At 35.1% G+C, this 102,825-nt stretch overlaps 9 protein-coding genes and 1 pseudogene across 9 annotated transcripts; 7 read left to right on the top strand and 3 right to left on the bottom strand.

Annotated features, from left to right (window-relative positions):
* Positions 1-2,704: 2,704 nt before the first annotated feature.
* Positions 2,705-9,621, top strand: LOC133880994 (uncharacterized). Its single transcript, XM_062319966.1, has 4 exons — positions 2,705-4,362; positions 5,821-6,660; positions 6,836-7,401; positions 9,227-9,621. The coding sequence occupies exons 2-4, from the start codon at positions 5,904-5,906 to the stop codon at positions 9,308-9,310; spliced, it is 1,407 nt and encodes a 468-aa protein (XP_062175950.1). The 5' UTR covers positions 2,705-4,362; positions 5,821-5,903; the 3' UTR covers positions 9,311-9,621.
* A 2,153-nt stretch (positions 9,622-11,774) lies between these two features.
* Positions 11,775-14,019, top strand: LOC133881246 (protein TRIGALACTOSYLDIACYLGLYCEROL 2, chloroplastic-like; annotated as a pseudogene).
* Positions 14,020-19,885: 5,866 nt separating this feature from the next.
* Positions 19,886-24,061, top strand: LOC133882675 (ankyrin repeat-containing protein At5g02620-like). The gene is made up of 3 exons (XM_062321880.1): positions 19,886-20,809; positions 20,982-21,535; positions 23,768-24,061. Exons 1-2 carry the CDS (start codon positions 20,122-20,124, stop codon positions 21,044-21,046), a joined length of 753 nt encoding a protein of 250 aa, XP_062177864.1. The 5' UTR covers positions 19,886-20,121; the 3' UTR covers positions 21,047-21,535; positions 23,768-24,061.
* A 4,062-nt stretch (positions 24,062-28,123) lies between these two features.
* Positions 28,124-30,674, bottom strand: LOC133882558 (coniferyl alcohol acyltransferase-like). The gene is made up of 2 exons (XM_062321760.1): positions 30,245-30,674; positions 28,124-29,242 (listed from the first exon to the last, which is right to left on the bottom strand). Exons 1-2 carry the CDS (start codon positions 30,659-30,661, stop codon positions 28,277-28,279), a joined length of 1,383 nt encoding a protein of 460 aa, XP_062177744.1. The 5' UTR covers positions 30,662-30,674; the 3' UTR covers positions 28,124-28,276.
* Positions 30,675-35,553: 4,879 nt separating this feature from the next.
* Positions 35,554-39,513, top strand: LOC133881247 (ankyrin repeat-containing protein ITN1-like). Its single transcript, XM_062320177.1, has 4 exons — positions 35,554-36,311; positions 36,483-37,045; positions 37,876-38,073; positions 39,247-39,513. The coding sequence occupies exons 1-4, from the start codon at positions 35,594-35,596 to the stop codon at positions 39,511-39,513; spliced, it is 1,746 nt and encodes a 581-aa protein (XP_062176161.1). The 5' UTR covers positions 35,554-35,593.
* A 9,549-nt stretch (positions 39,514-49,062) lies between these two features.
* On the top strand, positions 49,063-53,135 carry LOC133882935 (uncharacterized). The gene is made up of 3 exons (XM_062322174.1): positions 49,063-50,059; positions 50,235-50,800; positions 52,987-53,135. The coding sequence occupies exons 1-3, from the start codon at positions 49,141-49,143 to the stop codon at positions 53,032-53,034; spliced, it is 1,533 nt and encodes a 510-aa protein (XP_062178158.1). The 5' UTR covers positions 49,063-49,140; the 3' UTR covers positions 53,035-53,135.
* Positions 53,136-58,359: 5,224 nt separating this feature from the next.
* LOC133882880 (uncharacterized) lies at positions 58,360-60,248 on the bottom strand. Its single transcript, XM_062322108.1, has 5 exons — positions 60,124-60,248; positions 59,893-60,026; positions 58,897-59,022; positions 58,669-58,769; positions 58,360-58,556 (listed from the first exon to the last, which is right to left on the bottom strand). The coding sequence occupies exons 1-5, from the start codon at positions 60,169-60,171 to the stop codon at positions 58,486-58,488; spliced, it is 480 nt and encodes a 159-aa protein (XP_062178092.1). The 5' UTR covers positions 60,172-60,248; the 3' UTR covers positions 58,360-58,485.
* A 2,002-nt stretch (positions 60,249-62,250) lies between these two features.
* Positions 62,251-63,483, top strand: LOC133882334 (small ribosomal subunit protein uS14z/uS14y/uS14x). Its single transcript, XM_062321477.1, has 3 exons — positions 62,251-62,414; positions 63,060-63,159; positions 63,250-63,483. The coding sequence occupies exons 1-3, from the start codon at positions 62,353-62,355 to the stop codon at positions 63,256-63,258; spliced, it is 171 nt and encodes a 56-aa protein (XP_062177461.1). The 5' UTR covers positions 62,251-62,352; the 3' UTR covers positions 63,259-63,483.
* A 12,971-nt stretch (positions 63,484-76,454) lies between these two features.
* On the top strand, positions 76,455-88,904 carry LOC133882524 (QWRF motif-containing protein 2). The gene is made up of 6 exons (XM_062321724.1): positions 76,455-78,366; positions 83,770-83,889; positions 84,898-85,014; positions 85,125-85,214; positions 87,874-87,981; positions 88,538-88,904. Exons 1-6 carry the CDS (start codon positions 76,828-76,830, stop codon positions 88,616-88,618), a joined length of 2,055 nt encoding a protein of 684 aa, XP_062177708.1. The 5' UTR covers positions 76,455-76,827; the 3' UTR covers positions 88,619-88,904.
* Positions 88,905-95,355: 6,451 nt separating this feature from the next.
* On the bottom strand, positions 95,356-96,595 carry LOC133882189 (LOB domain-containing protein 37-like). The gene is made up of 2 exons (XM_062321303.1): positions 96,303-96,595; positions 95,356-96,086 (listed from the first exon to the last, which is right to left on the bottom strand). Exons 1-2 carry the CDS (start codon positions 96,484-96,486, stop codon positions 95,611-95,613), a joined length of 660 nt encoding a protein of 219 aa, XP_062177287.1. The 5' UTR covers positions 96,487-96,595; the 3' UTR covers positions 95,356-95,610.
* Positions 96,596-102,825: the final 6,230 nt, after the last annotated feature.

The following is a 102,825-nucleotide window of genomic DNA, read 5'->3' on the forward strand; positions in this document are numbered from 1 at the left end:
GCTGTTGATTTTCCCAAAACTGATTATGGTGATTGGCTCTCTGATCGTCCAGCCATAGGAGGTAAATTTGTTACTCATTTCTCTAATCTTTTCTCCTCCTCCAATCCTACTATTGATGACGATCTGCTTAATCTGTTTGCTCCTACCATTTCCGATGATGATAATGTTATTCTTTGCTCTATTCCCTCTAAGATTGAGGTGGTTCAAGCTCTTGCTAGTCTTGGTTCTACTAAGTCTCCTGGCCCCTGGTTTCACAGCTCTTTTCTATAAAAGTATTGGTCCTATGTTAAGGATGATGTTTTGAGTTTTGTTTGGAACTTCTTCCAAGGTAATCATCTGTTGAAAGAACAGAATCACACTTTCATTGCCCTTGTTCCAAAGCAAAGTGGTTCTCATACGGTTCATCACTTTCGGCTTATAAGTCTTTGCAATATTGTGTATAAAATTATCACAAAGATTCTAGCTAATAGGCTGAAACTCTTGCTGCCCAAGATCATCTCTCCTCTCCAATCTGCTTTTGTGCCATCTCGGAATATTTAAGACAATGTTATCTTAGTTCATGAGCTTTTGCACTCATTTAAAAACAAAAAGGGAAAAGGGGGATTTATGTTTATAAAATTGGATAATGAGAAGGCTTTTGACAAAATGGAGTGGAGTTTTCTCCTAGCTATTATGGAAAAGTTAGGCTTTCATTCTACTTGGATTAATTGGATTCGGATTTGCATCTCCTTCTCCTCTTTTTCCATCTTAATCAATGGTAGTCCCTTTGATGATTTTTCTCCGGGGTAGAGGTTTGAGACAAGGAGACCCTCTTTCTCCATTTCTTTTTATTCTTGGGGCTGAAGTCTTCTCAAGGCTGATGTTTAAAGCAGAAAGCGAAGGAAATTTGAAAGGTTTGCGGATTGCCAGAAACTGTCCTGCCATTAATCATCTTCTTTTTGCTGATGACTTACTTATTTTTGGCCGTGCACCAATACTGAAGCTAAATGTATTCGGACTTGCATGGAGAATTATACTAGGTGGTCTGGTCAATCTATTGATTTTAGTAAGTCTTCTATTCATTTCAGCAGGAATACTAACCCAAACTTTATCTTATCCATTACTGATATCCTCCCTTTCAATAATAACCATTCTCGTTCAGTTTATCTTGGCCTTCCCTTTTTGTTTGGCAACTCTAAGTTGGGAGCTTTTCAAGGTATTTTGGATAAAATAAAATTGAAGGTTGAAGGTTGGAGGGCCAAAACTCTCTCTCAAGCAGGGAGGTTGGTTCTTATTAAGTCTGTTGCTGCGGCCATCCCTTCCTTTGCAATGAGCTCTTTTCTCCTTCCCATCAGTTTTTGCAAAAAGTTGGATAAATTGTTCAAAGATTTTTGGTGGGGTTTCCCTCCAAATAAATCTCACAATCTATCTCTTAAGTCTTGGGATTCTTTGTGTCTTCCAAAAGCTCTTGGAGGTTTGGGATTCAGAAAAATGAAGGATGTCAATCTTGCTCTCCTTTCAAAACTTGGTTGGAAGCTTCATACTAAAGCAAACTGCATGTGGGTCTCCCAATTGCGAGGTAAGTATCTCCGAACTGGTTCTTTTCTCTCTCCTCCTCTCCATTCTACTGCTTCTTGGTTTTGGAAAGGAGTCATTCAAACCAGGAATCTTATCTCTCAAGGGGCTTGTTACAAGATCCTTCGTAATTCCTCTCTTCCCATTTGGACTTTCCCTTGGGTTCCTTCTCTTCCTTCTTTTCGACCTCTCCTAGAAATCTTAGCCTCCCCTGTTCTTCTCACTTTTTGGTTAAGGATCTCTTTACCCCAAGCTGGGACTGGGATCTCTCTCTTCTCTCTTCACTTTTTGATCAACCTAGTATTAGAGAGATTCTTAAGATCAAAATACTTCCTTATTCTGAGACAGAAATCCTTTGGACTCCATCTTCAAATGGTTGTTTCTCTTCTTCTTCAACCTTTAAGCTTCTTAGTAGTTATAGATCTCTATCTATAACTGCTCATCCCTCTTTATCCTCTATCTCTTGGAAACATCTTTGGAAGTTTAAGCTTTCTGATAGGCTCAAGCTTTTTCTTTGGAAAATTGCTTGGGATATTATCCCCACCAAAGCTCGTTTAAATAGGATTTTTTCAATCCCTTTTTCTACTTTATTTTGTCCTCTTTGTTTGTCTAAGGAGGATTCTCTTCTACATTTATTTTTTAGATGTACTTTTGCTAGAATAGCCTGGAGATCTTCTTTTTGGCCCCTAAACTCTTTAGCTTGGGCTCATCTTAGTCTGGCTGATTGGATTAAAGGTATTTTGAATCCTTCTTTGAGTTTTGGCATTCCTCCACAGGATACTCATCTTTTTCAGATTTTTGCTGCCGTTTTATGTGATCTTCTATGGTTTCATAAGAATAAAGCTGCCCCTGATGGTGTTATTCCTAATATTTTGGTGTTTGTTAGTTCTATAAAAAAGCTCTCGATGGTGCATTTTGCGGCTTGGCACTCTGTTTCTTCTCCTGTATCAGAGAAGTCAGAGAAATCGGACCTCCGGTGTGTCAGAATCTCCTTCTGTTCTCTCTGTTTCGGTCACTCAGCCGTCTCTCCCTCTCGGGTGGCTCTGAATCGGGTGTGTGATGAAGAGAGGAGGAAGAGAAAGAAAATGAAAAGTAGAGGGGAAGGGTGTGGGTTGCGTGGAACGGGGAGGGGGGGGGGGGGGGGGTGTTGTCGTGCGTGCTGGAGAAGAAAAGAAGAAAGGAGGAGGAAAAGAGAAAAAGAAAAGGAAGAAGGAGAGAGAGGCGTGCGTGCTGGAGAAGAAAAGAAGAAAGGAGGAGGAAGAGAGAAAAAGAAAAGGAAGGAGAGAAGTGGACCAGGGAAGAAAAGGGGAAAAAGAGAAAAGAAAAGAAAGAGGAAGAGGAGGAGGGAGTGGAGGTCATGTGTTGGTGTGTGAGCGGTTTGGAAGAAATAATGTTATCTCCTTATAGCTAATTAGGTGTGGATACGTGGTAGAAAAAGATTTCTTTTATTTTCAAAAATTTTAACTTTTATTAATTACATTGGGACCCCTACTATATTAAAATCTTATCTTTTTGCAACTAATATATAACCCCACATTTAATTTAACTACAATCTACTCACACAATTAATTATTTATTCTATTAGGACTCATCATCATTATTATTTATTTACTAAAACTCATTTTTATACCAATCATATGAATTTATCTACTTAAAAATTATTATTAGTCTCATCCTATTAAATAAAAATAATTTATAAAAAATAAATTCCATATTTATTTTTCTTGGTCTTTACATGTTTGGTTTTAGAATTTGGAGTATGTGCCTATGTGGTTATTTGGATTTGTAATTTTTTGGGTTTGAATTTGGTTATTTGGATTTGGTTATATGGTTATTTGTTTGTGCCTTTATGTTTTGGATTTATAATTTTGTACTAAAGGAAAAAAGGTCCAAAAAGTATAATTTTTTTTTTTTTTTGAAAAAATTAAAATCTGCACAAAAACCGGCCCAAAACCAGTGTAAACCCAGCCCAAAATTGGAACTAAAAAGCGGTTTTAAAACCGCCAGTTATTTGCTAACCAGTGATTATAAAAATAATTGTTTCTGTCTAGGCAATTAGTGGTTGTGGTTGTGGTTGATAAAATGGAATAACCGCTAGGCGGTTAGCAGTTTTACCCAATAACCACCAGTTATAACCATTTGTACACCCCTACATTTGGCCTCGTAGTTATATTTTTTATATTAACATATGAATTATTACTTGGTCTTTGTCTTTGTCTCTGTGGTCCATGCTATGCGACAACTCATTAAGTTGGGTTGAGGCCTGAGGACATCAATAAAGTAGTGGATGAGAGGGAAAAAAAAAAATCAAAGATCATTTGCTTTTCTGTTGCATCAATAATTATGTGCTTCTGTATGTGCGACATAAAGTTTTTCCTTCAGCTTGGTGCGACATAAAGAAGTTTGGTGCTTGGTGCTTTCCTTCAGCTTGGTGCGACATAAAGTTTTGTTGATGGTACAAATTATTGGACGTCGTGCCACGTAGCACCCGTAGATAATATTTTCGTACACCACTATCTTACATCTTACGGTCATGGTTCATCCTAATGCTCTAGTAAGGATTACTTGGTCTTTGCCTATATATATATATATATATATGGAAACAATGTTGCCTCTCACAACCAACTCTCGGCCTTTTCTCTTTCCTTCTATCCATATTTGTCCATTTTTTCTTCATCTTCATCTCCCATTCCATTCTTCTCTTTCTCATAGTAGCTCAATCTGGATATATCGACTTGAAGTGATTTTGCGACGGAAGCTGCTACTTATGATTGTCATCATTGCCATTTTCATGGTTGATTCAACTCGGTAATTTCTCCATATCTCACCTTTAGAGAAGCAGTAGCAACTTTTTTTAAACTTTTTTTCAATTTAAGAAATTAAACAACTTCTTATCATTTTCTTATGTCATTGAAATATTATTTTTAAATTATGAGAAAGCTGCAGTTCCTTCTAATGTTCTTCTGGAGTTCTGATGTCCATCTAAAAGAACATAAATGTAATAAAAAAAAATTAAAAAATTGCATTCATGTCATCCAGAATGATAGAGATGTAATTTTTTTTATTAATTACATTTATGTCCTTCTAGATGGACATAATAAGAAGAACATTAGAAGGAGTGCTAGCAGGAAATATAAAGTTTTTTATATTAAAATAATGGTAAGAGAACTACTTTTGCTTCCTTAGATGTAGGGTACAATTTTTAGTTCCCTTAGTGTTTCCTTAGTCTATGGAACAACAAGGGAAGTCTCCAAGGGGTAGCTCAATTGGCTGGAGACTACGCCTTATAAAGCGGAGGTCACTAGTTCGAAAATTCTCTCTCCCTCTCTTGTATGGATATGTCAAAAATAAAAAGAAAATAATTCAAGTGGGTTTTTTAGGAGATTTTCTTACATGTAGGAAATAAAATGAGATTTAAAAAAGCTAATCTCAATGTTCCTAGGAATTATTTTTCGGTACGCTGATACCAGGAGGAGTACCTTTGATATTAGTTTGAAGTTGCAGCCTTAACTATTGGTGGTGGTGGTAGGCTTTCTATATTATTATGTTCTTTTCAGTTATATTTTTCATTCAAGTATGCCAACGGCTCCTAATATGCATCCTTTGTGTCATCACGAGTTGTCATGAGTAAGCTAACTGTACCATTTGGAGTATGTGCTACACCTGGAACATTTGGACCAAGAGGAATTGGAATTAGATGAACAAACTCGATGTTATAAGTAATATCAACAATAGTTATAGTTTCCTAGCTATAGCCAACCAAAGAATCTTTTTTTTTTTTTTTTTTTTTTCATCTGATCAATCTATGCCATGTCTATCTTTGATTATTTATTAAATAATTAAATCAATCATTTTTTATATGTTTAACCTTTGAGGATATTCAATATGATTTAACATATTATTAGAGCAAAATGTCTAAAGTTCGAGATTTGTTTCAGCTACCCACCTCCAATTTTAATTAAAATATTTTATATGTTTTGATTCACTTATTCATGTAGAGTTTGAGCCCACATATTAATTAAATTAAGCGAGAGTTTGAGCTCACATGTGACAATAAATGTTAAAATATTAATTAAATAATTAAATAAATTATTTTCTATCGACTTAAATTTTTTTGATAATCGGTGATTTGACCGTTTACCTTTACAACAAGGAAATGACATGCTAATTTTCATGCACTTTTCCATTTTACAATTCCTTAGGATTGTTGTTTTGAGTTCCTCATAACCTTATGAATGCGTAATTCATGATATTCCTGAAGTGCAGATCAAAGATATATGGCAAGGCATAAAAACTATTAACCCAAAGACCATATTGTGTGAAGAGATATTTATAGGAGTCACAAAAAGATGGATCCCTCTAGTTCGTCTGAATCTCAAGTATTTGTTAATGATAATAAGCCTGAGCAAAACCAAAGCATTACTTTCATGGATCGTGATTCCTACAATGCTGCAACAAAAGGCAAAATTGAGTTCTTCAAAAATATCGCCGATCATAAGTCTCTTGACCACCTACTAACCGCAAATAAAAACACAATCCTCCATATTTACATCACAGCCCTCAATTCCCAATTAGAATCAAGAACACCTATTGCAAGATCAGAATCAACAACAACCCTCAATACAAGATCGGAATCAACAACCAACTTTGTGGAAGAAATTCTTGAAATGTGTTCGCCATTGTTATGGCAAGCCAATGTCAAAGGTGAAACTCCATTGCACATTGCGGCAAGGTACGGGCATGATGACATAGTGAAAGTTCTAATCAAATATTGTGCCCAAACTCCCCATCAATACCTTGAAGGAGGGATTGAACCAGTAAAGGAAATGCTCAGGATGACTAACAAAGAAAAAGACACGGCGTTACACGAGGCTGTACGTTTTCGTCACCTTAAGGTTGTAACATTGTTAATTGAAACAGACCCAAATTTTTCATATTCTGCTAATGATGCTGGTGAGACTCCTCTTTACATAGCTGCCGAGAGAGGGTTTGAAGACGTGGTGATCGAAATTTTAGACGAATGCAAATCACCAATGCATGGTAGCGGTGGCCCCCTTGGTAGGACGGCTTTGCATGCTGCTGTAATATGGGGTGATAAATATGAAGGTACTTTCTATTTATTTTCTCAATGTTCTACATGCATGCATGGTTAATTTAGTAATGAGTAATGCAGGTTTAATTTTTTTCAAGGTTTATAATAATTTTGATAAAAAGAAAAAATTCATCAAATAAATGAAAATGATCATTATACTTAACAAACAAATTATTTTAATTATTGTAGATATGACCACAAGAATTCTGAAACAAGTTGAAGGTATAAGTAGAAAAGTTGACGATGAGGATTGGACTCCACTTCACTTGGCTGCATACTTGGGCCATTCAGCCTTAGCAACGCTGTTGTTGAATGATGATAAATATGTAGCATACATGAAAGACAAAAACGGTAGGACAGCTCTTCATATTGCAATTCAACAGGGTAATGATGATATAGAAAAGACCATTGTATCAAGTTGTCCAGATTGTTGCGAACTAGTTGATAACAAAGGTTGGAATGTACTCCATTTTGCTATCATTTTCCACTCCCATGGATCGCATCTTTCTCCAGTGGAAAAGAACACACATTTAGAGAGGATCATTGAAATTATCAGAGAAAATTCGTGTCTCGACAACCTTTTGAATGAGAAGAATGCCGATGGGGATGCACCTCTTCATTACTATATGAAAAAAGGTCGGTCAGCTGAGAATTTTTTTGGTCACCCTCGACTCGACAAGATGGCTTTCAACAAAAAAAACCTCACCGCGTTCGAACGTGCTTCAGGTTTATTTGAATTTTTCGGAACAAAAGAGGTAACACACAATTTTATCTTGCATTTGAAAAAAATTTATTTCCATCATTCTTTATTTATCCGTTTTTCAGGTCTTCAAGTGGGGCCCCCTATTGCCTCTCTCTTCCTCTCTCCTACTCACTCTTCTTTTTCTCTTTCTAAATTTCGTATTAAGTATTCAAATACATCTAAAAATATGAAGAAAAAAAAAAATCTAAAATTACTGAATCAAATCACTCATCGATAATGCTTTCTCAGAAAGATAGTTCAAATTCATTTATTGATTAAGCACGTATAACTAGCATCTTTTTGGGGCAAACTAAGAAAGTTGAACTTATTTTGATTATTAATTTTCTCATTTTTCTTATACAAATTGAATTTTAGTTGTTTATGAATTAAGAAGAAACTAATATCTAATTAAGTTGATATAGAAATATTGTACATGAATCTCACGTGCATGGATCTCACGCGCCTCCTCATCCCCTCCACCTCCACTTCTGGTGTTGCTAATTTTCGGGCTTAGAGTTTTTTTCTTGGTCTTTATTCTGTTTTTCTATATGTATTGTTGTTCTCTTAGTGTTTTTGCTTTCTGCTTAACCCAATTCTATTGGGCTTCAAACTCTTTGTTTTTGAAGAAGATCCCTCTTCCATTGCTCCGACTCTTAGTCTACTGTTTCCTTGGCTGCATTTTAAGTGACTTCAACCTTTTTCGCTCCCTTTCCGTGTCTGAAGGTTCTTGCATGTTGTTTGTCTAGCTTGGGTTTTCAAGTTGTTAAGCCTGTATTTATTTTTCGTTTCTTGTACTAGCTTGTTGCTATCGTTTGTAATTTCTTTTGGAAATATATATATAATTTTTCTATTTTGTGATCTTAATTAAATAAACATTAGTAAATGTCAAAAATATTTTTAAATATTTGTCTCATTTTAAATTTGGGATGTTTGTCTTTTTATTAAATTTTGTGCCCATTTGGTTTAGAGGTTTCAAAATGTGCGATTTGAAAAAAAATAATTTGTTTTTTTTTTTTAATAAAATCGTGATTCGACCATTAAAATTGTGATTTATCTTTTAAAATCATGCAGTTTTTTGACGATGCACTATTTTGTTTGCAATTTGAAAATTTAAAGAATCTATTTAAAAAAAAAACATTGAAAAAACCTCTTTTACTTTTTGAAACCTCAAATTTTTCTCAAATATTAGTTAACCCAACATATATATTTTCAGATGCCGCTCCCACCACTAACAGATTTAGAAGGATAAATTTTTCCTCCAAACTAGGTTGGAGAAACTTTTTTTAATTCAGTCTATCAAAATGTCATGTGTCTCTTTGCATGTGAAAACACATGCTTTTTTAATTGTAAGGGAAAAGTTGGAAAAACAAATGCACTTTTAATAAAATTTATGACAACTTTATTCCTTGCAATTAAAAGAAGCATATGGTTCTCATATAGAAAGGGACATGACATTTTTTATAGATTAGGTTGGAGAAAGTTCCTCCAACCTAATTTGGAGGAAAACTCTTGCCATAAATAAATAATGCCATTATATATTTTCACTTTCATATTGAAAAAGTGTTTAAATACCTTTTTCTTTCCATAACACGCAGCAAAATTTTTCTCTTTCTTGTTTTAAATTCCAATTCTATCTTTAAACGATTTGAGCGTTTTTAATTTGATCACAGTTACATATATGATAGACTTTTTTTGTATAAATGTTCTTATAATTCTTATATTGCGCGCAGGGATATGTACACCCATTTTTTTTTTTAAAAAAAAAAAAAATCATTTTAAATTCCTATTTGAAAAAAAAAAAAAAAATCCCTAATAATATTGGTATTAATATTTCACAGGTGAGTGAAATTGAGCGTGCAAAGGGTCGACCACCTCTACGAGTAATAACTTACGAAGACAATGCCACAAAACCAGCGAACTAGTTGGAGTTATCTTATTTGCGGAATACAGCTGGAGCCCATTTGATAGTGACAAGTGTTGTCTGAATGAGTTTTCTTGTTACTTAATTTCGCATGTTACAAATTGATGATACATATTACATAATATTGATATTTGATGTACTGTTTGCTAAGAGATGTTGTATTGTTACAAACATGATTTATTTTCAGCCGTTTCAAACGTTTTTACTGCTTGACCTTAGGACATGTTCATGAGTTTTTATGAAAGAAAAATTCAGTTGTAATAGTTATGACAGTTACTAATTTATAACTCTTACAAGCCATTCATTCTTGACGACCGTTTTTACATGCCATTGATTTCTTAGTCTTTAACATATTTTGAGGTTTTAATGTAAAATTCACCACAAAAAAGTTGCTCATTAGCATCGACACTTGATGGACGCTAAAAGTCCCAAAGTCGACGCTAATAGGTTTATCCGAAAGCTCTAACGGTGATGATCATCAGCTAATCATTAGCATCGACTTAGAGGTCAATGCTGATGATGACCCACCATCATCGACATATGTTGACGCTAATGATATATGTGGTCAACACTTAAGATTGTAGCACAGATATCATATGTTGACGCTGATAGGTCTATCTTTAGCATTGACGTAGAGGTCAACACTGATGATGACCCACCAGCGTCGACAAAGTCAACGCAAATAATATATGTGGTCGACACATACGTCGACGCTAATAATCTATCGTCAGCGTCGACTATTGTGGACACTAATGAGTTGAACATTAAAAAAAATAATAATAATAATAATAATAATTAAATTAAAATATATTTTGAATAATCCATTAGCGTCGACGCTAATAAAAATAAATTTTTAAAAAAATATATGTTTTTTTAATAGGCAATTGGCGTCAACAAAGTCGCTGCTAATAACCTAAAAAAAAAATATTTTTTTTTTTTTATATAATCTAATCATATATATACTAGTTTATAAACTTAGTTGTAACACCACGGTCTCATATTGGGAAGAGATAAATAGCTCACATATATTTTTTACATAATCTAATCATATATATACTAGTTTATGAACTTAAATGTGACACCCCAATCTCATATTAGGAAGAGATAAATAGCTCACATAGAGTGAGTAGTTTATAAGAAATAGTCATGAGTGCTAAATCTCACATTGCCTAATTACTAGGTGAAACTGGGCTTTATAAGAGATTCTAGGGAAGCTTCAAATTAACTAGTTATTTTGGGGTGATAGCGCAGATCTGGCTAGCGTTTTTTTCTAAGTCATTACAAATGGTATCAGAGCCACCTAGTAATGTCAGGTCATGGGGTACTGAAGCACCGCATGATGTGGTCCTAACGAGAACTTCAAGGGTTTAAGGAGGGCAGTTTGTAACACTCTGGTCCCATATTGGGAAGAGATAAATAGTTCACATAGAGCGAGTAGTTTATAAGAGATAGTCGTGAGTGCTAAGTCTCACATTGCCTAGTTACTAAGTGAAATTAGGCTTTACAAGAGATTTTAGGGAAGCTTAAATTGACTAGCCCTTTTGAGGTAATAGCGCATATCTGACTAGCATTTTTCTCTGGATCATTACTATTTATAATAACCCACCCCCAATGACACATTATTGTCCGCTTTAGGTTCCCCTAAACCAGACTTCCTAAAAGGCCACTCATCTTGGTACTACTCTCGCATAAACACTCTTAACTGTGGAGTTCTGATAAGTCCATGACCATCACGGATTTAAAACGCGTTGTGTCAAGAAATGTGCGTTTATACATATAAGCACATCCTCATTTCCAAACGATGTGGGACGTCACAATCACCCCATGTTGGGACCCAGCGTCCCCATTGGTGATCCTCATAGGATCACTCCATTCTTGACGTCTCAATGAGTGCCCACTGGCGACCCTCATGGACTTGTGCACGCTCCCCCCATCTCAAGCTAGGCAATAGTTTTGATACCAATTGTAATGGCCCACCACCAATGACACAATATTGTCCGCTTTTGGTTTTCATAAACCAGACTTTCCAAGAGGTCACCCATCCTAGTACTACTCTCGCATAAGCACGCTTAATTGCAGAGTTCTAATAGGTTCGTGACCATTACGGCTTTTAAAACGCGTTGTGTCAAAAAATATACATTACTTTATACATATAAGTACATCCTCACATTAGTATCCATTGTTTAATCAAACTCACGTGAGAAGCACTAAAATATGAGAATATGAGAGACTAGAAAGTACAAGACATCCAAACAAGGCCTAAGTAATCTAACTTAATTCTAATTGAGACACAAATGATTTTTCATGAATATACATGAAGAAAATAATACAATGGAAAAGTTCGTATATACTACAAGATTTGTATTTTCTTTTCACTTTTACATACAAAAAAAAAAGTCTTGGATTTTTAAAAAGTGGTGTACTGCAACTTGGGCCCTTCATTTCGTGGTCGGAGAAGCCATTAGATGGAAAGCGGACCAGCGTTGCAACAAAAAGTGCTTGACCAATTGCACACTGAAGGTACTGCCGCCTCTGAATGCAAGCAACAATGCGAAATTTTATGCAATTCTATGGAATCTTTTTTCTGTGTTAAGGTGGGTAAATTCAAGATCGATATGATCATCATCAAATATTGCAGAAAAGGGTTATGGGATCTAACAATTCTCCCTAATTATTTGCACTATTTGCTTTTTATATATCGATAATTGAGTGTCTACCCTAAACAAAACTTACCATATCGGATAAGTAAATAAAACTCATCAATGTATACTTACCTTTGCTAGCTTCTTCTTCTTCTGTTTTTTTTTTTTTTTTTGCATACATGAAAGACACAAAGGAAAGGACAGCTCTCCATATTGCAGCTCAAACGTGGTAATGATAATATAGTATCTCTCATTGTATCAAGGTGTCTAAATTGTTGCGAACTGATTGATAACAGAGGTTGGAATATACTCTATTTTGCTATCAAAGGAGCTCCCTACTTTCGTTTAGAGGGGATTATTGAAATTTTGAATGTGTTAGAACATAGGGTTTATATATTTCTCATAGTTAGTTGATTATAATCAATTCAATAGAATTTAATTACCGTATTTGTATTATCTTTATCTACTCCAATTCTCTTTTTTATATATATATATACGCGTGTAATTTATAATGTAAAATATATCAATGATGTAGCCGTTAGGCAATTACCTAGGAGTAAATCTAAGTGTCTAATCAAACGTCCAAAAAAAATTCTTTGTCTCCATTTCAATTTTTCTTTCGCTTTTTCTCTTTAGTTTTCCATCTCATTATGAAATTATTTGTGGTATTAAAACTAGAGGTTATGAGTTTGAACTCTGACTCTTCAATCAATCCTATTTCAATATAATTAAATATTCCACGTATCGGGCCTCACTTATTAAAGAAGAGTTTGAACCCACACGCGAATGACAGTGTAAGAATATTAATTAAAGAAAAAACTTCACTTAACCCTTCTGAATTTTCATCACTTTTGTAATCTCTCATCTCCAAAGTTTAAAACTCTCAATTTAGTACATCAATTTTTTATTTTTTTTTAAAAAAAAATTTGCAATCTTACCTATTTGTTAGGATTTCCCGTTAAATTCTAATGGAAGGGTAAGAATTTCTAAAATACCCTTATTTTTTTAAAAAACCAAATTAATTATAATTTAAGGGTAATTTTATAATTTTACAGGAGTATAACGGTTATTTTACCCTTTGACCGTTTGACCTAACGTCCCTAAACCCTAACGGGAGTAGTGAAATTGCAAAAAAATAAAACTTTAATACATTAAATTGAGAGTTTTTAAACTTTTGGAAGAAAGTGCAAACATAATAGACGTTCAAGAAGATTAAGTGAAGTTTTCCCTTAATTAAATGATTAATTCACTTTCTATCAGCTTAGGCTTATGGGATAAATAGTAGTTTAACATAATATTCCTAAATTCGAATCTTATCTCTACCATTTATCATAATTTCAATTAACTATTTCACTTCCAGATTAAAGATGACAAAATGATCGTACCTCGAAATTCAGTCATCGAGGTGAACCAGTCGGTTCTTCTCATGGAAACATTAATTGATATTACACCAGGAGATTCAATTCCGACGCCTTCAATATAGTAGTGCCGAAGAAGGTCTGATCGTGTGTGATCGCCAAAAGAAGAAGGGAAATCAAGGGGTGAGTTTGGATGCATTGGTGACGATATTCACCCGTCTCGGACGTGAAGCGACGGACATTGCCGTTGCCCATAGCTACTCACTGGCTCAAAGTGTTTTCTCTGTTATTGAAGACGCAAACCCATTGCTTACAAAGATCAAAGCACTGGCTGAAGCTCATGATGGTGGTGTGCTACGGGAAGTTGAGAAATTAACCAGAAGCCTCACGGAAGCCTCTGAGGAATTGAGGTGAACTCCCTCCCTCATGACCCCTGAGAACACTGAAATCATCCAGAAATCCATTCAAACTCTGGCTTTGGCCTTGAAGAACGTTGAGGTGAGATGCTAATTGGCAAAATGCCTACAATCTTTTGCTGATTACAAGACATGAGCTTTTTTCTTCTTCTTTTTCCCCTCAATTTGTCTCCTCTTTTCCATCCTCCCACCATTGCACAATATAAGAGCTCTGATATTCGGGGATTTCACGGTGATGAGGCTGTAAGGGAGAATTTGAAATTACTTGTCAAGTCCCTCAGCAGGCTATTGTGAAGACAAATGAAAAGGTGGAAACATAATAGAAGGTTACAACGGTTAATTGTATGGTTATCAAGACTCCTCCCTTATCACCCTGGGGAGAATCTGAAGCTTCAAGGTCTTTTTGAAACTTTTTTTTTCGTTGCTAGTGCTACATATATGTTGCATTACTTTATCTTGTGGGTTAGAGAAATGCAAAATGCTACACCTTCATCTCACCTTCATTCCTCGAATTTTATTTTATTTTTAGGAAAAAATACAATTTAGCTCCCCAAACAACCAAAACCTTTGAAAAATGCACATTTTGACGAAATATCCCCATAATACCTATGTCACATGTCATTTTTCAATTAAAAAAAAATTAAAGATTCAAAAAAAAAAAATTAATAAACTAAAATTTTATTTCTTATTTTTATTTTTTAAAAATAAAAATAAAATAAAAAAGAAGCGGTACATCCTCCGGACGATCACAATATTTTTTTAAAAATAAAAAAGAAAATTCTAGTTTTTAATTATTATTATTATTATTATTATTTTTTAATTGAAAAATTACACGTGACAGAGGTATTATGAGAATATTTCGCCAAAATGAGCATTTTTCAAAGATTTTGGTAGTTTTGGAGGCCAGAGGGTAAGTCTTAAAAGTTTGGGGGGCCATCCAAAGAATGGATGATAGTTTGAGAGGCTAAAGTGTATTTTTCCCTATTTTTTAACAAAAACTGATCTAAAAATTTTGAGCATTGTCTCATCAGATTAATAGAATTAAACTAATATGTGAATGTAATACGTAGCATTACTTATTAGGTTATCCTCAAATCCGATTGTAATGCCACTTAACGATATCCAAGGTTTAGAGCAAAGATAACATGTAAAAGCCACACTATATGGCCCAAAGCATAGCCACCATACTCGTTGCTCTTATAACATCAAGTGAACAGCAAATTCAGCCAAACTACCAACTCTTACTAATCAACCTGTCCAACAAGACCTGGTTTGTCTTTAACATAAACTGGGTTGAAAGAACTTCCTCCAATCCAACCTATTAACTAATATTTGTTTTTAGAACAAGTGATTTTCACATATATTTTTAAAAATGCATGCTCTATTAATTCTATTAAAAATGCATATGAAAATCACATGCTCTAATGACTGGGTTGAAAGAATTTCCTCCAACCCAATTCAGAGAAAAACTTGGCCCCTAACACACACACACACACACAAAAAAAAAAAAAAAAAGACAAAGATTTTAAGCTTTATAATACATTCACTTAATAGCTAATCCAGCTTGTTACACATTTGGTCTACAGTCAGTTCAAACTCCACTACCTCCTCTGCACCAAAGGAAACCTCCAAGTCTACAATGAAAAAACCTCAAATGCATGACCAAAAACCCTCCAATCCTCAGCTTGATTATCACAAATTTTAAACATTAAACCGCCCGAAACGGTGGTGCCTCACCAAATTTCAGTAGGTAGGCTGTCTCATAAACAGGCCGCAGTTGCAGAATCACTTGAGCATCTAAATATGCATCACAGGAGAAACACCAAAACGACACTGTTTCCCAAAGTAACCATCACATGAGCATTGAGCAAGACAACTTCATAATGCATTGCGGAGAAAGTCAAATGGAATAAATCGAAGAAGACACAATTTGAAGAAAATAATTGCTAATACATAATACCTGTAGCTGAGGGCCAGACAATGATTCAACTGCTGATGATGCTGGAGCATATGCTTGTTCACAAAACGGCTGCAGAGCACGTCCTTACAGCATAAACATAACCAATTCTCATCCGGGTGTTGGCACCTTTGCCCATATCAATGATTCCACACATGAGCAGATAAATTCAATTTTTCTTTTTGTAAAGGAAATTCACTATACACACAAAGGGTGCAACCCAAGTACACGGAAAATATACAAGAGAAAACAATATTTGATCCTGAATTTGCTTTACAGGCCTTGTAACCGAGAAGACTGATGTGTTTAGTTTTGGTGCATTTCTACTTGATCTTCTCGCAGGATTAAAGTTGGATACTCCACATTGGAGACACTCTGCATCCTCTCTGCGCGCCAGAGGGGGTGACGTCATATGATGAACAAAACTGGTTGAATGAAATTGTAGATCCGGTGTTACTGGAAGAAAGAATTGATCAGGAACAGCTTCTAGCTTTTGCAAAGCTCAGCCAGAGTTGTATGCGTTATAACGGAGAAGATAGGCCTGGAATAATCGATTGAGGTGCCAAAACAACTCAGGCGTATTTATCAGTCTGTGCCATGCACACCACTTTAACTTAGCTCGATCTCCATCCAGACTGAATTTTAATTTGTCATTTGTTAGGTTGTGTTGAACTTATTTACTTTGCAGGTAATATTTCCAGTTCAGTTAAAAGGATAATTAAACATCTACCGAGTATGATTAGATATATCGGTGAAGAATTGCATTACTCCTTTATCAAAACTACATAACTCAATCTAATTAAAATGTGCTGATTATCGGAACAACCCACAAAATCACCACCCATAATTTGCTCCAATTAATTAATTCAGTCAACAAAAAGATTACCAAATAAAACTCAATAATCACATCCCAAAATTTGACAATCAAACCTGACTTGTTTTGGGTGATGCAATTTAGTGAAAACATACAAAAATCAATCTTAGCAACCTCACCAAATCATTAAAAAAACTGTAAAATGGTCACTTCTCTCTTTTTTTTATGTTTTATTATTTCTTATTTCTTTCTCACACAAATCAGACAACACAACACCACTTTTTTCCTTTATTTCTCATGTATCATTTTCTTCTCCCAACTCTCATGTACCATTTTCTTCTCCCAATTCCTACTTTCAAGATTCCTATGCCCTTGCTTTAACAAGCAAAAATCGATTTTGAAATAGCAGTCCCTCCATCCAAAGTTTTGGAATTTCAACAGATTTGAAGGCTCATAGTTATCCTTCAAATAAGATATATTCGGCTTTTGCTGGTAGGCAACTTTCTAGCCTATCGCTATATGTTCATTTTAATTCAAATGTCTGATTTTGTTGCTCGACAGTAAGAAGCCCTGTTACTGTTTCTCCTTAGAACAATTCTTGAGTTGTGAGTTATTTGTTAGAATGATTGTCTAAAAGAAATCTGAAAAAAGTATTATTTAAATGGAATAATGATAATGTATAGTTAAAATAGTGAAGCTGTTGGAGGTGCATTAAAAAAGTGACTCACCGGAATAGAAAAAAAATGGTTTTTAGCTATTTTGGTGTGAGCTACTAAGAATGCTTTAAGATCATATAAAAAATGGAATGATTTAACAACCGGCCTGCTTAAAAAAAAGTTTATTATATAGTACACCAAGATTGAAAGTTTCTTTTTTTTTTTTTTTTTTCACATTTGAGATAGTTTTTTAACATAAAAAGTAATTTAGTTATTATATATATAGAACTAAAGTTGACTTTAGGAAAAAAAAAAATTGACGCAAGACGTGATTTATGGAGAAAAAAAAAAAGTATAATTTATCCTAATAACTAAGTGGGCTGGATACTGGGCTTGGTTTGGGTGAACCTGCCCCCAAACTATTTCTGACCAGCCCGACTAAGAACTTTAGAGAAGCTAGGGTTTTGAACTCTACACTGTATAAATAGAAACTTTCCTTCACTTTCTCGTCTTCGTGCTGTGCTAAATTTTCTAGGGTTTTGGATTGACCTCTTGCTCGCGTAGCTCAGCTCTCTGCGATCTCGCGAAAGCACGAAGAAATCATTTGTTTGTGCCTTTGTGTTTTGGATTTATAATTTTGTATTTAGATTTGTTAATTTTGTGCCAACGGGAAAAATGTCCAAAAAGTATTAATTTTTTTTATAAAAAAATAAAATCTGCACAAAAACTGGTGTAAACCCGGCTCAAAACCGAAACTAAAAGTGGTTTTAAAACCGCCGATTATTAAGGTAATAACCGCTAATTGGCGGTTATAAAAATAACCGCCTTCGCCGAGACAGTTAGTAGTTGCGGTTGATAAAATAAAATAACCGATAGGCAGTTAACGGTTTTACCCAATAACCGTCGATTATAACTGTTTGTATACCCTTACATTTGGCCTCTTAGTTATATTTTTTATATGAACACTTTCTACAATTGTTATTTATTTTTCTTGGCATATGAATTATTACTTGGTCTTTGTCTCTGTGGTCCATGCTATGCGACAACTCATTAAGTTGGGTTGAGGCATGAGGACATCAATAAAGCAGTGGATGACGGGAAAAAAAAAAAAAAATCAAGGATCAATTATTATTCAGCTTATTTATGTGCTTCTTTATGTGCGACATAAAGTTTTTCCTTCAGCTTGGTGCGACATAAAGAAGTTTGGTGCTTTCCTTCAGAGAAGTCTGGTGCTTGGTGCTTTGCTTCAGAGAAGTTTGGTGCTTGGTGCTTTCCTTCAGCTAGGTGCGACATAAAGTTTTGTTGATGGTACAAATTATTGCAAGTCGTGCCACGTAGCACCCGTAGATAATCTTTTCGTACACCACTATCTTACATCTTACGGTCATGAAGTTCATCTTAATGCTCTACTCATTATATAGTGATTACTTGGTCTTTGCCTATATATATATTTGGAAACAATGTTGCCTCTCATAACCCAACTCTCGGCCTTTTTTCTTTTTTTCTTTTTTTTTTTCTCTTTCCATCTGATCCATATTTGTCCATTTCTTCTTCATCTTCATCTCCCATTACATTCTTCTCTTTCTCTTAGTAGCTTAATTTGAATATATCGACTTGAAATGACTTTTGCGACGGAAGCTGCTACTTACGACTGTCATCGTTGCCATTTTCATGGTTGATTCAACTCGGTAATTTCGTCATATCTTACCTTTAGAGAACCAATAGCAACTTTTCTTAAACTTTTCTTCAATTTAAGAAATTAAATCACTTTTTGATTCACTATTTAAATGCACTTCACAATAGCTTCTCTTATTATTTTCCTATATCATTGAAATATTATTTAAATTATGAGAAATACTACAGTTCCTTCTAGTGTTCTTCTGGTGTCCATCTGGAATGACATAAATGTAATAAAAAAAAATTAAAAAATTGCATCCATATCATCCAGAAGGACATAGATGTAATTTTTTTATTACATTTATGTCCTTCTAGATGGACACAAGAAGAACATTAGAAGAAGTTCTAGCATTCCTCTTAAATTAAATGCTAAAAAAAAAGAGATGAAAGAAAAATCATTAAAATATTGTTTCAAAAAAATGCTAGACAATGAGAGAGGAAATATAAAGTTTTTTTTATATTAAAATAATGGTAAGGGAACTACTTTTGCTTCCCTAGATGTAGGGTACAATTTTGTGTTTCCTTAGTGTTCCCTTAGCTTATGGAACAACAAGGGAAATCCTCAAAGGGTAGCTTAATCGACTGGAAACCACGCCTCATGAAGCGGAGGTCACTAGTTCAAATCTCATCTCTCCTCTCTTATGTGAATATGTCAAAAAAAAAAAAAAAAAAAAAAGAATCTAATTCAAGTAGGATTTTTAGGAGTTTTTCTTGAACGTAAGAAATAAAATGAGATTTCAAAAAGCTAATCTCAATGCTCTTAGGAATTATTTTTGGGTACGCTGATACCATTGGTACATTTGATATTAGTTCGAATAGGTTGTGCTTTCAATATTATTATGTTCTTTTCAGTTATATTTTTCATTCAAGTATGCAAAGGCTACTAACATGCATACTTTGTGTCATCACGAGTTGTCATCAGTAAGCTAACGGTTGTATCTGGAGTGTGTGCCACACCTTGAACATTTGGACCAAGTGGAATTGGAATTAGATGAACAAACTCGATGTTATTCCTTATGAATGCGTAATTCATGATATTCCTGAAGTGCAGATCAAAGATATACGGCAAGGCGTAAAAACTATTAACCCAAAGACCATATTGTGTGAAGAGATATTTATAGGAGTCATAAAAAGATGGATCCCTCCTGTTTGTCTGAATCTCAGGAATCTGTTAATGCTAATAAGCCCGAGCAAAACCAGATCAGCATTACTTTCATGGATCCCTTCAGTTTGTCTGAATCTCAGGTATTGTTAATGCTAATAAGCCCGAGCAAAACCAGAGCATTACTTTCATGGATCGTGATTCCTACAATGCTGCAACAAAAGGCAAAATCGAGGTCTTCAAAAATATTGCCGATCATAATTCTCTTGCCCTCCTACTAACTGCAAATAAAAACACAATCCTCCATATTTACATCACAGCCCTCAATTCCCAATTCGAATCAAGAACACCTATTGCAAGATCAGAATCAACAACAACCCTCAATACAGGATCGGAATCAACAACCAACTTTGTGGAAGAAATTCTTGAAATGTGTTCGCCATTGTTATGGCAAGCCAATGTCAAAGGTGAAACTCCATTGCACATTGCAGCAAGGTACGGGCATGATGACATAGTGAAAGTTCTAATCAAATATTGTGCCCAAACTCCCCATCAAGACCTTGAAGGAGGGATTGAACCAGTAAAGGAAATGCTTAGGATGACTAACAAAGAAAAAGACACGGCTTTACACGAGGCTGTACGTTTTCGTCACCTTAAGGTTGTAACATTGTTGATTGAAACAGACCCAAATTTTTCATATTCTGCTAATGATGTTGGTGAGACTCCTCTTTACATAGCTGCCGAGAGAGGGTTTGAAGACGTGGTGATCGAAATTTTAGACGAATGCAAATTACCAATGCATGGCGGTGGCGGCGGCGGCGGCCCCCTTGGTAGGACGGCTTTGCATGCTGCCGTAATATGGGGTGATAAATATGAAGGTACTTTCTATTTATTTTCTCAATGTTCTACCTGCATGGTTAATTTAGTAATGAGTAATGCAGGTTTAAATTTTTTTCAAGGTTTATAATAATTTTGATAAAAAGAAAAAATTCATCAAATAAATGAAAATGATCATTATACTTAAAAAACAAATTATTTTAATTATTGTAGATATGACCACAAGAATTCTGAAACAAGTTGAAGGTATAAGTAGAACAGTTGACGATAAGGATTAGACTCCGCTTCACTTGGCTGCATACTTAGGCCATTCAGCCTTAGTAACACTGTTGTTGAATGATGATAAATATGTAGCATACATGAAAGACAAAAACGGTAGGACAGCTCTTCATATTGCAATTCAACGGGGTAATGATGATATAGTGAAGAGCATTGTATCAAGTTGTCCAGATTGTTGCGAACTGGTTGATAACAAAGGTTGGAATGTACTCCATTTTGCTATCCCCGAATGTCTTTCTTTTCCAAGTGAAAAGAGCAAACGTTTAGAGATGATCATTGATATTATCAGAGAAAATTCATGTCTCGACAACCTTTTGAATGAGAAGAATGCCGACGGGGATACACCTCTTCATTACTATTTGAAAGAAGGTTGGCCAGCTGAGCATTTTTTTTGTTACCCTCGACTGGACAAGATGGCTTTCAACAAAAAAAACCTCACCGCGTTCGAAGGTGCTTCATATAATTTGCCAATTTTCAGAAGAAAAAAGGTAAAACATAATTTTATCTTGCATTTGAAAAAAATTTATTTATCCATTTTTTAGGTCTTCAGGTGGGGCCACCCTATTGCCTCTCTCTTCCTCTCTCCTAATCACTCTCCTTTTTCTCTTTCTAAATTTAGTATTAAGTATTCAAATACATCTAAAAATATGAAGAAAAAAAAAATCTAAAATTACTGAATCGAATCACTCATCTATAATGCTTTCTCAGAAAGATAGTTCAAATTCATTTATTGATTAAGCACACATAACTATCATCTTTTGGGGGCATACTAAGAAAGTTGAACTTATATTGATTATTAATTTTCTCCTTTTTCTTACACAAATTAAATTTTAGTTGTTTATGAATTAAGAAGAAACTGATATCTAATTAAGTTGATATAGAAATATTGTACGTGAAAAATTAAAATCAATTGTATTGTTAAACAAGTTCTAATGTATTTTAAAATCTCTAAAAGTTAAATGGGCAAAAAACACTCTGCTAGGGTTAAAAACTTTTTTCTCTCACGGCTAAGAAGAGACATAGCTTGAGGAGGAGAGAAGAACAAGGGGTCCTCCTCCTCTCTTATTCCTCTTCCTTTTCTCATTATGCTTTCCCTCTCCTTGGTAGTTTTTCCTATAGTTTTCTCAATCTCTTATGAGGTATTATCCATTGCCTTGTGTGTGAATTATCCTCCAGAACTCGCAGCCTCAACCCCTTCACCAACGCCCTTCCGCCTCCTCCATTTGGATCTGTCATGGGTCTCGGTTTTGGCTTCCTTGAAGCTCGATCTGCCTCCCTCGGACAGCCCCGCCAATTAACGCGCCTCTCCGACGTCGTCTCTAGCCTCCCTGCTCCCCATCACCGCCTCCCGCTCAACTTGTTGGTTCTCTTGCGACAGCGCGTGGATCTCACGCGCCTCCTCGTCCCCTCCACCTCCACTTCTGGTGTTGCTAATTTTCGGGCTTAGAGTTTTTGTCCTGGTCTTTATTCTGTTTTTCTATATGTACTGTTGTTCTCTTTGCGTTTTTGCTTTCTTCTTAACCCAATTCTATTGGGCTTCAAACTCTTTGTTTTTGAAGAAGATCCCTCTTCCGTTGTTTCGACTCTTAGTATACTCTGTTTCCTTGAAAACTGGTCTAGATATGAGTCTTTAGAAGTTCTTTTACTCTCGATGGTTTTACCCATCATAGTGTGCCGCGACTTTCATTGGCTGCATTCGTAAGTGACTTCAACCTTTTTGGCTCCCTTTCCGTGTCTGAAGGTTCTTGCATGTTGTTTGTCTAGCTTGGGTTTTCAAGTTGTTAAGCCTGTGTTTATTTTCCGTTTCTTGTACTAGCTTCTTGTTATCGTTTGTAATTTCTTTTGGAAATATATATATATATATATATATATATATATATATATATATATAATTTTTTTTATTTACTGATCTTAATTAAATAAACATTAGTAAATGTCAGAAATATTTTTAAATATTTGTCTCATTTTAAATATGGGACGTTTGTCTTTTTATTAAATTCTGTATCCATTTGGTTTAGCGGTTTCAAAATGTACGATTTAAAAAAAAAAAAAAAAAAAACATCATGATTCGGCCTTCAAAATTGTGATTTATTTTTAAAATCGTGGGATTTTTTGACAATGCACCATTTTGTTTGCAATTTAAAATTTTAAAGAATCTATTTAAAAAAAACTTTGAAAAAGCCTCTTTTACTTTTCGAAACCTCAAAATTTTTCTCAAATACGAGTTAACCCAACATATATATTTTCATATGCCACTCCCACCACTAATAGATTTAAAAGGACAAATTTTTCCACCAAACTAGGTTGGAAAAACTTTCTTTAATTCAATCTATCAAAATGTCATGTGTCTCTTTGCATGTAAAAAACACATGCTTTTTTAATTGTAGGGGAAAAGTTGGAAGAGCAAATGCGGTTTTATAAAATTTCTGACAACTTTATTCCTTGCAATTGAAAGAAGCACGTGGTTCTCATATAAAAATTTCTGACAAAATTTTTCTCTTTCTAGTTTTAAATTCCAATTCTGTCTTTAAACAATTTGAGCGTTTTAATTTGATCATAGTTACTTATATGATAGACTTTTTTCGTATAAATGTTCTTATAATTCTTATATTGCGCACAGGGATATGTACACCCATTTTTTTTAAAAAAAATAAAATATTTATGTTAAATCCCTATTTGAAATAAAAATCCCTAATAATATCGGTATAAATATTACACAGGAGAAGAGGCAACCACCTCTACGAGTAATAACTTACGAAGACGAGTAGGAGTTATCTTATTTGCAGAATAAAGCTGGAGCCCAATTGATAGCGGCTACACTCATTACAACTGACTTTTGCAGCATGTATTACCATGCCTGGGGGATTCATGGAAAGTGGAGAAGGCTCACACCCAGGCTCTGTACTTCAGAAAAAAAGTGTTGCTTTCAAAGCATTTGTCATCATATATATTAATTAGTGACAAGTGTTGTCTGAATGAGTTTTCTTGTTACTTAATTTCGCATGTTACGAATTGATGATACATATTACATGGAGTAATGATTCATTACCACCTAGATATACAACTTTTTACCACCTTGCCTATGTGGCAAGGTGGTCCCTCACCTTAATTTATTTTTAAAAAATAAAAAAATTCAAAAGGTAGTGGGGGACCACCTTGCCACATATGCAAGGTGGTGAAAAGTTGTATATTTGGGTGGCATTGAATCATTACTCTATTACATAATATTGATATTTGATGTACTGTTTGCTAAGACATGTTGTATTCTTACCAACATGATTTGTTTTCAGCCGTTTCAAACGTTTTTACTGCTTGACCTTAGGACATGTTCATGAGTTTTTATGAAAGAAAAATTCAGTTGTAATAGTTATGACCGTTACTAATTTATAACTCTTACAAGCCATTGATTCTTGACGACCGTTTTTACATGTCATTGATTTTTTAGTCTTTAACATATTTTGAAGTTTTAATGTAAAATTCACTACAAAAAAGTTACTCATTAGCATCGACACTTGGTGGATACTAAAAGTCCCCGAGTCGACGCTATTGACTATTAGCATCAACATAGGTTGACCCGAAAGCTCTGATGGTGATGATCATCAGTGTCGACTTAGAGGTCGACGTTGATGATGACCCACCATCGTCGAGATATGTTGACGCTAATGATATATGCGGTCGACACTAAAGATTGTAGCACAGATATCAAATGTCGACCCTGATAGGTCTATCTTTAGCGTCGACGTAGAGGTCAATGCTGATGATGACCCACCAGCATCGACAAAGTCGACGCAAATGATATATGTGGTCGACACATGCGTCGACGCTAATAGTCTATCGTTAGCGTCGACTATTGTGGACACTAATGAGTTAAACATAAATAAATAAGAAAATAAAAATATATTTCGAATAATCCATTAGCGTCGACCCAGTCAACACTAACACTCTAAAAATAAATTAAAATATATATATATATATATGTGTGTGTGTGTGTGTGCGCGCATATTTTTTATATAATCTAATCATATATATACTAGTTTATGAACTTAGTTGTAACACCTCGGTCCCATATTGGGAAGAGATAAATAGCTCACATATAGTTAGTGGTTTATAAAAGATAGTCATGAGTGCTAAATCTCACATTGCCTAATTACTAGGCTTGGGAATTCGAGTTGGCGGGTCGGGTTTGTGTCGACCTGTCGGGTTGGAGTACAACCCGAATGCAACCCGATTAATAATTGGGTTGGAACGGGTCAACCCGATTGTGATTTTTTTTTTAAAAAAAAATAATTCAAAAAAATGCCATAAACGAGTTAGCGGGTCATAAACGGGTTGGTAATGCAAATGTTTTGTTAAAAAAAAAAAAAAGAAGAAGAAAGAAAAGGGTCGTCACACACATCATTCTGCTACTTTTGCACTGCATGTACGATCATGCAAAACTGCTTCGACGAGTACTACTACATTCGTCATTGTAGAAAGCAGTTGATCAAAGAAAAGACTTAGAGGGAAGTAAGAAAACAACATGTCAAGAAAACGTTAACAAACACCCATATATGTTCTTGTTTTCTAGCCGATAAAGATAGGAAACACCCCAAGAAAGTGTTAACAATATATAATATAATAAGAACACTCCTAATAGCTTATATATATCTCAATCTAGAATAGTTAATTAAAATTCATTTTATTCAGTTTAATGAATGAGTTTTAAAATGCACTATACATCCGATTATCTATTCTTAACTCTATATTATTATTTTTCATTGTAATATTTTTTTCCACGTGGATCCCACTTGATAACTCTACTACTTTACACACTATCCCTTAGATTTTCACTATGAAGGAAGAAAAAAAAGGAAGAACGTGGAGTCATGAAGGGAAAAGGAAAAAGAAAAAGCGGAAAAGATGGAGATAAAGAAAAAAAAAAAAAAAAAAAAAAAAAAAAAAAAAAAAAAGATAAGTGAATAGTACAACTCTACGAGTAGAGTTGTACTATTTAAAGAATTAAGAAAAATTTATTCTAAAATTGGAATAGATAAGCTGATGAAATATCTTTTTAATAATTTTGTTATCTATTCTAACTTAAAGTTACAAATAAATAATTTATTAGGAGTACTATAAGGTCTGATGGTTGGCTGGTTGCTATGACCTTTGCTATTTCTTTCTTACATGAAAAGTAGACTTATGCTGTTGCTATGCCTAGGTTTATTTCTATTTCTTTCCTGCCCTACTATTTTAGTACCAAACGAATGGCTGCCATGATCTTCAGCTCTCTAGAGAGGGATCTGCAGTGATTTGGGTGGTTAAACAAACCCAATCTCGTATTTTCTATGACTCATTCGCATGCAGTAAAAATTGAGTTATCTCGATCTGCTATCTAAAAGTTTGTGCAACTAGCTATTTGCATATGTTTTCCTTCCAGCTAAGACTATTCTGCCTAGGATATTTTTGAGTTGTCCTAGACAGATGTAGGTGGGAGAGGGTCAGTCTCATGATCTGAAAGCAGGAGACTGTAGACATCCATCAAAAATGTTAGTGCTCCAAGAGGACCAAGGTTGTTCATCATATTGCTCAAAATGTTGATATTACTTTTGTACATCGTATTGATTCCACAGCACGATCGACCATGCAGCCCTTTAGGAAGTAGGATCACAAACCTATATATAGCCATAAACTTTAATTTTAAGTATATGTAATATATAAGGGGCTAAATCATAAGTATATTATTTATATATAGTATGGAACCCTAAAAATAATTGTATTTACTATATATAATCATAAACTTCAAAGTTAAGATATATACAAGTCATTATAAATGTATATAGTTTCTAAACCGTTTACATGCATGTATATATATATATATATATATAGTATTAATTATAGGTTTTTTAACTTTGTTATGTTGCATTATTTTTTTATTTTTTTATTTTTTTTTTGTTTCTAGACATAGATGGTGTACAAAACCAAACTTTTTACATTAGTATAGTATTTACATATAGCCCTAAAACTTAACCTTATGTGATATATAGTTAAGAAAATAAGATTTTTTTTTTTAAAAAAAAAAAAAACATTAAGTGATACAATGATTTTATATGCATTGTGTACAAAATTCTAAATACATTTTTTTTTAATATATATTTGGAAAAAAAAAATAACAGTTGGCCACGTGTATTTATTACACGTGGCCACATATAGCCGCGTGTAAAAATACACGTGTCCAGTCGAACACATATAATAATACACGCGTACAATTGGCCACGTGTAATAAATTCACGTGGCCAATTGTACACGTGTATAAAATACACGCGGCCAATCGGACAAGTGTATAAAATACACGTGTCTAATTGGACGCGTGTACTAATACACATGTTAAATTGAACACGTGTATTTTTACACGTGACCAATCAGACACATGTATTTTATACATGTGTCCGATTGGCCGCGTAATGAGTACACTCGGCCAATTGTCTTGCTTATACTACCAGCCACGTTGTCATCAAGACACGTGGCTAGTTGCTCATGTGTCTACAATAACCGGTACTGTAAACACGCGACCAATTGCATCTTTTTTTGTAGTGCTAGCTTCCCTATAAGAGGTGGCAATTCAACATGTTTGATTGGGCCACTTGGTTCTTTTTCATTGCGGGTCCCTAGCTAGCTACTCTAAGTTCGGACGACCATAACCCATTTGTGTCTCTATTTTTCACGAAAAGATTCGTGCATAAACGCCAATTAGAGAACTTAACAATCCACGTAGTGCTACTCTAATAAATGACACATAATCATATAAATTAATATTAAAGTATAAATTGTATATTATTACATTAGATACAATTAAATTTAATTATTTAATCATCCTCATGATATACAATTATTATACAATTATGTGGACTAACACATTATTTTGTTAAATAATTATAATAAAAATTGTAATAACTCAAGCATTCTTTAATATCCCAACTCTTCTACATGGACGTGCATATATTACACAAAGGGACATAACCTCTACATGGTTGAAAAAGATCATTATCATCATATATAACTCGATCATAATTAAGTTATCAATATAAATAGGCACGATTGACAAAAAATATGAGTTCAACGTAAACTACAAATTAAATGAAATACACCACATTTATAGCATTCTAAACTGAACAAAGGGCATGCAATATAATATACGGTACTGAACGACGTAGTCACGTAGGCATGTACAAAGCATAAAGTAGTATACTCTTCTAGTCAAAGTTGAGATAAGTAGATGTCAAGGGTCTAAAGACATGGGCAGCCTCAGCCTCAATAAACTCCACCTGCCCTTTCAAGAGGTGCATGTACACCACCCAGTCTCCGTTCCCCGTCGGGCTAGGCATCGGCATCACATACCCGGCGTCCCCTCCCCATGGAAAATGGTACGACCCAAAACCCGGCATACCCCACCCGAAATCCACCTTACACACTGGGAACCTTTGCCCGGACGACACCACAAAAGCCGGTCCGTCTTCAGTCCCGCTACAATATATCTTTGCCAAACAGGGCACCGGCCGATGAGCCTCCACCCAATCTATGAGCTCCAAGAAATGCTCCTTTGTCACCGCACCTTCCAAGAATTCATGAACTTCATCTGCTACCCTGTCCAATGGTTCTTCATTAAGCTCGTCCACTTGCTTGGCACCGTAGGGTATGGAGAGCACATTTCCAAAGTAAGAACCCATGAGTAAAGCTTTATGTTCGTCTCCATCATCAGTCAACCTTGTCCTTCCGTCAACAACAATGCCCATCTTGGTTATCTTTTTGTCTACATTTTTAGTAATAGCCCACTTGGCAACCATCTTCCACAGTAATGCACAGAAAGACTCTAGTTTTGTCCTCCGGCACCCTTTGGTGCTGGCTAGTGATTGGAGCCGGCTAAGTTGTTCAGCCGTAATGTAGTATATGCGGCTGATGAGATAATCGGAATCAGGTTGTGGATCTTTGGGAGGAGGCAGTTTGTTTACGGGGACGTACATATCGTCCAAGGAGAGATGAATGGAGCCGGGGCGTCGAGGGTTGAGTAAAGATCGACAGAAAGATGGTGGAGTAGAGATTGGTTTAGACTGAGCCATCTCAGCCCATGAGACAAGAAACATGTTGGCCGAGTAGGCGTCTGCTACTCGGTGGTCAATCGTGCACGCCACCACCAGCCCACCACATCTGAGCTCAGTAGCCTGCAAGACGCTTTCATAGATAGTAGTACTAAATCACGTGGGGTGAAAAAACAAAATAACTTAAAACAAAACAAAACGTATGTGCCCCACCTTCTTTTCTTTTCTTTTTAATTGTTTTGTTTTTTGTTCTTTTCTTCATGTCATTTTTTTTTTAGTTGTTTTGCAGTGGTAGTTTTGGCTCTGTTGGGTGTATAGTCATTCTTTGTCACAACTGCTAGTTTGTTGGTAGTTGTTTGCTTTTCTGCAATTTTGCAGTTGTATTCTTTAAGTGGTTTTGTTTGAGGCCTATTGGCATTTGGGCGTTTATTTGCCTGTTGTACAGTTTGAAGGTTTTGTGATAGGGCTCGTGGGTTGTTTGTTCCCATTTTCCTGAGAGTCGCTTGTACCTTTTGGTGGGATTCTTTTGGTGTTTGGTTTATAAAGATTTTGATTCTTCCAAAAAAAAATATGGCAAGAAGTAAAAAGGATCTCCGAAGTTTAGGGACACTATAGTCATTTTGATTTCTTGTGTGTGAACATCTATAGGCCAACATTCAAACAGCTACCTTTACCTTCGGATTATCTGAGGTTGCATTAAAGACTTTTCAAACGTGGGGGATATTTGTGTTTGTGTGTCACATCAAACATATGGCCGGGATGTATTTGTGAAACATAGGTATACCAAAAAAAAAAAAAAAAAAAAAAACCAGAGGGAGATATATTCAAATAACTACCTTTACTTTCGTATTATCTATTTTATCTGAGGTTGCATTAAACACTTTTCAAACGTGGGGGATATTTGTGTTTGTGTGTCACATCAAACATATGGCTGTTTGATGTGAAACATAGGTATACCAAACAAACGTGGCTATAGATGTTCACACACAAGAAATCCGAAATGAAACAAACGTGGGGATATTTGTATTTCTGAAACATAGGTATACCAAAACAAACAAACAAAAAACCAGAGGGAGATAATTGTGTTTGTGGGGCATACATGCACATGAAACAGATGTGGCAAACCTGGACAGCGAAGATTCCGTGCTTCTTCTCCGGCACAAGTTTGCCTTCGACGGTGTCATCAGGGTTATACAAGTTGAGGTCTTTAAGGTCAACCTCTGCAAAAGCTTCGACAAAGTCTACCCCACGGTTGTTGCAGAGAAGCTCAGGTTCACCAACAGAGTTTTGCACCACCTCACCGGCAAACGCATAATGGGATACCAGAACTTGGGCCAAGGCCTTCTTCAGAGCCCCGGCCATGGATTCAAACGTCAGGTTGGTGGGGTTCTTGTAACAGAAAAACACACCCACGTCGACAGTGGGAAGAAGCAAGTCTAGGTTGGATTGTGGTAGTCGATGCTCTTGCAATGGAAGCACTGCAGCCACCACCTCCCTCTTCCTCACACTCACAATGAACTCTCCACCTCCACTGGCACCCATGCTTACTTAATTATGCTTCCAGTTTTGGAGAGAAAATTGGGAATGATTAATATATGGGTGATGGATCGGTTAGATAGGGAGATGGGGAAGTGTATATATAGGCGCAAATATGAGAGTTAAATAATCCGGAACTTATCCCTGCGCAACAATAACCACTCGCTAGGGGTGTACAAGCGGTGCGGTTAATAACCGCGAATAACCGGTAACCGGCCATAACCGGCAATAACCGTTAACCGGGAAAACCGAAAAACCGAGAAATCGAAAATAACCGTAACCGGATAACCGGGTAACCGGGTACCCGGTTGCGGTTACCGGTTATTACTCTTTGAAAAACCAGTTTATAACCGGGTAACCGCAACCGGTTTTTATTTTATATATATATATATATATATACTATTATTGTCTAAGTGTCTAGTGTCTAGTTGGATTTGTAATTATTTTTTTTTCTTGTGATTTGTGACTTCACTAACCTGTGTTGTGAGAAATTGAGGATGGCATATTGAGCTATTGGTATTTGGCACTGTAGGTGCAGGATACTTGGATTGTAATTTTCTTTTTTTTATTCATCTATCATTGCATTCATGTTATGTTGTTAATTTGTTATAGAAATTGCCAAATTGAAAATTTGAGTTACTGGAAAGTAGCTAAATATTGTTTTTTTATTAAAAAAAAATTAAAAATTGCAACAATAAAAGAAAACCGGTTATCCGGTTAATAACCGGTTTAAAATAACCGGACAACCGGCGGTTAATAGAAACCGCAACCGGTAGGCCGGTTGCGGTTGTTAAAATAGGCATAACCGAGGACCCCGGTTGCGGTAGCGGTTAGGAGCAAATAACCGCTACCGCAACCGCTTGTACACCCCTAGAGCATGTGTAGCATACCTCGAAATGGATGAGAAATGCTAGAAATGCACCCCTCATCTTCCTTTGTCTCCCATTTTCCTTTAAAAAAATTGATTTTAAGGACATCAGAGACAATTTTTTTCTTAAAACTAATTTTTTTATTATAAAAGGAGGGATGAGTGAGGGAGTAATGGTACACATCATCCTCTTGTTCTCCTTTTGTCCTCCTAAATTTGATGTGGCTCTTAAAATCACCATTGAATTTATGATAGATCATTATTGAATATTGATCAAATGGTGATTTTAAGAGCCACATCAATTTTGGGAGGACAAAAGGTGGACAAGAGGATTATGTGTAGCATTACTCATGAGTGAGGTATGTGTAGCATGCCTCTTTATGGATGAGAAATGCTAGAAATGCACCGCTCATCCCCCTTTTGTCTCCCCTTTTCCTTTTAAAAAATTGATTTTAAGAAAAAAGTTGTCTCTGATGTCACATCCCAATTTTTTTATTATAAAGGGAGGGTGAGGGATGGATGAGGGGGGCATGCGTAGCATGCCTCGAAATGGATGAGAAATGCTAGAAATGCACCCCTCATCCCCCTTTTGTCTCCCATTTTCTTTTAAAAAAATTGATTTTAAAGAAAAAGTTGTCTTTGATGTCCTTAAAACCAATTTTTTTATTATAAAAGGAGGGATGAGTGGGGCATGTGTAGCATGCCTCTTTATGGATGAGAAATGCACCCTTCATCCCCCTTTGTCTTTCCTTTTCCTTTAAAAAAATTGATTTTAAGGAAAAAGTTGTCTTTGATATCACATCAGAGACAACTTTTTTCTTAAAACTAATTTTTTTATTATAAAGGGAGGATGAGGGAGGAATGAGGGGCATGTGTAGCATGCCTCTTCTTTTATTCACTGATTTGAGGTCTTAATTGGTGCAGCATTTACCAAACTAGGTATTAATTGGTGCACAACAAAAGAAGAGTTCAAAGTGAAGAAGAAGTCTTGCGTTGACATCCAGGAAGAAATCTAGTAGAGATAAATGTCTTATGTTTTATTGTTTTATTATGTTTTGTCGTTTAGTAGGACTTGGTCTATTAGCTCTTAAAGTTAGATTCCAGCGTGTGCCAATTAAGACTTCGTTTGGTAAATGCTGCATCAATTAAGATATTGAATAAAATATCTTAAAATATTATTTATGACCTAATAATAATGTAAAAAAATAAATATAAATATTTATAAAAATAAATATTCATTTATTAAGAAACGTTTATAATTTTAGTTTACTCACCCCTACATGCCCAAACTTGCTCCCCATGTAAAATTCTCAGCCCTTGGATCAACCTTGATCCAAGCCATCCCAACCGATCATTTTCCTATAAAAGAGAAGCAGCCCTTCAGGTTCATCACACAACTCCTTCAATTCTCTCGGTTCTAGCTATTTCTCCCCTCTTTCTCTGCATCACTTTTTGTTTGATGCAGTAGCTGTAGTTTCTCATCTCTTTCCCCTCACTTTCTCTTGGTTAGAAACACTCTTTCGGGTTGGCTTTGACAAGAAGGAAATTAGGAGCCTTTTGGGTAGGACCCTCTTTAACTCTCTCTCGTTTCTCTCTTATTAGTGTCTATGGTTGTACAAAATATAAAAAGAAAAGAAAAGGCAAAAGAAATGAAAAAGAGAAAGAAGTAGGCGTATAGGAAGAAGAAAAAAAAGAAAAGAAAAAGAAGATAAGGAGAAGAGAGAAATGAAGAAGAAAGAAAAACTCAGTAAATATAACTGAGTGGTGCGAATCCTGTTGAAGGAAGGTGGTTTAATTTATAAAACATAACAAACTATGGTTAGTTTTTACCTCAGTTAAATTAACATGAGTTAAAAGTAAAATATCAGATTAATCCATGGTTAAATTATATCTTAGTTAAATTAATCTGAGTTAATCTTTAAAAATATCTAGTTAACTCATGGTTAACTTTAGTTACTTTTTAATAAAATCTAATTATTATTAATTATAAGTATTTTAATATCAGGTTTTTCTCATTTAATAACTCACTAGGATGTAATTTTAAACTCGTTTTGAGTCCAGTTCGTTTCATAATTAATGTTAATTTTTGAATAACAATATTATACTGATAATATTAGGCCAAAATAATATTGTATACAATAAATATTTCACAATAATATTATATATCAATAATATTATTCCACAAAATATTCTCATACAATAATATTAAGAATATTATTATCCCAACTACTTTTACCAGATATTTAGGTGTGTCTATTAATCAATTAAGAACAAGTGGCGCATAAATATGCAATTATCAGAATAACGTCGATCAAGCGACTTAATCCTGATTAGTAAATAAAATCGATCGAGCGATTAAAAATGTGGATTGGTTGCCACAAGTCTTAAAATCTATTTAATGCGTTTTGTCTTAAAATATGGGGTATTACAATCCCTCATCACATTCTTCTGTTTCTCGTAGTAGTTCAATCTTGATATATCGACTTGAAGTAACTTTTGCGACGGAAGCCGCTACTTACGACTGTCATTGCTGCCATTTTCATGGTTGATTCAACTCGGTAATTTCGCCATATCTCACCTTTGGAGAATCAGTAGCAACTTCTCTTAAACTTTTCTTCAATTTAAGAAATTAAACCACTTTTTGATTCACTATGTAAATGCATTTCACAATAGCTTCTCTTATCATTTCTCTATATCATTGAATTATTATTTAAATTATGAGAAATGCTTCTAGTATCCATCTAGAATGACATAAATATAATAAAAAAAAAATTAAAAAATTGCATCTATGTCATCCAGAATGACATAGATGTAATTTTTTTATTATATTTATGTCCTTCTAGATGGATACCAGAAGAACACTAGAAGGAGGTTCAGCATTCCTCTTAAATTAAATGCTAAGAAAAAGAGAGATGAAAGAGAAATCATTAAAATATTATTTTAAATAAATGCTAGATAATGAAAGAGGAAATATAAAGTTTTTTTATATTAAAATAATGGTAAGGGAACTACTTTTGCTTCCTAGGATGTAGGATACAATTTTTTGTTCCCTTAGTGTTTCCTTAGTTTATGGAATAACAAGAGAATCTAATTCAAATGGGTTTTTTTAGGAGTTTTTCTTACATGTAGGAAATAGAATAAGATTTAGAAAAGCTGATCTCAGTGCTCTTAAAAATTATTTTTGGGTGCGCTGATACCGGGAGTACGTTTGATATTAGTTTGAATAGGTTGTGGCCTTAACTATCGGTGGTGTTAAGCTTTCTATATTATTATGTTCTTTTCAGTTATATTTTTCATTCAAGTATGCCAAGGCTCCTAATATGTATAATTTGTATCATCGCGAGTTGCATGAGTAAGCTAACGGTAGTATTTGGAGTATGTGCTACACCTGTAACATTTGGACCAAGAACAATTGGAATTAGATGAACAAACTCGATGTTATTAATTAATATCAACAATAGTTATAGTTTCCTAGCTATAACCAACCAAAGAATTTTTTTATTTTTATTTTTTCATCTAATCAATCTATGCCATGTCTATCTTAGATTATTTATTAAATAATTAAATCAATCATTTTTTCTCTGTTTAACCTTTGAGGATATTTGATATGATTTAACATGTTATTAGAACAAAAGGTCTAAAGTTCGAAATTTGTTTCTGTTACCCACCTCCAATTTCAATTAAAATATTTTACATGTTTTGCTTCACTTATTCATGTAGAGTTTGAGCCCACTATTAATTAAATAAAGTGAGAGTTTAAGTTCACATGTGACAATGAATGTTGAAATATTAATTAAATGATTAAATAAATTATTTACTATCAATTTAAGTTTTTGTGATAATCGGTGATTTGACCGTCTACCTTTACAACAAGGAAATGATATGCTAATTTTCATGCACTTTTCCATTTTACAATTCCTTGGATTGTTGTTTTGAGTTCCACATGACCTTATGAATGCGTAATTCATGATATTCTTGAAGTGCAGATCAAAGAAATACGGCGAGGTGTAAAAACTATTAACCCCAAAGACCATATTGTGTGAAGAGATATTTATAGGAGTCATAAAAAGATGGATCCCTCCAGTTCGTCTAAATCTCAAGTATTTGTTAATGCTAATAAGCCCGAGCAAAACCAGAGCATTACTTTCATGGATCGTAATTCCTACAATGCTGCAACAAAAGGCAAAATCAAGGTCTTCAAAAATATCTCCGATCATAAGTCTCTTGACCACCTACTAACCGCAAATAAAAACACAATCATCCATATTTACATCACAGCCCTCAATTCCCAATTCGAATCAAGAATACCTATTGGAAGATCGGAATCAACAACCAACTTTGTGAAAGAAATTCTTGAAATGTGTTCACCATTGTTATGTCAAGCCAATGTTAAAGGTGAAACTCCATTGCACATTGCGGCAAGGTATGGGCATTATGACATAGTGAAAGTTCTAATCGAATGTGCCAAAACTTCCCATCAAGACCTTGAACGTGGGATTGAACTAGTAAAGGAAATGCTCAAGATGACAAACAAAGAAAAAGACACGGCTTTGCACGAGGCTGTACGTTTTCGTCACCTTAAGGTTGTAACATTGTTGATTGAAACAGACGAATATTTTTCATATTCTGCTAATGATGTTGGTGAGACTCCACTTTACATAGCTGCCGAGAGAGGGTTTAAAGATGTGGTGATCGAAATTTTAGACAAATGCAAATCACCAATTCATGGCGGCGGCGGCCCCCTTGGTAGGACGGCTTTGCATGCTGCCGTAACACGGGGTGATAAAGGTACTTTCTATTTATTTTCTCAATGTTCTACATGCATGGTTAATTTAGTAATGAGTAATGCAGGTTTAATTTTTTTGAAGGTTTATAATAAGTTTGATAAAAATAATAAATTCATCAAATATATGAAAAGGATCATTATACTTAACAAACAAATTATTTTAATTATTGTAGATATGACCACAAGAATTCTGAAAAAAGTTGAAGGTATAAGTAGAAAAGTTGACGATAAGGGTTGGACTCCGCTTCACTTGGCTGCATACTTGGGCCATTCAGCCTTAGTAACGCTGTTGTTGGATGATGATAAATATGTAGCATACATGAAAGACAAAAAGGGTATGACAGCTCTTCATATTGCAACTCAACGAGGTAATGATGATATAGTAGAGTGCATTGTATCTAGTTGTCCAGATTGTTGCGAACTGGTTGATAACAAAGGTTGGAATGTACTCCATTTTGCTATCATTTGCCCCATCTACAAATTGCATCTTTCAAGAGTAAAGAACAATCGTTTAGAGAGGATCATTGAAATTATTAAAGAAAATTCATGTCTCGACAGTCTTTTGAATGAGAAGAATGACGATGGGAATGCACCTCTTCATTACTATTTGAAAAAAAGTTGGTCAGCTGAGAATTTTTTTGGTCACCCTCGACTCGACAAGATGGCTTTCAACAAAGAAAACCTCACCGCGTTCGATCGTACTTCAGATTATTTTCGATTTTTCTGGACAAAAGAGGTAACACATAATTTTATCTTGCATTTGAAAAAAAATTATTTCCATCATTCTTTATTTATCCGTTTTTCAGGTCTTCAGGTGGGGCCACCCTATTGCCTCTCTCTTCCTCTCTCCTAATCACTCCTTTTTCTCTTTCTAAATTTAGTATTAAGTATTCAAATACATCTAAAATATGAAGAAAAAAAAAATCTAAAATTACTGAATCAAATCACTCATCTATAATGCTTTCTCAGAAAGATAGTTCAAATTCATTTATTGATTAAGCACATATAACTATAATCTTTTGGGGGCAAACTAAGAAAGTTGAACTTATATTGATTGTTAATTTTCTTCTTTTTCTTACACAAATTAAATTTTAATTAGTTGTTTATGAATTAAGAAGAAACTAATATCCAATTAAGTTGATATAGAAATATTATACATGAAAAATTAAAATCAAGTGTATTGTTAAACAAGTTCTAATGGATTTTAAAATCTCTAAAAGTTAAACGGGCTAAAAATGCTCTGCTAGGGTTAAAAACTTTTTTCTCTCTCCGCCAAGAAGAGACACAGCTTGAGGAGGAGAGAATAACGAGGGGTCCTCCTCCTCTCTTATTCCTCTTCCTTTTCTCATTATGCTTTTCCTCTCCTTGGTAGTTTTCCCTATAGTTTTCTCAATCTTTTATGAGGTATTATCCATTGCCTTGTGTGCGATTTATCCAATCTCCTCTAGAACTCACAGCCTCAACCCCTTGGAGTTTTTTTCCTGGTCTTTGTGCTGTTTTTCTATGTGTATTGTTGTTCTCTTTGCGCTTTTGCTTTCTGCTTAACACAATTCTATTGTGTTTCAGACTCTTTGTTTTGAAGAAGATCCCTCTTCTGTTGTTCCGACTCTTAGTCTACTCTGTTTCCTTGGAAACTGGTCTAGATTTGAGTCTTTAGAGGTTCTTTTACTGTCGATGGTTTTACCCATCACAGTGCGCCGCGACTTTCAGTCCCTGCCTTCACAAGTGACTTTAGCCTTTATGGTTCCCTTTCCGTGTCGGAAGGTTCTTGCATGTTGTTTGTCTAGCTTGGGTTTTCAAGTTGTTAAGCCTATATTTATTTTTCGTTTCTTGTAGTTGTTGCTATCGTTTGTAATTTCTTTTGGAAGTATATATATATATATAGCTATCTTAATTAAATAAACATTAGTAAATGTCAAAAATACTTTAAATATTTGTCTCATTTTAAATATGGGATGTTTGTCTTTTTATTAAATTTTGTGCCCTTTTGGTTTAGCGGTTTCAAAATGTGTGATTTAATTTTTTTTTTATATATATATTTTATAAAATCATGATTCGGCATTCAAAATTGTAATTTATCTTTTAAAATCATGCTGTTTTTTGACAATGCACCATTTTGTTTGCAATTTGAAAACTAAAAGAATCTATTTAAAAAAAAACTTTGAAAAAGCCTCTGTCACTTTTCGAAACCTCAAAATTTTTCTCAAATTCGAGTTAACACAACATATATATTTTCAGATGCCGCTCCCACCACTAACAAATTTAAGAGGATAAATTTTTCCTCCAAACTAGGTTGGAGAAATATCCTTCAATTCAGTCTATCAAAATGTCATGTGTCTCTTTGCATGTGAGAAATACAAAGAGGGAGGAGGGGGAATTCAAACTAATGACCTCCACTTCATGAGGCGTGATCTCCAGCCAATTGAGCCACCTCTTGAGGACTTTAATAAAATTTCTTACAATTTTATTCCTTGCAATTAAAAGAAGCATGTGGTTCTCATATGAAAAGGGACATACAACATTTTTTATAGACTATGTTGGAGAAAGTTCCTCCAACCTAGTTTGGAGGAAAACTTTGGCCATAAATAAATAATGCCATTATACATTTTCACTTTCATATTGAAAAAGTATTTAAATAAAAAAAAATGATTTTTTCCTTCCCTTTTCCTTTTTCTTTCCATAACACGTAGCAAAAAATTTCTCTTTCTTGTTTTAAATTAATTCCAATTCTAACTTTAAACGATTTAAGCGTTTTAATTTGATCATAGTTACATATATGACAGATTTTTTTTCGTATAACTGTTCTTATAATTTTTACATTGCGCGCAGGGATATGTACACTGTTTTTTTTTTTTTAAAAAAAAAAAATGTTAAATTCCTATTTGAAATTAAAAAAAAAAAAAAATCCCTAATAATATCGATATAAATATTACACAGGGGAAGGAATTTCGGCTTGCAAAGCATCGAGCACCTCTACGAGTAATAAAAGACAAACCCACAATACCAGTGAACAAGGAGGTGTCATCTTATTTGCGGGAGACAGCTGGAGCCCATTTGGTAGTGGCTGCACTCATTACAACTGTGACCTTTGCAGCATGTATTACCATGCCTGGGGGATTCATGGGAAGCGGAGAAGGCTCACACCCAGGCTCTGCACTTCTAAGAAAAAGTGCTACTTTCAAAGCATTTGTCATCGGAAAATGATAAAACTACAACCCCATCACAACTCCCTCACAACCCCCACTCATAATGGTGTGGGGCCCACACAAATGTGATATCTCATAATCATATATATTAATTAGTGACAAGTGTTGTCTGAATGAGTTTTCTTGTTACTTAATTTCACATGTTACGAATTGATGATACATATTACATTATATTGATATTTGATGTACTGTTTGCTAAGACATGTTGTATTGTTAACAACATGATTTGTTTTCAACCGTTTCAAACGTTTTTACTGCTTGGCCTTAGGGCATGTTCATGAGTTTTTATGAAAGAAAAATTCAGTTGTAATAGTTATGAACGTTACTAATTTATAACTCTTACAAGCCATTGATTCTTGACGACCGTTTTTACATGCCATTCATTTCTTAGTCTTTAAAATATTTTGAGGTTTTAATGTAAAATTCACTACAAAAAAGTTGTTCATTAGCATCGACAATTGGTGGATGCTAAAAGTCTCAAAGTCGACGCTATTTACTATTAGTGTCAGCACGTTGATGCTAATAGGTTGACCCGAAAGCTCTGACGATGATGATCATCAACTAATCATCAGCATCAACTTAGAGGTCGACGCTGATGATGACTCACCATCGTCGACATATGTTGACGCTAATGATATATATGGTCGACACTAAAGATTGTAGCACAGATATCATATGTCGACGCTAATAGGTCTATCTTTAGCGTCGACATAGAGGTCAACACTGATGATGATATATGCGGTCGACACATACGTCGATGCTAATGGTCTCGTCAGCGTCAACTATTGTAGACACTAATGAGTTAAACATAAAAAAATAAATTAAAATATATTTTGAATAATCCATTAGCGTCGACCCAGTTGACGCTAATACCCTAAAAATAAATTAAAAATATATATTTTAATAAACCATTAGCGTCGACAAAGTCGCCGCTAATAACCTGAATATATATATATATATATATAATCTAATCATATATATACTAGTTTATGAACTTAGTTGTAACACCTCGGTCCCATATTGGAAAGAGATAAATAATTCACATAGAGTGGGTGGTTTATAAGAGATAGTCATGAGTGCTAAATCTCACATTGCTTAGTTACTAAGTGAAACTGAACTTCATAAGGGATTTTAGGGAACTTTAAATTGACTAATCATTTTGGGGTGATAGCGCAGATTTGGCTAACACTTTTTCCTTGGTCATTACAAATGGTATCAGAACCACCTAGTAACACCAAGTCATGGGGTACTGGAGCACCGTATGATGTTGCCTAACGAGAACTTCAGGGAAGGGGTGAGTTTTTAACACCCCAGTCCCATATTGGGAAGAGATAAATAGCTCACATAGAGTGAGTGGTTTATAAGAGATAGCCATGAGTACTAAGTCTCACATTACCTAATTAATATGTAAAATTAAACTTTATAAGGGATTCTGGGGAAGCTTGAAATTGACTAGCCCTTTTTAGGTGATAGCGCAGATTTGACTAGCACTTTTGCCTGCGGCATTACTATTTGTAACGACCCACTCCCAATGACACAATATTGTCCGCTTTTAGTTCCCCTAAATCAGACTTCCTAGGAGATCACTTAATTGGTACTACTCTCGCATAAATATGCTTAACTGTGGAGTTCTGATATGTTCATGACCATTACGGCTTTAAAACGCGTTGTGTCAAGAAATGTGCGTTTATACATATAAGCACATCCTCATTCCCAGACAACGTGGGATGTCACAACCACCCCATGTTGGGACCCAGCGTCTCCACTGGCGATCCTCATAGGATCACTCCATTCTTGGCGACCCTCATAGACTTGTGCACGCTCCCCCCATCTCAAGCTAGACAATGACTCTGATACCATTTGTAATGGCTCACCCTCAATGACACAATTTTGTCTGCTTTTGGTTCTCCTAAACCAAACTTCTCAGGAGATCACTCATCCCTGATACTACTCTTGTATAAGCACGCTTAACTGCAGTTCTGATAGGTTCATGATCATCACGGCTTTAAAACGCATTGTGTCAAAAAATATGTATTACTTTATATATATAAGTACATCTCCATTCCCAAACGATGTGGGACGTCACATTGATATCCATTATTTAGTCAAACTCGCATGAGAAGCACTAGAATATGAGAGACTAGAAAGTACAAGACATCCAAACATGGCCTAAGTAATCTAACTTAATTCTTATTGAGACACAAATGATTTTTCATCATTATGCATGAAGAAAATAATACAATGGAAAAGTACGTACATACTACAATCAATTTGTCTACAAGATTTGTATTTTCTTTTCACTTTTACATTAAAAAAAAAAAAAAAAAAAAAAAAAAAAAAAAAAAAAGTCTTGGATTTTTAGAAAGTGGTGTAATGCGACTTGGGCCCTTCATTTCGTGGTCGGAGAAGCCATTAGATGGAAAGTGGACCAGCGTTGCGACAAAAAGTGCTTGACCAATTGCACAGCTGAAGGTACCGCCGCCTCTAAATGCAAGCAACAATGCGAAACTTTTTGCAATTCTATGGAATGTTTTTTCTGTGTTAAGGTGGGTGAATTCAGATTATGATCATCATCAAATATTGCAGAAAAGGGTCATGGGATCTAACAATTCTCCCTAATTATTTCCACCATTTGCTTTCTATATATCTATAATTGAGTGTCTACACTAAACAAATTAAAACTTACCATATCCGAGAAGTAAATAAAACTCCTCAATGTATACGTACCATTGCTAGCTTCTTCTTCTTCTTCTTCTTTTCTTTTTTTTTTTCTTTTTCATGTTCGTTGGCATGCATACATGAAAGACACGAAGGAAAGACAGTTTATTCATATTGCAGCTCAACGTGGTAATGATAATATAGTGTCTCTCATTGTATCAAGGTGTCCAAATTGTTGTGAACCGGTTGAGAACTGATTGATAACAGAGGTTGGAATGTACTCCATTTTGCTATCAAATGAGCTCCCTACTTTCGTTTAGAGGGTATCATTGAAATTTTGTATGTGTAATAACATAGGGTTTATATATTTTTCATAGTTAGTTGATTATAATCAATTCAATAGAATTCGATTACCGTATTTTTATTATCTTCATCTACTCCAAATCTCCTTATATATATTTAAAATGTAAAATATATCAATGATGTAGACCTTAGGCAATTACCTAGAAGTAAATCTAGGTGTCTAATTGAACAACCAAAAAATCCTTTGTCTCCATTTTCAATTTTTCTTTCACTTTTTCTCTTTAGTTTTCCATCTCATTATGAAATTATTTGTGGTATTAAAGCTAGAGGTTATGAGTTTGAACCCTAACTCCTCAATCAACCCTATTTCAGTTAAATATTCCACGTATCGGACATCACTTTTTAAGGAAGAGTTTGAACCCACACGCGAAGAATAGTGTAAGAATATTAATTAAAGGAAGAGTTTGAACCCAAACTCTTTTTAAGGAAGAGTTTGAACCCACACGCGAAGAGTTTCATCACTTTTGCAACCCTTCATCTCCGAAGTTTAAAAACTCTTAATTTAGTGTATTGAACTTTAAAAAAAATTACAATCTCACCCATCTGTTAGGATTTCCCATTAAATTCTAACAGAAGGGTAAGAAGTTTCAAAATACCCTTATTTTTTTAAAACCAAATTAATTATAATTTAAGGGTAATTTTATAATTTTACAAGGGTATAATGGTTATTTTACCCTTTGACTGTTTGACCTAACCCCAAACCCTAACGGGAGTAGTGAAATTGCAAAAAAAAATAAAATTTTGATACACTAAATTGAAAGTTTTTGAACTTTGGGAAGAAATTGCAAAAGTGATAGACGTTCAGGAAGATTAAGTGAAGTTTCCCCTTAATTAAATGATTAATTCACTTTCTATCTGCTTAGGCTTATGGGATAAATAGTAGTTTATCATAATATTCCTAAATTCGAAATTCAGTCATTGAGGTGAACCGATCGGGTCTTCTCATGTAAACATTAATTGATATTACACCGGGAGATCCAATTCCGACGCCTTCAGTATAGCAGGACCGCTGGACCCTGAATGTGCCGAAGAAGGTCTGATCGTGTGCAATCGCCAAAAGATGAAGGGAAATCAAGTATTCACCCGTCTCGGATGTGAAGCGGCGGACATTGCCGTTGCCCATAGCTACTCACCGACTCAACGTGTTTTCTCTGTTATTGAAGACGCAAACCCATTGCTTACAAAGATTAAAGCACCGGCTGAAGCTCATGATGGTGGTGTGCTACGGGAAGTTGAGAAATTAACCAGAAGCCTCATGGAAGCCTCTGAGGAATTGAGGTGAACTCCCTCCCTCCCTCCCTCATGACCCCTGAGAACACTGAAATCATCCAGAAATCCATTCAAACTCTGGCTTTGGCCTGGAAGAACGTTGATGTGAGATGCTAATTGGCAAAATGCCTACAATCTTTTGCTGATTACAAGTCATGAGCTTTTTTCTTCTTCTTTTTTCCACTCAATTGGTCTCCTCTTTTCCATCCTCCCACCATTGCAGAATATAAGCGCTCTGATATTCGGGGATTTCACGGTGATGAGGCCATAAGGGAGAATTTGAAATTACTTGTCAAGTCCCTCAGCAGGCTATTGTGAAGACAAATGAAAAGGTGGAAACATAATAGAAGGTTACAACGGTTAATTGTATGGTTAACAAGCCTCCTCCCTTATCACCCTGAGGAGAATCTGAAGCTTCAAGGTTTTTTTGAAACATTACTTTTACTGACTCGTTGCTCTTATAACATCAACTGAACAGCAAATTCAGCAAAACTACTAATTCTTACTAATAAACCTTCACCAACAAGACCCGGTTTGTCTTTTGACATAATCTACGTTGGAAAATTTTCATCAATGAGCTAGGGTGACCCCATTTTGCCTTATTGCATAGTCCGCTTTTCTTTTTTGAACTAGAAGCAACCAAAACAGAGAATTTCTTGTAATCGCCAAGAAGGAGCTGGCGAGTGAAATCAACTGACTGGAAAGTGGCAAGATAATAGATATTGGGTCCATTCTAAGATGACCCTTTCTTCCCTACCTTTCATGTAATTGAGTTCGAGAAGCCTTGGCTTGTGTACAGGTTGGAGGAAGAATCCTATTAAAAATACATATGAGAATCACATGTTCTAAATACATATATTAGTTCAATAGAATGAGTTAAAGAATTTTCTCCAACCCAATTCAGATAAAAACTTTTCCCTTGACATAAAAGAAGACAGATTTTAAGCTTTATAGCTAATCCAGCTTGCTACATATTTGGTCTACAGTCGGTTCAAACTCCACCACCTCCTCTGCAACAAAGGAAACTGCCAAGTCCCCAATAAAAAAAAACCACAACGGCATCACCACAAGCCCTCCAATCCTCAGCTTGATTATCACAAATTTTAAACATTAAACCGCCCGAAACGGTGGTGCCTCACCAAATTTCAGTAGGTAGGCTGTCTCATAAACAGGCCGCAGATGCAGAATCACTTGAGCATCTAAATATGCATCACAGGAGAAACACCAAACCGACAGATCACTGTTTCCCAAAGTAACCACCACATGAGCATTGAGCAAGACAACTTTATAATGCATTGCCGAAAAAAAAATCATATATATATGACTTGCATCAAATAGCAAAGCCCTAAAATCTTCATTAAAGATATCTGTGCTCTGGAGAAAGGGTTATCGAAATTATATTGATCCTGAATATTGCTTTACAGGCCTTGTAACCGAGAAGACTGATGTGTTTAGTTTTGGTGCATTTCTACTTGATCTTCTCGCAGGACTAAAGTTGGATACTCCACATTGGAGACACTCTGCATCCTCTCTGCCAGAGGGGGTGACGTCATATGATGAACAAAACTGGTTGAATGAAATAGTAGATCCGGTGTTACTGGAAGAAAGAATTGATCAGGAACAGCTTCTAGCTTTTGCAAAGCTCAGCCAGAGTTGTATGCGTTATAACGGAGAAGATAGGCCTGGAATTAATAATCGATCGAGGTGGCAAAACAACTCAGGCGTATTTATCAGTCTGTGCCATGCACACCACTTTAACTTAGCTCGATCTCCATCCAGACTGAATTTTAATTTGTCATTTGTTAGGTTGTGTTGAACTTATTTACTTTGCAGGTAATATTTCCAGTTCAGTTAAAAGGATAATTAAACATCTACCGAGTATGATTAGATATATCGGTGAAGAATTGCATTACTCCATTATCAAAACTACATAACTCAATCTAATTAAAATGTGCTGATTATCGGAACAACCCACAAAATCACCACCCATAATTTGCTCCAATTAATTAATTCAGTCAACAAAAAGATTACCAAATAAAACTCAATAATCACATCCCAAAATTTGACAATCAAACCTGACTTGTTTTGGGTGATGCAATTTAGTGAAAACATACAAAAATCAATCTTAGCAACCTCACCAAATCATTAAAAAAACTGTAAAATGGTCACTTCTCTCTTTTTTTATTTTTTTATTTTTTCTCATTTCTTTCTCACACAAATCAGACAACACAACACCACTTTTTTCCTTTATTTCTCCCATTTTCTTCTCCCAACTCTCATGTACCATTTTCTTCTCCCAATTCCTACTTTCAAGATTCCTATGGCCTTGCTTTAACAAGCAAAAATCGATTCTGAAATAGTAGTCCCTTCATCCAAAGTTTTGGAATTTCAACAGATTTGAAGGCTCATAGTTATCCTTCAAATAAGATATATTCGGCTTTCGCTGGTAGGCAACTTTCTAGCCTATCGCTATATGTTCATTTTAATTCAAATGTCTGATTTTGTTGCTCGACAGTAAGAAGCCCCGTTACTGTTTCTCCTTAGAACAATTCTTGAGTTGTGGGTTATTTGTTAGAATGATTGTCTAAAAGAAATCTGAAAAAAGTATTATTTAAATAGAATAGTGATAGTGTATAGTTAAAATAGTGAAGCTGTTGGAGATGCATTAAAAAAGTGGCTCACCGGAATAGAAAAAAAAATGATTTTTAGCTATTTTGGCGTGAGCTGCTAAGAATGCTTTAAGATCATATCAAAAATGGAATGCTTTAACAACCAGCCTGCTTAAAAAAAGGTTTATTATATAGTACACCAAGATTGAAAGTTTCTTTTTTTTTTTCACATTTGAGATAGATTTTTAACATAAAAAGTAATTTAGTTACTATATATATAGAACTAAAGTTGACTTTAGGAAAAAAAAAAAATTGACGCAAGACGTGATTTATGGAGAAAAAAAAAAGTATAATTTATCCTAATAACTAAGTGGGCTGGATACTGGGCTTGGTTTGGGTGAACCTGCCCCCAAACTATTTCTGACCAGCCCGACTAAGAACTTTAGAGAAGCTAGGGTTTTGAACTCTACACTGTATAAATAGAAACTTTCCTTCACTTTCTCGTCTTCGTGCTGTGCTAAATTTTCTAGGGTTTTGGATTGACCTCTTGCTCGCGTAGCTCAGCTCTCTGCGATCTCGCGAAAGCACGAAGAAATCATTTGTTTGTGCCTTTGTGTTTTGGATTTATAATTTTGTATTTAGATTTGTTAATTTTGTGCCAACGGGAAAAATGTCCAAAAAGTATTAATTTTTTTTATAAAAAAATAAAATCTGCACAAAAACTGGTGTAAACCCGGCTCAAAACCGAAACTAAAAAGTGGTTTTAAAACCGCCGATTATTAAGGCAATAACTGTTAATTGGCGGTTATAAAAATAACCGCCTTCGCCGAGACAGTTAGTAGTTGCGGTTGATAAAATAAAATAACCGATAGGCAGTTAACGGTTTTACCCAATAACCGTCGATTATAACCGTTTGTATACCCTTACATTTGGCCTCTTAGTTATATTTTTTATATGAACACTTTCTACAATTGTTATTTATTTTTCTTGGCATATGAATTATTACTTGGTCTTTGTCTCTGTGGTCCATGCTATGCGACAACTCATTAAGTTGGGTTGAGGCATGAGGACATCAATAAAGCAGTGGATGACGGGAAAAAAAAAAAAAAAAAATCAAGGATCAATTATTATTCAGCTTATTTATGTGCTTCTTTATGTGCGACATAAAGTTTTTCCTTCAGCTTGGTGCGACATAAAGAAGTTTGGTGCTTTCCTTCAGAGAAGTCTGGTGCTCGGTGCTGGGTGCTTTGCTTCAGAGAAGTTTGGTGCTTTCCTTCAGCTTGGTGTTTTGTTGATGGTACAAATTATTGCACGTCGTGCCACGTAGCACCCGTAGATAATCTTTTCGTACACCACTCTCTTACATCTTACGGTCATGGTTCATCTTAATGCTCTAGTCATTATATAGTGATTACTTGGTCTTTGCCTATAAATATAATTGGAAACAATGTTGCCTCTCATAACCCAACTCTCGGCCTTTTTCTTTTCTTTTCTTTTTTCTCTTTCCTTCTGATCCATATTTGTCCATTTCTTCTTCATCTTCATCTCCCATTACATTCTTCTCTTTCTCTTAGTAGCAACGGAAGCTGCTACCTACGACTGTCATCGCTGCCATTTTCATTGCTGATTCAACTCGGTAATTTCGTCATATCTCACCTTTAGAGAACCAATAGCAACTTTTCTTAAACTTTTCTTCAATTTAAGAAATTAAATCACTTTTTGATTCACTATTTAAATGCACTTCACAATAACTTATCTTATCATTTTCCTATATCATTGAAATATTATTTAAATTATGAGAAATACTACAGTTCCTTCTAGTGTTCTTCTGGTGTCCATCTCAAAGGATATAAATGTAATAAAAAAATTACATCTATGTCCTTCTAGATGATATGGATGCAATTTTTTAATTTTTTTTATTACATTTATGTCCTTCCAAATGGACACAAGAAGAACATTAGAAGGAGTTCTAGCATTCCTCTTAAATTAAATGCTAAAAAAAAAAAGAGATGAAAGAGAAATTATTAAAATATTGTTTCAAATAAATGCTAGACAATGAGAGAGGAAATATAAAGTTTTTTTTATATTAAAATAATGGTAAGGGAACTACTTTTGCTTCCCTAGATGTAAGGTACAATTTTGTGTTCCCTTAGTTTATGGAACAACAAGGGAAATCCTCAAATGATAGCTCAATCGGCTGGAGACCAAGCCTCATAAAGCGGAGGTCACTAGTTCAAATCTCATCTCCCCCCTCTTGTGTGAATATGTTAAAAAAAAAAAAAAAGTCTAATTCAAGTAGGGTTTTTAGGAGTTTTTCTTAAACGTAGGAAATAAAATGAGATTTCAAAAAGCTAATCTCAATGCTCTTTGGAATTAACTATCGGTGGTGGTGTTGGGCTTTCAATATTATTATGTTCTTTTCAGTTATATTTTTCATTCAAGTATGCCAAAGGCTCCTAATATGCATACTTTGTGTCATCACGAGTTGTCATGAGTAAGCTAACAGTACCATTTGGAGTAGGTGCTACACCTGGAACATTTTGACCAAGTGGAATTGGAATTAGATGAACAGTACCTTGGATTGTTGTTTTGAGTTCCCTGTGACCTTATGAATGCGTAATTCATGATATTCCTGAAGTGCAGATCAAAGATATACGGCAAGGCGTAAAAACTATTAACCCAAAGACCATATTGTGTGAAGAGATATTTATAGGAGTCATAAAAAGATGGATCCCTCCCGTTTGTCTGAATCTCAGGAATCTGTTAATGCTAATAAGCCCGAGCAAAACCAGATCAGCATTACTTTCATGGATCCCTCCAGTTTGTCTGAATCTCAGGTATCTGTTAATGCTAATAAGCCCGAGGAAAACCAGATCAGCATTACTTTCATGGATCCCTCCAGTTTGTCTGAATCTCAGGTATTTGTTAATGCTAATAAGCCCGAGCAAAACCAGAGCATTACTTTCATGGATCGTGATTCCTACAATGCTGCAACAAAAGGCAAAATCGAGGTCTTCAAAAATATTGCCGATCATTATTCTCTTGCCCTCCTACTAACTGCAAATAAAAACACAATCCTCCATATTTACATCACAGCCCTCAATTCCCAATTCGAATCAAGAACACCTATTGCAAAATCAGAATCAACAACAACCCTCAATACAAGATCGGAATCAACAACCAACTTTGTGGAAGAAATTCTTGAAATGTGTTCACCATTGTTATGGCAAGCCAATGTCAAAGGTGAAACTCCATTGCACATTGCGGCAAGGTATGGGCGTGATGACATAGTGAAAGTTCTAATCAAATCTTGTGCCCAAACTCCCCATCAAGACCTTGAAGGAGGGATTGAACCCATAAAGGAAATGCTTAGGATGACTAACAAAGAAAAAGACACGGCTTTACACGAGGCTGTACGTTTTCGTCACCTTAAGGTTGTAACATTGTTGATTGAAACAGACCCAAAATTTTCATATTCTGCTAATGATGTTGGTGAGACTCCTCTTTACATAGCTGCCGAGAGAGGATTTGAAGACGTGATGATTAAAATTTTAGACGAATGCAAATCACCAATGCATGGCAGCGGCGGCCCCCTTGGTAGGACGGCTTTGCATGCTGCTGTAATATGGGGTGATAAATATGAAGGTACTTTCTATTTATTTTCTCAATGTTCTACATGCATGCATGGTTAATTTAGTAATGACTAATGCAGGTTTAATTTTTTTCAAGGTTTATAATAATTTTGATAAAAAGAAAAAATTCATCAAATAAATGAAAATGATCATTATACTTAACAAACAAATTATTTTAATTATTGTAGATATGACCACAAGAATTCTGAAACAAGTTGAAGGTATAAGTAGAACAGTTGACGATAAGGATTGGACTCCGCTTCACTTGGCTGCATACTTGGGCCATTCAGCCTTAGTAACGCTGTTGTTGAATGATGATAAATATGTAGCATACATGAAAGACAAAAACGGTAGGACAGCTCTTCATATTGCAATTCAACGGGGTAATGATGATATAGTGAAGAGCATTGTATCAAGTTGTCCAGATTGTTGCGAACTGGTTGATAACAAAGGTTGGAATGTACTCCATTTTGCTATCATTTTCCCCGTCCCCGACTATCATTTTATGCCAAGGGAAAAGAACAAACGTTTAGAGAGGATCATTGATATTATCAGAGAAAATTCATGTCTCGACAACCTTTTGAATGAGAAGAATGCCGATGGGGATACACCTCTTCATTACTATTTGAAAGAACGTTGGCCAGCTGAGCATTTTTTTTGTTACCCTCGACTGGACAAGATGGCTTTCAACAAAAAAAACCTCACAGCGTTCGAAGGTGCTTTATATAATTTGCCAATTTTCAGAAGAAAAGAGGTAACACATAATTTTATCTTGCATTTGAAAAAAATTTATTTATCCGTTTTTCAGGTCTTCAGGTGGGGCCACCCTATTGCCTCTCTCTTCCTCTCTCCTAATCACTCTCCTTTTTCTCTTTCTAAATTTAGTATTAAGTCTTCAAATACATCTAAAAATATGAAGAAAAAAAAAATCTAAAATTACTGAATCCAATCACTCATCTATAATGCTTTCTCAGAAAGATAGTTCAAATTCATTTATTGATTAAGCACACATAACTATCATCTTTTAGGGGCAAACTAAGAAAGTTGAACTTATATTGATTATTAATTTTCTCCTTTTTCTTACACAAATTAAATTTTAGTTGTTTATGAATTAAGAAGAAACTAATATCTAATTAAGTTGATATAGACATATTATACGTGAAAAATTAAAATCAATTGTATTGTTAAACAAGTTCTAATGTATTTTAAAATCTCTAAAAGTTAAATGGGCAAAAAACACTCTACTAGGGTTAGAAACTTTTTTCTCTCACGGCCAAGAAGAGACACAGCTTGAGAAAGAGAGAAGAACAAGGGGTCCTCCTCCTCTATTATTCCTCTTCCTTTTCTCATTATGCTTTCCCTTTCCTTGGTAGTTTTTCCTATAGTTTTCTCAATCTCTTATGAGGTATTATCCATCGCCTTGTGTGCGATTTATCCTCCAGAACTTGCAGCCTCAACCCCTTCACCAACGCCCTTCCGCCTCCTCCATTTGGATCTATCATGGGTCTCGGTTTTGGCTTCCTTGAAGCTCGATCTGCCTCTCTCTGACAGCCCCGCTAATTAACGCACCTCTCTGACGTTGTCTCTAGCCTCCCTGTTCCCCGTCACCACCTCCCGCTCAACTTGTTGGTTCTCTTGCAACAGTGCGTGGATCTCACGTTCCTCCTCGTCCCCTCCACCTCCACTTTTGGTGTTGCTAATTTTCGGGCTTAGAGTTTTTTTCCTGGTCTTTATTCTGTTTTTCTACATGTATTGTTGTTCTCTTTGCATGTTTGCTTTCTGCTTCACCCAATTCTATTGGGCTTCAAACTCTTTGGCTCCCTTTCCGTGTCTGAAGGTTCTTGCATGTTGTTTGTCTAGCTTGGGTTTGCAAGTTGTTAAGCCTGTATTTATTTTCCGTTTCTTGTACTAGCTTCTTGTTATCGTTTGTAATTTCTTTTGGAAATATATATATATATATATAATTTTTTTATTTAGTGATCTTAATCAAATAAACATTAGTAAATGTCAGAAATATTTTTAAATATTTGTCTCATTTTAAATATGGGATGTTTGTCTTTTTATTAAATTTTTTGTCCATTTGGTTTAGCGGTTTCAAAATGTGCGATTTAAAAAAAAAAAAAAAAAAAAAAAAAAAAAAAAAAAAAAAAAATTATAACATCATGATTCGGCCTTCAAAATTGTGATTTATCTTTTAAAATCATGGGATTTTTTGACAATGCACCATTTTGTTTGCAATTTGAAAATTTAAAGAATCTATTTAAAAAAAAACTTTGAAAAAGCCTCTTTTACTTTTCGAAACCTCAAAATTTTTCTCAAATACGAGTTAACCCAACATATATATTTTCATATATATGCCACTCCCACCACTAACAGATTTAAAAGGACAAATTTTTCCTCCAAACTAGGTTGGAAAAGCTTTCTTTAATTCAGTCTATCAAAATGTCATGCGTTTCTTTGCATGTGAAAAATACATGCTTTTTTAATTGTAGGGAAAAAGTTGGAAGAGCAAATGCACTTTTATAAAATTTCTGACAACTTTATTCCTTGCAATTGAAAGAAGCATGTGGTTCTCATATAAAAAGGAACATATGACATTTTTTTATAGACTAGGTTGGAGGAAAACTCTGGCCATAAATAAATAATGCCATTATTTATTTTGACTTTCATATTGAAAAAGTGTTTAAATAAGAAAAAAAATATGATTTTTTTTTTTCTTCCTTTTCCTTTTTCTTTCCATAACACGCAACAAAATTTTTCTCTTTCTTGTTTTAAATTCCAATTCTGTCTTTAAACAATTTGAGCGTTTTAATTTGATCATAGTTACATATATGATAGATTTAACACCCATTTTTAAAAATAAAAAATAAAAAAAAAAATCATGTTAAATCCCTATTTGAATAAAAAATCCCTAATAATATCGGTATAAATATTACACAGGAGAAGAATCAACCACCTCTACGAGTAATAACTTACGAAGACAAGTAGGAGTTATCTTATTTACGGAATACAGCTAGAGCCCAATTGATAGCGTTGCAGCATGTATTACCATGCCGGGAGGATTCATGGAAAGTGGAGAAGGCTCACACCCAGGCTCTGTACTTCAGAAAAAAAAAAAAAAAAAAAAAAAAAAAAAAAAAAAAAAAAAGTGTTGCTTTCAAAGCATTTGTCATCATATATATATTAATTAGTGACAAGTGTTGTCTGAATGAGTTTTCTTGTTACTTAATTTCGCATGTTACGAATTGATGATACATATTACATAATATTGATATTTGATGTACTGTTTGCTAAAACATATTGTATTGTTACAAACATGATTTGTTTTCAACCGTTTCAAACGTTTTTACTGCTTGACCTTAGGACATGTTCATGAGTTTTTATGAAAGAAAAATTCAGTTGTAATAGTTATGACCGTTACTAATTTATAACTCTTACAAGCCATTCATTCTTGACGACCGTTTTTACATGCCATTGATTTCTTAGTCTTTAACATATTTTGAGGTTTTAATGTAAAATTCACTACAAAAATGTTGCTCATTAGCATCGACACTTGGTGGACGCTAAAAGTCCTCAAGTCGACGCTATTGACTATTAGCATCAACACATTGACGCTAATAGGTTGACCCGAAAGCTCTGACGGTGATGATCATCAATGTCGACTTAGAGGTCGACGTTGATGATGACCCACCATCGTCGACATATGTTGACGCTAATGATATATGTGGTCGACACTAAAGATTGTAGCACAGATATCAAATGCCGACCCTGATAGGTCTATCTTTAGCGTCGACGTAGAGGTCAACGCTAATGATGACCCACCAGCATCGACAAAGTCGACGCAAATGATATATGTGATCGACACATACGTCGATGCTAATAGTCTATCGTTAGTGTCGACTATTGTGTACACTAATGAGTTAAACATAAATAAATAAGAAAATAAAAATATATTTCGAATAATCCATTAGCGTCAACCCAGTCAACGCTAACACCCTAAAAATAAATTAAAATATTTATATATATATATATATAATCTAATCATATATATACTAGTTTATGAACTTAGTTGTAACACCCCGGTCCCATATTGGGAAGAGATAAATAGCTCACATATAGTTAGTGGTTTATAAAAGATAGTCATGAGTGCTAAATCTCACATTGCCTAATTACTAGGCTTGGCAATTCGAGTTGGCGGGTCGGGTTCGTGTCGATCTGTCAAGTTAGCGGGTTTGAGTACAACCCGAATGCAACCCAATTAATAATCGGGTTGGAACGGGGTCAACCTGATTGTGATTATTTTTTAAAAATCAAAAATCAAAAAAAAAATGCCATAAACGGGTTAGCGGGTTGGAAAAATAATAATAATAATCGGGTTGCAATCGGGTTGACCCGCCAGACATGATTCTAATCGGGTCATAATCAGGTCACCCAAACCCAAATCCTATATTTTCATGTCGGGTTCGCGAGTCGTGTCAAAAATTGCAAACCCTACTAATTGCTAGGTGAAACTGGGCTTTATAAGGGATTTAAGGGAAGCTTCAAATTGACTAATTCTTTTGGGGTAATAGCGTAGATCTAGCTAGTGCTTTTCTCTAGGTCATTACAAATGGTAACAAAGCCACCTAGTAACGCCAGGTCATGGGGTACTGGAGCATCGCATGACGTGGCCCAAACAAAAACTTCAGGAGTTTAAGGAGGAAAGTTTGTAACACCCCGGTCCCATATTAGGAAGAGATAAATAGCTCACATAGAGTGAGTGGTTTATAAGAGATAGTCATGAGTGTTAAGTCTCACATTACTTAGTTACTAAGTAAAATTGGGCTTTATAAAGGATTATAGGAAAGTTTCAAATTGACAAACCTTTTTAAGGTGATAGCGCAGATTTGACTAGTGTTATTCCATGTGTCATTACCATTTGTAACAATCCACCCCCAATGACACAATATTGTTCGCTTTTAGTTCCCCTAAACCAGACTTCTTAGGAGATCACTCATCCTGGTACTACTCTCGTATAAACACGCTTAACTGTGGAGTTTTGATAGGTTAATGACCATCACGGCTTTAAAACGCGTTGTGTCAAGAAATGTGCGTTTATACATATAAGCACATCCTCATTCCTAGACGATGTGGTACGTTACAATCATCCCATGTTGGGACCCAGTGTCCCCACTGGCGATCCTCATAGGATCACCCCATTCTTAACATCCCAATGAGTGCCCACTGGCGACCCTCATGGACTTGTGCACGCTCTCTCCATCTCAAGCGGGACAATGACTCTGATACCATTCGTAATGGCCCACTTTCAATGACACAATATTGTTCGTTTTTTGTTCCCCTAAACCAAACTTCCCATGAAGTCACCCATCCTACTACTACTCTCGCATAAGCACGCTTAACTGCGAAGTTCTGATAGATTCATGACCATCACGACTTTAAAACGCATTATGCCAAAAAATGTGCATTACTATATACATATGAGCACATCTCATTCCCAGGCGATGTGAGTCGTCACATTAGTATCCATTATTTAATCAAACTCACATGAGAAGCACTTAAATATGAGAATATGAGAGACTAGAAAGTACAAGACATCCAAACACGGCCTAAGTAATCTAACTTAATTCTAATTGAGACAAATGATTTTTCATCGTTATACATGAAGAAAATAATACAATGGAAAAGTACTTACATACTACAATCACTTTGTCTACAAGATTTGTATTTTCTTTTCACTTTTACATAAAAATAAAAATAAAAAATAAAAATAAAAAGTCCTGGATTTTTAAAAAGTCGTGTAATGCGACTTGGGCCCTTCATTTCGTGGTCGGAGAAGCCATTAGATGGAAAGTGGACCAGCGTTGCAACAAAAAGTGCTTGACCAATTGCACAGCTGAAGGTACTACCGCCTCTAAATGCAAGCATCAATGCGAAACTTTGTGCAATTCTATGGAATGTTTTTTTCTGTGTTAAGGTGGGTGAATTTAGGATATGATCATCATCAAATATTGCAGAAAAGGGTCATGGGATCTAACAATTCTCCCTAGTTATTTTCACCATTTGCTTTCTATATATCTATAATTGAGTGTCTACACTAAACAAAACTTACCATATCCGAGAAGTAAATAAAACTCCTCAGACCTCAATGTATAGGTACCATTGCTAGCTTCTTCTTCTTCTTCTTTTCTTTTTTTTTTTCTTTTTCATGTTCGTTGGCATGCATACATGAAAGACACAAAGGAAAGGACAGTTTATTCATATTGCAGCTCAACGTGGTAATGATAATATAGTGTCTCTCATTGTATCAAGGTGTCCCAATTGTTATGAACTGGTTGAGAACTGATTGATAACAGAGGTTGGAATGTACTCCATTTTGCTATCAAATGAGCTCCCTACTTTTGTTTAGAGGGAATCATTGAAATTTTGTATGTGTTAGAACATAGGGTTTATATATTTTTCATAGTTAGTTGATTATAATCAATTCAATAGAATTTGATTACCGTATTTGTATTATCTTCATCTACTCCAAATCTATTTATATATATATATATATATATATATATATATATATATATATCAATGATGTAGCCTTTAGGCAATTACCTAGAAGTAAATCTAGGTGTCTAATCGAACAACCAAAAAATTCTGTCTCCATTTTTAATTTTTCTTTCGCTTTTTCTCTTTAGTTTTCCATCTCATTATGAAATTATTTGTGGTATTAAAGCTAGAGGTTATGAGTTTGAACCCTAACTCCTCAATCAACCCTATTTCAGTTAAATATTCCACGTATCGGGCATCACTTATTAAGGAAGAGTTTGAACCCACACACGAAGGATAGTGTAAGAATATTAATTAAAGGAAAAACTTCACTTAATCCTCCTGAACTTTCATCACTTTTGCAACCCCTCATCTCCGAAGTTTAAAAACTCTTAATTTAGTGTATTGAACTTTAAAAAAAATTACAATCTCACCCATATGTTATGAGTTCCCATTAAATTCTAACAGAAGGGTAAGAAGTTTCAAACTACCCTTATTTTTTTAAAACCAAATTAATTATAATTTAAGGGTAATTTTATAATTTTACAAGGGTATAATGGTTATTTTACCCTTTGACTGTTTGACCTAACCCCAAATCCTAACGGGAGTAGTGAAATTGCAAAAAAAATAAAATTTTGATACACTAAATTGAGAGTTTTTGAACTTTGAGAAGAAATTGTAAAAGTGATAGACGTTTAAGAAGATTAAGTGAAGTTTCCCCTTAATTAAATGATTAATTCACTTTCTATCTGCTTATGCTTATGGGATAAATAGTAGTTTATCATAATATTCCTAAATTCGAAATTCAGTCATTGAGGTGAACCGATCGGGTCTTCTCATGTAAACATTAATTGATATTACACCGGGAGATCCAATTCCGACGCCTTCAGTATAGTAAGACCGCTGGACCCTGAATGTGCCGAAGAAGGTCTGATCGTGTGCAATCGCCAAAAGATGAAGGGAAATCAAGTATTCACCCGTCTCGGATGTGAAGCGGCGGACATTGCCGTTGCCCATAGCTACTCACCTGACTCAACGTGTTTTCTCTGTTATTGAAGACGCAAACCCATTGCTTACAAAGATTAAAGCACCGTCTGAAGCTCATGATGGTGGTGTGCTACGGGAAGTTGAGAAATTAACCAGAAGCCTCATGGAAGCCTATGAGGAATTGAGGTGAACTCCCTCCCTCCCTCCCTCATGACCCCTGAGAACACTGAAATGAAAAGGTGGAAACATAATAGAAGGTTACAACGGTTAATTGTATGGTTAACAAGCCTCCTCCCTTATCACCCTGAGGAGAATCTGAAGCTTCAAGGTCTTTTTGAAACATTACTTTTACTGACTCGTTGCTCTTATAACATCAACTGAACAGCAAATTCAGCCAAACTACTAATTCTTACTAATCAACCTTCACCAACAAGACCCGGTTTGTCTTTTAACATAATCTACGTTGGAAAATTTTCATCAATGAGCTAGGGTGACCCCATTTTGCCTTATTGCATAGTCCGCTTTCCTTTTTCGAACTAGAAGCAACCAAAACAGAGAATTTCTTGTAATCGCCAAGAAGGAGCTGGCGGGTGAAATCAACTGACTGGAAAGTGGCAAGATAATAGATATGAGGAGTGATTCCTGTACACCAAGTGTACAACTATCATTATTCAATAGGTATTGGGTCCATTCTAAGATGACCCTTTCTTCCCTACCTTTCATGTAATTGAGTTCGAGAAGCCTTGGCTTGTGTACAGGTTGGAGGAAGAATCCTATTAAAAATACATATGAGAATCACATGTTCTAAATACATATATTAGTTCAATAGAATGAGTTAAAGAATTTTCTCCGACCCAATTCAGATAAAAACTTTGCCCTTGACATAAATAAAAAGACAGATTTTCAGCTTTATACCTAATCCAGCTTGCTACATGTTTGGTCTACACTCATTTCAAACTCCACCACCTCCTCTGCACCAAAGGAAACTGCCAAGTCCACAATAAAAAAACCTCAACGGCATGACCACAAGCCCTCCAATCCTCAGCTTGATTATCACTAATTTTAAACATTAAACCGCCCGAAACAGTGGTGCCTCACCAAATTTCAGTAGGTAGGCTGTCTCATAAACAGGCCGCAGTTGCAGAATCACTTGAGCATCTAAATATGCATCACAGGAGAAACACCAAACCGACAGATCACTGTTTCCCAAAGTAACCACCACATGAGCATTGAGCAAGACAACTTTATAATGCATTGCCGAGAAAGTCAAATGGAATAATTCGAAGAAGACACAATTTGAAGAAAATAATTGCTAATACATAATACCTGTAGCTGAGGGCCAGACAATGATTCGACTGCTGATGATGCTGGAGCATATGCTTGTTCACAAAACGGCTGCAGAGCACGTCCTTACAGCATAAACATAACCAATTCTCATCCGGGTGTTGGCACCTTTGCACATATCAATGATTCCACACATGAGCAGATAAATTCAATTTTTCTTTTTGTAAAGGAAATTCACTAGACACACAAAGGGTGCAACCCAAGTACACGGAAACTATAAAAGAAAAAACACCCAACAAATCAAGAACAATAAAAAAGAGAACAAATTTCTACATAGCTAGAGACACGGGGTAAAGCGGTAGCAAAACTCCCACTCAAATAAGGTTTTCAGAAGAGAGGTCCGTAAAATCGAGCTCGTTCTCTCTTGATTATATACTTAATAAATTATTATGTTAAAGTTCATTATTTTCTATCAGTTCAAGTTTTTGAGATAACCAATGATTTAACTTAGTATTATATAGAGGTTTTAAATTTGAACCACAATCTCACATTTTACTTAATTTCAGTTAAATATTCAAAGCTTCATTTGTAAACGGATTATTTTAACACTTTTCTTATGTAAGTGGGACTCAACCAGCAATGCACCATGTACAATTGTTAAATGCAACAAAATAAAATTTGAATGGGAGAGCATCTTATTCCACCAACAATAGTTTTCTTTAAAACAAAAAATAAAAGAAGTAGAACTCAAAACCACCATGATAAATTACTGATTAGTGACTACTCTAAAAACTTAACAAAAAATAATGAATTTAATCATCTAATTATTATTTAACAGATAAAAAAAAAATCATACATGACTTGCATCAAATAGCAAAGCTCTAAAATCTTCACTAGAAATATCTTTAGAATTGATCGCATTTAATGACTAATAAATATAGAGGTACGTTTGAGTTTGAGTGGTTAAGTTACAACACAAATGAGTGAAAATTTTGGTAAGATTAGAAAGTGAAATGGAGCATGGATCTAAGAAGCAACCTGTAGCAAGGAGTATCGGGGGTGGGGATGTGAGCGAGATCCGATGACAGGGAAGCCAGATGATCGCACCGAGTCCGAGCCTCAACCCAACCCGACTCCGCTCCGTGTAATAACAATAAGTCTTCCTCTTCTTTCTGAGTCAATCATTCACAAACTCCCATTAGAACCCTAACCTAACAAACAAATAATCAAAAAAGAAGAAGAATAAAAAGTGCCGTCCGATTGATTTACCAGTGGAGCAGACGAAGAAGACGAAGAAGGAGCAGCTTCACTCGCCATTGAGAGAGGGACGGACTGTGATTGATTAGAAGAAAGTGTGCCGACTAGAGATAGTGTTCGGCTGAAGACGACGTCGTTAAGAACATTTTTTTTTTTTGAAAGGATCGTTAAGAAGATTTAACTCGCCATAAATTTTTGAAAGAAATTCATATTTAATTTCAAAAATTATATTCTTAAATTTTTCTCAAATTTTAAATAGAACTCTTTATTATTTTACTGTAAAAATTAACATATTTCTTTCTAAATCAACTTATGCTCCGTTTGTTTCGGCGTAAAATGATTTCGGTATTTTTCGGTGTTTGATAGGGGCGAAAATAATAGTCAACCGGAAAATGATTTCTGTTTGACGAAAAATGCTTAGTAAATTTCGAAAAATTAAATCGTTTTCCGAAGACGCCAGACGCAGTTGATCTATTTTAAACGGCACAGTCGACCTTCACGTTCAAGCAGCCGACCACTATCAAAATATTGCCGGTATCGGAATCCGACAACATCTGGTTAATGTCGCCGGAATCTGGCGACGGAATCCGGCCACCTTCGCCGGAATCCGGTCAACCAGATTCCGGCGACCAATCTAGCCAGATCTGGCCAGACCGGCCGAATCTGGCCAGAGAGCCTGATTCCGGCCGAATGTGGCCAGATTCGGCCACTTTCGCCGAAATCCGGCTATCCCAGATTCCGACGAAACTGTCCGGATTCCGGCCTTTATCTCAAATTCTGGCTATATTAACCGGAATCAGGTAAAAATTGTCAGAATCTTGTCGGTCAGTGACCGAATCTCGTCATCGATGATTTTTATATTATTTTACATTAATATTTTTATGTTGTGAATAAAAATTGATTTTTATAAGTTAATATGATTGAATAAAAATATAAAAAAAAATATTTGCGATTTTCCGTACGCACCAAACACCGAAAAATACTTTCGACGGATAATGGTTTCCTAAAAAATGACTTCCTTAAAATCATTTTACGACGGAAACCATTTTACGTCGAAACAAACGGAGCATTATATTAAATAAATTTTTTTAACTATAAAAATACAATATCTTTTGATTTTGAGAAAGAGGTTTGAAGATGTCAGTTGATCACAATCAAGCTCCGACTCGCCATTGCTTACAAGATACAAGAAATAAATAAAGGTCAAATGGTCAATCGTGTCTAACAGTCTAACTCAGCGATGAGCTCTGAAAATGAAAGTAAGAGCAAACAAGAATATTTGGTAACGATAAAGTAATATTTGGTAAGATCATATCAAAAGAAAGTGGGCCGATTTAACAACCATGGAAGGCCTACTTAAAAAAGGGTTTATTATACTAGGATATCTTCTATAAGGATGGACGGTAAATCCATCATTTTACGGCGGCTAATAATTATAAGTAAACAAGTTACAAAAAATCACAAAATACAAATAAACATAAAAACACCCAATCATTTTAAACAAATTAATCTCACATGCTTTGTCTTACGAAACATATCGGCCTTGCTCCACGGATGAACAGTTCCAAATACTTCAAACTTTTATCCAATCTTTCGATCTGTTTAAATCTTCGAAACTTTTAGTCCACGTGATAACAAATGAAAGAGAGAGAGAGATTATTTAAAAAGCGTACCTATTTGACACAAAGCTTTACCCCGACCTTCAGAAAGCTAAGATTTTTTTTTATGTCTTTCACTCTGAAACCTTCAAAGCTCCACCCACTCCCCGTACCAACCTTCGGCAGATTTAATAAATTCTGGTGCAGAGCAAGAGACGTTAGATTCAGTGGGGTATTCTTTGTAAAATAGAAAATTCAAATATATATATATATATATATATATATATATATATATATATATATTTTCTTGTTTCTTTTTTCTTTTCTATAGAACCAAAGTTGACTTTAGGAAAAAATGACACAAGACGTGATTTATGGAGAAAAAAAAAAGTATAATTTATCCTAATAACTAAGTGGGCTGGATACTGGGCTTTTTGATTGGGTGAATCTGCCCCCAAACTATTTCTGACCCGCCCGACCAAGCACTTTAGAGAAGCTAGGGTTTTGGACTCTACACTGTATAAATAAAAACTTTCCTTCACTTTCTCGTCTTCGTGCTGTGCTGCGTTTTCTAGGGTTTTGGATTCACCTCTTGCTTGCGCAGCTCAGCTCTCTGCGATCTCGCGAAAGCAGCGAAGAAATCATGGGACATTCGAACGTGTGGAATTCTCACCCCAAGAACTACGGCCCTGGCTCCCGCACCTGGTACTTGACATCGATTTCTCCCTTGGCTGTTTGGTTCCCGAGAAAATTGTTTGTTATTTGGTTTATCGCTGTCATGATTGTTTGTTTGATCTTACTGGGTTAATTGTTGTTCGGATCTTGTGCGGAATAATCATATCGTTGCGTTTAGACTATGCTCGAACATGATGATTTTTCTTTCTTTATGAATACCTTCTAGTCTAATTAGTATGCTAATTTCTCTTTTAAAAAAAAAAAATTGATCGTTCTTTGTTATGAGCAAATTGGAAGATAAGGATTTGAACAAAATAACGTTGAAAACATTAGGTTAAAGGTAAATGCGGGCTTAAAAGTGAAGGAAATTAGTTTCCGGGGCAGACTATGTAGAGGAAATCATTACATTGTAGTATATGGAATGATTTTGTGGTCATGAGGATATATGCCGGTGATCTTTTTTCTTTTCTATTGGAAGATTTAATTGGTTGGAATTGGTGAAGTGCAACGATTTCAAAAATATTTCAGTCAGGGTGTTGTGGTCTTTGGTTTTAGAGTTCATGCCTTGTAGTAGCGATTTTGTACATGGATTTAGGATTTGCTCGTTTGGAAAAACCGAAAAAGTAATGAAGTTATTGATTTGGATTTTTGTGTTGTGATTCTTTTGTTTGGCAGTCGTGTGTGCGGGAATCCCCATGGGCTGATTCGGAAGTATGGCCTCATGTGTTGCAGACAGTGCTTCCGTAGCAACGCCAAGGAAATTGGCTTCATTAAGGTAACGGTCTAGTTTATGGGGTGATCTGGTTTGAATTTGTTTCTTAGTCTGATCTCATTTGTGCAATTTTTTTTCCTTTCTTTCATGCAGTACCGTTAAAAGGTTGTAATCATCAGTGCCGCAAAGCACTTTTTTTTGGGCTCCAGTTGCCGCCATTGTTCTCTGTGATGCCAACCAAAGTAGTAGTTTTAAGTTTCAAGGAACTTATGATTTTCTGTTTCAGTTTATCCAATGTTTAACTTGAGTTGATTGTGGGTTAATGAATATTTTGAATTACATTATCGAAGCTAAATTAAAATTCATCTAGTACTTGCTATTACTAAATTATCATCTAGTTGCTGCCGTTACATTATCAAAGCTAATTATCTTCTAGTTTCTGCAATTACTTTGTTTTGGGTATGGTAATATTACTTCTTGAGATTATATTTGATTGCTCAAGGAAATAAGACTGAATCTTTGAAACTGACATCGTATTAGAGAAGTTATAAATTCTAAAACCCTATGTAGCTGCATTGTTGGAGTCTCTGCCTGTGGTCATTCTTCCTCTCTTGAATATTCGTTTCTCACTTCCTAGACACCGTCTTCAATTGTCACCATGATTAACTTGGACTCCCGACATTTCAAAGCTGAATCCCATGATTGTTGCCGAAGATGAAGGTTAGTGAATTCTGGCGCGTGGTTGTTGCTGTTGGTATTGGCAGCCTTCTTAGTTCTCATGGGAATATGTTTTGCGTTTTTTAATCCTAATTGGCATATCTACTATTTCTGTTTACATCCCTTCATTTCTTTTTTTTTGATAGGTATTTACATCCCTTCATTTCATGTGATTTTACTCTTCTTAGATTAAAAAGCGTCCTTTTTTCTTTAGGCAGTGGCTCCCTTTCCATTCATTTTACTCTCGCATTCTCCCATTTACAGTCAAGATTGTACCACTTAAGTTAGATTACTTTTGGTAAACCAGCTCATTTTACTTCAATCACTCCCTCAACTCATTTACCTCCTTTCTTTTCTTCTGCACCCAACTCCCAAACACTATAGTAGCTGCCAGCACCAGCACTAACTTTTCATCATTTACCAATTTCACATACTTCTACAACCCCAAAATCTCATTTTTTAGATTTCTCCAAATAGTCTTTTTCATAGACTAGTCACAACTCGAAGAACGATGATGAATGGGGTTGTAAATAAGTAGTTGCTTGCGAATAGGTTCAGACTTGGCTCGGTTAGTTTGACTCGGGATCTATTCATAGAGCTTAAACAAATTTTTAAATTTGTTTATTAAACTAGTCAAACTTTGTATAAATTTGTATAATTTTATTTTTTATTTTTAGCTTTGTTAGTGATCATCTTAAATTAACTTAATTGAGGAATTATCTTTACGCAAAGAAAACAATCACGACATTTATTTTATATATATAATCAATAACTTAATTAAGTAGCTCATAATCATGTTTGAGTTTGTTCCAAAGAAAAAGAGTTTGAATAACTTATTTAGTTCGGTAATAAGTTCAAGTTGAGCTTGCGTTTGAAAAAAATATTAAATGAAGCGAACTTGAAAAATTTAGCAATTTTCCATCAATGGAACTGTAGGAGTGTTCCCTCATTGGAGGTGGACACGTAGACGAATGCAGGACATAAATGAAAATTAGGATTAGAGAAGGGTTCAACACCAAAAATCAAGAGAAGCAACCAGAAGAAGAAATACAAATCACTTCAGGACTTGAACCAACCACCTTGGATTTGGGTCATTTTGGTCTATGAAATTGATGAAGGAGAGTCTTGTGAGTTGGTTTGTTGTAAGGCTCATTGGACCTGTAGGTTATATTATGGAATAAACTCTCTGGGCCTTTGAATTCAATCCGGTATACACAAAATCTTCAGCACGACAAGACATTTACTAGTAATTTTTCTTTTGTTCTTTTCTTTTCGGCCTAGGATTTACTATTAGCTTAAAGTTTTAAACCTGCTCAGAGAGGAATCTAATTCATACTCCGTTTGTTTCGACGTAAAATGGTTTTCGTCGTAAAATGGTTTCAGGAAAGTCATTTTTCAAGAAACCATTTTCCGTCGGAAGCATTTTCCGGTGTGTGGCGCGTACGGAAAATCGCAAATATTTTTTTATATTTTTATTCAATCATATTAACTTATAAAAATCAATTTTTATTCACAACATAAAAATATTAATGTAAAATAATATAAAAATCATCGATGACAAGATTCGGTCACTGATCGACAAGATTCTAACCATTTTTACCTGATTCCGGCTAATATAGCCAGAATTCGAGATAAAGGCCGGATCTGGCCAGAGAGGCCGGATCCCGGCAAGCTGGCCAGATCCGTCCGGCCAACCAAGAACCGGCCTCTCTGGCTGGAGCCGGCCGGGAACCGGCCTCTCTGGCCAGATCCGGCCAGCCGGCCGGAATCTGGCTCTCTGGCCGGATTTCGGTCAGATTGGTCGCCGGAATCTGGCTGACCGGATTCCGTCGCCAAATTCCAGCGACATTAACCGGATGTTGTCGGATTTAGATACCGGGAATATTTCAATGGTAGTCGGCTGCTTGATCGTGAAGGTCGACTGTGTCGTTTAAAATAAATCGACTGCGTTTGACGTCTTCGGAAAACGATTTACGCTTTTAAATTTACTAAGTATTTTTTGTCAAACAGAAATCATTTTCCGGTTGACTATTATTTTCGCCCCTACCAAACACCGGAAAATGTCGAAATCATTTTCCAGAAATCATTTTACACCGAAACAAATGGAGCATCAGTGAAAATGAGGCATAACTCATTTTGGGGCGGGGGGCCTTAGTTTTCTCGTAAATAGGCCAATTCTCATAATTATGTCAATTAAATTTGATGTAACTGACATGATAGTTATATATGAAATGTCACGTCAGTTTGTAAGTTCACTTAATAGTGGAGTGCTACATACACTGCTAGGTAAGTTTATAAATAAATTATAATAAAAACTGTAATACTCCTTAATTTTCCTTCAAATGTAATAGAAAATCTTTATACTACCTTGCATTTACACCTAAATTCTCCCATGTGAAAGTCTTCCCCCCCCCCCCTTTTTTTTTTTTTTTTTTTGGTTGTCTAGGATGAGTAACACCTAAAAGGTCTTACTTACAAACACTATAATATGACACTTGGCAACGGTGTATTGCTTAAGGGGTTGACTACTTGATTGTCTCACTAAGAAATTAGTGTCAACTATTGTTGATTATAATCATATAATTAGGTAAAAAAAAAAAAAATTAGTCATGATTAAGTACTCAACATTTAACTCCCAAATCTTCCACAATGCAAGTATATATGATTTTATTTTTTTTTATTTTTTTTTCTAATTGCAAGTATATTTATATGATGTAAGTGTAAGGTGGCTTTGCCAAAAGCGACAAAAAGAAAAAGTTTAAGGGGGGCAGGGGGGGTTCCAATAATTGTTGGGTTCCAATGTCTCATTCGCAAGCAAAGTGCTCAAGACATGACTCTATGAACTGCTTCTACGGAGAGAAGTAACGTTGTTGTAACTTAAGGAGCAAACGATGTAATATGTACTCTTAACACATTTAATTTGACTACTAAATGCTTTGTTGACTTATTTTACTAGCTAGGCCTTCTACCCCTACTCAATTTTGGTTGTTCCATATATAACTCAGCAGTCCTTTTCTCCTTCATGGATGTCTTATTTGATCTCATATGATATTAAATTCGTTTTACCGTATCACAGCTTTTACTCCAAATCGTTTATTATGTGATATTTTTCATGTCAACCGTTAAAATGTAGACCGTCGTATGACGGTCTATATTTTCATAAAGTATAGACTATTTCATGAGGTTGTAAAGAAATTGTAGTACCCCAAAGCATTTTCCTTTATATTAGGGGCTATTGGGTAACTTAGATCTCAAGCTATTGTCTAAACCCTAATGAAAATTTGGTGGCCACTCTTTTGTATAACTTTTGCAAAGCACAGGTAGCCATAGCTTTGCTTGTAATACGTGGAAAGCACATATTATTATTAAAAAAAAAAAAAGAAGAGTGTTTTTCACATGTTTTATATACCTGAATATTCTGTGACTTTTCTTTGAAACCATTCAGATGATCACTATTTACACTTTAGTGGCTTGCGTTAAATGGTGTTTAAATCATGAGCTTCTTTTCCTAATAATTTTGTCTTCAAGTTGAAGTATACATTTTGGTGGTTTGCCATAGTTTTTAAACCTGATCAGATGTTAAACCAAAGAAAATAACAGTAACAGTTCAGTGTTAACAACTACCTAATCTCTTCCCTAAAAACCTACAAGATGCCGCTGAATACTACTATCGGTGACGACAAATACCGTTTGTTTGTTCCGTCGTATTTGTTTATTTATTGCGACGATGAAAATCGTCACTTATAGCCTAACATGTCGTCGCTAAAAGTACCTCACGCAAATCGACTTGTCATCGCTAATATCAATGTTTCAGCGAAAACACCGATAGTTATTGCAATTATTACGCATGAAGCAAATCCTAATAGATTATGGAGAATCAAAATTTTGTAGTTTTTTCTTGGTCTTTTTTTTTTTTTTTGGATACCAGGAACCCTTAAATGCAGAGCCACTTCATGTACTTAGCCCTATCAAATAAACCCGAACCCGGGACCTATGCCTCACACCCCTCTCAATATAGACCGATTAAGTCGCAAGCTTCACATGAGAGGCCGGTCCAAGAGCCAGTTTTCTTGGTATTTACTTAGAATACTCTGTTTGATTGTACAAACACTCACTGTGATGGGTAGAATACATGAAATTGAAAGGCTTATCAGTCAGTTTCAGCTGATATGATGCAGCCTAACAAATCAAACTGCTGATGTGCCTAGAAAATAAGCTTTACATCTTTCACCGACCGAGAAAATTGTGTACAAATAATGAACTACAAGCGACTCACCCAGTGCCTGAAACAATCCATTTCACCAACCTCCTTGACTAAATTTTTCTCCTCGTTTGGGTGTTTGATTTTTTTTTTCCTATTATATTTTACTATATTCTACTATATTCAAAATTGTGAATATTGAAAAAATTTAAGTTTTAAAATTATATTTGAATGGTTTTTGAATTAGGTTAAAAACGAGTCGGGTAAAACCCGAATACAATTTTAATTTTAAAAGCACACCCAAACAACATTTTCAAACATAATAAAATATAATACAATATAATCCAACACCCAAACATACCCTAAGCAATTCTTCTGGATCATTCAAGCAAAATTCTTGTAGCCCCTTTTTTTAGCAATTTTACTCTTAACCAATTTTTCCTTTTTTTCTGTAGGAAATAATATGTGGCATCCAGACCTTGTCGATGCTATTGTGTCAATTAATGCGAAAGATGATTGGGCCAGTGACACAGGCATGGCATTTTAACAAAAAATGGTTGCACCATAAATGAGTGACAAGTGTATACCCTTTTCTATTTGATTGGTGGTGACATATTCAGTTCAACCGAATACCTAACACATATTATATATTTTATTCTATGTCTTGTCCATCATTGTAAAATGATCTTTTATTGTGATCCCTTTAAAAGTATTGAGTTTACTAACCATGATAGTATCTTAGTGTAATTAATAGTTAATAGTATATTAACTATTAATTAGTAGTATGCTAATATAGTAACATAACTTGTAAGTTAGCATGTTGGAGCTACTAAGGCCGCAATTATCAATTAAGAATTCATTCACGATCGTAGATTTCACCCTTTAGAAAATAGATTTGAGAGGTCTTCTCTCCATTTACCTTTCTACTCTCCGCTCCTACCCTCCACCTCCCATTCTGGTTTTTTCTTTTGTTTTCAAGTATTCTCCGACCAGATCAATAATTTTGGCATCTCCGCTATATATTCGTCTATTTACTTCCGTGTTGTGACATTCATCTATTCCCTGGCTATTGCTGCTATTTGCTGGTTGTGTTTTTACTTTGAATAAGAGTTTTCTTCTCTTTAAATCTGCTATCATTGGCGATTTATGAGATGAAGGTTAATTAGGTGTGATGAGTTATTTCTCACGACCTGAATACTTAGGTGTGAGGGGTTATCTCTTATGGTCGGTTTAAATAAATTTTTCAATAATATTTGGCTACCATTGTCTTAGATCTAGTCTGATCGGAGCAGATCTGCTCTTTACCTATTTTTGTATATGTGTTAACAGAAGATGAAAGTCATAGATAACACTTTATTGTAGGAATTTTGTTTGTATCTATAACTATGTAACCTCATAACATGTGATTATGATTTTACAGAATTTTATGATTTGTGATGTAAGAGCTTTATGTTCTTGATCTTTTGATTAGTGAATACTTAGATCTTTCGGTAAAAAAAAAAAAAAAAAAAAAGTATCTTAGCAATCTATATATAGTCAATTATCATATATTAACATCTTCTCTACTTCGGATGTGTGTCCAAGTATTGGCTCTCCCTTATCTTCGACCCTCACTTCTCTTGGCACCACCGCTACCGCCACCGCCCATCTCTCCTCAGCGTCATCTTCCGTAGAAGACCTCATCATACTTTTGATTCGTCCCTCTCGATAGGACCCAAGCCAGCTCTGCCTTCACATCTTTTGATTTTATCAACCACCACAACCATTCTTTTAAATTTTTATTATTTAAATTTAATTTTCAAACTTGAAAAAAAAAAAAAAAAAAAAATCGAGCCAAGCCGGTCGAATACTCAAAAAGGACTCGGCTAAGGGTTTTTGTAAGAATAGTTTGAACATGATTATTTTTAGCCGAATTGAGTCTGAAAATCCAATACTTAGCTCAGCTCAGCTCGATTACAATGCTAGTTGGTACACAAATACACACATTCTTTCTCAATGTGGGGATGAAGAAGTGGAAAGGAGAAGCAATGTATAAGAATGCTAGAGGGTGCAGACAAAATCAATAAATCATTCTCCTAAGCTTATAATCATGCTCAAAGCAACTAAGCATTGCCTATTAAACAAACATCACTTGGTGGGTGTGTTACTTTTAAATCAATTATACTATGAAGTGTACCTTAAGTCACATGGCTTCAAAAAATCCAAAGCCAACATCATTTCATAATATTATAGCCCAAGTTTGGCAGTTCAACTAAACATTATTCTACATATTTTTGCTCCCCTCATGTTTTAGGAGAAAAAAAAAATGGTGAATTTATATGGTGACTCAACTTGGATGGGGTTTCTCAACAGCTTCATGAATGTCGGTTAGTAATATATAATCATTAATTTTGATTGTTAGATTTGCTTACAGCAGTCTCTCACTTTTATTCTCCAGCTTTTTAAGTGGCTATAGCTGGTAAAATTATTAATTCTGGGTATTGTAATTAATATTCAGGTCTAAATAATTAAAAGTGCTATACACTATGATTGTGTCATTGTGTTTGGATAACATCAAAGCCTTGGTTGAGTTGAGTTTCTTTCTTTTTTTAAAAAAATAATAATAATAATAATAATAATACTCTTCAAATATATTTATTTGACACATTTCGACGTGACGTATTTTAACTTACTTTCTTCATTTTTTTTTTAAGTGACTGATATATAAAACTACTTAAAACATGTCATGTGAGTCGGTGTGAAATGGGTATAAAGAGTAGCATTACTCTTCATCTTATCCATTTATGCTTTTGAAGTTTACAGCTCCAGTACCTTTGAAACATACTAATAAATTATATTGGACAAAATTTTCTATTAAATTGAGTTAGAGAAAATTTCTTTTCCCCTTTGACCTGTGCCAAACTCTACTTTTGCTGTTGGTTCGCCCTGTGGGTTCAGGTGGAATGATTCATTCAACCTCGGTATCGGCAACCAACACGCCCTTCTCTGTCGAATGAATCTTCAAACCACGAAAGCCACGACTCCGATCACGGTTGCCAGTTGACTTTATCTCAGGTGACAGGGACAGGAGAACACTTCACAAAATGCGCTTTGACAGCGAGCGAGATCTTTTAAATTCAATCAGAACAGCACTGGGTGAGTAAGAAAGTTGATTCTTCTCTGAGACTCAATATATTAAATTGACAGTTATCCTTAAAGCAACATTCATCTCGTGTAAAATGCTTTTTGGTTATTTTCAAATTTTTTTTATTTCCAAATAAGATAAATTCATCTAATTAATTTTCACTTTGATGTCATTTCAAAACACTTTTTTCAAACTTCAAAAAAAAAAAAAAAAAAAAAAACCTCTAAAATACATTAACAAACGGGAACTAAATTTGGTTGGGATGAAGCTATTCTCCAAAATGGATTAGAGAAAATTATTTCAGTTCAGCATATTAAATTGGCATATGTTCTTAGAACACGTAATTTTTACGTGCATTTTTAAAATGCATAGAGAAAATTCATTTAACACAATCTATTAAATTAATATTTACTCTTAAAACACTTAGAATACATGTGAGAATCACATCTCCTCCCCCATTTGAATATTAAAAAGAAAAAAGAGAATCATATGCTCTAAGGACAAATGTTATATGCTCGGTTATAAATGCATATGAGAATTACACTATCTAAAAAATAAATATCAATTTAATAATTTGAATTTGAAGAATTTTCTCAAACTTAATTTAAAAAAAAAAAACTTTGTCCCATTCAAAGTTAATAAAAGCTAATAGTATAATATCAGCACCTTTTTCTTTGCAAACAATTTTGTCCATGCTTTGGATGTCTTAAAAAAATGATGAAATATTAACTTAATATACATTCTAAAACAAAATAATTTTGTCCACATTACATCGGGATATCCAAAAGTTTCTCTTGTTTTATCATTGATTCATTGGTTTTCTCACCACTTAACAGGCATAGAGATGTATTAAGGAATAACTATCTATTAATTTCGTTTGAACGTGAGGATTAGAATAATCTAACACTAATCATGCCTTTTCTTTTTCTTTTTTCTTTTTATATATATTTGGGCTTTTACTATTGTAATTGTCAGAGCAGTCTATTTGCAACAAATACCTGCCCATCAGCTATCTAGTATGCTAGACTTCACTGTTTCCCATTTCTGCACAGAGTCACAACCAGTCAACTATGTTGGAGAAGGACTCAATTATTTTAAAAACGAAAAGAGATTTGATTCTTGTACAACACCAATACAACAACTGTACAACAATTCCTTACATGAGGATGTACTCTAATATGTGGAACCCACCCTCATATGAGAGATTGTTGTACAGTTGTTGTATATGTGGCCTTATACTTTTTTTATTACATTTTCTTACAAATTTAATTTCCGTGGCGGGCCATATTTTATAGATTTATTGAATTAAGTTTATATTTTAATAATGTGATAAGTGTAATGTGAATTATCACAGTAGTTAATTTGTAAATGTAATAAGTATTAGTTCTTTTATTACATTATCACGATAGGTAGTTATTTTATTACATTTTCTTACAAATTTAATTTACGTGGCGGTCCATATTTTATAAAAATTGTTGAATTAAGTTTATATTTTAATATCATCACGGTAGTTAGTTTGTAAATATGATGAGTGTTATGTGGATTGCTTAATGACATTTTAAATTTTAATAACTAATGTGGTAAGTGTCATTTGAACGATTATGTCAATTTGTAAAAGACTTGTTGTAAAAAATGACTTTGTTTATTAATTCTTCTTTTTTATTTTATTTTCTAAAAATAAAAATATTAACAAATAACCTAAAACACAAAACATTCAAAACTTTTTTTTTCACTTTTATTTCACGTCATAATGCTTTTTCAAAAATAAAATACACCCTAAAATATATTAACAATCATATATTCATAACAACTATCTTTGAAAATAATAATAATTCAATAAAAATGATAACAATAACAATAAGAGTAATGCTGTATACTACATCATTATATCACTAGAATAAGATCCTCTTCATTTTAAATAAAATAATGGTAATGATTTAAAGTTTGTGCATCTATCGATGTACATGATTCCATATTATTTAAATTTTTAAAAATACATATTAACATTGATTTCGTAGACATCATTATATACACCAATTTTAAATCTATACCATTATATTGAAATTGAGGATTAAGATCTTCTACAATTATTTGTCCAAATTTCAGAGAATTCAGGCAGGTGATTGTGAGAAATCTAACCAGATAAGTGGTTGGGCAACCCAATTTTTAGTTGGTCAGATGAGTCCCACAAGTAGCTTCTCACAATCGCCTGCCTGAATTCTCTCAAATTCGGGTAAATAATTAAAGATGATCCTAATCCTGAAATTGATACTATTAATTTTATTTGAAATTGAGATGATCTTATTCTATCTCACTATGCTACATGGCACTCTCAATTTACTATTGATTTTTTATTTTCCTTTTCTTTTTCTTTCCTTTTAACAATAACTTATCTAAAGACGAATATCAACATAAATAATAGTCTGGTACATAACATGACTTTGAAAATAATAAAAAGCCTTATGCACAACAATATTGTTAGAACAGTTTTGGGTAAGGTGACATTGACATGTTCTTCACGTCCCCGAGATCATTACAAAACAATTAAAATCAGAGAGAACTTGTAGGGGTGTCGACGAGGTCTCACTCTGATACCTAAGTAAGTCTTCGAGAGAAAAATATATGCCAAAAGAACAATAATTCAATCTAAGGTTTATATTTGATATAAGGGCCTAATTATAGGTTAAGAGGTGGATGCAAACCTGGATTGTGGTTTCTACTCCAACTTGGACTAGGAGTTCGATTTGGACTGGAAGTCCTATCCCAGTCAAACTGAGAGTATGAATGTTGATCAGATTATTTAAAGAGTCCTTACTGGGTCTGAATTGAGATTCCTACCCCAATTCGATTTGGAGTAGGGTTCTAATCCGAATTTCATAAAATGAGACATGAGTTTTCGAAACATGCTTGTTTCGAGCCTTGGCTGAAAAGGTTAAATTTTGGTCCTAGTATGTGTCCATTCTCGAGACTTAATCTGTATGTGCCTCCTATAATGTATTCTTGAAAATAGCCTTGACCAAGGACGATTCATCTAGGTGCGCATCTCCCGGATGGGCCCATCCGAGAGTTTTGCTATCTTGTCTTGGGGTCTACAATTGTCCTTGAGCTCGTATTGACTTGGAGACCCATAATTTTTCAGATAGACCAAGTGAGATTATTGCCGAGAAATGACAACAAAGGTAAATAAAATCTGGATTACTTATCCCAAAAAGAAGAAGAAAATCACTATTGGATGGGACAGATAATTGCTGAAAGCTGGTGGGAAGTTAACCATTTTTTTAATGGGGGAAGTCCACAGGTGACTGAGAAAACTAATTGGTTGAGGATTGTCAACGAATGCACTGGCGTTTGGGTGACTTCAGCAGTGGCCGAGACAAAGGGCAAAAAGGTTGGAGCAGTGTTTTCATGAAGCAAAACTGCGTTGAAAGCAAAGGGGGATACATATATAGATTGATAGAGACTGAAAGAGATAGGGCATCTCTATATAACTCTAATTAATTAATTAATTAATTAATAATGGGTTTATTATAGCTTGGCTTGCAAATATCACAACTAGGCCTCTTGTCATTTCAAGTTAATTAAATTTGGTTAAGGTTGTCGCAAGTCATTGATCCCATTCCCATCAACCACCATTTTGCTTGACAGCTCTTTTCAAGTAGGTAATTAGCTCATTCTTCTCTGTCTCTCTAACACCCCTCATAACTCTATTTACATGCTAATCAATTACTTTCACTAATTTACCAAAGTAAACCACACACACAGTCTACTAAACCGACACAAAAGACATGCTGTTTTTTAATTATTGGATCTGTACGATATTAATGTGCGAGTCTTACAAATTCGATGAGTAATTTTAAAAATGAAATGATAGAAAAATACAAGAAAATATTTTTCTTTCAAGAACTTGTAATTTTATTTTATTTTTTTCAAAAAAAGAAAAAGAAATAAGACATAAGATGTTAATATATATATATATATATATATATATATGCACTTCCATCAACATCGAGGACCTTGGGTCCTGGTATTTATTGTGGGTGTTTTTTTTCAGTGTATTGATTGCGTAACACTAGAGCAAATAGGAAGCTCTTGACAGCTCTCCCTACGACCAAATGAACCGGAGACAAGAAGATGTCAATGGAAACAAGACAACTAACTTTTGTAGGACTCACTTTGATAATTACCCCAAACAAAAAGAGAAAAAAAGAAAAAAAAAAAAAAGAAAAAGAAAAAGAAAAAGAAAAAGAAAAAGAAAGAGGAAGAGATAACTTCTCAAAAAGGTATCGAATTATAAGCCGTTTTGAGATAAATATACTGACCTAACAAATGTCTCAAACTGGGGTATCTAAGTTTTCAAACGTTTCACTTAAGAGTACTCCGTTAGGATTTGTTGTTAAATTTTAACGGAGTACTCAAAATACTCATAATTTTTTTAGAAAAAAAAAAAATGCTAGGATCTAGGTGTTGGTCAGAATTTAACGAAATTTGTAAAAATACCCATGCTTGAATCTTTGAAAAATTTTCTATTTTTTTTTTTTTTAAAAAATAAACACATGGGTATTTTGAGAATTTTTGCAGGATTAAACAGCAAATTCTAATGGAGTACCATTAAGTGAAACGTTTGGAAACTTGAATACTCCAGTTTGAGACGTTTGCTAGTTTAGTACCATTATCTCAAAACGGCATATAATTCGATACCCTTTTGTGAAGTTATCCTAAAAAAATATAAATCTAAGATTTTCAAGAGTAATTCTAAATACTTATCGAGGATGTGGCGGTGCTCATCGGTTATTGATTTTTTTTTTTTTAATAGATGTTGACTTAAAAGTTAATGGATATTACTACATCTGCCCAGTAAAATAAGCGTCGAGTATGTAACAACCATCTTCGAGCGAGATTTGGTGTAGTATAATCTTTTATTACTAATGTGGCAGTACGCATCAACTCGTAAGGCAGTTCGTACGTGTAGCAGCATTACACATCTACCATATATATTTGTTCTTGAAGTATATACAAATTTTGATTAACTCTTTATTTAATCTTTACCTTCCTATATATGCTATTATGAGTTACACTATGAGTAGTTCATAATTAGTAAAACAATTATAGTAACTAATTTGTCAATTATACATATTTAATTATTTTATCAATTATGAATTTATCCTAAATTTATTTGTCAAATTTTATTACTTAATTTATTTACAGTAGTTAATACTCATAGATTATAAAAGAATTATAATAAAAAGCTGCATTTTTCTTGAGAAAAAATGGTGACGAACCGAAAATGGCGTGCTTAATTAGTTGAAACCAAATTAGATTAACGTAACGTCCCTCCAAAGATTCACAGAGACCCGAACGCAAACCCAAAAAGCACATACCTCCGACCACTCCCAAATCTCACCCTGACCCTCACCTACTCTCTCTCTCTCTCTCTCAAAACCCAGAAGATATCACACACTGCTGCAGTGCTTCTGCTTCGCTTCTTCTTCTCGTTCCGGTGGTACCTCTCCAGAAATGCTGAATCCTTCACAAACCCATTTCTCCATTTGCGTTTCTTCCAAAATTTCTTGATCTCCAGCCATGAGTGGGGTTTGGGTTTCGGGTTGAGACCAAAACCCTTTATTTTGAGAGGCAATGTGAGAGGGGGAGGGAGAGAGAGAGAGAGGAAAATTCCCAGAATAGTCCTATAATGGTGGCTGCTGTTACTGAAGCAGCTGCTTCCACAAACCCCAAGACCACTTCCCAACAACAACAACAACAACAAACCCATCTCCAACGACCCCCTCTGCTACCGTCGGAGAAAGACAATGGCCTTGGAAATCAGCCCAGAAGACCCAGAGGCAGACAGGTCTCTTCCAGGTACATGTCTCCCTCTACTTCTACTTCTACTTCTACTTCGACTTCCACAACCACAACCACAACCACAACCACTACTTCTTCTTCGTCTTCGAGTTCTAGGAGATTCGCATCTCCTTTGCTGTCTCGTTCCAACAATTCCACACATTTATCGACCACATTAGGCACTTCCACGGCCACAAAACGGTCCCAATCGGTGGACCGGAGGCGACCCATTACGCCTCGGCCGATGACGGCGGTACCTGACTCGAAACACGCCAATGGCACCGAAGTATCGGCGGCTACGAAGCTCTTGGTCACTTCCACTCGGAGTTTATCGGTGTCGTTTCAGGGAGAGGCGTTTTCGCTTCCGATTAGCAAGACGAAGGCGCAAACGCCGAGCTTGAGCAATGCGAGGAAGGGTACGCCGGAGCGGCGGAGGGGGACCCCAGTTAGAGTAGGAGATCAGGCGGAGAATTCTAGGCCAATGGAGCAGCATCGGTGGCCTGGTAGGACCCGGCAACTTAATTCGACTAATTCAGGTTCGGATAATCCGTTGTTGTCGAGGAGTTTGGATTGTGGGAATGGTGGTGCTGTTGATAGGAAGATAGTTGGAATGGGATCTGGGAAGCTTGTTCGAGCATTGCATAGTTCGATGGTGATTGGTGACGGTAGGAGGGCTTCGTTTGATGGGAGGGTAAGCTTGGATTTGGGCAATGCTGCTGAGTTATTGAAAGGTGGTCAGCAAAACCCAGATGCCAATTCAGTGAATGAGTCTTCTGTGCCTTCTGATCTCACTGCATCTGATACAGATAGTGTGTCCTCTGGTAGCACTTCAGGAGTGCAAGATTGTGGTGGGATTATTGCCAAGGGAAGAGGTGGGGGGCCTCGAGGGATTGCTGTGTCTGCAAGGTTCTGGCAGGAGACGAATAGTCGATTGCGCCGCCTGCAGGATCCAGGGTCGCCACTATCCACGAGCCCCGGGTCGAGAATGGCTGTGCCGGCAAAGCTTGTTCAGTCGAAAAAGTTTGTTAGTGATGGCCCATTGTCCTCTCCACGAACAATGTCTTCACCTATTAGGGGAGCCATGCGGCCTGCATCGCCAAGTAAGCTTTGGACATCTTCAGCTTCGTCTCCTGCGAGAGGAACTTCTCCTTCGAGAGGGATTTCTAGTCCTTCTCGGGTCAGGAATTCTATTTCTGGCTCATTGAGTAGTAATTCAAGTACGCCTTCGATTCTCAGTTTCTCTGTTGATATTCGGAGAGGGAAGATAGGGGAAGATCGCATTCTTGATGCACACTTGTTGAGGCTTCTGTATAACCGCTACCTGCAATGGCGGTTTGTTAATGCAAGGGCAGATGTTACCTTCTTGGTGCAGACACTGAATGCTGAGGTATGGCTAGGCTGTTCATTGCATTGTTTTCAATATATTGGCATCTTCTCTTAATTCTTCTAATTCAATTAATGTTAGTATGGGCATGATTTCCTTTACTCAGCAAGGGTCATCTTGAACGCTCTTCAACATAACAGTAGCACATCTAAAGCAACAATTACAATGCTTCACTGTGCTAAATTTCGTCCACTGAATGAATTGAATGGTTAATCTGAAAGCTTAGTAACACCTAAATACATTTGTTTTTTCCTGGTGAATTCCTCTAGATTTATCCTAATGAGCACTGCAGTGTCTTTGTTTAATGTAATTGGAATTTGGTATTACATAACCCTTAAGTTTATCTTTCCTTGTGTTTGAACCAGTAATGTGTGGCTTTTTTTTTTTGGTTATTTATTATTATTATTTTTTTCAATTAGTAAGTTACACACGCACCCTATGAGACTTGAACCCCACCCTCCACCTTGCTACAAAGTAATGAAGTACTAGCTGAGCTAAAGCTCATTGGTTGGCTTGAATGTTTTAACCACAAGCTGTAAAAGTTCATGGGCGTTACTCACTCTCAAAGGACGCCTTAGGAAAGGGGGATACTTAACACGCCCCTTCACGTGTGGCACTATTGTCTAATCACGTGTATTGCATTAGAGTGGCAGTGGGAGGGAAGGCCCAATCCTCTCTCTAAGACGCCTTAGGAAAGGGGGATAGTTAACACGCCCCCTCACGTGTGGCACTATTGTCCAATCACGTGTATTGCATCAGAGTGGCAGCGGGAAGGAAGGCCCAATCCTCTCTCTAAGACGCCTTGAGAGAGAAGGGGTGTCCATGGCTTATAAAGTCTACAAGACAAGGATCTCTTAGCAATGTGGGACACTTTAACACGCCCCCTCACGTGTGTCATCTTTGGCTAAACACGTGTTCAACAACGGGAGGGAAAGGCCCATCATTGTCAAATGAACCTGCTCTGATACCATGTAAAAGTCCATGGGCCTTACTCACTCTCAAAGGACGCCTTAGGAAAGGGGGATACTTAACATGCCCCCTCACGTGTGGCACTATTGTCCAATCACGTGTATTGCATCAGAGTGGCAGCGGGAGGGAAGGCCCAATCCTCTCTCTAAGACGCCTTAGGAAAGGGGGATACTTAACACGCACCCTCACGTGTGTCACTATTGTCCAATCACGTGTATTGCATCAGAGTGGCAGCGGGAGGGAAGGCCCAATCCTCTCTCTAAGACGCCTTGAGAGAGGAGGGGTGTCCATGGCTTATAAAGTCTACAAGACAAGGATCTCTTAGCAATGTGAGACACTTTAACACAAGCTATAAGTCAATAGGTGCAAATTTGAGATTGAGTATAAGAGCTAGATGAAGGACAAGTAAAGGCAATAGAAGAGGGTGGCTTTAGCTGTTGAGCTTGTGCATGATGGCCTATGATATATGGAGAAAATGGCTTTAAATGAAGTAGAGTCAGCCACAAAGGAGAAGAATCTTATAGACAGCTATAATTACTTTAGTTTAAGTCTTCTCTATTGTGAGATTGCTGAGGCCTTAGGATGTTTTCTTCAGTGGATTTGAGCTGTCTTGGGTTATGTCTAGACGAGAAGTCTACTTATATGCATGTTGGTGGACTGCTGGTAGTGCTTGGTGCTGTTGTGTGGAAGATGGTGCCTTCGTGTCTGTTCTGGTATCTATGGAGGGAAATGAATGAAAGAAGTTTTGAAGACCGTGAGATGACTTTGGAAGAGATTTAAGGCTTTATTTTTCTATACTCTGTATCTTTGGACAGCTGCTTCTGTTTTTCATTTGGTGATTAGTTATCATAATTTCCTTGTTCTTTTTTCTCATTCTAGAGGCGTTTTCTTTTGTATACTTCCTGTGTACTTGGAAGCGTCTTACGCTTTTAATGACATCTTGATTACTTATAAAAAAAAATATTACTTTGGTTTAAGTATCTAATGAAAAACTTCTTGTGTTGAGTTTCTTTTAAGCTTGTCCATGTTTCTAATATCAACCATATCTGCGTCTACTTATCAAAAAGGAAAAGAATGCATACATTTTAAATATTTTCCTTTTACCTATTTATGGAGCAACTCAAGGTGTGCCTTGTCTAGACATGTAGTAATTGTGCTTTCCTTTCATGCTGTATGATGCTAGCTCAAAACTTTGTTGTCGCAATTAGATTTGTAAAAACATCTAGTAATTGTGCTTTCCTTTAATGATTTTCTTGTTCTTTTTTCTCTTTCTAGATAGGCGTTTTTCTTGTATACTTTTTGTGTACTTGGGTTGTGCTTTGCACTTCTAATAATATTTTGATTACTTATAAAAAAAAAAAAAAAAAAAAAAAATCTACCCAAATTTACGCGGGCCTGGAAGTTGGATAAAAAGATTTTACCGTTGAATTCAATCTCAACAAATGGTGAATAAAGTCAAGGTTAATGTCTTCTTATTCTCTTTTAAAGAATGTAATAAGAATTCTTGTTGTTGCTTTAGGATTTTTGGATCAGTATTCATATTATGAATGATGGCAAGACTTATAATTGAATTTCGCTCTGATAAGACATCTCAAATTGGTCCAAAATTGGAAAGTTTTGGAGTGATGATGCAACTTCCTTTAAAGGATGGACATTCATAAGAAACTAGAATACTTTTAATAAATTATATATATATATATATATATATATATATATATATATATATATATATATATATATAACGAGGAACCCCTCCAAAGCAGTGTTACTTCGTGTACCCATCCTTGTCAAGTAAACCTCAAAACCATGTAAAGTGCCCCCTCTACACGGATTGGATAATACTCCGGCTTCGCTGGCGGGCTGGCCCCAAAGAATTGTTTGCACCCAAAGGGATTCAAACCTTAGATCTCATGGGACTACCACAAAGACCAATGCCCTTACCATTTGAGCCAATCCTTTGGGGTTTTTTATAATTTGTTAACTAGACTTTATTGATAGTCATTTGATTGTGTTAGATGCTTATACAATAAGCATGTTAGAGGACCCTAATCATACAATTTGAAGATGTAGAGACATCGATGTTGGAGTCACGGAAGCGTTTGCTTTAACATGTTATATATTTGGATAGCGGTCATCATAGCTTGAGTGTTTTTACTTATGCAGATTTTTTAAATTTATTTTCTGTTCGTTCCTATTAGGGGTTCTCTTGTATACTTCTTGTGTACTAAGGTTGTGCCCTTCTGCGCTTTATTAATGAATTGACATTACTTAAAAAAAAAATAAAAATAAATAAGCATGTTAGAGGACCCTAATCTAGGACCTAAGGGAAGACCTTGTCATATGCACAAACTTTTTAAGGTATCCTTGCCATTAATAAGGTGTTAAAGGTCATGCAATAATATGAATATAATCATTGCGTCTGTCATCATGACTATATAGATGCAGTTTTATGAAGAGCATTATACAGTAAAATGATACAAAATGGAGCTTAGTAATACTGTACAACCAACTTTAAGCTGTTTCTTACTATTGGAAATGATGTAGTCTGTATTCATCTGATCTTGATGTATTAAATTTATAGATTTGACTCTAAAAATATGTAGAACATATTCTATGAAGTATAGTTGTGAAGGAAATTTATGAAATCAATGCAAGGAGTAATACTTACAAGAAATTATTAAAGATTTTGACATCAATATTAAACCTTTCCCATCATGTGATTTAATTTGTAATTCCTGCTAATGACTTAAGGATCCATCAAATTTTTATGTTCTTGAAAAGTTTATGAAAATATCACCCTTGCTGAAGCGCACAAATGCATCCACGTCAGAAAACAATTTTCATTTGAAACACATTAGAGCTGATTAGAAAGAATCAATTTGCTTACCATTTTATATAGAAACTAATGAATTTGACAATTGTGAGACGTTTTATGTTGGCTTCAGTCAGTAGCAGAACTTTTATGCGTTTCAAATGAAACAAAACAAAATTTCATTCTTTTGGCCACAAGTAAGGGAAGATTTTAATGAATCTAGATGTGTGGTTACAAAGGGTTCACTTTGCTGACCTGCAATGGTTAAGTTAGTGTCGAAAAGGAAGTTTGATAAATCAGTGATCTCATTTTCAACATTGTGAGGCATATCAATTCACTAATAGTGAGACATATTTCATATAAGTAGTCTGTTGGGATGTTGAACGCCTTAAATGTTGCATTATAAACGAGAAATATCCCTTTAGCTTAATTTCATCTTACCATTTGTACTTTCCTCTCAATGTGATAGAACCCATATCTTTGTTGTGTTTTCTTCTCCAAGTTTCCCTAACAAATGCAAAATTTGCATGTTCATGATGATGTTGCAAATGATTTACGTGAACTGATTTTTGTGCGTGTAAATTGGAACTTCACTACTACTTTCAAGTATCCCTAATATGATAAGAACCTATTTTTGCAATTTATAAAAGTAAGTTCTCTTTACTGAAATGTATTTAATGTGTTCTTTGTTCTTCTCATTTAATAAATCAATTTTCCCCTACTTTACTTGTTTATCTTGATTATGTCTCAATTTAAACCTCAAGGGGTTGGCTCAAGTGGTAAGGGCCTTGGTCTTTGTGGTAGTCCCATGAGGTCTAAGGTTCGAATCCCTGTGAGTGCAAACAATTCCTTGAACCCAGCCCGCCGACGAAGCCGTAGTATTACCTGATTCGTGTGGAGGGAGCGTTTTACACGGGTTTGAAGTTTACCTGATAAGGGTGGATACACCCTTAAAGGGATTCCTCGTCATAAATAATAATAAAACATAAATTAGAAAAAAAAAAAAAAAAAAAAAACCCTCTCAATTTAGTCGCAAGCTTACCTCACAAATTGCAGATGTACCAGGGAATCAGCAGATCGCATCTGCTTTAGATGAACTTTGGATTTTTTTTTTTTCTCTTTAAAATCGTATTTTTACCATGCTAATAAAAATTGTTTCTTTCAGTAAAAGGTAATCTAGTTTTGTCAAGCTCTGGTAAGAATGAGCTTTTAGGCATGTTCTTGTTTGAATGAACCTGTGGTCCTATGACAGCTTAGGTTGAACTTTATCAGTTAGGTTTGAATCAAGCTGATCTTTAGCAGTTTAATTGTCAGGTTGAGTGAGCTCTACCACACCCACTGAATGAATCTGGGGTTTTTTTGTTGTTGCAGTGATTTCAACAAATGCATTAATACATTCTGTTTGGCTTTGCATTTTCCTGACAATTTTGGCTTTTGTTTTAACCATACTAGGCCTTTGTTTTAATTTTAGAACTTGCTGTCACTTCCCTGTTAAAAAAATTGTCCATGGTACCATCGTGAGCTGCATATTATGTAATGAAAATCAGTTAGTTGCAAAGCTTTTCAGGATGATCATTGCAATATTTAGTCCACTGGTCTTATCAGAATGTTATTCTTTGCATCAGAAAAATCTGTGGAATGCATGGGTAACAATCTCAGAATTACGGCACACTGTCACACTAAAAAGAATCAAGTTGCTATTGCTGAGGAAAAAATTGAAGCTAACTTCCATCCTCAGGGGACAAGTAAGATTCAGAGCTTTACTATATTTTTTTTCATTGATAAGTTACACACGCACCTGGTGGGACTTGACCTCACCCTCTATCTTGCTACAAAGTATCATTTAAGCTAAAGCTCATTGGTGCTATATTGAAATCAGTTCTATGTTTATTATGCACTCGGCTATTGAATACCCAGTGACTTTGGATATGGGACATACTTGGAAAAACATCTAGCTGTCCACTTATTTTAACTGTAGGAAAGCTGATCAATCATCCACATCAAATGACGTAGAAACATTCAGAGAACTATGTTCTGCTTGGCCATGGGCACTTCTGTCAATATTTTTGTGGAGACCTTCATGGAAGTGAAAGAGATTATTGGTTTCTTTCTTCTATTTACTGATGGAACAAGCAACAAACATAATTACCTTAGGCAATGCCCTTTCTTCATTTTTGACTTTCTTGACCCTTTTGAATTGTAGATTGTAACATCTAGGGTAATGTTTCTGTACTCCCGTACTTGAGTTTTCTCCTTTTTTCTTAATAAGGTGAACAGCAACAAGACATACAAACAACAGAAATATTGGCATTCTAGATCTCCAATTCCACTCCCTAGGCCAAATCATACTGTTGCTAGGCCGCTAGAAGTTTTACCAACATCAGGTTATTTCCTGCCATTAAGGAGCTGTCAAGTATCATTTGCTGGCTTTCGACCAGGCTGTTACAACTCTTTATTTACTCTCCATTCAGGCTTTTTGACAAGCAACAAAAGAAATCATGTTGGAAAGAAATCAAGTTACACTTTAGTTGTAAAACTAATGTAAAATATAAAACTGGGACACTCATTTGGGATGATTGAATAATGGTTGCTAACTTTCTACGACTTATTTATTATATGTTGGGTATCACTGCTTAAGGAAGCACTAGATTATTCAATTGACAAAGCCAAAAGTATAATGTGTTTGAGCGCTGTGTTTGTTTTATTCTATTATCTTCATCATAAACGAAGTTTGTTGTACTTGGTGAATGTAGATCAATTATTTGGAAGAATGGGCCCTTTTGGATAGAGACCACTCCAGTTCTTTGCAAGGAGCAACTGAAGCTTTGAAGGCCAGTACTCTTCGTCTTCCAGTTGTTGGCAAAGCAGTAGTAAGTACTTTATCCTTTTGTCTTAATTTTTGTAGACAATTATCAGTTTATCAAAGGCTCAGACATTGGTGTTGTTGAGATTCCTAACGATTTTTGCTTTATGTTATCAGGCTGATATTCAAAATCTGAAAGATGCTGTGGGTTCAGCAGTTGATGTGATGCAGGCAATGGCATCCTCAATGTGCTCTCTTTTGTCCAAGGTAATGTCACTTTTAGTCTTCTGAATTTGTTTTTCCATTAAAGCAATGTTCTCAGTTCATGGCATTATACTTGCAAACATTCCGAGACAAATGGCTACTGTTATAAGTAATGCATTTAACTTGTGTCCTAGCTGTTATAATGTTATGAGTCACAAACTCCACCCTTATTAGTGCTTAGTGTTCTAATTCTTTTACACGGCCAGTCTCAAGCCAGAGAAAGAAGGGGCTTTAGCATAGGTTGATGGCCAGCATAAAACTTAGTCACGATGTATGAATATGAATATGAGTGCAAAAGTGCAAGGTGGAGTCACCTTCCCTGAATGTGTACCCAGAAGCTAGCATGGTAGTCATAATGTATACAACCATTCTTTGCAGTCATGTGAAACTGCAATCCTCCAGAAATTTTTTATTTTATTTTATTTTATTTCAAGCCATTCAACTTATTCCATGTATATTCTTTTCTTGCTTAATTTTTTAAAAGCAACAAGTTATTGTCCAAAACCTTTCAGAATAAAGTAACCCACAGCTGCCTTGTGGTTTTAGGTATTAGCATCTCATGCTTAACCCAATCACTCTCTTAAAGAAGGTTCAGAGTTTTTTCCAGAAAGATCCTATACCTCTTGAGCAATATCCAACGCCTGTGTAACTTAGCATATTTTATGTACATAGGATATGATTTATTAAGAAGAAAATTGTAGAATTATGGACAAGATTGAATTTTTATGAAGTCAGATAAGTGGCCTAAATTGTTAATAACATTGAAAACTAAAATCAATGAACGAATTGGTTCATATTTGCTTTAAACAAGTTTGCTTCCTGAAGACCTTTTTAGTCTAATATTCTAAATGAAAGTCAAACTTTCATTATTGTGACCATGGAGGGTTCATGAATCACTAAAGCATATATTATGAAAGCTACAAGTACTAAACTTATTGGCACCTCATATCTTCTTCAAAGTTCTAGAAGGAATTCAATGTACTACAATCACTTAGGCTATGTTTGTTACAGTTTTCAAAAACTCTTTTCTGTTTTCAAGAACAAAAACGCACATTTCTTAAAACATTTAACAAAGATTCACTTTTCAAAACACAAAACACTTTCTAAAACACAAAAGACAATATTAATAAAACAATACCCAACACACTTTTTAGAAAACTTTTCACACCTTCCTATAGGAATATTTTAAGAAAACATGTGCTTATTTTTTAGGGATGGAGGCCAACTTGTTACTTAAAAAAAAAAATGAGGCGGTCGCACAGCCGCCCCAACAAGAGCAAGGTAGCCGTGCGGCCACTCCAGCAGGACAGAGGCGGCCGCACGGCCACCCCCTCTGCTGAGGGTGGCCATGCAGCCACCTTGCTATTATTTATTTTTTTGATTTTTCTATAAGTAAAAAACCAAGCTCCACACATGAAAAAAAAAGCGTGTTTTTTCAAAATAAACAAGCTCAGTGTTTGTTTCTTTGAAAACGCAAAACACTTTTCAAAAAGTTTAACAAACAATTGTCTTTTGTGGACCCCACAAAAACATTTGTCAAATGTGGATCCTACTGAAAACACTTCTCAGCTTTCTGTCAAATCAAAATACCAAAAACGTTCAGACATTTAACCTTAGTTTTCTGCCCTTGTTATTTATTGACTCTAATGTAGATATCAAAAATTTATTGACTCTAATGTAGTGTCATATATAATTATAGAATATATGTAGCAGTACTGTCAGTAAATTTTTTTTTGTCTTGCCCATTATATGTGGTGGTTGTAACTTGTTTGAAAATAGCTTTTGATAAGGCTTGTGAAACTCAACCTGCAAACTTCTGAATTTTGACTTTATTTCATTTCAATATTTTTTAGATCTTTTTATTGTTAGAGCAAAATATATTGATTGAAACCAGGATCCTAGCTAGACCAGGAGTTATTCTGTGGTTCTTTTAATCCTTTTTAATGATTGTAGCAAGATATATAGATTGAAACCAAGATCAAAAGTAGACTAGGAGAATTGACAACATTGGAAGACATCATTGCTCCCTCAATTTGTAAGGGTGACTATTTGCCTCTAGACTCTGAATCATATATTTTCCAATGCATCTCACTGAAATATGGGTATGCTGCAATTTCTTGTCCCTTAATGAGTCTCCATAACTATAAGTTTGCCACGTCTCAATCCAGTACCAACACGTTATTTACATTTCACTCCTCACCAACCTTAGTTGTCCCTACATATTTGACCAAGTTTCATAGTATAATTTTTTAAGTTTATGTGCACAGACAGTAGCTTTTTTTTTTCTTTTTTCTTTTTTTTTTTTTTTTTTTTTTTTTTTTTAAGTACGACAGACAGTAGCTTGAGTCAGTTGGAATTCTTCAAAAATATTGTTCCTCAAACCTGGTCCTAAAAGCACTGACTGCACAACATGTTCTTGCTTGTGTGGCTTCCATTTCCAAAAGCTGTCAAGGACTTGGTTTTTAGTTCTTTGCTACAGTTCTCCACCTTAACGGTGGGAAATAGACTTTCAAATCTTATTGCAGCGTTGGGTAAATACTGAAAAAGTGGATATTGAAGAAATGCTTATTTCAAATAGGTTGGCTGAAAGCCATTTGCATATGCTTTCCTTCACCTCTTCTTGGCAAATCTAATGATATATTTAAAACCATGTCATTCACAGGTGGAGGAAATGAACTCCTTGGTGACTGAACTCATGAATGTGACCGCAAAAGAAAAGGTTTTGCTTGAACAATCCAAAGATTTTTTGTCCACTTTGGCAGCCATGAAGGTAAATTTATTTTTTCGGGAAAACTTCATTTGCCCCCTGAACTTCCACACGATTTTCAATGTTTCCTTAAACTTAAAAATTTGTAATGTGGGGTTCTAATCTTTCAGTTCCATTCAATACCCCCTACCGTCTATTTTTTTCGTCAACTTAAAATGGCCAACATGTAAAAATGTCAATTATATCCCCATGAAATTTCTAAAAATACAAATATACTGTTAGTTATAAAAAAAAAATTAAAACTAAAATAAAATTATAATAAAAGTAGAAAAAATCAGAAAAAGGACGACCCACGTGTGGCCGAGGGTCATTTTTCCTCTTTTTCACTTTTTTATTTTTGAATTTTTTATTTTATAGAGAAGTATATTGGTCACTTTTGTTTCTTCCGGTAGGACTTAACTGAAAATCCCAACTGATGGGATAATTGAAAGGGGTTGAAAGATTAGAACCCCACATTGCAAATTATTAAAGTTTAGAGAAAACATTGAAAAAGTGATGTTTTTGCTTAGTACTTGTAATTTTATAATCTTATCAAACCCTTGTTGAAATCTTGTAACAGGTCAAGGACTGTAGCTTGAGAACACATTTAATACAACTTAACCGTGTACCAACTACCAGCAGCCTGACAACACGAGTGTAGAACTGATCATATCTGACCATTCACTCTTGATGCTAACATTACACGCAACAACCTTTTCTTTTTCTACTGGGTGGAGGCGGCATTGGCTTCTCATTTGGCTTTTTTGTAACCTAGTTGGGTCTTCTTTGCCATCTATCTCTTTGTATCTGAAGATTACAGAAAATTGATTCCTACTAATTAGCTGTGTACACAATTACTCATCTACCTTCAGCCAAAAGGAAATGTATATGTATATATATGTAATGTTCTTCTGATCACTTTCAATAGTCCATCGCCATTTTCTTCATTTTGTCATCTGAATTTGCTCTCCTGTTTGATTTCTTTTGGATTTGGCTTAAGGTGCTGTAAGAAAGCTACAAATCTGGACTCTTGAAAAAATTACTGCAGATATGCTGTAGTTTTTGTACAGCACCTAAGCCATACCATTGCCATTATTGTTATACTATAAATGCAGTTATTAAGGGAGACAATTACAGCCAAATGTTTATATTAAGGATTAAGATAGGTATTGATGTTGGAAATGGATGAGTAATGCTCAGGTTCCAAATGATTGCAATTAAAAATGACATGGACAAAATAACTTGGCCTTGAGTTCTCCAAGAATGTACTTATCAAAAAAAAAGTTCTCCAAGAATGCAGAATAAGTTTCCCATTGGTGTTGTCTGGCTTGGATGCAAAAGTTATGTCAATAGTAGGGCTGTGTACACCGCCAACCCGGTTCCGACTCGCATGTGTCGGGCTTCCGATGGCAGGTAGAGGCAAGGCTGGAGTTTCCTTTTGGCTTTCGACGAAAGTTGGAGGCGGGGATGGAGATTCCTTTTGGTTTCCGATAAAATTCTGACCGGCTTGATGCAGGGACATTGTGGATGATTTTTCTATTAACAGTTGCAGATCACTAAAGCATGGTACATTTCTGTCGAAGAGTTTACAGTTAAAAGTGATGGAATATTGTGTAGATATATCTACAATTCGAAGTTTCAGAAATCTATTATCAAGGGAAGCTGTGGCTTCTCCATTTTCTTTAACTTATGCTCAATCATCATTTGCTCTTCAGTCCAGCTCCCAAATTTTTATCATTCTACATGGTGAAAACTTGAGAATTACATTGATTTTTTTTTTTTTTTTTAATATATATAGATTTATGAGATTGATGTCTCCAAGATCTTAATTTTCTTGTAAGGTTTTTCACCCTATATCAGAATTTGGAGGGCACTTTTAGCCTTTTTAATTAAAATTTAAATTAAATAATCACAAATCACACCCACAATAAATTTAGCTTTGATTATCACAAAGAACAAAAAAATAAAAAACTACAAACAAGAAGAAAAAGAAAAGAACATGATCAAATACAAATAACTCAATTGGAACACCTAAACTAAACAGACAACTAACACCTCATTACACTGGATGAAAATCAGGTAGGTGAAAGTCGAGTGTAAATGCAACCAGGGAAAGATGCAGCCCAATATGATGGATGCAACCATCAGAAGTAAGAGAACTCCATATAACTTCACGAGAATGCAATTAGACAAAAAAAAAAATGCGACCCAAAAGAAGAAAACAACCGTAAGGAGTGAGAGAACACAACATAAACGACATCTCTTTTAAGGACGAAAAGTCTAAAATCCAACCAGATCGGGATAGGTAGAAACTCAAATATGGATATGAGAAAAAAACAACAACAAATACATAAATATTAAAATACAAAAAAGAAAAAAGAAAAAAAATCAAATCCAAAAATCAGCATCATCAGTAGTGGAGATGGCGAGGGCGCGCGGTGGTCATGTGAAAACCACGTGCAGGAGAATCCAAACAAAGCTGACGTGTTTGACTCCTTTGGTCAGCGACAGGACACGTTAGACCTCCGGCGCATGCGGAGGCCAGTACCAAAGGAACCCACCACTAACATGCGCTGCTGGGAACATTGAACCCTCGAAGAAAACACAAAAACATTTACCACGTGCTGACAAACAAAATCCTTTTCTTTAGCCGCCTAAGCACAACTTGTCGGTTGTATCATTTTTTTATTTTATTTTATTTTGTTTTTACTGTAGAGGTCGAACATCTCATATGGGCCATATGGCTGTGTCATATCTCTTTCTCATTTTAGTGATTAAGTGGTTAGGTACTCATTATAATATGAGTGGTTAGGTACTCATTATAATATGAGTTCGAATCTTACGATGAAAACTTTTATGCTTAATTAGCGTAAATCATTTTGATTCTCATTAATGTCATGCTGAGCCTCGGACAGGAGAGATAATTCAGTTGGACTTGAGGAAGCGTCGGTGGGGTAGCTCACAATAGATAGATCGATACTACTATGATCACACCCAAATAGAATAGCTACTTGCCTGGGACAGGAGATGACTCAGTTGGATTTAAAGAAGTGCCGGTGGAGTAGCTCACAGTGGATAGATACTATTATGGTCATATCCAAATAGAATAATCATTGTTCATCTTTCACACTTGCCCTTTTAATTAGAAAGAAAAATAAGGGTATAAGCTGCATTTTTTTTAATAAAATTATGGGAAAAAAATGTCTAGTTTGAAAGTGTATTTAAAAAAAATGAGAGTATATATATAATTCATGTTTTCAATCCGCATATAAGAGAGAGCATTTTATTTTATTTTATTTTTTTTCATTATTTTAAAAGTCGAGCCATGATTTTACCAAACGCTTAATTGCGTTTTGAAATTGCTATTTTTTAAAACTTCACTTTTTAAAATCGTTAAACCAAACGAATACTAAGAAAGAAAAGAAATGTAAGTAGAACTTCAGGAAAAATAAAAATAAGGGCAAGCAGAAGGTTGAGATAGCCCGAAGATCCTTTAAATTGTTTAGACAATTTTCTGGTAGGGTTTTCAAAATCTTAATAATTGCTTTTAGCTAAATAATTCAGATTTTATTATCTCAACATTTATAATTTTTTTTTCCTTGCATCTCATTAAATATGTATGTTGAGATAGTTTTTGTTGCTGTATAAACTGCACGTTCTTCGATGTTCTTCATGCTTCCCAAAGATACTACAAAACAACTAAAATTAAGAGATCTTTTCGGAGCCTATTTATAGGCAAAGAGGTAGAGGTCAACCTAAATTAGGTTTCTTGCTTCTTCTTGACTTGGGAGTGCTGTCAGAGTTTTATTTGGACTTCTATTCCTTAATAGACGTAAGATTTGATTCGGGTCTTCAGAATGATCACGGATATTCAGGGATTCCCGAATCTTTAGAGATTAGATTTGGACTGGGAGTCAAATCCAATTCTACTGGGAATAGAACAGTTGACCGAATTTATTGGACACAGATTGTGACTCATACCTCAATTCAACTTGGAGTTGGGTTCTAATCCGAATTTCTTGGGATAAGGTTGATACTTGAGTTTTTAGGGCATGCTTGTCCCGAACCTTGGATGACTGAGACCTGAGTTCTCGGGACATGCTTGTCTCAGACCTTGGCTGATTAAGTTGACTTTCAGTCCTGAAATGTATACATTCTCGAGACTTAATCAGGATGTACCTCCTGTCGCTTATTCTCAAGAATAACTTTTACGAAGGTAACTACTTAGTATCTATCTCTCGAGATAAGACTACCTGAGAGTTTTGTTGTCTCGGATTTATGGCCGCCAATTCTCATTGGGCCCGTACTAACGTGAAGGCCCATAATTCTTTAAATAGGCCAACCTGTGTATAATTATTCCTAATAATATAATTTTAAGAAATTTCAAGTGGGAATTGTTCTAAAAAAATCTAGAAGATATTTAGATCCATGAACGTTACATGAATCTTTATATCTAGTCATGTATCCATTTGTTGTGACAGCACTCAACTTACGAGTTGACCCGGTAGTTAAAACAAGACCAGAATCAATAAAAATCAATTGATCATGAGAAAAGTGATGTCTAGTGGAGAAAATTATGTGGAGATCAGCAAAAGAAAGGCTATGGAGTACTTTGATTCCATTATCAACCATTGCGATGCGGCGATGGAGCAAAAAAGTTATATCCAATCCCAACAAAACTCTTGGGAACCCCATTGGCTGTGGTTGTGGTTGTGGAGACCTACCAGAAACAATAATTAATTAATATGTTCATAATTATCACTTGCCACGAAAATGCACCAAATCTGCAATTCTGTTCATTAAGTTGATTTATAACTTATCCCAAAAAAAAAAAAAAAAAAAGGGGTTTAAATTAATAGAAAATTGTACATTTATTCTGAAAGTTCAAACTCATAACATTTGTTTTGATACCAAGTTAATAACATTCACACCCAGATGTTATTTGGGCTAACTGGGATGCAAATTCGGGTGAAAAATCAGCCACATCCGACTAGCTAGTTTAACAAAACAAAATTGCTGAGTGTTAGAATATAAATGATTAAATTCATCTATTCCTATAAACTTAAGCTTTTTAAGATAAATTGTGGTTTAACATAGTATTAGAGTGAGTTCGAACCAGATAAGTGGTGGCCGGTGTAACAATGAGCTGCTCTCCTCTCAATAAAGAATAAAGAAATCTTTGAAAAATAATATTTAAATAAAATAGTAAAAGTGGATAGCTAAAATATAGAATGTGATTAACGTGGGTACTTCAGAAAAGTAAGTAGGTAAAATAGAAAATATATATATATATATATAATTTATTTCAAAAATTTAAACTGATAACAAATGAGAAACTGCATCATTTAAATTAATATTCTTACAAATTTAGTGAGCAATATTGTTTTTCCTTCTGTTTCTTCTTCTTATCTTTTTTATATGCTTGATATTTGGTAGCTATTTTATTTTATTTTTATTTTTGGCAGCTGATTTGCTAACAGGTCGTGAGCACCCTTTAAAACACTCAAAGGCCATATTTTCGGTATCCCATTCTGGTGTGACCTATTCTATCTCCTTCTAATCTACGTGAAAGTGTCTCATCCTATTCCTATGGAACATCTTCTATTCTATTTTAAGAGCACTAACAACAGATTTTTTTAATTTTTAATTTTATAAATTAAACTACTTTTTAATTTTGGGTGAAAAATCACCCACATCCGACTAGCTACTTTAACAAAAAAAATAAAATAAAATTGGTGAGTGCTAGAATATAAATGATTAAATTTATTTCTTCCTACTGGCTTAAACTTTGTGGTTTAACATGATATAGGTCCTAAGTTCAAACAAGATAAGTGGTTGTGTAACAGCAGCCACAATAACAGTAAGCTACTCTCCTCTTAATAAAGAATAAAGAAATCACTGAAAAATAATATTTGAATGGAATAGTAAAAGTAGATAATTAAAATAGAGAATTTGATATAGCAAAGTACTTTGAAAAAATTGGTAGCTAAAATAAAAAAATTGTGAAAACAGATAACTAAAATAAAGAGAAAATTTGGGAGCCGGATTTGAATGCTCAATATCACAATTTATTCAAAAAAAATTAAGCTGATAAAAAAATGATAAAACTGAATAATTTAAATTAATATTCTTAACAATTTAGTATTTAGTTAGCCATGTTGTTTTTCCTTCTGTTTCTTGTTTTTATCTTTTTCTATGCTAGATATAATTTGGTAGCTCTTTTATTTATTTTTCTTTTTGGTAGCCCTTTAAAACACTCAAAGGCCAAATTTCCAGTATCGTATTCTATCTTCTTTTAATGTGCATGAAAGCTTCTGATCTTATTCCTATCGAACATCTTCCATTCTATCGGCACTAGCTAGCAGCAATTTTTTTTTTTTTTAAAAAAAATTAAATTAAATTTAAGGAATTAAATTATTTTTTAATTTTTTTTATTCAAATAAACTCCATAATAATTTTTATTATCATTTCTCTATATGAAAGAGAAAAGAAATCATTTAAATACTCATTTAAATAAATATTAAAAAAAAAAGAAAAGAAAGGGAGCTTTTTTTTTTTTTTTTTTTTTTTAATAAAATAATAATTAGGGAAACAAAAGTGCTACATTGGGTTTGTTGCAGGGAACCTTTTGAGAATTTTCCCTGCATTTAGATCGATTAAGAAATGGAATTTAGAAAGCCTATTATATTGTCAGTGCTTTAATTAATCTAGGATACCACCCTAATTAACCGATTTCAAGATAAATTATGTATATATAAAACACTTTTAAAATGAATAGACTTGACCTTTGAAGCTTGGGAACTAATGAATTGGATTAAGCCTACCCAAATTGAATAATTAACTTAATTGTTTATTGTTTATCATACAAGCAATGAATTAAGGTACACGAAGATGCTTTGTCGAGAAGGCAACTTGTAATTGAACTTGAGTTCAAGATATATAACTAAACCTCAATTCAAAATTAAATGAGATATATATGTATCTCAAAAATTACATCTACTCCTATACACAATATACATCTAATTGATTGCAATCTATCATATAAATCTCCCCTATTCAAATAAAAACTAATTTTCAAATGAAATATTGATTTCACCTAAAATAAAGAGGATCTCGATCCCTCATAAACTACATCTAGTTGACTATAATTATATCAAATACGCATTTTCTATTCTAATAAAAATAATTTTTAATTAATAAGATCCATCTCATTTGAAATAGAGAGGATTCCTGATCCATCGAAAACTACGTCAATTATCACTTAACAAATAACAATACTATCCGATCACTACTATTGAGTGCCTTATGCAATAAAAACACTCAAAAGGTGCTTCAATTTTAACATTAATATATATAAATATACTGCCCAAGATCATAATTAATGAGAGGAAGAGCACATTAAGGAAGAAGCTGATCTTTTTCTTTTATCAATATCCATAAAGTTTATTATGTTAACAACTCATAATTAATCTCTCTCCTTGGGAAAAAACAAAAGTGAGAAATCTGTGCCTAAATCCCGAAACTCGCCGGACCTTGATACAAGGGAAGTCAAGATTGATTAATTAATTATACTCCTATTAGCTAATTAAACCTTAATTAAAAAGAGAGAAAAAGAAAAAGAGAGAGAAAGAAACATAGAAAAAGCAAATACATTCATGAAACGAATAATTTCAGAGTCTTTCTTTGATGATCACCTCCGGCCTCTCTACCACCACCTGAAGAATAATAATTACTTCCCAACGTCGTCGTTTCAGACTCCTCCGACGGCGTCGTTTCTCTTGCAGTAGTACTACTCCGCCTCCTCTTCCTTCCACCACCTACTTCTTCCATTCTCGCATTCAAACTGGCTGTCAAGCAAAGATCAAGATCCAGTGGACTAACGTACAACTGCTCACCGTGGGCTTCTGAACCATGATGACGATGATGATGATCAACATCTGACGTCTCTGCCACGTTAGAAACTTCGCCGCCTACAAACTCTGGTATGGCCCGTAAAGTGCCACCTCGGAGAACCGTCTCCACCGCCTCCTGGCACACGTGCCAGTTCCCCGTCTGGAGCAGCCCCACCACTCCGTTCACCGGATTCACCGTCCTTCCCACCGCTTCATATAGCAAAGACTGAAACAAAGCTGACCAAAAAAAGCAACAAATATGAATAACGTATACCGAACATTACATCTACTCTTCTACCACTAGATTGGTCTAACAGTACCCATCGGACCTTAATTTTTATTTTATTTAAGGTTAATCCAAGAGCTGTTGCACGTCATTTTTTCAGTTGTATATATACAGCAATATTTCTCTTGGAAAATAATATGAGCATATATGGGGGTGTGGGTATGTACCAGGTCGTTGGCAATCGGCGACGTTGGAGATGAAGGACATGAGGCAGGCACGGCCGAAGAACTTGGCGACGAAGACGGTGGCGTGGGCTTGGGCTTGGGGGGTGTCTATCCATTGCAGGCATTGTCGAAGCATGCAGTTGTCGCTGCAACCCTTTCGAAGAATCCGGCAGCCATTGCAGCTCATCTTCGGCACATTCACTTCAGAGAGAGAGAGAGAGAGAGAGAGAGAGAGAGAGAGAGAGGGTGGTGAAGGTAGAAGAGAGGCGTGGCTTTGAGGAGGGTATATAATGTGAGGGCGCATGTGGAGTAAAAGTGGGTAATAATTATTGGAGGATTGGTTAACCATGGTTAGTTTTAGGTGGAGTCTGGATTTTTCTAATTTCCCATGGCCCATGGGTTCAATATATTTATATAGAATCTGAATATTTTCTGGATTTTAGTGGGGGAATATATATTTATTATATAAATACATAATAATAAATGTGACTCTGCCCATGGTTTTAGTTAACTATGCTTAAATTGGTGGGGGCAATTAGGGACGGGCAGGGTTCCAAAGAAGTGGGTGATGAGATCGGCTCCGTGTCTCCGCAAATGGTGATCGTTGGTTGCTCCACCGTCGATTCTCATACATGAATATCTACGACCAGATTCTTTCTCTTTATCATGGCTTCGTACTTGGTCGGCAGATGTCGGAGGACCTTTGTTTGTTATACAATTATTATTATTTTTTTTTTCAAATCTTCAAAATAAAACCTTAACAAACAACTCCAAATATAAAGAATAATATTATATGCAAAATTTTTATTTTATTAGGTTGATGTGCAACTACGGACGGAGCCAAATGACATTATGGGTAGGGGATAGGGACCAAAAAATTTTATTAGCGAGCGCCGGTAGACTAATTATTTTTTCTTCTTCTTAATATATATATATTTTACCTCAAAATTTTTTGATTCTTAGGATTTGTGGGTATAGGCATGGCCTATAATAACCCCCGCAAATTCGTTACAGTGTGCCACATCAATCCTTAAATAAGTTGTCGTTAAAAAAATAAAAAATTAAGTGTTGTTTGGTATTGTCACATCAGGCATGAGCCAAGGCGGATCCAAAAACTTTAGTTTGGGGGCAAATTTTTTATTTATATTTTAAATAATTGGAGGAGGGAGGAAATTAATTATTGAGGGTTTACCTCATAATATATATATTTGGGTCTATCCCTGACATCAGTCTAATCGGATGAAAGTGAGATAAGAGTGTAATATATAACATTTTTCAAATGCAAAATACTCAAAATTATTTTTATCTTTATTTCACATTAGAACAGGTTTTTTTTTTTCCAAAAAAAAAAAAAAAACCCTCATAAAAAGCACTAACAAACAAAGAAGGTTTTGAGAGCGTGGTGGACACTCTTCATTGCTTCAACTATAGGCTATTGTGGTATTCCATAAAGTAATTGGGAATTCAACATTTCACTATTGGAGCATATAAAAAGCATGGGTCAGCCTGCCATTACCATCTAAGTTGCTATAAATTAATTAATGTGCATGCCTTCTTTTGGGTAAGCCTGCCTTTGTGTTTTTTTTTTTTTCTCTAATCTTCTGTTTTATTCACTAATGGGGGAATCTATAGCCCAAATGTTGAACCAATAGGGGAACTCAATAGTCTAGGCATTCCATAAAGTTAATTAGCAAATGCTAAAATTATGTATACATTGTCTTGTTCATACACAAGTGTGGATCTGACAGTAGCTCATTGCTCAAACGTTGGACCATTGGGGGGGAACCAATCATGCATCAAAGCATTTCCATAAAGTTAACAAATGCTAATGAATTGTATATTCATTATATTCTTTACATGATATAAAAATATAAAATTGTGGGTGTAAACCTACTTTTTTTCTTCTTCTTCTTCTTTTATAATTATTGGGGGGGGGGGGGGGGGGGGGGTGGGAGGTTGGAATTGTGGAACAACGTCGAATTTCTCCAATTCAGTCTATTATATTGGCATGTATTCAAAATGCATTTTAAAAAGGCTAATACTATTTAATAGACTATTATACGGTTAGTATACAACTGTCACGTCAATAATTTGTATGACAGTCACATAACAGCTAACCTACTATATAGCATTACACTTTAAAAAATGCATATGGAAATTACATGTATTTTGAATACATATCAATATCAGTTTAATAGACTGAGTTGCAGTGACAGAGCCAAATAATTGACATTGGAGGGACCGATAAACATAATTTAAGATAGAAATAATTTCGATAGTTTTAAACTTTGACATGCTTCATAAACCTAAATTTTCCAAGTTAAATTACAACTCCATAAGAGACAATCAATTTTTTTTTAAAAAAAACAACAATATAAGTAATTATAGAATCACCGACTTTTTTTGTTTATCATGAAAGAGACATGGTCATTAGAGAAATAGGATTATAGGAATAGCATAAATAAGATAAAGCGAAGAAAAAATACCAACATAAATGCTGCCTAATACGACCTCAGTGTAAAGCTCTGTTCAAATATTAAGAAGAAGATGAATTAGAATGAAAGTTATACAACCTGTACGTGTAGAGTGGGATCAGTGGATTATCACAAGAAGGAAAATTTTGATTGAGTAATAATGTGCTATAATAGAAAATAGAACACAAAAAAGCGAGCAAAGAAATGAAAGAAAGATAGTGTCAAAGTCTCAAAGAAATGTGTAAGTACCACCAAAGATATCAGAGATGAGAATGATGGCAAGCTTGGAGTCCGGGGAGCCACTGAGCTTCAAGGTCGCCTTCGCCTGGGTCGGCAATGCAATAATGCCTTCCACAGTTTCCCTTCCAGTTCCAAACTTCCTTTTTTCCACCACTAACCACAGGCACCACAAAATGCAAGGTTATGTCCCCGAGCCTATGTGGGTGAGGGTGATTTTTGTCCCCCTGGTTATGTTTCCAGTGGTGGTTTTTTCCTCCCGAATCTAGATCCGGTGGAGGTTGTGTCGTTTTTCTTTGTTTTGTTGTTGTTTGTTTGGTGCAAACAGGAGATTTCTGGTCCAGGACCGTGGTGAACGGCGGGTGTTGGTGGTTTCTTGCAGAGATGTTGTCAATGCTAGATCTACAAGACTTGGCTGGAATTTCTCCGACAAGGACCTTTCTGTTGTGGTCGCCGGCCTCCTCTGGTCATGGTGGTCACTTGAAGAGCCCGTGCAGTCGTTCTGATTTTGATGCGTGACCAGCACGCGCCGGGGGTTTATTTCTCAATTCATGCGCGCGTAGGTCACCGGTCACTTATCCGGTCTCGGATAGTGACGATCTAGACCTTTGAAGGTTGTCCGACGTAAGGGGGTCCCCGACGAAGGTGCATGCTCTACACGCTCGGCTCCGGCGGGGTTCTTCCGGCTCTTATTTTCCGGGGGTTTTCTGTTTGTCTTTATTTGTAAATTCTTGCTCTTATTCACAGTCTACCGTAATGGTAGCTGCTTCAAGCTAATTTTCTAGCTTTGTGGGTAGAGAATCTTTTTCTCTATCCACTCCGACAGCCTTTGGGCGATAGCATCGTTGTACTTGGGTGCCTGTTCTTTGTGTAATTTTTGTCCCGATTGTATCCTTTTTGGGGCGATTTCTTAATAATGAAGATGGCACTGTACCTGTTAAAAAAATGCAAGATTGACGATTTCTTGAGAAGTTTCTTCTAAGTTTTTTTCTTTTCCCATGTAATCAAGTCTATATGTCATTTCCTATTTCCCTGACTTTTGATAGAGTGTAACAGTGATACTAGTGGTAGTAGGTTGAGGTGCTGTCGAGTCGTCGATTGTCGTGCTGAGCTAAAAGCCTAGAAGTATGGCGTATGGGGATGGGGGTATGAAGACTATGGGCTATGGAGAAAAGAAAATTTCGAACTTCTGAACGTGTGACTGGCTTGGGGCTTTGACATATTGAATGGAAAGTGGTACTTTGGTAGGGCCAAACTGCAAGAGTGCAAGACAACAAAAAATTACCCTTTTTTTTTTTTCTTTTTTTTTTATTTTTTATTTTTAAAGGTTTACCTCCCAGTTGGCTTTAAAAGAAAGAGAAATGATACTTGAGATCAGAAGTTACTTTTGATTAAATAAATTTCATTTAAATGAAAAGGGTCGGGCAAGGCCGGCTTATTTGCCCCAGTTTCTCATTGCTTTAAAAGAAATTTGTCATTGCTGAGTCGAAATAAATTTCTCTAGTTAAACTCAATTTGAAAGAAAACTTTCTTTTAAATTAATATATGCTCAATACTTTGTCATAAATCAATTTAATTATTAGTGCTTCTGCCGGGATCCAAATAATTTAGTCTTTGTAGCATTACCAACTTTATGGTGAGGGAAATGTTATATATTTAGATGGCTTAATTTTTTTTTTAAAAAAATGATTTAGGTAAATAATTAATTAACTTTAGAATAAGTGGGTACACTTAATTACGATGTGCAAAAAATAGAAAAATAAAAGTAAAAAAGTGGCTGCGAGTGAGTGAGTGAGTGGCATGCATGAGAGTGAGGACACATACGGATGGATGACGATGGTGATGAGGCGAAGTGATCGAAGTTATGGTGGCGACTCGGTTGCATACGTGTCATGTTTATCCGATATGGACATTTTTTTTGCATCCACAAACTAATTAAATGTTTATTTATTTATTTATTTGTAGGTTAATTAAATGTTTATTAGTTTGTGGAGTATGGGATTCTGATTCATCAACATCGGATTTTACTTTCACACACCTCATTACTTTTGGCTTCATCCAACCATTTTTTTTTCTTTAAAAGTCACTCTTACCATATTATTGTCAATGATAATGGATTATGAGCATATATAAATAAATAAATAAACTAATTTTTTTTTTAATTATTAAAATAATAATAATAAAGTTTTTAGCTCCCCATAAACAAGAAAAAAAAAGAGAGAGGAGAATTTCACTTATAATTCTTAAACTTTCACCCATTTTAAAAAAATGTACCTAAACTTTAAAACGTCTTAATTTAGGATATCTATTTTCAGAAAGTTTCAATCTCAATCATCCATTAGAATTTTCCGTTAAATCCTATCAAAATTCTCAAAATACCCCTATGTTTATCTTTAAAAAAAAAAAATTCAAAAATTTCAAAAATTCAGACATGGGTATTTTTTGCAAATTCCGTTAAATTCTAACTAACACCTAAATCGTAAATCCTAACAATTTTCTTTTCTTTTCTTTTTTTTTTTTTCTTAAAAAAAAAAATGGGTATTTTGAGAATTTTAACAGAATTTTACGAAAAATTTGAACGGAGGACTGAGATTGAAACTTTATGAAAAATATATACCCTAAATTGAGACATTTTAAAGTTTATGTACATTATTTCAAAATGAGTGAAAGTTCATGAGTTATAAATGAAGTTTTTTTTTTAAAAAAAAAAATACAAAAAAAAAAAAAGAGAAACTTCAGTATTAAGCAAAATCCTAAGCTAAAAAACATATGTTATTTAGCATTCTCCAAGTATTTTCGATTGACGTGATATGCTCAATTTACTTTTTAATAAATTTTAATTTAAAAAAAAGTTAAGCGTAAATTAAACATATATATCAAGTCAACTGAAAATACTGAAAAACAATATATATATATATATATTTTTAACGGAATAGCATGTGCTACTCATAGATCAAAGCCCAAAGGGCATACATGGTGAGACATGAGGGACAGACCCCTCACTCTCTAAGCCAGAAGGATCTGGCTTAAAAACAGCTGCCTAGCAGAATCACAAATTTCACCAGAATTACAATAAATCCCCTAACTAAAAAAATTCTAGTAAAACTTGAGCCACACAAAGACAAACTGTACATAGAAATAAGAGAAAATACAACACAAAGGCAGAAAACCCTAAATAAGTCGCCGGCAGTAGAAGAGGGGGCTGAGCCGCCTCTCTGAAAAACTCCCGCACAGAGAGCTCTCCGTTGCTGTACCGTTTCGCCGGGGAGGGAGGCCTCGCCTCCCTCCTCCCGGCTGTTTTGTTCCTCTCGGTCTTAGGACTGTAGAGTTTTTGTTCCCCCGGTTGTACTGGTAGTGGTTGTTATGCCCCTAACTCTTTTGGCTATGGTGGCTTTGTTAGTTCTTGTTGTTTTTTTTCTTGTTTTCTTTCTGTTTATGGGCAGGATGACCTTTCTTAAGCGGTCGACGGTGGAGTGAGGCTGGTGGTGTCGTCAACGGCGTGTTTTTTGGCCGGACTTTTCTGGTTTTTTCTTTTATTTTTGAAGCCAGATCTACGCATGCTCGTTGACTCCTGGTGGACACGCACTACCCCGCCGAGGTCCCTGCCGTGTTCCGCCCTGGGTGCTGGAAGCCACGGTTGGCATATCTTGAATGGAATTATGGATGGGGCCTCCAAGTAAGTTGTTTTAGCCGTACACAGTAAGCCGGATAGGGACATGTTTGGCGTTTACTTCTTTTCAACCCAAAGTGCTTTTTCAAGTGTCTCTTCCATGTATTCGAAAGACCAATGAAGTTTGGGAACGGCACTAAATTGA

The sequence above is a fragment of the Alnus glutinosa genome, chromosome 11, assembly GCF_958979055.1.
Source record: "Alnus glutinosa chromosome 11, dhAlnGlut1.1, whole genome shotgun sequence".
Taxonomy (NCBI): domain Eukaryota; kingdom Viridiplantae; phylum Streptophyta; class Magnoliopsida; order Fagales; family Betulaceae; genus Alnus; species Alnus glutinosa.

Bases quoted from the DNA above. Each gene is read 5' to 3' on its own strand.
- LOC133880994 (XM_062319966.1), top strand. From the start codon at position 5,904: ATGGATCCCTCTAGTTCGTCTGAATCTCAAGTATTTGTTAATGATAAT. The intron at 6,661-6,835 runs GTACTTTCTATT...TAATTATTGTAG, and splicing joins ATGGGGTGATAAATATGAAG to ATATGACCACAAGAATTCTG. The intron at 7,402-9,226 runs GTAACACACAAT...AATATTTCACAG, and splicing joins AATTTTTCGGAACAAAAGAG to GTGAGTGAAATTGAGCGTGC.
- LOC133882675 (XM_062321880.1), top strand. From the start codon at position 20,122: ATGGATCGTGATTCCTACAATGCTGCAACAAAAGGCAAAATCGAGGTC. The intron at 20,810-20,981 runs GTACTTTCTATT...TAATTATTGTAG, and splicing joins ATGGGGTGATAAATATGAAG to ATATGACCACAAGAATTCTG.
- LOC133882558 (XM_062321760.1), bottom strand. From the start codon at position 30,661: ATGGGTGCCAGTGGAGGTGGAGAGTTCATTGTGAGTGTGAGGAAGAGG. The intron at 29,243-30,244 runs GTTTGCCACATC...AGCGTCTTGCAG, and splicing joins ACGGAATCTTCGCTGTCCAG to GCTACTGAGCTCAGATGTGG.
- LOC133882334 (XM_062321477.1), top strand. From the start codon at position 62,353: ATGGGACATTCGAACGTGTGGAATTCTCACCCCAAGAACTACGGCCCT. The intron at 62,415-63,059 runs GTACTTGACATC...TTTGTTTGGCAG, and splicing joins GGCCCTGGCTCCCGCACCTG to TCGTGTGTGCGGGAATCCCC.
- LOC133882189 (XM_062321303.1), bottom strand. From the start codon at position 96,486: ATGAGCTGCAATGGCTGCCGGATTCTTCGAAAGGGTTGCAGCGACAAC. The intron at 96,087-96,302 runs GTACATACCCAC...TTTTTTGGTCAG, and splicing joins CGCCGATTGCCAACGACCTG to CTTTGTTTCAGTCTTTGCTA.
- LOC133882880 (XM_062322108.1), bottom strand. From the start codon at position 60,171: ATGGCGAGTGAAGCTGCTCCTTCTTCGTCTTCTTCGTCTGCTCCACTG. The intron at 58,770-58,896 runs GTATTATGTATT...TTTGGGAAACAG, and splicing joins TGTCTGGCCCTCAGCTACAG to TGATCTGTCGGTTTGGTGTT. The intron at 58,557-58,668 runs GTGAGGCACCAC...TGGACTTGGCAG, and splicing joins AGCCTACCTACTGAAATTTG to TTTCCTTTGGTGCAGAGGAG.
- LOC133882935 (XM_062322174.1), top strand. From the start codon at position 49,141: ATGGATCCCTCCCGTTTGTCTGAATCTCAGGAATCTGTTAATGCTAAT. The intron at 50,060-50,234 runs GTACTTTCTATT...TAATTATTGTAG, and splicing joins ATGGGGTGATAAATATGAAG to ATATGACCACAAGAATTCTG. The intron at 50,801-52,986 runs GTAACACATAAT...AATATTACACAG, and splicing joins CAATTTTCAGAAGAAAAGAG to GAGAAGAATCAACCACCTCT.
- LOC133882524 (XM_062321724.1), top strand. From the start codon at position 76,828: ATGGTGGCTGCTGTTACTGAAGCAGCTGCTTCCACAAACCCCAAGACC. The intron at 78,367-83,769 runs GTATGGCTAGGC...TCTTTGCATCAG, and splicing joins TGCAGACACTGAATGCTGAG to AAAAATCTGTGGAATGCATG. The intron at 83,890-84,897 runs GTAAGATTCAGA...TGGTGAATGTAG, and splicing joins CTTCCATCCTCAGGGGACAA to ATCAATTATTTGGAAGAATG.
- LOC133881247 (XM_062320177.1), top strand. From the start codon at position 35,594: ATGGATCCCTCCAGTTCGTCTAAATCTCAAGTATTTGTTAATGCTAAT. The intron at 37,046-37,875 runs GTAACACATAAT...ATTGTGTTTCAG, and splicing joins GATTTTTCTGGACAAAAGAG to ACTCTTTGTTTTGAAGAAGA. The intron at 38,074-39,246 runs GTTCTTGCATGT...AATATTACACAG, and splicing joins TTCCCTTTCCGTGTCGGAAG to GGGAAGGAATTTCGGCTTGC.